At 33.1% G+C, this 113,957-nt stretch overlaps 1 protein-coding gene and 1 long non-coding RNA gene across 4 annotated transcripts; both read right to left on the minus strand.

Annotated features, from left to right (window-relative positions):
• Positions 1–42,285: 42,285 nt before the first annotated feature.
• LOC105348832 (uncharacterized) lies at positions 42,286–94,211 on the minus strand. Of its 3 annotated transcripts, XR_010715019.1 has the most exons (12): positions 94,099–94,211; positions 78,403–78,480; positions 78,124–78,273; positions 77,878–77,999; positions 77,635–77,788; positions 75,505–75,615; positions 75,188–75,379; positions 61,367–61,630; positions 61,163–61,253; positions 57,590–60,262; positions 56,805–57,170; positions 54,576–56,409 (listed from the first exon to the last, which is right to left on the minus strand). XR_010715019.1 is itself a non-coding variant. In XM_066088763.1 (10 exons), the coding sequence occupies exons 2-10, from the start codon at positions 53,735–53,737 to the stop codon at positions 42,966–42,968; spliced, it is 1,605 nt and encodes a 534-aa protein (XP_065944835.1). In that variant the 5' UTR covers positions 53,738–53,760; positions 54,181–54,283; the 3' UTR covers positions 42,286–42,965. The 3 variants fall into 3 exon arrangements, 2 of the variants coding, with proteins under 2 accessions (XP_065944835.1, XP_065944831.1); XM_066088763.1 differs by lacking the exons at positions 54,576–56,409; positions 56,805–57,170; positions 57,590–60,262; ... (7 more) ...; positions 78,403–78,480; positions 94,099–94,211 and adding exons at positions 42,286–43,398; positions 46,350–46,446; positions 46,559–46,849; ... (5 more) ...; positions 53,683–53,760; positions 54,181–54,283; XM_066088759.1 differs by lacking the exons at positions 54,576–56,409; positions 56,805–57,170; positions 61,163–61,253; ... (6 more) ...; positions 78,403–78,480; positions 94,099–94,211 and adding exons at positions 42,287–43,398; positions 46,350–46,446; positions 46,559–46,849; ... (4 more) ...; positions 53,411–53,560; positions 53,683–53,760 and having other exon boundaries at positions 57,590–57,956.
• LOC136276530 (uncharacterized) lies at positions 81,699–90,902 on the minus strand. Its single transcript, XR_010715020.1, has 3 exons — positions 90,620–90,902; positions 90,416–90,506; positions 81,699–83,123 (listed from the first exon to the last, which is right to left on the minus strand). It is a non-coding gene; the product is annotated as an uncharacterized lncRNA (long non-coding RNA).
• Positions 94,212–113,957: the final 19,746 nt, after the last annotated feature.

The following is a 113,957-nucleotide window of genomic DNA, read 5'->3' on the forward strand; positions in this document are numbered from 1 at the left end:
AATGGTATAATATCCACAAATAGAATCAACCAGTATCAAAAACATCTCTGATCTGATTTGAACAAGATAACAACAATCGTTACAAAATCGCTGAAACTCGATTGTACAGCGTTATTTTGAATTACTTATATTTTTTTGAAGGATTAAACTAATAATTGTCCTGTATTGCATCAAACGTGGGCTATTTTTTATGGAACCAATATAAAGTATACCATAAGAGCGCTACTGTGTTGGAAATTTGTTTGCATGTGGCATTTTATAGCGATTTGGCCTCAACGAGAAAAACAGCCTGCAAGTCCGGGATTGTACATACTACACACGCCTGCATGAAGGTGAATAAACACTCTTTAAAACATGGTATTAAATATTGTTACAACATGTTGCATTAATTGTATCCTACTGTCAGCTGACTTGTTTGTTAAACAATGTTCATAAGTCGTGGTTCAGTTGTATAATATCCACAAATAGACTCAACCAGTTTCAAAAACATCTCTGATCTGGTTTCAGCTAGATAACAACAATTGTTACAAAAACGCCGAAACTCGATTGTACACCATTATTCCGAATTCCTTATAGTTAAGTGTAGGATTAAACTATTAATTGTCCTTTATTTCATCAAATGTGGGCTATCGTTTATGGAACCAATATACAGCTTACCATAGGAGCGCTACTTTGTTTGAAATGTGTTTGCATGTGGCATTTTATAGCGATTTGGCCTCAACGAGAAAAACAGCCTGCAAGTCCGGGATTGTACATACTACAGACGCCTGCAAGACGGGGAAAAAACACACTTTTTAACATAATATGAAATATTGTGAAAAGCATGTTGCATTAAAATTATCCTACTGTTGGCTGAGTTGTTTGTTAAACTATGTTAATAAGTCGTGGTTCAGTTGTATAATATCCACAAATAGACTCAACCAGTATCAAAGACATCTCTGATCTGGTTTCAGCTAGATAACAACATGTGTTCACATAATTAACATGATTTGTAAGTGACATAAAAAGGGCACATGCATTTGACTTTACTAATATTGGAAAATGCTGTAAGGATGCGCTTGGCCACTGCATAACAGTATTGGTTGAAGGTAGGACACTTAATGAAATGCGTCTAATAAGTGTTTTTGCTTTTGAGCATGTTTTGCCCTTTAATGCATGGAATCTGTAAACGGAACACCTAAAAAGTTTTGATCTGGTTTCAGCTAGATAACAACAATTGTTACAAAAACGCTGAACCTCGATTGTACACCGTTTATCAGAATTCTTTTTATGTTGGTGTAGGATACAACTAATAATTGTCCTGTATTGCATCAAATGTGGGCTATTGTTTATGGAACCAATATAAAGTATACCATAGGAGCGCTACTGTGTTGGAAATTTGTTTGCATGTGGCATTTTATAGCGATTTGGCCTCAACGAGAAAAACAGCCTGCAAGTCCGGGATTGTACATACTACAGACGCCTGCAAGACGGTGAAAAAACACACTTTACAAAATGATATTAAATAATGCTAAAACATGTTGCATTTATTTTATCCTACTGTCAGCAGACGTGGTTGTTAAACTATGTTCGTAGTTCAATTGTATACTATCCACAAATAGACTCAACCAGTATCAAAACATCTTAGAGACTCGGAAGCTTCAACAGTTTGAGTTATGATGACTCTCCGCTCACGCAGATTCAAACTGTTTTATTTTTTTTAGATGGAATGATAAAAATGATTGATAAAAATTAGTGCCTCCTTTACAGTTGGGAAGATAAAAGCTTATGAGAACAAATCAACGGTCACATCATCAAATATTTAAAATTTGACGTTGTATTCAACATACAACATGCGTCCTTTGAATATTAATGTGTTCACATAATTAAAATGATTTGTAAGTGACTTAAAAAGGGCACATTAATTTGACTTTACTAAGGTTGGAAAATATTGTAAGGAAGCGCTTAAACATTGGATAACAGTATTAGTTGAAGGTTAGACACTTACTGAAATGCATCAAATAAGTGTGTTTGCTTTTGAGCAGGTTTTGCCCTTTAAACAGTTGGGAAGATAAAGGCTTATGAGAACAAGTCAACTGTCACATCATCAAATATTTAAAATTTGAGGTTGTATTCAACATACAATATGCGTCCTTTGAATATTATTGTGTTCACATAATTAACATGATTTGTAAGTGACATAAAAAGGGCACATTAATTTGACTTTAATACGATTGGAAAATATTGTAAGGATGCGCTTGGCCATTGGATAACAGTATTAGTTGAAGGTAAGACACTTAATAAAAAGCTTCTAATAAGTGCTTTTGCTTTTGAGCATGTTTTGCCCTTTTATGCATGGAATCTGTGAACAGAACACACAAAAAGTTTTGATCTGGTTTCAGCTAGATAACAACAATTGTTACAAAAACGCTGAACCTCGATTGTACACCGTTATTCCGAATTCCTTATATTTTTGTGTAGGATTAAACTATTAATTGTCCTTTATTGCATCTAAAGTGGGCTATTGTTTATGGAACCAGTATAAATTATACCATAAAATCCTATACTTTAGTGTAGGATACAACTAATAATTGACCTGTATTGCATCAAATGTGGGCTATTGTTTATGGAACCAATATAAAGTATACCATAGGAGCGCTACTGTGTTTGAAATTTGTTTGCATGTGGCATTCTATAGCGATTTGGCCTCAACGAGAATAACGGCCTGCAAGTCCGAGATTGTACATACTACAGACGCCTGCAAGACGGTAAATAAACACACTTTTCAACATAATATGAAATATTGTGAAAAACATGTTGCATTAAATTTATCGTACTGTCAGCTGACTTGTTTGTTAAACTATGTTAATAAGTCGTGGATCAATGGTATAATATCCACAAATAGAATCAACCAGTATCAAAAACATCTCTGATCTGATTTGAACAAGATAACAACAATCGTTACAAAATCGCTGAAACTCGGTTGTACAGCGTTATTTTGAATTACTTATATTTTTTTGAAGGATTAAACTAATAATTGTCCTGTATTGCATCAAACGTGGGCTATTTTTTATGGAACCAATATAAAGTATACCATAAGAGCGCTACTGTGTTGGAAATTTGTTTGCATGTGGCATTTTATAGCGATTTGGCCTCAACGAGAAAAACAGCCTGCAAGTCCGGGATTGTACATACTACACACGCCTGCATGAAGGTGAATAAACACTCTTTAAAACATGGTATTAAATATTGTTACAACATGTTGCATTAATTGTATCCTACTGTCAGCTGACTTGTTTGTTAAACAATGTTCATAAGTCGTGGTTCTGTTGTATAATATCCACAAATAGACTCAACCAGTATCAAAAACATCTCTGATCTGGTTTCAGCTAGATAACAACAATTGTTACAAAAACGCCGAACCTCGATTGTACACCATTATTCCGAATTCCTTATAGTTAAGTGTAGGATTAAACTATTAATTGTCCTTTATTGCATCTAAAGTGGGCTATTGTTTATAGAACCAGTATAAAGTATACCATTAAATCCTATACTTTAGTGTAGGATACAACTAATAGTTGACCTGTATTGCATCAAATGTGGGCTATTGTTTATGAAACCAATATAAAGTATACCATAGGAGCGCTACTGTGTTTGAAATTTGTTTGCATGTGGCATTCTATAGCGATTTGGCCTCAACGAGAAAAACAGCCTGCAAGTCCGGGATTGTACATACTACAGACGCCTGCAAGACGGTAAATAAACACACTTTTCAACATAATATGAAATATTGTGAAAAACATGTTGCATTAAATTTATCCTACTGTCAGCTGACGTGTTTGTTAAACTATCTTCGTGGTTCAGTTGTATAATATCCACAAATAGACTCAACTAGTATCAAAAACATCTTAGAGACTCGGAAGCTTCAACAGTTTGAGTTATGATGATTCTCCGCTCATGCAGGTTTGTTAATAAGTCGTGGTTCAATGGTATAATATCCACAAATAGACTCAACCTGTATCAAAAACATCTCTGATCTGGTTTCAACAAGATAACAACAATCGTTACAAAATCGCTGAAACTCGATTGTACAGCGTTATTTTGAATTACTTATATTTTTTTGAAGGATTAAACTAATAATTGTCCTGTATTGCATCAAACGTGGGCTATTTTTTATGGAACCAATATAAAGTATACCATAAGAGCGCTACTGTGTTGGAAATTTGTTTGCATGTGGCATTTTATAGCGATTTGGCCTCAACGAGAAAAACAGCCTGCAAGTCCGGGATTGTACATACTACAAACGCCTGCATGAAGGTGAATAAACACTCTTTAAAACATGGTATTAAATATTGTTACAACATGTTGCATTTATTGTATCCTACTGTCAGCTGACTTGTTTGTTAAACTATGTCTATAAGTCGTGGTTCAGTTGTATAATATCCACAAATAGACTCAACCAGTATCAAAAACATCTCTGATCTGGTTTCAGCTAGATAACAACAATTGTTACAAAAACGCCGAACCTCGATTGTACACCATTATTCCGAATTCCTTATAGTTAAGTGTAGGATTAAACTATTAATTGTCCTTTATTGCATCTAAAGTGGGCTATTGTTTATAGAACCAGTATAAAGTATACCATTAAATCCTATACTTTAGTGTAGGATACAACTAATAGTTGACCTGTATTGCATCAAATGTGGGCTATTGTTTATGAAACCAATATAAAGTATACCATAGGAGCGCTACTGTGTTTGAAATTTGTTTGCATGTGGCATTCTATAGCGATTTGGCCTCAACGAGAAAAACAGCCTGCAAGTCCGGGATTGTACATACTACAGACGCCTGCAAGACGGTAAATAAACACACTTTTCAACATAATATGAAATATTGTGAAAAACATGTTGCATTAAATTTATCCTACTGTCAGCTGACGTGTTTGTTAAACTATCTTCGTGGTTCAGTTGTATAATATCCACAAATAGACTCAACTAGTATCAAAAACATCTTAGAGACTCGGAAGCTTCAACAGTTTGAGTTATGATGATTCTCCGCTCATGCAGGTTTGTTAATAAGTCGTGGTTCAATGGTATAATATCCACAAATAGACTCAACCTGTATCAAAAACATCTCTGATCTGGTTTCAACAAGATAACAACAATCGTTACAAAATCGCTGAAACTCGATTGTACAGCGTTATTTTGAATTACTTATATTTTTTTGAAGGATTAAACTAATAATTGTCCTGTATTGCATCAAACGTGGGCTATTTTTTATGGAACCAATATAAAGTATACCATAAGAGCGCTACTGTGTTGGAATTTGTTTGCATGTGGCATTTTATAGCGATTTGGCCTCAACGAGAAAAACAGCCTGCAAGTCCGGGATTGTACATACTACAAACGCCTGCAAGAAGGTGAATAAACACTCTTTAAAACATGGTATTAAATATTGTTACAACATGTTGCATTTATTGTATCCTACTGTCAGCTGACTTGTTTGTTTAACTATGTCTATAAGTCGTGGTTCAGTTGTATAATATCCACAAATAGACTCAACCAGTATCAAAAACATCTCTGATCTGGTGTCAGCTAGATAACAACAATTGTTACAAAAACGCCGAACCTCGATTGTACACCATTATTCCGAATTCCTTATAGTTATGTGTAGGATTAAACTATTAATTGTCCTTTATTTCATCAAATGTGGGCTATTGTTGATGGAACCAATATACAGCATACCATAGGAGCGCTACTTTGTTTGAAAATTTGTTTGCATGTGGCATTTTATAGCGATTTGGCCTCAACGAGAAAAACAGCCTGCAAGTCCGGGATTGTACATACTACAGACGCCTGCAAGACGGGGAAAAAACACACTTTTCAACATAATATGAAATATTGTGAAAAACATGTTGCATTAAATTTATCCTACTGTCAGCTGAGTTGTTTGTTTAACTATGTTAATAAGTCGTGGTTCAATTGTATAATATCCACAAATAGACTCAACCAGTATCAAAAACATCTCTGATCTGGTTTCAGCTAGATAACAACATGTGTTCACATAATTAACATGATTTGTAAGTGACTTAAAAAGGGCACTTTAATTTGACTTTACTATGGTTGAAAAATATTGTAAGGAAGCGCTTAAACATTAGGAAACAGTACTAGTTGAAGGTAAGACACTTAATGAAATGCTTCTAATAAGTGTTTTTGCTTTTGAGCATGTTTGCCCTTTAATGCATGAAATCTGTAAACGGAACACCTAAAAAGTTTTGATCTGGTTTCAGCTAGATAACAGCAATTGTTTCAAAAACGCTAAAACCTCGATTGTACACCGTTATTCCAATTTCTTAATATTTTAGTGTAGAATCTAATAATTGTCCTGTATTGCATCAAATGTGGGCTATTGTTTATGGAACCAATATAAAGTACACCATAAGAGCGCTACTGTGTTGAAAATTTGTTCGCATGTGGCATTTTATAGCGATTTGGCCTCAACGAGAAAAACAGCCTGCAAGTCCGGGATTGTACATACTACTGATGCCTGCAAGATGTTGAATAAGACTCTTTACAACATGATATGAAATATTGTTAAAAACATGTTGCATTAATTTTATCCTACTGTCAGCTGACTTGTTTGTTATACTATGTTCACAAGTCGTGGTTCAATTGTATAATATCCACAAATAAACTCAACCAGAATCAAAAATATCTCTGATCTGGTTTCAGCTAGATAACAACAATTGTTACAAAAACGCTGAACCTCGATTGTACACCGTTATTCCAAATTCCTTATATTTTTGTGAAGGATTAAACTAATAAATTTCCTGTATTGCATCAAATGTGGGCTATTGTTTATGGAACCAATATACAGTATACCATAGGAGCGCTACTGTGTTGGAAATTTGTTTGCATGTGGCATATTACAGCGATTTGGTCTTAACAAGAAAAGCAGCCTGCAAGTCCGGGATTGTACATACTACAGACGCCTGCAAGACGGTGAAAAAACACACTTTACAACATGATATGAAATATTGCTAAAACATGTTGCATTAAATTTATCCTACTGTCAGCTGACGTGGTTGTTAAACTATGTTCGTGGTTCAGTTGTATAATATCCACAAATAGACTCAACTAGTATCAAAAACATCTTAGAGACTCGGAAGCTTCAACAGTTTGAGTTATGATGATTCTCCGCTCATGCAGGTTCAAACTGTTTTATTTTTTTAGTTGGAATGATAAAAATGATTGATAAAAATTAGTGCCTCCTTTACAGTTGGGAAGTTAAAAGGCTTTTGAGAAGAAGTCAACTGTCACATCATCAAATATTCAAAATTTGAGGTTGTATTCAACATACAACAAGCGTCCTTTGAATATTAATGTGTTCACATAATTAACATGATTTGTAAGTGACATAAAAAGGGCACATTAATTTGACTTTAATACGATTGGAAAATATTGTAAGGATGCGCTTGGCCATTGGATAACAGTATTAGTTGAAGGTAAGACACTTAATAAAAAGCTTCTAATAAGTGCTTTTGCTTTTGAGCATGTTTTGCCCTTTTATGCATGGAATCTGTGAACAGAACACACAAAAAGTTTTGATCTGGTTTCAGCTAGATAACAACAATTGTTACAAAAACGCTGAACCTCGATTGTACACCGTTATTCCGAATTCCTTATATTTTTGTGTAGGATTAAACTATTAATTGTCCTTTATTGCATCTAAAGTGGGCTATTGTTTATGGAACCAGTATAAATTATACCATAAAATCCTATACTTTAGTGTAGGATACAACTAATAATTGACCTGTATTGCATCAAATGTGGGCTATTGTTTATGGAACCAATATAAAGTATACCATAGGAGCGCTACTGTGTTTGAAATTTGTTTGCATGTGGCATTCTATAGCGATTTGGCCTCAACGAGAAAAGCAGCCTGCAAGTCCGAGATTGTACATACTACAGACGCCTGCAAGACGGTAAATAAACACACTTTTCAACATAATATGAAATATTGTGAAAAACATGTTGCATTAAATTTATCGTACTGTCAGCTGACTTGTTTGTTAAACTATGTTAATAAGTCGTGGATCAATGGTATAATATCCACAAATAGAATCAACCAGTATCAAAAACATCTCTGATCTGATTTGAACAAGATAACAACAATCGTTACAAAATCGCTGAAACTCGATTGTACAGCGTTATTTTGAATTACTTATATTTTTTTGAAGGATTAAACTAATAATTGTCCTGTATTGCATCAAACGTGGGCTATTTTTTATGGAACCAATATAAAGTATACCATAAGAGCGCTACTGTGTTGGAAATTTGTTTGCATGTGGCATTTTATAGCGATTTGGCCTCAACGAGAAAAACAGCCTGCAAGTCCGGGATTGTACATACTACACACGCCTGCATGAAGGTGAATAAACACTCTTTAAAACATGGTATTAAATATTGTTACAACATGTTGCATTAATTGTATCCTACTGTCAGCTGACTTGTTTGTTAAACAATGTTCATAAGTCGTGGTTCAGTTGTATAATATCCACAAATAGACTCAACCAGTTTCAAAAACATCTCTGATCTGGTTTCAGCTAGATAACAACAATTGTTACAAAAACGCCGAAACTCGATTGTACACCATTATTCCGAATTCCTTATAGTTAAGTGTAGGATTAAACTATTAATTGTCCTTTATTTCATCAAATGTGGGCTATCGTTTATGGAACCAATATACAGCTTACCATAGGAGCGCTACTTTGTTTGAAATGTGTTTGCATGTGGCATTTTATAGCGATTTGGCCTCAACGAGAAAAACAGCCTGCAAGTCCGGGATTGTACATACTACAGACGCCTGCAAGACGGGGAAAAAACACACTTTTCAACATAATATGAAATATTGTGAAAAGCATGTTGCATTAAAATTATCCTACTGTTGGCTGAGTTGTTTGTTAAACTATGTTAATAAGTCGTGGTTCAGTTGTATAATATCCACAAATAGACTCAACCAGTATCAAAGACATCTCTGATCTGGTTTCAGCTAGATAACAACATGTGTTCACATAATTAACATGATTTGTAAGTGACATAAAAAGGGCACATGCATTTGACTTTACTAATATTGGAAAATGCTGTAAGGATGCGCTTGGCCACTGCATAACAGTATTGGTTGAAGGTAGGACACTTAATGAAATGCGTCTAATAAGTGTTTTTGCTTTTGAGCATGTTTTGCCCTTTAATGCATGGAATCTGTAAACGGAACACCTAAAAAGTTTTGATCTGGTTTCAGCTAGATAACAACAATTGTTACAAAAACGCTGAACCTCGATTGTACACCGTTTATCAGAATTCTTTTTATGTTGGTGTAGGATACAACTAATAATTGTCCTGTATTGCATCAAATGTGGGCTATTGTTTATGGAACCAATATAAAGTATACCATAGGAGCGCTACTGTGTTGGAAATTTGTTTGCATGTGGCATTTTATAGCGATTTGGCCTCAACGAGAAAAACAGCCTGCAAGTCCGGGATTGTACATACTACAGACGCCTGCAAGACGGTGAAAAAACACACTTTACAAAATGATATTAAATAATGCTAAAACATGTTGCATTTATTTTATCCTACTGTCAGCAGACGTGGTTGTTAAACTATGTTCGTAGTTCAATTGTATACTATCCACAAATAGACTCAACCAGTATCAAAACATCTTAGAGACTCGGAAGCTTCAACAGTTTGAGTTATGATGACTCTCCGCTCACGCAGATTCAAACTGTTTTATTTTTTTTAGATGGAATGATAAAAATGATTGATAAAAATTAGTGCCTCCTTTACAGTTGGGAAGATAAAAGCTTATGAGAACAAATCAACGGTCACATCATCAAATATTTAAAATTTGACGTTGTATTCAACATACAACATGCGTCCTTTGAATATTAATGTGTTCACATAATTAAAATGATTTGTAAGTGACTTAAAAAGGGCACATTAATTTGACTTTACTAAGGTTGGAAAATATTATAAGGAAGCGCTTAAACATTGGATAACAGTATTAGTTGAAGGTGAGACACTTACTGAAATGCATCAAATAAGTGTGTTTGCTTTTGAGCAGGTTTTGCCCTTTAAACAGTTGGGAAGATAAAGGCTTATGAGAACAAGTCAACTGTCACATCATCAAATATTTAAAATTTGAGGTTGTATTCAACATACAATATGCGTCCTTTGAATATTATTGTGTTCACATAATTAACATGATTTGTAAGTGACATAAAAAGGGCACATTAATTTGACTTTAATACGATTGGAAAATATTGTAAGGATGCGCTTGGCCATTGGATAACAGTATTAGTTGAAGGTAAGACACTTAATAAAAAGCTTCTAATAAGTGCTTTTGCTTTTGAGCATGTTTTGCCCTTTTATGCATGGAATCTGTGAACAGAACACACAAAAAGTTTTGATCTGGTTTCAGCTAGATAACAACAATTGTTACAAAAACGCTGAACCTCGATTGTACACCGTTATTCCGAATTCCTTATATTTTTGTGTAGGATTAAACTATTAATTGTCCTTTATTGCATCTAAAGTGGGCTATTGTTTATGGAACCAGTATAAATTATACCATAAAATCCTATACTTTAGTGTAGGATACAACTAATAATTGACCTGTATTGCATCAAATGTGGGCTATTGTTTATGGAACCAATATAAAGTATACCATAGGAGCGCTACTGTGTTTGAAATTTGTTTGCATGTGGCATTCTATAGCGATTTGGCCTCAACGAGAAAAACGGCCTGCAAGTCCGAGATTGTACATACTACAGACGCCTGCAAGACGGTAAATAAACACACTTTTCAACATAATATGAAATATTGTGAAAAACATGTTGCATTAAATTTATCGTACTGTCAGCTGACTTGTTTGTTAAACTATGTTAATAAGTCGTGGATCAATGGTATAATATCCACAAATAGAATCAACCAGTATCAAAAACATCTCTGATCTGATTTGAACAAGATAACAACAATCGTTACAAAATCGCTGAAACTCGGTTGTACAGCGTTATTTTGAATTACTTATATTTTTTTGAAGGATTAAACTAATAATTGTCCTGTATTGCATCAAACGTGGGCTATTTTTTATGGAACCAATATAAAGTATACCATAAGAGCGCTACTGTGTTGGAAATTTGTTTGCATGTGGCATTTTATAGCGATTTGGCCTCAACGAGAAAAACAGCCTGCAAGTCCGGGATTGTACATACTACACACGCCTGCATGAAGGTGAATAAACACTCTTTAAAACATGGTATTAAATATTGTTACAACATGTTGCATTAATTGTATCCTACTGTCAGCTGACTTGTTTGTTAAACAATGTTCATAAGTCGTGGTTCAGTTGTATAATATCCACAAATAGACTCAACCAGTTTCAAAAACATCTCTGATCTGGTTTCAGCTAGATAACAACAATTGTTACAAAAACGCCGAAACTCGATTGTACACCATTATTCCGAATTCCTTATAGTTAAGTGTAGGATTAAACTATTAATTGTCCTTTATTTCATCAAATGTGGGCTATCGTTAATGGAACCAATATACAGCTTACCATAGGAGCGCTACTTTGTTTGAAATGTGTTTGCATGTGGCATTTTATAGCGATTTGGCCTCAACGAGAAAAACAGCCTGCAAGTCCGGGATTGTACATACTACAGACGCCTGCAAGACGGGGAAAAAACACACTTTTTAACATAATATGAAATATTGTGAAAAGCATGTTGCATTAAAATTATCCTACTGTTGGCTGAGTTGTTTGTTAAACTATGTTAATAAGTCGTGGTTCAGTTGTATAATATCCACAAATAGACTCAACCAGTATCAAAGACATCTCTGATCTGGTTTCAGCTAGATAAGATGTGTTCACATAATTAACATGATTTGTAAGTGACATAAAAAGGGCACATGCATTTGACTTTACTAATATTGGAAAATGCTGTAAGGATGCGCTTGGCCACTGCATAACAGTATTGGTTGAAGGTAGGACACTTAATGAAATGCGTCTAATAAGTGTTTTTGCTTTTGAGCATGTTTTGCCCTTTAATGCATGGAATCTGTAAACGGAACACCTAAAAAGTTTTGATCTGGTTTCAGCTAGATAACAACAATTGTTACAAAAACGCTGAACTTCGATTGTACACCGTTTATCAGAATTCTTTTTATGTTGGTGTAGGATACAACTAATAATTGTCCTGTATTGCATCAAATGTGGGCTATTGTTTATGGAACCAATATAAAGTATACCATAGGAGCGCTACTGTGTTGGAAATTTGTTTGCATGTGGCATTTTATTGCGATTTGGCCTCAACGAGAAAAACAGCCTGCAAGTCCGGGATTGTACATACTACAGACGCCTGCAAGACGGTGAAAAAACACACTTTACAAAATGATATTAAATAATGCTAAAACATGTTGCATTTATTTTATCCTACTGTCAGCAGACGTGGTTGTTAAACTATGTTCGTAGTTCAATTGTATACTATCCACAAATAGACTCAACCAGTATCAAAACATCTTAGAGACTCGGAAGCTTCAACAGTTTGAGTTATGATGACTCTCCGCTCACGCAGATTCAAACTGTTTTATTTTTTTTAGATGGAATGATAAAAATGATTGATAAAAATTAGTGCCTCCTTTACAGTTGGGAAGATAAAAGCTTATGAGAACAAATCAACTGTCACATCATCAAATATTTAAAATTTGACGTTGTATTCAACATACAACATGAGTCCTTTGAATATTAATGTGTTCACATAATTAAAATGATTTGTAAGTGACTTAAAAAGGGCACATTAATTTGACTTTACTAAGGTTGGAAAATATTATAAGGAAGCGCTTAAACATTGGATAACAGTATTAGTTGAAGGTGAGACACTTACTGAAATGCATCAAATAAGTGTGTTTGCTTTTGAGCAGGTTTTGCCCTTTAAACAGTTGGGAAGATAAAGGCTTATGAGAACAAGTCAACTGTCACATCATCAAATATTTAAAATTTGAGGTTGTATTCAACATACAATATGCGTCCTTTGAATATTATTGTGTTCACATAATTAACATGATTTGTAAGTGACATAAAAAGGGCACATTAATTTGACTTTAATACGATTGGAAAATATTGTAAGGATGCGCTTGGCCATTGGATAACAGTATTAGTTGAAGGTAAGACACTTAATAAAAAGCTTCTAATAAGTGCTTTTGCTTTTGAGCATGTTTTGCCCTTTTATGCATGGAATCTGTGAACAGAACACACAAAAAGTTTTGATCTGGTTTCAGCTAGATAACAACAATTGTTACAAAAACGCTGAACCTCGATTGTACACCGTTATTCCGAATTCCTTATATTTTTGTGTAGGATTAAACTATTAATTGTCCTTTATTGCATCTAAAGTGGGCTATTGTTTATGGAACCAGTATAAATTATACCATAAAATCCTATACTTTAGTGTTGGATACAACTAATAATTGACCTGTATTGCATCAAATGTGGGCTATTGTTTATGGAACCAATATAAAGTATACCATAATAGCGCTACTGTGTTGAAAATTTGTTCGCATGTGGCATTTTATAGCGATTTGGCCTCAACGAGAAAAACAGCCTGCAAGTCCGGGATTGTACATACTACTGATGCCTGCAAGATGTTGAATAAGACTCTTTACAACATGATATGAAATATTGTTAAAAACATGTTGCATTAATTTTATCCTACTGTCAGCTGACTTGTTTGTTATACTATGTTCACAAGTCGTGGTTCAATTGTATAATATCCACAAATAAACTCAACCAGAATCAAAAACATCTCTGATCTGGTTTCAGCTAGATAACAACAATTGTTACAAAATCGCTGAAACTCGATTGTACACCGTTATTCCAAATTCCTTATATTTTTGTGAAGGATTAAACTAATAAATGTCCTGTATTGCATCAAATGTGGGCTATTGTTTATGGAACCAATATACAGTATACCATAGGAGCGCTACTGTGTTGGAAATTTGTTTGCATGTGGCATATTACAGCGATTTGGTCTTAACAAGAAAAGCAGCCTGCAAGTCCGGGATTGTACATACTACAGACGCCTGCAAGACGAAGAAAAAACACACTTTACAACATGATATGAAATATTGTGAAAAACATGTTTCATTAATTTTATCCTACTGTCAGCTGACGTGGTTGTTAAACTATCTTCGTTGTTCAGTTGTATAATATCCACAAATAGACTCAACTAGTATCAAAAAATTGCATTGAACATGTTTTGCTCTTTAATGCATGGAATCTGTAAACGGAACACACAAAAAGTTTTGATCTGGTTTCAGCTAGATAACAAATATTGTTACAAAAACGCTAAAACTTGATTGTACACCGTTATTCCGAATTCCTTATATTTTAGTGTAGGATTAAACTTTTAATTGTCATTTATTGCATCTAAAGTGGACTATTGTTTAGGGAACCAATATAAAGTATATCGAAAGTGCACTATTGTGTTGAAAATTTGTTTGCATGTGGCATTTTATAGCGATTTGGCCTCAACGAGAAAAACAGCCTGCAAGTCCGGGATTGTACATACTACAGACGCCTGCAAGACGGTGAAAAAACACACTTTACAACATGATATGAAATATTGCTAAAACATGTTGCATCAATTTTATCCTACTGTCAGCTGACGTGGTTCTTAAACTATGTTCGTGGTTCAGTTGTATAATATCCACAAATAGACTCAACCAGTAGCAAAAACATCTTAAAGACTCGGAAGCTTCAACAGTTTGAGTTATGATGACTCTCCGCTCACGCAGGTTCAAACGTTTTTATTTTTTTAGTTGGAATGATAAAAATGATTGATAAAAATTATTGCCTCCTTTACAGTTGGAAAGTTTAAGGCTTTTTAGAACAAGTCAACTGTCACATCATCAAATATTTAAAATTTGAGGTTATATTCAACATACAACATGCGTCCGTTGAATATTAATGTGTTCACATAATTAACATGATTTGTAAGTGACTTAAAATGGGCACATAAATTTGACTTTAATAAGATTGGAAAATATTGTAATGATGCGCTTGGTCATTGGATAACAGTATTAGTTGAAGGTAAGACACTTAATAAAAAGCGTCTAATTAGTGTTTTTGCTTTTGAGCATGTTTTGCCCTTTTATGCATGGAATCTGTGAACAGAACACACAAAAAGTTTTGATCTGGTTTCAGCTAGATAACAACAATTGTTACAAAAACGCTAAAACTTGATTGTACACCGTTATTCCGAATTCCTTATATTTTTGTGTAGGATTAAACTATTAATTGTCCTTTATTGCATCTAAAGTGGGCTATTGTTTATGGAACCAGTACAAAGTATACCATAAAATCCTATACTTTAGTGTTGGATACAACTAATAATTGACCTGTGTTGCATCAAATGAGGGCTATTGTTTAGGGAACCAATATAAAGTATACCATTGGAGCGCTACTGTGTTTGAAATTTGTTTGCATGTGGCATTTTATAGCAATTTGGCCTCAACGAGAAAAGCAGCCTGCAAGTCCGGGATTGTACATACTACAGACGCCTGCAAGACGGTAAATAAACACACTTTTCAACATAATATGAAATATTGTGAAAAACATGTTGCATTAAATTTATCCTACTGTCAGCTGACTTGTTTGTTAAACTATGTTAATAAGTCGTTGTTCAATGGTATAATATCCACAAATAGACTCAACCAGTATCAAAAACATCTCTGATCTGGTTTCAGCTAGATAACAACAATCGTTACAAAATCGCTGAAACTCGATTGTACAGCGTTATTTTGAATTACTTATATTTTTTGAAGGATTAAACTAATAATTGTCCTGTATTGCATCAAACGTGGGCTATCTTTATGGAACCAATATAAAGTATACCATAAGAGCGCTACTGTGTTGGACATTTGTTTGCATGTGGCATTTTATAGCGATTTGGCCTCCACGAGAAAAACAGCCTGCAAGTCCGGGATTGTACATACTACAAACGCCTGCATGAAAGTGAATAAACACTCTTTAAAACATGGTATTAAATATTGTTTCAACATGTTGCATTTATTGTATCCTACTGTCAGCTGACGTGTTTGTTAAACTATGTTCATAAGTCGTGGTTCAGTTGTATAATATCCACAAATAGACTCAACCAGTATCAAAAACATCTCTGATCTGGTTTCAGCTAGATAACAACAATTGTTACAAAAACGCCGAACCTCGATTGTACACCATTGTGCCGAATTCCTTATAGTTAGGTGTAGGATTAAACTATTAATTGTCTTTTATTTCATCAAATGTGGGCTATTGTTTATGGAACCAATATACAACATACCATAGGAGCGCTACTTTGTTTGAAATTTGTTTGCATGTGGCATTTTATAGCGATTTAGCCTCAACGAGAAAAACAGCCTGAAAGTCCGGGATTGTACATACTACAGACGCCTGCAAGACGGGGAATAAACACACTTTTCAACATAATATGAAATATTGTGAAAAACATGTTGCATTAAATTTATCCTACTGTCAGCTGACTTGTTTGTTAAACTATGTCATTAAGTCGTGGTTCAGTTGTATAATATCCACAAATAAATTCAACCAGTATCAAAGACATCTCTGATCTGGTTTCAGCTAGATAACAACATGTGTTCACATAATTAATATGATTTGTAAGTGACATAAGAAGGGCACATGCATTTGACTTTACTAATATTGGAAAATGCTGTAAGGATGCGCTTGGCCACTGCATAACAGTATTGGTTGAAGGTAGGACACTTAATGAAATGCGTCTAATAAGTGTTTTTGCTTTTGAGCATGTTTTGCCCTTTAATGCATGGAATCTGTAAACGGAACACCTAAAAAGTTTTGATCTGGTTTCAGCTAGATAACAACAATTGTTACAAAAACGCTGAACCTCGATTGTACACCGTTTATCAGAATTCTTTTTATGTTGGTGTAGGATACAACTAATAAGTGTTTTGTATTGCATCAAATGTGGGCTATTGTTTATGGAACCAATATAAAGTATACCATAGGAGCGCTACTGTGTTGGAAATTTGTTTGCATGTGGCATTTTATAGCGATTTGGCCTCAACGAGAAAAACAGCCTGCAAGTCCGGGATTGTACATACTACAGACGCCTGCAAGACGGTGAAAAAAACACACTTTACAAAATGATATTAAATAATGCTAAAACATGTTGCATTTATTTTATCCTACTGTCAGCAGACGTGTTTGTTAAACTATGTTCGTAGTTCAATTGTATAATATCCACAAATAGACTCAACCAGTAGCAAAACAGCTTAGAGACTTGGAAGCTTCAACAGTTTGAGTTATGATGACTCTCCGCTCACGCAGATTCAAACTGTTTTATTTTTTTTAGATGGAATGATAAAAATGATTGATAAAAATTAGTGCCTCCTTTACAGTTGGGAAGATAAAAGCTTATGAGAACAAATCAACTGTCACATCATCAAATATTTAAAATTTGAGGTTGTATTCAACATACAATATGCGTCCTTTGAATATTATTGTGTTCACATAATTAACATGATTTGTAAGTGACATAAAAAGGGCACATTAATTTGACTTTAATATGATTGGAAAATATTGTAAGGATGCGCTTGGCCATTGGATAACAGTATTAGTTGAAGGTAAGACACTTAATAAAAAGCTTCTAATAAGTGCTTTTGCTTTTGAGCATGTTTTGCCCTTTTATGCATGGAATCTGTGAACAGAACACACAAAAAGTGTTGATCTGGTTTCAGCTAGATAACAACAATTGTTACAAAAACGCTGAACCTCGATTGTACACCGTTATTCCGAATTCCTTATATTTTTGTGTAGGATTAAACTATTAATTGTCCTTTATTGCATCTAAAGTGGGCTATTGTTTATGGAACCAGTATAAATTATACCATAAAATCCTATACTTTAGTGTAGGATACAACTAATAATTGACCTGTATTGCATCAAATGTGGGCTATTGTTTATGGAACCAATATAAAGTATACCATAGGAGCGCTACTGTGTTTGAAATTTGTTTGCATGTGGCATTCTATAGCGATTTGGCCTCAACGAGAAAAACAGCCTGCAAGTCCGAGATTGTACATACTACAGACGCCTGCAAGACGGTAAATAAACACACTTTTCAACATAATATGAAATATTGTGAAAAACATGTTGCATTAAATTTATCGTACTGTCAGCTGACTTGTTTGTTAAACTATGTTAATAAGTCGTGGATCAATGGTATAATATCCACAAATAGACTCAACCAGTATCAAAAACATCTCTGATCTGATTTGAACAAGATAACAACAATCGTTACAAAATCGCTGAAACTCGATTGTACAGCGTTATTTTGAATTACTTATATTTTTTTGAAGGATTAAACTAATAATTGTCCTGTATTGCATCAAACGTGGGCTATTTTTTATGGAACCAATATAAAGTAAACCATAAGAGCGCTACTGTGTTGGAAATTTGTTTGCATGTGGCATTTTATAGCGATTTGGCCTCAACGAGAAAAACAGCCTGCAAGTCCGGGATTGTACATACTACACACGCCTGCATGAAGGTGAATAAACACTCTTTAAAACATGGTATTAAATATTGTTACAACATGTTGCATTAATTGTATCCTACTGTCAGCTGACTTGTTTGTTAAACAATGTTCATAAGTCGTGGTTCAGTTGTATAATATCCACAAATAGACTCAACCAGTTTCAAAAACATCTCTGATCTGGTTTCAGCTAGATAACAACAATTGTTACAAAAACGCCGAAACTCGATTGTACACCATTATTCCGAATTCCTTATAGTTAAGTGTAGGATTAAACTATTAATTGTCCTTTATTTCATCAAATGTGGGCTATCGTTTATGGAACCAATATACAGCTTACCATAGGAGCGCTACTTTGTTTGAAATGTGTTTGCATGTGGCATTTTATAGCGATTTGGCCTCAACGAGAAAAACAGCCTGCAAGTCCGGGATTGTACATACTACAGACGCCTGCAAGACGGGGAAAAAACACACTTTTTAACATAATATGAAATATTGTGAAAAGCATGTTGCATTAAAATTATCCTACTGTTGGCTGAGTTGTTTGTTAAACTATGTTAATAAGTCGTGGTTCAGTTGTATAATATCCACAAATAGACTCAACCAGTATCAAAGACATCTCTGATCTGGTTTCAGCTAGATAAGATGTGTTCACATAATTAACATGATTTGTAAGTGACATAAAAAGGGCACATGCATTTGACTTTACTAATATTGGAAAATGCTGTAAGGATGCGCTTGGCCACTGCATAACAGTATTGGTTGAAGGTAGGACACTTAATGAAATGCGTCTAATAAGTGTTTTTGCTTTTGAGCATGTTTTGCCCTTTAATGCATGGAATCTGTAAACGGAACACCTAAAAAGTTTTGATCTGGTTTCAGCTAGATAACAACAATTGTTACAAAAACGCTGAACCTCGATTGTACACCGTTTATCAGAATTCTTTTTATGTTGGTGTAGGATACAACTAATAAGTGTTTTGTATTGCATCAAATGTGGGCTATTGTTTATGGAACCAATATAAAGTATACCATAGGAGCGCTACTGTGTTGGAAATTTGTTTGCATGTGGCATTTTATAGCGATTTGGCCTCAACGAGAAAAACAGCCTGCAAGTCCGGGATTGTACATACTACAGACGCCTGCAAGACGGTGAAAAAAACACACTTTACAAAATGATATTAAATAATGCTAAAACATGTTGCATTTATTTTATCCTACTGTCAGCAGACGTGTTTGTTAAACTATGTTCGTAGTTCAATTGTATAATATCCACAAATAGACTCAACCAGTAGCAAAACAGCTTAGAGACTCGGAAGCTTCAACAGTTTGAGTTATGATGACTCTCCGCTCACGCAGATTCAAACTGTTTTATTTTTTTTAGATGGAATGATAAAAATGATTGATAAAAATTAGTGCCTCCTTTACAGTTGGGAAGATAAAAGCTTATGAGAACAAATCAACTGTCACATCATCAAATATTTAAAATTTGAGGTTGTATTCAACATACAATATGCGTCCTTTGAATATTATTGTGTTCACATAATTAACATGATTTGTAAGTGACATAAAAAGGGCACATTAATTTGACTTTAATATGATTGGAAAATATTGTAAGGATGCGCTTGGCCATTGGATAACAGTATTACTTGAAGGTGAGACACTTATTGAAATGCATCAAATAAGTGTGTTTGCTTTTGAGCAGGTTTTGCCCTTTAAACAGTTGGGAAGATAAAGGCTTATGAGAACAAGTCAACTGTCACATCATCAAATATTTAAAATTTGAGGTCGTATTCAACATACAATATGCGTCCTTTGAATATTATTGTGTTCACATAATGAACATGATTTGTAAGTGACATAAAAAGGGCACATTAATTTGACTTTACTAAGGTTGGAAAATATTGTAAGGAAGCGCTTAAACATTGGATAACAGTATTAGTTGAAGGTAAGACACTTATTGAAATGCTTCTAATAAGTGTTTTTGCTTTTGAGCATGTTTGTCCTTTAATGCATGAAATCTGTAAACGGAACACATAAAAAGATTTGATCTGGTTTCAGCTACATAACAACAATTGTTACAAAAACGCTAAAACCTCGATTGTACACCGTTATTCCAATTTCTTAATATTTTAGTGTAGAATCTCATAATTGTCCTGTATTGAATCAAATGTGGGATATTGTTTATGGAACCAATATAAAGTACACCATAAGAGCGCTACTGTGTTGAAAATTTGTTCGCATGTGGCATTTAATAGCGATTTGGCCTCAACGAGAAAAACAGCCTGCAAGTCCGGGATTGTACATACTACTGATGCCTGCAAGATGTTGAATAACACTCTTTACAACATGATATGAAATATTGTTAAAAACATGTTGCATTAATTTTATCCTACTGTCAGCTGAGTTGTTTGTTTAACTATGTTAATAAGTCGTGGTTCAATTGTATAATATCCACAAATAAACTCAACCAGTATCAAAAACATCTCTGATCTGGTTTCAGCTAGATAACAACATGTGTTCACATAATTAACATGATTTGTAAGTGACTTAAAAAGGGCACTTTAATTTGACTTTACTATGGTTGAAAAATATTGTAAGGAAGCGCTTAAACATTAGGTAACAGTATTAGTTGAAGGTAAGACACTTATTGAAATGCTTCTAATAAGTGTTTTTGCTTTTGAGCATGTTTGCCCTTTAATGCATGAATTCTGTAAACGGAACACCTAAAAGGTTTTGATCTGGTTTCAGCTAGATAACAACAATTGTTTCAAAAACGCTAAAACCTCGATTGTACACCGTTATTCCAATTTCTTAATATTTTAGTGTATAATCTAATAATTGTCCTGTATTGCATCAAATGTGGGATATTGTTTATGGAACCAATATAAAGTATACCATAATAGCGCTACTGTGTTGAAAATTTGTTCGCATGTGGCATTTTATAGCGATTTGGCCTCAACGAGAAAAACAGCCTGCAAGTCCGGGATTGTACATACTACTGATGCCTGCAAGATGTTGAATAAGACTCTTTACAACATGATATGAAATATTGTTAAAACATGTTGCATTAATTTTATCCTACTGTCAGCTGACTTGTTTGTTATACTATGTTCACAAGTCGTGGTTCAATTGTATAATATCCACAAATAAACTCAACCAGAATCAAAAACATCTCTGATCTGGTTTCAGCTAGATAACAACAATTGTTACAAAAACGCTGAACCTCGATTGTACACCGTTATTCCAAATTCCTTATATTTTTGTGAAGGATTAAACTAATAAATGTCCTGTATTGCATCAAATGTGGGCTATTGTTTATGGAACCAATATACAGTATACCATAGGAGCGCTACTGTGTTGGAAATTTGTTTGCATGTGGCATATTACAGCGATTTGGTCTTAACAAGAAAAGCAGCCTGCAAGTCCGGGATTGTACATACTACAGACGCCTGCAAGACGAAGAAAAAACACACTTTACAACATGATATGAAATATTGTGAAAAACATGTTTCATTAATTTTATCCTACTGTCAGCTGACGTGGTTGTTAAACTATCTTCGTTGTTCAGTTGTATAATATCCACAAATAGACTCAACTAGTATCAAAAAATTGCATTGAACATGTTTTGCTCTTTAATGCATGGAATCTGTAAACGGAACACACAAAAAGTTTTGATCTGGTTTCAGCTAGATAACAACAATTGTTACAAAAACGCTAAACTTGATTGTACACCGTTATTCCGAATTCCTTATATTTTAGTGTAGGATTAAACTTTTAATTGTCATTTATTGCATCTAAAGTGGACTATTGTTTAGGGAACCAATATAAAGTATATCATAAGTGCACTATTGTGTTGAAAATTTGTTTGCATGTGGCATTTTATAGCGATTTGGCCTCAACGAGAAAAACAGCCTGCAAGTCCGGGATTGTACATACTACAGACGCCTGCAAGACGGTGAAAAAACACACTTTACAACATGATATGAAATATTGCTAAAACATGTTGCATCAATTTTATCCTACTGTCAGCTGACGTGGTTCTTAAACTATGTTCGTGGTTCAGTTGTATAATATCCACAAATAGACTCAACCAGTAGCAAAAACATCTTAAAGACTCGGAAGCTTCAACAGTTTGAGTTATGATGACTCTCTGCTCACGCAGGTTCAAACGTTTTTATTTTTTTAGTTGGAATGATAAAAATGATTGATAAAAATTATTGCCTCCTTTACAGTTGGAAAGTTTAAGGCTTTTTAGAACAAGTCAACTGTCACATCATCAAATATTTAAAATTTGAGGTTATATTCAACATACAACATGCGTCCGTTGAATATTAATGTGTTCACATAATTAACATGATTTGTAAGTGACTTAAAATGGGCACATAAATTTGACTTTAATAAGATTGGAAAATATTGTAATGATGCGCTTGGTCATTGGATAACAGTATTAGTTGAAGGTAAGACACTTAATAAAAAGCGTCTAATTAGTGTTTTTGCTTTTGAGCATGTTTTGCCCTTTTATGCATGGAATCTGTGAACAGAACACACAAAAAGGTTTGATCTGGTTTCAGCTAGATAACAACAATTGTTACAAAAACGCTAAAACTTGATTGTACACTGTTATTCCGAATTCCTTATATTTTTGTGTAGGATTAAACTATTAATTGTCCTTTATTGCATCTAAAGTGGGCTATTGTTTATGGAACCAGTACAAAGTATACCATAAAATCCTATACTTTAGTGTTGGATACAACTAATAATTGACCTGTGTTGCATCAAATGAGGGCTATTGTTTAGGGAACCAATATAAAGTATACCATAGGAGCGCTACTGTGTTGGAAATTTGTTTGCATGTGGCATATTACAGCGATTTGGTCTTAACGAGAACAGCAGCCTGCAAATCCGGGATTGTACATACTACAGACGCCTGCAGGACGGTGAAAAAACACACTTTACAACATGATATGAAATATTGTGAAAAACATGTTTCATTAATTTTATCCTACTGTCAGATGACTTGTTTGTTAAACTATGTTTATAAGTCGTGGTTCAATTGTATAATATCCACATATAGACTCAACCAGTATCAAAAACATCTCTGATCTGGTTTCAGCTAGATAACAACAATCGTAACAAAAACGCTGAACCTCGATTGTACACCGTTATTTCGTATTACTTAAAATTTTTGTGTAGGATTAAAATAATAGTTGTCCTGTATTGCATCAAATGTGGGCTATTGTTAATGGAACCAACATAAAGTATATCATAAGAGCGCTACTGTATTGGAAATTTGCTAGCATGTGGCATTTTATAGCGATTTGGCCTCAACGAGAAAAACAGCCTGCAAGTCCGGGATTGTACTTTTATACTACAGACGCCTGCAAGACGGTGAATATCCACACTTTACAACATGATATGAAATATTGTTACAAACATGTTGCATTAATTTTATCCTACTGTTAGCTGACTTGTTTGTTAAACTATGTTCATAAGTCGTGATTCAATCGTATAATATCCACATATAGACTCAACCAGTATCAAAAACATATCTTATCTGGTTTTAGCTAGATAACAACAATTGTAATAGAAATGCTTAATATCGATTGTACACCATTATTCCGAATTCCTTATATTTTAGTATAGGATTAAACTAACAATTGTCCTGTATTGGATCAAATCTGGGACATTGTTCACGGAACCAACATAAAGTATACCATAAAAGAGCTTCTGTGTTGGAAATATTTGATTGCATGTGGCATTTTATAGCGATTTGGCCTCAACGAGAAAAACAGCCTGCAAGTCCAGGATTGTACATACTACAGACGCCTGCAAGACGGTGAAAAAACACACTTTACAACATGATATGAAATATTTCTAAAACATGTTGCAATAATTTTATCCTGCTGTCAGCTGATGTACATGTATTTGTTTAACTTTGTTCGTAATTCGTGGTTCAATTGTATAATATCAACATGTAGACTCAACTAGTATAAAAACCATCTCTGATCTGGTTTCAGCTAGATAACAACAATTGTTATCAAAATGCTGAACCTCGATTGTACACCGTTATCCTAAATTACTTATATTCTAGTTTAGGATTAAAGAAATTATTGTCCAGTATTGCATCAAATCAGGGCTATTGTTTATGGAACCAACATAAAGAATACCATAAAAGCGCCACTATGTTTGAAATTTGTTTACATGTGGCATTTTGTAGCGATTGGCCTCAACGAGAAAAACAACATACAACATACCTCCGTTGAATATTAATGTGTTCACATAATTGACATGATTTGTAAGTGACTTAAAAAGGGCACATGGATTTGACTTTACTAAGATTCAGAAATATTGTAAGGATGCGCTTGGCCATTGGATAACAGTATTAGTTGAAGGTAAGACAGTTAATGAAATGCGTCTAATAAGTGTTTTAGCTTTCCAGTTATTGTGCATGTTTTGCCTTTTTATGCATGGAATCTGTGAAGAGAATACATTAAAAGTTCTGATCTGGTTTCAGCTAGATAACAACAATATTTACAATTGGTGGTTCAATTGTATAATATCCACATATGGACTCAACCAGTATCAAAAACATCTCTGATCTGGTTTCAGCTAGATAACATTTTTATAGGGATGTGGCCTCAATGAGAAAAACAGCCTGCAAGTCCGGGATTCTAGATACTACAGACACGGCAAGAGAGTGAAAAAACACATTTTTAGTATGGTTTAAAATATTGTTAAAAACAAGTTGCATTTATTTTTTCTCCTACCTTCAGCTGACGTGTTTTTTGTTCATAATCCGTGGTTCATTTGTTATTATCCACATATAAATCCAAACACTATCAACCAAATCTTTGAGATTCGGAAGAAATATCAGTTTGAGTTATAATGATTTCCGCCCATGCAGGTTCAAACAATCTTATTTTTTTGGTTGAAGCTATAAAAATGATTAATTGAAATTAGTGTCTCATTTACAGTTGGGAAGTGAAAAACTTTTTAAAACATATTTGTAGAGCTTGTTATGAAGCCAACGGTCAGATCATAAAATTCATGTATTTAAATTTGTTGGTTGTATTCAACATACAATATTTACATTTACTTTCTTTCCCCCTTTCAAATTGCATTTATTTATTTGAGTGATATTTACGCATAACACAGAAGACCCAATCAGCAAATCTGGTGCGTATGAATACAGCCTTCCTTTAGAATTTCACGAAAAACAATACTGACTCTCCACGAGACTTCACGCCAGATCACGACCCGATATTAACCTACGCTGAATAATATTTCATTGATGTAAATACATTTTATTAGTAAGATGAATTCAATTGATTAATTTCTTAGTAAACCAAAAGTATATTCATCAAACTACAGAATGAAAAATAAAATTCTTTTATAAATTATCAAATCTGTGTGCATTATTTTTGTCAGCATGATTCGGCTGTTCCAATGGCTCTTCCGTTAATTGCACATCACTCTTTGAATAAGGCAGAGATTTTAAAAAATAAATTATGTTTTCGGAAAGAGAATAAATGTTAAAAAACGTAATCCGTGGTTTAATTGTATAATTTCCACATAGAGACTCAACCTATATCAACAAAAGTTTAGAGACTTAGAAGTCATAACAGTTTGAGTTACTTTGCCTCTACAGTCAGGTTCAAACTATCTTGTTTTCTTAGTTCGAACCGTAAAGATGATGTTTAGAAAATAATGTCTCGTATACGGATACGAAGTCAAAGACTTTTGAAAACATATTTGTAGAGCTTGTTATCAAGTCTACGGTCACATTAACAAATATTTAAATTTGAGGTTGTATTCAACATACAACATACTTCGGTTAAGTGTTACATCTGTCCCATGATTGACTTCATTTTTGAGGGACTTAAGAAGGGCACCTGAATCTGATTTAATTATAACCTGGATGGAAAAATATCATGGAGATGCGCTTGGCCTTTGGTTAACAGTTATATTTGAAAGTGAGTCTCTATGAAATGCTTGTAATAAGTGTTCTTGCTATCGTGCTTTTTTGTCTATTAGTGCTATGAATTATGTCAAGGAAACACATTAAAACTCTGATCTGGGGCCAGCCAGGTAACACCAATTGTTACAAAAGCGCCGCCTTTCCACTGTACACCCTTATTCCCAATTTCTTTTATTTCAGTGTAGGCTTAAACCGATAATTGTCATTTATTGCATAAAATCTGGGCTATTGTTTATAGAAGCTACATAAGGTATATCATTAGGTCTATACTGTGCCTTTGCCATTTTCATAGACATGCAGCCTCAACAAGTAAAACAGCTTGCAAGTCTGGGATTGTACATACTACAAAAAACCAGCAAGACTGTGAAATAAAAACACACTTTACAACATTGAATAAAATATTGTTAAAAACATGTTGAATTAATTTTATCCTACTGTCAGCTGACAATGTCATGCTTTTTAACTATGTCAATAATCCGTAGTTCAATGGTATAATTTCCACAAACAAACTCAACCAGTATCAACAAAATCTTAGAGACTCGGAAGGGTTAACAGTTTGAGTTATGATGACTATCCACTCAGTTTCAAAATTTTATTGTCGTAGTTGAAGCTGTAAAAATGATCGATAGAAATTAGTGTCTTAAAGGCGCTACTGTATGGGGAATTTGTGTGCCTCCATGAAATGACTGTACCATAGACGCCTTCAAGACAGCAAAAAAAAAACACATTTTACAACACTGTATAAAGTACGGTTAAAAAAAATTGCACTGATTTTGGAAAACTTTCAGCTGACCATCTTTGCTAGCCAAGGGGTTTCTGTTTACTTTGCTCCCCATAAACCCTTGGCGGATTTCATAACGTAAACTCGGTGATGTGTATGCGCTCATTAGCGAGCATATTGCATATATACTTTTTGATCGAAATAAACAACGGGTTATATACACATCATGGCATTAATACAACTTGAAAACATGTTGACTACCGAATATCGCAACATAGTTAACGATGCTTTTAGTAGTGATTAAATACAAATTGAGTTATAACCCAAGGAAAGTACGGGATGTTTTCTTTATAGTGTTGTGTAAGGACCTGTACTGGGAGTGAAAAGTCGCCGATTTCTATGAAAGCTTTTATACTATAAAACCAGGTATCGTTATCGTGAATAAAACAGCGCTCACTGAACCTTTAAAAGCAATAACCATAAGCCATGGTAAGCAGGAACGTATATACTGACGGGATAGGCAACTTCTACATTCGCCATGTTTACTTCCCATGCTATCACGCGAGCCTTGACAAGTTTGTAGAACTATGTTCAATCACCAGTAAAATATATAGGTTTTTAAAGCGATCTGGTAAGACCATTGTTGTGGAGGCACTGTACCCGAGTTTTCAAAATGAAATCCACTTCGCTCCCCATAAACCCTTGGCTAGCGAAGATGTCAGCTGACATGCTATTTGAAATACGTTAATTATGTTTATAATAGTGTGGGATTCTACCTACTTCGGACGCCTGTAAAACAGTAAAAACATTTTACATCATGGTATAAAATATTCTTTAAAAAGTGTTAAAATGCTGAATTGTATTTGAATGCGCTTGATCCTTGGTTAGCAGTCTTTTTCAAAATAAGATTCTTAAAAAAATGCGTCTAATTTGTATTCTGAATCTCGCGCCCTTGGCAGGAGGAATGTTAATACAAGTTATCGAAAAATTATATCATTTATGGGAACCATGAGTACTAATTGCGCCCCATCATTGACGGGCCTATATTTGTATAATATGAAGCAGAATTTATTAAACGCTTGTACCAGAAAAAATATAAATCACTCGCTGTGGCCTTCAATACTTACATTCAGTATATCGACGACATATTACTAATTAACAATTGTTACTTACGTACTTATGTTGACTCGATATATACGGGTGAACTTAAAATAAAAGATACTATAGAGTCTGTTTTATCTGTTTCATATTTGGATTCTTCACTGCAAAGGGACATGGGTGGTAACCTAAGAACAAAATTTTATGATAAACGTGATGACTTCATGATCAATCTTTCTATAGTCAACTGTCCTTACTTATGTAGCAGTATATCTTCATCAAATGCGTATGATAGAGTTTTAGTCTCTCGATCAATTTGATACACAAGGGCATGCTCTTCGTATAAACAATTTTAAGGCGAGGTAAGTTAAAGACACAAAAGTTCATAAAACTTTTATGGTCGATACTATGAACCTGTCCGCAAATACAATCTTCCACTGGGTCGCATGCTGATCGACTCTTTTTACTTATTGTTAGACCATAATTAATCATCTAATTATGTAGGTTTTCTTTCAGTTTTCCGATAACTACAAAGAATACACGGTGGGTGTGACCTGTCACAAGAGGATACTTGCAAATACATGGTAGCTGATCCCTCCTCTAATTTTGTTTGCTCTGCTCCTTTTTTGTAATTTTTTTTTTAATTTGGTTTTGATTACAGTTTGTATTCGCCACGTCATTTTTATGCCTTTATTGTGTATGAATTTTGTGTGTGCCTATGGCCTGATAATAGCAAAACGCTTCAACAAATAAAACAGTCTGCAAGTCAGGGAAGTTAAATACTTCCGATGACTGCAGAACAGTGAAAAAAACATAGGTTACAACCTAGAATAGAACATTGTTGAAAACTTATCGCATTAACTTTATCCTTTTGTCAGCTAACATTTTTTTTCTTCCAATGACCATGTTATTTTCTCAAAAGACTGAATAAATTAGTTGAAAAACAATGTGTAACTGTTTTGACCCTCTAAGTGAAAAGTATAATTTGTAAAATATACTTATGTTCAACTGTTGTGATCTCCTCAGTAATCTTTAAAAATGGCTAAGGGTTCCATAATATATGAGTTGTGATTTGCCAATGAACTCTATCATTATTGTTCGCTAATTTGGGATTCTCTTAGATGACTGTTTCAATGGAACAGCGTACATGTAATAAAGTGTCACTGCTGTGATTACTTAAGAGGAATCTGTACCCTAATAATACAAAACAATGTGATCCTATGTAGAGGCCTTATCAGTGCATAAGATTCAAATGTTAAGATTCTCTCATTGAAAAATATATATGAGTACTATTGTTGTTGTTAACTTCTCAGGTGGTTGAATCAATAGCTTAGGGTACCAATGAATAACTGTTGTAATCTTCTAAGTAGACTATCAAAAGGTCGATGATTTAAAGTTCCAAAGTACAAGTGTTGTAATCAGCTATGTTGATTGTATCAAAAGTGTAGTTATTTCTTCATTGAAGTGTATCAGTAGCCTCGTATACTTAAATGTTTGATCCTCATAGTAAACTGTGTCAAAAGAGCCAGGTACTAATTTGTTACTGCTGTTATCTTCTTAGTGGACTGTAGTGATGATACATCAATGCATAAGTGTTTTGACCCTTTCCTGTGCTTTATCATTAGATTATGATATGTATGCGTACAGTCAATTCAAGCATATCTTTTACAACATACACCATAGCATAACATAACATTGAAATCGCATTGCATAACATTAGAAACTCATACCATAGTATCAAAATCATAACATAGCATGCAATCTCATACATTCTCATTCGTCATATCATACCATAGCATACTATAGCATAGTATACAACATGCTTTTAACTCGATTTCAAATGCTTTTATAAAAAAGAATTAATGTTCACATTGCAGATTAGTGGTAAACTTTGGCTTCTAATCATTTAACATTGATATGTTTAGAGCTCCCCTGTGTATGGAGGCGTTTTTGTTTAAATCGCCTAACATACCATAGCATAGCCTAACATACCATATCATTAACCATTCATTTCAATTCCTCATAGAATAGCATAAAATCTCCTAGCATTACATTTAAATCTGATAGCATATCATTTGAATTGCATATCATAGCAAAGCTAAGGTTGTAAAAGATATTAATGTACATAAAATGACTGTAACAGTTGTAGTTTTCTTAGCAATCTGTACAAATAGCATATATATTGAACAAATGTGTATGATTTGTGATCCTGTCAACGTACTTTTTCATTACACTGTGGCACTTACCTCTAACTGTTGTTAGTAGATAACATTAACTTTCTTACTACATTTATCAAATATCTACGTACTGATGTAAGTAATACTGTATAAGTACAAACTGAGACGTACCTGAAATAATATGGTATTTGTTGTTTAACATGTAGGGAGAGGGCGAATTAAGTTTTTATAACCTGTGCCTAATCCCATTGCAATATATAATGCAATAAAATATGTTCAAATTAACTGTTGTTATTCCCTAAGTAATACAGTATTGATAGCATATGATAGTATTTAGATATCCTCTGATCCTCTAAATGAACTCTAACAATTGCATAACTTCGTAATGTATAATCGTTTTATCCCTTTTAGTGGAATAATATTGTTACAATGACACAGAGAACCAATATATAACTGTTGTCATCCTTTCAGTAGACTCTGTCAATTGTCTTTATTAACAATGTGTAACAATAACCTACGTTACTGATGCATAACTGTTGTAATATTCTCAGTAGATTTTTTCAATGGCCTAGAGTATTAATGCATAAGGTTTGTGAATCATGCAGTTAAATCAGTGAATAGCCTAAGATACAAATGTGTGATTATGTTGATCCTCTAAGTATTCGGTATTAGAAGCATACCGTACTTATATAAAACTTAATGAAAAGTATCAATAGCTTTGGTTTTCCTCTCAGTTGATTAAATCAATAGCAAAAGGTATCCATGTTGAATAATTGTGATTCTCTAAATACACACTAACAATATATAGGGTTCTAATGTAAAAGTGTTGTAAACCTCTCAGTTCACTTTATCAATATGCAAATAGCATTCAGTACTTCCTTAACTGCTGTAATCCCCTCAGTGGACTGTATCAGATGCCTTAGGTCCTGAATTGTAAGTGCTTGACCCTCCTTGTGAACCGTATCAAACACTTTGGGAAATAGGGTATAACTGTTGTGATACTCTTTGTGGACAGTATTAAAGCTTCAAGTTCAAGTGTAACTGTTGCTATCTTCTTAGTTGACTGTATCAATAGCTTAGGACACAATTGTGTTTTGTGAAGCTCTCAGCGAACAGTATCATATATTTTAGATACTTATTCGTACTGTAGTTAATTTTTTTCAATTATATGTATCAAAAGCTTAAGGCATTGCGACAGTGGTTGTGTTGTGATCCTGTCAGTAGACTGTATCATTATTTCAAAGTACGAATGTTCTAATTTAGAAATGATGTGATTTTTCAGTGTGTTGGCAATGTTAATAAATAAGGAATAAGGAATCATTCTTTGAGTATTATGCGGTGATAATTTCGGTCGGGGTGCGATCAAATCCAATAAAGCCCGAAGGGCTTTATGATAGATTTGAACACCCTGACCGAAATTATCATCTCATAATATTCAAAGAATCATTCCTTATTACTTAATATATTTATATAATTTTAAGCCATCGTACCATTATATATATTTAAATGATAGATAAGCAAACCCCACTGGCGCCTCGATTTGGCGTCATTTGTATTATGGGTTATATAGTACAAAATCGATACGTAGTGTTATCACAGACGAAGACACTGGAAAATGTAAATATAACTAAATAAAAGCTGCTGTGATTTTTTTATTTGACTGCGCATATATCAATAAATTACGGTACATAAATATTTGTTGAGATCACCTTGGATAACTATATCATTAAACTTAGATACTCATGTGTAACTAGTGTGATTTCCTTAGTAGTCAGTATCAACAGCTTAGGGCACCAAGGTGTATATGTTTTAATCCTCTCAATGGACGTTATCATTATTCTAGGGTACTAGTTTTTGTAAGTGTAACTAATGTGATCCTCTCTTTGGAATGCACTGAATGCATAGAGTCCTAATTAAAATGCTGTGATTTTCCCAGTGGATTCTATCAATATCTAAAGGAACTTACCCGATGTGATCCTCCCTGGCTGTGATCATTATTTTAAAAAACTAATCTGTAACTGTTGTGATTTTTGTAAGTGGAATGTGCCAATAGCTAAAGTTATTATGTATAAACTCTTATGATCCTATATCAAAAGTCAAGGATACTTACATGTATATATTACTATAATTGTGATCACCAGGTAAATGATTCCGTGTCAAAGAGTCAATGCTTCAACTGTTGGGAAACTGGACATCGAAAACAGCAGTGTAAAAATGAAAGGGTCTGCGGGGTCTGTAGAAAACTGGGACACGCTCCTGGGTCAACCGAATGTAAGCATTACGTGGATCCTCCGACAACCAGGGAAGTGGTAGTGTTTCAGGGCAAGTCCATTCCACTATCCAACTTTTATCCGTGTTCTATCAATGTGTTTGGTGAGAAGCACAACTCCGCTCCGCAGAATATGCTTATCAGCTGACTAAAGCAATTCGCGCAGATGCAGCAAAAAAAAGTGAGAAAAGCGGAAAAGGCTTTAGACGCCAAAAGAATTGGACATAACATCAGGGACCCGCAGGACTGGCAGAGTGAAAAAGAGGCAGTGATGGAAGAAATAGTCAACGCCAAGGTTGACCAAGTCCCCGAGATCAATACCAAATTGGAAACGTTTAACAACGACACCATGTATTCTGAAGGTACGTTTGACATGGAGTGGGGTATAGGACTGGACGTCGATGCCACCTTACATACCGATCCGAAAAAGTGGCCCTATGAAAACAAACTAGGGAAAATCTATCAAAAGATTGCTTATAAATTCGGCAGAAAACTCCGCAGTGCTTCCGTCCCGCGTACGAAAGGAGCGACAAATGAGAGACAGCCCAACATTGAGGAACTGCTGAAAGATGTGCGGAATGACAAGAAGGGCAAGAAAAACGACAAGTGCGGTGCCCGTAAGTAAGTAAAACGCCCACTAACTGTTACCAACACATAAACAATTCCTCTATAAAACTTTACTCTCTGAATGTTAGAGATTTAAATACTTACAAAAAGAGAACAACACTTTTTGATTGGTTAAAATATGTTAAATATGATATTTTTTTCTGCAAGAAACTCATTTTGTAAAACAGCAAGAACTCACGATGGTTTGGGGGAAATAGTGCATTGTTTTTCAGAATCTGTACATAGTAGGGGTGTATCAGTTTTGTTTAAAAAGAATAGTAAAATAGAGATTATAAACCATTATAAATCTGTAGACGGCAGACGATTTCTAATTAATATAAAGTATAATGATCAACAATTGACTGTGCGCCTAATAATGAGAAATATAGAATTGATTTTTTCAAAAGAGTAATTACATGGATTAATTAAAATGCGATAAATTTAGATAATGTGATACTTTGTGGAGACTTTAACTGTCAAATAGATACAAATAATAAAGATAAAAGCGTTAGTGTACTAAAGAAAATCTTGAAAACATTTTTTTTTAAAGATTGCTGGTTATCAGGTGGGAAAACTTACGAACAAGGCTTAACATGGTGTAATGGGGATATAATGTCCCTCAAAGTAGGATCGATTATGTATTTACTTCAGAACAGTTATCATTTCCAATGAATAATATTTTTCTAAGAAAGGTGCCAAACATAGACAATAACAGGTTAACAGATCACTTGGGTATATTTCTTGAACTCTATACTTGTGAAAATCCCCGAGGGGCTGGACATTGGAAGCAAAACAACTCCCTCCTCTTTGTAGACTGTTACAATTACCCGGAGTAGGAATGTGCAACTGTTGTGATCATTTCAGTAGACTCTATGTATGGTTTAGGTAGCAATGCATAGCTTATGTGACCTCTTAGTGGACTGTGTCAACATCTTAGGGAGCTAGTATTATATGTTATGCCCCTGTCACTAAATTGCAAAGAGTACCTATGAAAATGTTGTGATTCTTTCAGAAGACTACACAAATAGCTTATGGTACTAAGTTGTGATTATCTCAGTGGAATGCATCAATACCCAAGTGAACTTTATAAATAACTGTAAGGAACTAATGTGTAACGTTTGTGTTCCTTAAAGTAAAATCTAACAACATATTTGGTACTTACATGTAACTGTTATACTCCTCTTAATGGACTCTATCAGTAGTCTAGGTCACTTAGATGTAACAGTTATCTGGCTCTTACTATGCAATATCAGTTAGTGATCCCTTATATAGGTTGGATACTTAAGTTTAAATCTTATCTTGGAGAACAGTATGAATAGCATAGTTTATATGTATAGCTTTTTAGGGAACTGATGAATAACTGTTGTGATCCTCTCAGTTGACGGTACCCTTAGTGTAAGAAAATAATGTTTAAGTGTTGTGATCTTCTCTGTAGTCTGTATCACTAGTCTAGGTCATATTGTGATCTTGTCAATGGACTGTACGATTATCCTAGGGTACTTTTCTTTAACCATTGTGTCCTCTGAGTGGATTGTATCAATAGTATAGGATACTGATGCATAATTATATCATGGTACAATTTCAGTTGATTGTATCAAAAACGTAAGATACTATTGTATAAGTATTTTAATCGTCTCATTGGAGTTTGTTAATAGCTTTAATTATATACTATGGTTTCATTAATATTAAAGGGTATCAATTTTCGTGGATAAAGTGAAAATCACAGTTTCAAGAATACTTTAATTCGTGGCCAATAACCCTATCAATACACCATATTAGTGGAAATTGCAGTTTAATGAATATTTAATTTCAAGAATAAACTTAACAACGAAATAAAAAAAATTGGTATTCAACGAATATTTATGAAACCACAGTATTGAATATACTTAGAGGATATCAACAGTAATTAACATTACACAGTTTGAACAGTGTTCAACCAGAGCTATCACCACATGTCATCTTTACTACCCTAGATTTGTGATAAAATTAACTGAGAGGATCAGAACAGGTATACTTACATGTAAGTACCATTAGGTTTTAATTCAGTCCACTGAAAGGATCACATTATTTATCATAATGTACCCTTGGCTATTGGTAAAATCTACTGAAAGGATCACCAGTGTTACTAAGTTGAACACTAGGCTATATAAACGCAAAGAGCTAAATAACCATATAACAGAATACACACTCTTTCTTTGTTTTACACGATTAATAATAGAAGAAATAGTAAACAGTATCTCCTAAAAAAACAACAACAAAACAAACAAAAACAAAAACAAAACAAACAAACATCGATCATCTCCAAAAGAATGAAATCAACGGGCTATTATTGGGGTTGCCAAATTTTTCTGTATGTGCTCAAAATGGATCGATAATGGACTAACATCGATGTACTATTGTATATACATTTTTTCAGATTGTATTGATACAAGTTTATACGGTAATTCTTGTCATTTGTATATTTATATCTGCTTTCAGTGTCTACGTACACGTCCTCATTCATAGTAATTGACAACTTTGGTTTGAGATCTATATACAAAATATATTCATGCATGCTCTCGTATATTTGGATTAGAACACTTTTTATACCGCTTATAAACAGAGAGTCGTGTATAAATTTTAGAACCAGGTACATATTATGCATACATTGGCAGGATAACAAAATTGTATATGTTTATATGAAAGCTATAATTAAGAAATAAACTTAATGTCTACTCAAGTTATACGAGGATAACCTTGGTTGGGGCAGTTTACACTTTTAAATCTGCGAAGCGAGTTATAAAAAAGCGTAAATTGCTTCAACTTAAGTAATACGAGCATATCGAAGGTAGATATTGAGTTCATTCCTTATAATTTATTTTTCTTGAATTTACTGTACAAATTAGATGCCTTTAACTTTTTAAAATCTAATTAAACTGTTCAAAATTTAAACATTACGTCAAGCGGATTAGTACGTTTTTGACGTTGATGCATTGTGACGTGTCTGGAAACATGCAAATAAGATTTTACGTGTAATTTCTGTTCAAATTCTTCTGTCGACGATTAAAAAACACATCTTATCAGGCTGTCAAGTTTAAGTTATTATAAGGAAAAATGTTTTGATAAATTATATAATGATCACCCGAATAATAATAATACGGGTTATATGTTCAAAGCGTTAAATCAAAATTGCCATAGAAAATTAGACAAATTTGTACACACAACCTTTAATCACAGAAAATTAAAACGACTTATATAATTTAATGCTAAAGTGACCTATAGGTCAAATGGGCCGGGTGCAGTTTAGTTTATTTCGTTTACAGTATAAATTACAGTGTTTATAAAGCAGAATGTCACTTTAATAAACGATTTACTTATATTTTCTATTGTAAAAATGGATAAACATACGTTCTTAAACTAAAACATTCATTCATTGTTAAATACAATGGTATAAGATTAACTTACTGATTAACCGTATTGACTCCGTAAGAATAGGTAGATGGTTAGTCAAAACATTGTAAATGAAACAAACTGTCTTTATATATGAAAGAATAGATGCATTTATTTAATTTTTTAATTGATAAACTTAAGGGATTAAATTCTAAATCAGTTATATTATTTGTGATATTTTTTCATAATGAAATTTGATGTGTTTTTATAAATAATAAATCTGATTGTAAAAGAAATAGTAAATGAATTGCATTGGTTTTTTTTAATCTTAGATGAAAGAGATAGACTAAAAGATATTTCTTTTAAAAGTATTTTGTAAACATTAACCGATCAGATCTATTAATGTTTTTATTTATATATGCTATTTCTTTTCTTTGGGTGGATAATGTGTGTAAAATGCCTACACATGGATAAAATAGAAGGCTGAACCCTGTAACAGGTTGCAATGTAGATAATATACTAATTGTTATTATAGTTATTAGTAATTAATAATTTTAATGAATTAGATTTATTCATTTAGAATTTTTTTTAAAGTTCACATTTATGAACAGTAAAAAAATACCGAACCAATTCGGAAATTGTTTTATGCGTTTTGTTTATATAAGATGCATAGTACTGTCTCCTTAAACATTGCTTTTTTTAGTTTAAAAAATGATTGATAGCTCCATTTTTTGTTATGCTTAAAACCCCATAATTAAAATAGAAACTTTCATTCATTTCTAATGAACTCACAAATTTTTTTTAAACGAGGCCGAGTACAGAACGAGTACGCACGCTTTCGCGCAGCGTTTCATTTGTATTGTGACGTCATCTTTTTGCTTTGTTGACGCCATGGCGTAATAGTTTCAACTGCAGATATTCAGCGGAATTTGTTGAAAATAGCTAGTTTGATGCGTAAAATTGATATTATATTGTGGAATAAACATAAATGTATCGAAGTATAAGCTATATTCGGGCTCGGGTCGAAAACGTGAAGAGGGTTCAGCAAGCCTAGCCCTCTGTCACGTTTTCTTAACCCGCCAAAATATTGCTTAATTCATTTATTTCCAGGCATTAACCATGTATTTTATATTAATGAACCTTAATTTGTGATTTTATATATTTATTTATTAAATAAATATGTCTGAATGTTTTTATAATACTATAAAGATCACTATTTCCGTCTTTGTCAAATAAAAAATAGCCATTATCTGACAAACTGGGAAATTTGGCATACGAAAAATAACTTTGATAAGACCCCTGGAACAAACCAGGAGGTAAAAGGTTTTTTTTATTTGACCATTTCATGCCTTTTAGCTATAACTTTAATATGTAGAAAAGAAAAAGCAATCCCTAGGGCAGAAGTTTAAAAAATGTGCAAAATTGGTACATTTCAAGCAAAATCCCATAGGGTCCTATGTTAAATATTAACAAACTTTGAGATGACCCCTTAAACAAACGGTATGGTAAATGTCTTATTTTTTTATCTTAAAATAATAATTTTATTATTAGAAATTCTTGTAAAAAATTTCATTAAAAAATCTAGGGCAGAAAAAATTAGACCCGGCCTCGTTAATATAGTAATCAAGGCAAACACAGGTAAATTCTACTTGTATCCTTTAAGAGGATCCCATAATTGCCTAGTTTAACATGTATCATAAGGTGTTTGTTTTGGCAAAAATTCGTTTGGGGAATAAACTAACATGCGCTTGAGGGTGACATTAGACATAAAGCAATTTTTCAAAACGAGAAAATATCTTAATTGTACCAATAAACTGCATACGAAACAAACAATCAAAAACCGAAAATAATTTGTATTGTTTTTAATCAGCTGCAGGAGTGTAGACTTCGTTCCTGTCCACTTCTCAATATATTCAACCAGTTTTACTCAGTGGTTTTACTTTTTAAGACACAAGGGCAGGTTAAGAATAACAATAAAAAAGTGAACACAATATCTGCAACAAAATGTGAACAAAAAGAATAAGGTGGCAGGGTATTTACAAACCATAATGTTCGGGTATTTAAAACATTTTATCGCAAGCTTAAATAACTTATTTACTTTGAAAAATAAAAGCTCCTAAAATCATTTAGAAAAAAAAATCTAAATACAATTTTTTTCAAAACAGATTATTTATCTTTCAACGATATATTAGCTACTTTGAACACCGCAAAAAAATTTTACCTATAAAAATCATTTGTATTTTTAGAAAAATATTTTAACAAACAAATAGAAATAACCTATTTTCTAATCTTAAAAATATTGAAGACAAAAAAAATTGACGAGAATTTTTGTTGTAAAAATGGTAGAAAAAAAATGATAAATCAATGTTACAATTCCAAAACCAATTATTCATCAAGGTTTTAAATAAATCAATTAATTACTTATCAAATTAAAAACCATTAATTAACAGATTAATTTATTAGACAATTGGAAAAGTTTATAACAATACCAAGTTCAACAGTTTAAAGGAATAACACTTAAGAAATGTGCTTAGATGTCCTCTATGCATTAAAGCACACTTGATCCGCTCCCGACGCAGCGTTTTAGATCTGACCCACATTCGAGTCGGATATGACGTGTTTTGTTTTGAAGTATATTTAGCAAACAACGATGAGCACAAATCTATCGATTAAGTCTTAGAGTCGGATAAAAAGATTCATTTTTTTTTTACAGAAAATTAATAAGAATGATTAGAATACATGACATATTAACATAATAATTATTACATTTTCCTATGTATTCTGTTAATGATTTTTCGATGTTGTTAATTGCAAGAGTCACAATTAAATCACTCATAATAAGATATTTATGTTTATGTTGAGCGTTCGGCGTAGGTATGAAATTAAACACTTAATTAAATAATGTCAATGTGTTTATTCAACACACAGTTAAAAAGGCCCACAGTGGTTACTAGTTGACCACACATATTATGATTTTAATAATTCATTGCTGGTGATAATAAACATTTAAGGATTAAATGAAAATTTATCGTTTAGAAAATAGTTTAATGTTTTCATAGTGAAAATGTGTACTTAAAATAGAATTATCCTAACACCCCCCCCCCAACATGTTAATAAAGAATTAATAAATGGTCAGTCAAGAATAAGGCCGGAGTGGTTTTCTCCCTTCGTTTGCACCTATGTGATAGTTAAACTTAGGTGCAAAAATTCAGTAATAACTTCTAAGGACTTAGGTGCAAAGAAAATTGTATAAGCTAAATCATTTTTTTGTTAATTTTCTTTTTGTCCGAAATTCAGATGTTTTTTTCTTAAAATCTTCTTTTCTCCCGATGTCATCATGAATAATGTCTTAAAAGATACATTTTCCCTATGAAAACAACCATTGGCACCTATGTGACAACTCAGACGGTTTACACCTAAGTGACAAGATTCGGTTATATATATATATATATATATATAAAGCCGAGCCTTCTATGAGATTGATCAACCCAATATATCTCCGTAATGAGTCAGTAACTAACCTTATAAGTGTTTTGTTTTCTCGAGGACTATCAAGCGACATATTTATTCACAAATAGCGATGATCTACGCAACGCCATGTACAAGATGCCTAACATCTCTTCCAATTTAACTCATTTAAACTCTTCAAAATGTTCAATCTATCTATATATATGAGAGAGAGAGAAGTAATTTAAATAGCGGTTGAGGATGTATTTTATTATTAGAATCACTTAGTAACCTGACTATCTAAATAAAACCACTATTGAAATAAATTATTTCAATAGTGGTTGGGTATGCATTTGTTTATAACCACTATTGAAATAAATTATTTCAATAGTGGTTGGGTATGCATTTCTTTATAACCACTATTGAAATAAATTATTTCAATAGTGGTTGGATATGCATGTTTTTTATAACCACTATTGAAATAAATCATTTCAATAGTGGTTGGATATGCATTTTTTTATAACCACTATTGAAATAAATCATTTCAATAGTGGTTGGGTATGCGTTTCATTATGTAGTTTTAATCAAATATTGCATAATTGAAATTACAACTCTGGTAGTATCTTGATTGTGATTACAATATGATGTTGATAATGAAATACAATCTAAACCACTATTGAAATAAATTATTTCAATAGTGGTTAAGGACGCGTTTCATTACAACCACTATTGAAATAAGTTATTTCAATAGTGGTTAGGGACGCGTTTCATTATAACCACTATTGAAATAAGTTATTTCAATAGTGGTTAAGGATCCGTTTCATTACAACTACTATTGAAATAAACTATTTCAAAAGTGGTAGGGATGCATGTCATTTTTATGCCTATTATTCCGTCTGCGTATAGCTTTGTCAGTTCCAGATGACAGGTGGTATGGAAAGCATGACCATATAAAGGTAAATCATGATTAAAAAGGAATTTATCATATGATAAGACATACTTCATATCTGAAAAAACTCCCCTAGCAGAAAGGAAAGTGCTACAAATAGACATAATAATAGACATAAAACTGATATGCATCATCAATCACTATTGAAATACTTTTTTTAATAGTGGCTGAAATGAAAGGTATCCCTAACCTCTATTGAAATTTTTTTATTTCAATAGTGGTTGAAATGAAACGCATCCTTAACCACTATTGAAATAATATATTCAAATAGTTGTCGTAATGACGTACATCCCTAACCACTATTGAAATAATTTATCTTAATAGTAATATTTATAATAATATTTATCAATAAATAATGATTCATTATACGGGGGGTTTGAATAGAAGTTCTGGCAATTGACAATATGTTCACTATCATTTAAATACATGTAATATACAATATTCATAGAACATGATATGTCTGTAAAAAAAGAAACGTAAAGAAAAAAAAAATTTCAAAGTAATACTTATAAAGATATTCATTCTAAGCTACGATTGAAAAATAATTTTAATAGTATATGTACTTCAACAGTGTCTGTAAATTGATTTTTAAAATGGAATACATCCCGGAACAATATTTGAATAATTCATTTCAATAGTGGTTGTATTTCAATAGTGGTAACAATGTGATTCTTCAAATGAAATACATCCCCAACCACTATTGAAATAATTTATTTCAATAGTGGTTTTATTTCAATAGTGGTTGCAAAGCGATTTTTCTAATGAAATGCATTCCCAACCACTATTGAAATAATTTATTTCAATAGTGGTTTTATTTCAATAGTGGTTGCAACATAGGGCAGAAGAGGGCTAATTCAAATAAAACCCAGAGACAATGAAGTGTTCGCGTGTTACTTAAATGCGCCATAAATAAACAGGTGCGCGAAAAGTCATAACATAACCCAAATTCAACGATACGCAATATATTTATTATTATGATATTACGCGGTTGATAATATCATTGAAACAAAGTTTACTAAATGCTAAATTTATTTTATATATTTTAATTAATGCCGCATTGATGAAGTTTCCCGGTTATTTCTCATTTCATACGTCAATAAGAAAAAAACAAAAACAAATTCATTTCTTTAAACAACTTTGATATATGGATAAATCAACAATGAAATTCTTAAATATTGGTATTCAATGAATATTGAATTAAATCATAGTATTCAGTATATAAATCATAGTATAAGATGAGTGAGAAAATCAGATACCGTTAAGTACCGTATATCCGTTTTTTCCGACTGTCACAACATTTGCGAAAATATGGAAAATATATACTAAGATTTTTAGTTTGCGTCAGTCATTTTTTGCGAATTTAAAAGTGTCTTTTAGAAAAAAATAAAGGATATAATTTCTGTGTATTCAATATTGTGCGATTTTAGAGAGATCGCGAATAATGCGAAAATTAGATCATCCCAAAAATTACCGGATATACGGTATGTAATGGATGGACAACAATGCAGCTCAAAACCCGAGTTAGAGTTCACAAATTATAAACAAAATTGTCAGAAGAACCACAGGTTTAGAACGATTTGTAAATAGGAGAAGTCTTTTAATTGTGTTATAAAAATTAATGGTTTAGTATGTACACCTAAATGTGTGATATTCAGATAAACTACTTGTTCCAAACCACACTACATACATTTATTAATTTAAAGCTTTTTTGATAAATTAAATTGCAAAAATACACAGATATCGCTCAATTAGCAATATCGTACGCATTGCCAGTCAAAAGATTGTTGGGATGTGAATTATATCCATAATGTTCACTTGCATCTTGATGTGAATAGTCATAAGAAGCATCTTCTTCCTGTTTTTTGTTGTCTGTATTCGCCATAGTATCATATTCAGACATATCTCTGTTTATAGCTGCTGATGCATGCTGATAGGTATCTTCCACTTCCGGCTTTCGTGATGTCTTGTCCCTTAGATGGTCATAAGCGCCATCTTCTGATTTGCTGTAAGGACTCTCACTCGGTGAACAACTTACGGTTTGTATCTTTTGAGAACATTGTTCTAATACAAAATATGATTGATTCTGAACAGGATTTGGTTTGGAATCAACATTTGTCTTAGGAATAGATTCAACTTCCGCTTTTGTAGTCCTATCCGTCTTCGTCATTTTACTCCGTCTGTTATAAAATCATTTGACACTAAACATTTCATTGTTCAGAGATATACATGCTTTAAAGTATCATTTAACTATACAAAACAAGCTTATACAGAGTATCAATTTTTTTTGCCACGTCATGTTTTTTTTTTTCGCGAATCGGAGTCTAGAACAGCATATAAAATCTACGCAAATCATTTTCACTATTTCAAAGTCATAGGGAAAATGTAATTCACGATTGTTCAAACATGTAACATAAGAGGGGAAAAAGTTCCTAAATTTTCATTCGTAATAATGAAAAATCCGGACAATGAAAATATTTACACGATTTCCTTAATGTCTGATAATTATCAATAATAATATTCAGAGATGCAAACAATCATAATTCAAAATATCATGAACCGTTTTATATACCAGAAGCTCAGGTATAATTGGACATAGGTTTACGCAATAAAACTGACCACTTTCACAAGCTTGTCAATGGATTATTAAATAAACAACAAGGCTTACATAACTATTATCAGGCGTTTGTACTCCGATCCCACAAATTTCTACCTCTGACTAAACTAACTGAACACAGTGCACTGTACTTTTTCTTACCTGTTTACTTTATGACTTTATGAGGAAAAAGGGAACTCTATTGCAAGAAAAAAACTTCAAATTTACGCTAATTCATATCCTGCGATTCGGAAATCATCGCAGACAAAGCGGAAATCTTAAACACGCGGAAAAACCTGATATACGGTATACACCTGTTTACAAACATTTGTAAAAAATATTTTAGGAGCCGCTTTGGGTTTGTTTTGCGGAAAAACTACAATTGCAGTTTTTTTATAACAATATGTCAAACACCGACCGAAGTTTCCAAGAAAATCGAACATCTGATTCTTTCTAGGGACCATCTCAAAATACGGGAACATTTACTTCAGGAATATGTAGGTATGTAGGAAATCGTTATTTTCCGCACTTCGACGCAGATTTTAAAATGCTACAATTGCGATTTTCCTCAAGTTGTAATGTGTGTTTATTAATACAATATTCTACCATATATGTAACACTAAATTCTACGGTCTGGTTTTTCAGGGGGGCCATCTCAACAAATAAAAAAACATTAAATTTTGGTATTTATTAGGAGTATTACAAATGTAAATTGGTATAATAGATTCATTCAAAAATTAAGAAAAATTATCCAGAGGATAATATTATTCCTTGTTTAAAGTTGAAAAAAAACGTACGATTTTTTCCTTTTCCTTTATGTTATTTCTTGTAACGTACTACGTCAAAGATTCATTTTTATCATGATGTCATAAAAGCACAATGGCAACTCTGACCTACCGTACAACGGAAAAAAATCGTTAAAAAAATAAAATCTTTCGTTTACTCAGGGTTTGGATTTTAAAATATATTTTTACAAAGTTCAATATCTGAAGTCCAAAGTTGTTTTAAAAACACAAAATGACAACGTTATTAACAAATATCCATATTGATATCCATGATTTGTTTATTTGAGGAAGATATGCTCCGACAAAGGTAGATTAAAATTGAAACAGAGGAAATTCGGACTAATTTTTTCATTTTCTTATTTTCTCTAAAAATCTTTTTGATGCCGTGTAATTACAAAAGTTAAGTTTTAATATGTTTTTTCATATCATTTTACATATTTTATGGTTTTATTTACTCGTCTATAAATTTATATTACCGGCTGGCGCGCGATTGGAAAAATCTTTAAAATACATAAAATCGATTTAAGATAAAATATTTCAAAATTTTGATCATTGACCTTATATAATGTTAATGACAGCATAATACAGACAATAAAAACAGTTTTAGGCAATCAATGGTTTGGAGCTCCTAATAGTAAGATTTTGTAAAACTCGATCAAAAATGGGTACAATTTTAGAAATTGATAAAGGAAATTCGGACAAAATCAAACTTAAGATATCAGCTTAAAACGATTCATTCAAATACAAAATTAGTAAAGCTATTCGTATTTTATCATTTCCCAATCTACAAAGTGTTTTATTATTTTAAATAATTAAAAAATAAAGAAAACCTTGAAAATGGTGGACAATTTTGACAAATATTGACAATATTTTTAAAAAAGATTTAGAGGTCACTAGCAGAAGAAGTAGGTCATTGACCTAGTTATTTGAAAGTGAAAAATAGCACCACAATAATGGGGCTACAATGATTAATAAGTAGTTTTTCGATCCTATTAGTGGATTTTTTTCGCCCCTGAGTAAATGTAATCCTTAAAAAATCTAAATACCTCATCGGTATTTTGTTTATTGCTTTCAATTTAATAAATGATATCGAAAAAATCATACAAGGTAAAAATACACTGTATTTTACTGGAGAGCGCAACAAGTATTCCTTTTAAAGGAATGGTCGGCATGAAATATCATTGGTCATCTGTGTTTATATGCAGTAAACTATATATATATATAGCACCGTTTTATTGATTTCCGAAATGGCAAGGCAAGAAGAAGTTTTACTTTTAGTAGGCGAATTATACTTCCGACCAATATTCCTACGCATATGTGGAAAAAAAACGTGATTTGAATCATTATGTATGTAACTCTATATATGTTTTATTTTCAGGGTAGACGGATAAGATTACTGTTTTAGTAATCTTCGTCTAATTAAAGATTTAAATAAGGTTGTCATTGCATAGTAAATAAAATAGTGCAATGCATGCGCAAATAGTTAAAATTGCCGGATGCCTCATATGGACACAACTGTGAATGGCCGAAGCCGAAAACGTGCGCAATGAAAACTGATATCGGTGTCCTTAAAAAGTATTACTTCCGAAGTTTTCAGGAGTTCAAATTTTGATTTGATTATAATTAAATGGTTTTATTTTATCATATAATTATTTTTTTTACTTATCATTGATCGAACTGCCCAGTTTTGATGATACTTAATTGCTCTATTGTTGATGGTACTCCAAAAGGTATAATGAAAAATAATTACCTTCTATAAAACACCACTCCCACTGCAGATAAAAGTAAAATGATGATACCAAAGATGAGTGGTAAAGATATTTTCAAAGCTAAGTCGTTACTGGCACCTGAAACAATTAAACTCAATTACATTTCGAAATACAAACCCATAAAATCCAACAATGACAAAATAGATCCATTTTTTGTGCTTACTAAATGATATATTATACTAGTAATTACTTGACTTTTGGTGTGTGTCTTTAATCGATGGCAACTTAGCTTCATCGCAATTTTCAGTGGTAGAATGTTGAGCTAATTGTTGTTTTGCTGTCAAATGATTCGACAAAAAATTAAAGCTCTCATGTAGTGCTGTTACATTTCCTGTTTCTTGGCGTTGGGAAGTGTCTAATATGGGTTCACAGAATATGGAACTAGCTGCCAAATCATAGCAGGTTTTGAAACAACAGTTGTTATTTGTACACAGTTGGCATTTCAGAAATGTGTCTGTTTGATTCTCGTTTATTTCCCATCCTTTGATTAAAAACAAAATTATGTTTATTATATACACTATTCTTAATTTATACCTAAAAATAAGATTTGTTTCCTGCATGACAATTATGTCACTGTCAAGGTTTAAGTGCCATTTAAGAATTTGTATAAATTAATCTCCTCTAAATAGGAAATAAAAAATCAAGTTTATATTACATATCAATCCAGTGGTAATAATGATAATATGCAGAATACTACTCTCTGCATATAAACATAAGTACGCCATATAATTATTTACAGTGTATATACTGCAAAACAATTGCCGGTTACTAGTATGTATAAGTTATCTGTTTTTTTGTTAAATAGAAAAAATGTAGTTTTTATAAATACCACTTGTTAAAACCACCGAATGTTTTACCAAAGATCAGAGTCACGTGTTTTCTTTTAAGATTTATATTTACAAGCTCTGCAATTGGATCAGCTACACTCAGCTGCAGCCAATTATAAAACGGAGCTCATCACCGAGTTTTCGTAATGAAATCCGCCAGGGGTTTATGGGGAGCAAAGTGGACCGAAAATCCTTGGCTAGCGAGGATGCGTAATAGAGAGGTTAAGCATTTCAACGTGTACATCTACAAGTATGTTTACCTGTACAGGTACCAATAATTGGGGGTATGTTTAATAAATTGTATGTGTAAGCAAATATGTAAAATAATTAAATTTAACATTTTCAATAAATTCAGGTACACTCACTGCCGTCCTCAGTGTATCGTCTGCTTCACATAAAACAACTTTTGACGTACACAACGTGTATATTTTTATTAAAGGTACTTAAACACGATTTGATTTAAAAAATTTCAAATTTGATTTTTCCATTTTCAATGTTTATAATGATAAATATTATGGAGGGTAATCGTGTTCAAAAATCCAGACTTGTAAACTTGTAAATCCATATATATGCAATCGTGTTTGCGTGTAAGCCTGAGTATAAATGAGTGTAATTGTGATCGTATAACCTAAAACACTCGGACATTAACACTTAAAAGTTTACCCCGCAGGCCTTCAATCTAATTTTTCCACAGATGCAGCTGTTAAATGCTGTTCTTTATCTAGAATCTACATGTAACCTGCCTAGTCTCTGCATTTGTATCTCCGTTTTCTGAAATAGCACGGCTGACATGTTACGAATCGAGAAATGTAGAGTCTACAAGTTTGTCGAATTTTGACATGACCATATATGGACACAGTGACGTCACCGATAGAAAGGCTAGCTGCAGGTAAAGGCAAGCCGTAATCGCCGGAATGGGGACGGAATAAGTAAAAAAAAATATTAGGTAGGCCTATAATCATATTACCTCTGGATAACAACCTTTTTTAGGAAGCATGATTTTTGAAAAATAAATTATGAGAATGTATAAAAGATGCGAGTGAAGAATTTGATCGGCTTCAGATATCTTCTTAGAACTGGAAAAAATACATATAATGACTTTGTTTGAAAATACATGCAAATATTTATTAGAGTACATGCAACAAATTGTTAAAGTATAGAGCTCGGCTGAATAAAGAAAATATCTCCAAAAGCATCCTTATCTCTACCACAAAGTTGAAACAAGACCCCCCGCCCCGGCAAAAAATTACACGGGGTCGGCAAGTTGGTCAATTAAATAACTGAGATGCAAAGATATCAATAAGAAAAACAAACAATATTTTAAGACATTGGTTTTGAGATTTTGATTAATATGAGACAAAAGAAGCGAGCCCACCTACCCCCTTAAACAAATTAACAAAAATTAAAAAGATAAGGCTAACTGTCGTGAAATTATAACGTGTAAAATTATTTCTAAAAATGTTTCATTTGGCATTGTCGGCAATAAATGGGGAAAAAAGCCTATGCAGGTTTAATTGGCATTTTTTCAAATCAAGCAATTACCGGTATTACGGGATATAAGTATTACTTCCTGAATGTCGGTTCAATACAGACTCACTTAGTGAAGTTGGTTGATAAAAAAATTCCGGAGAGCAATTATATATAATGCATCTTTACAGTCACTTGTGAACATGTACTGTTTACCATAAAGCAGCTACCTAATTTTGTAAAATGATCGTCAGTAGAGTTTATTTTAAAATATTTTTGATTAATTTAAAACTCTACCAGTTCATAAACGATCAAATTCATCTGACCCACTCCCTTCCTTAATTTCAGAAATCAAAATAGTTTAGCTGAATATTATGTTTTATCCATTCCAGCGATTACGACATGCCTTTTCCCCGCAGCAAGGCAGTTGCCATATAAGGTCTTGTCAAAATTTGACAGACTTGTAGACTTTACATTTGTCAATTTGTATAATGTCAGATGTATTATTGCCGATTCTGAAAATACAAAGCAGAAACTCCGGTTTGAAAGTGTGTAAAGTTGAAGGTTTGATTAACTAATGAAAACAAAAAAGCTGCAAAATGTGCATCATACGAAGGAAATGAGTCAAATCTTACATGTGTTTATACCGGAGTTTTAAGGTTACATGATCATAATTGCACATTTTTATACTGAGGCTCACACACCAACACGATTACATATTCAGATTTACAAGTTTACATGTCCGGATTTTTAATCCATAAAATATAGAAGTTTATAATGCTATGTCATAATGTGCATGTCAGATATTAATGTATAAGCAAGATACAGAGTTCATTATTTTTTGTTTTTTAAAACAAAGCTCGACTATTGTCATTTTTTTTATATGTTTAGTATTGGTGTAAGTTTCAATCAAATGGTTCTTTCTTTTGTTGATAATAGCAATTATGAAGATATATAAAGTATAGTGTGTTGTTTTACGTGTCATTTTGTCTAAGAAATGGCAATTCTCTACATTACATTTTTTGTAAAAAAAAAAAAGACAATAAGACTCGAGGTTCGTTTACATAACTATTAATTTTTACCTCTGTATCACGCTTGTAACTTTAACATTCAATATTTTGGTCAATCATTTAAAATGCACCTGTAAACCATTTTATTCATAAAAAATAAAAAAAAGATTTCTGATCTCAAATCGTGTCCAAGTCCCTTTAAAATTGCGAGAAGTTTTAATCTCCGTGCTTTGATTCTAGACGTTTTGTACAACTTTTAGAATTACGCAGTACGCAGAAACCATGATGTAATACTCATAAAACTAGGGGAATCCCCTTTTAACACATACTCTTACGCGTACAAGGTTAAATGCTTAACATTTCTTGTAACTGAAGTATAAATACTAAATCACTAGCTAAAGCACTGGGTATGCTAAGTATTACAAATCGGCCCTATCGTCATCGTGCTATTGCACCACCACTTCATCTTCATCGCATCATCGCTTCATCGTCCTAGCAATATAGCATTATCGCACCATCGACCCAAACGTCGATGGTGCGATGGTGCGATAGTAAACTACCTGGTCCTATCCGGATTCAATACTAGATGCGATTACATGTAAGTTACGCATTCAGTCTTTTTACTAGTATGTCATAAATTAGTCTATAGTGTAACTTAGTAGAGGATTATACCAAGAAGGACCCAATTTCAATTTTCAAAACTAAATTTCCGGTTCAAGTATTTCAGAGTACAGATCGGACGAACTGTGTCAAGAGAGTTAGCCAGTCTACCCAATTTCGTTCTTCATCTAAAGTTTGAATACTATAGTATACAAGTCTTAGTGTAAATAATAAAAATAAAATTTTGATAAATACCTTGATCGATACTTGTGTATGGTTGTCGTGCCACGCCTATCCAAACAAGCTGTAGATTATGAGGTATACGTTCACAAGTCTGACGTGGTTTATTCAGATCAAAGTCTCCCCATAAATAAGTAGATCTTTTTGATGTTTTACATTGTTTCATTGATAAAGTCCAATTACTTGCAAAATCATTATCTGGTAGTGCTACAAAATGTAAAATAAATAATGAATAATCACCTTAACTCAATATCTGATTACCATTTCCAATTTATTGATATACAATGCATTTAAATAATAATCATATAATTGGTACTATGAAAGCAAACTCACTCATATTTTCACACACTTTTTGAAGGATTAGGGAACATTTTTGTGGAATAAAGCGTTTGTCATCTGGAGAGCATTGTAAACTTAGACATAATTCAACCGAGTTGAGATTAACTGAAAAAGATATATTGTTAGTACGAATTAATAATGTTGTTCTAATGTATACATATTTAATTATTGCAATGCAATATCTTTGATCTTATCAAAATAGCGAGTGGAGCTGGCCAGCGCTGCGCACCGGCAAGCAAAGCGAGCTATAGGAACCAGTACTCGCGGGAAGGAGAACAAACTAATTTACAGATTCATCAAGACATTTTTTGGGTCCACATTATGCTCTCTAATGTTTTCTCCCGTGGTACCATGCCAAAAGTGGCTGACATTTAACCCCTAATTTTAACAAATGTCGTCAGAGTGATCTCGCGCTATAGTTCACGCGATATATTTAGAGGTGGATTAAACATCTGTACAGCGTGTACTAGCTTTTTCAGTATAAACTACGATACATGCCTGAGGGGATTTGTTTGTTTTGTTTTGTTTTTTTTGTTTTTGTTTTTGTTTTTTTTTTGGGGGGGGGGGTTGATAGAGATATTATATATATAAAAGCAAGAGCCGTGCGTACTCTCAAGAGCCATGCGTAAGGAGGACATTTAAACAAGAGGCCCATGGGTCACATCGCTCACTTGAGGAACTTTAGGTATGATAAAATCCTGGGCCAAAGTCTTAACAATTATGAAGAATTATCTGGCTAATTAGTTTCTGAGAAGAAGAGTTTTAGAGATTTACTCTTCATATTTCTATGTAAAATATTGACCTCCCTCCCCAAATTGTGGCCCAAAACTACTCCCAGGGGTATCATTATTTTCACAACTTTGAATCTACACTACCTGAGGGTGCTTCCAAACAAGTTTCAGCTTTCCTGGCTGATTAGTTTTTGAGAAGAAGAGTTTTGAAGATATACTCTCTATATTCCTATGTAAAACTTTGGCATCCCCCTCCAATGTGGCCCCAACCTACCCCCAAGGATCAGGATTTTCACAACTTTGAATCTACACTACACAAGGATACTTACACCCAAGTTTCAGCTTTCCTGGCTGATCAGTTTCTTAGAAGATTTTTAAAGACTTACTCTATATATTCCTATGTAAAACTTCGACCCTTCATTGTGCCCAACCATACCCCCTGGGTCATGATTTTCACAATTGTGAATGTACACTACCTGAAGATGCTTCCATACAAGTTTTAGCTTTTCAGGCGTAATGGCTCTTGAGTAGAAGATTTTTGAAAAATTCTCAACATTTTTAATTAATTTCTAATTCCCCTTGAAAAAGGGCATGACCCTTAATTTTCACAACTGTGAATTCCCTTTGCCTAAACATGATTTGTGCCAAGTTTAGTTGAAAATTAACCAGTAGTTCTTGAGAAGATGTTGAAAATGTGAAAAGTTTACGGACAGACGGACGACAGACAAAATGATCAGAAAAGCTTACTTGAGCTTTCAGCTCAGGTGAGGTAAAAAGCATTTAGATCTAAACTAGAAAGACTAAAAAAAAACTTTTAAAATTTATGAAAATATTGTACATTATCAAACCATTAAACTGGAAAATGGGAAATTACACACCTACAAACAACGACCGGGAGCACAGATACAACGCACATGTATGTGCTTAGATTGCAAAAATCTAATTTTAAAAAATTATAAACTAGGAAAAAAATACAAGCAAGATAACAACAGGGTACTAAAGAAAAATAATACTGAATTTATTGTTTACAATTTCGATCAAATTAAACACAAATTACATCATACAGACATATTAATTCTCTCCAAGAATAAAAAAGGTCATAGGTGAAAGCAATACTATCAATGTTTTTACGATTTTTCTCTAAACTTAGAAATATTATGTACTTCTCTCTCTCTCTCTTCTCTCTCTCTCTCTCTCTCTCTCTCTCTTTTAAATTCTTTGATACTAGTTGATAGATGTCAAACTATCACCAAATTGACAATGATGCAAGGTATGTGTAACGTGTTCTAGCCGTCTCGCCACAATGGTAGCACCGTAAAACATATTATGAATAAAATACCTCTTTGAGTTTTATAAATGTTGTAAGCCTTTTCCCCACCACAATTGTCTAAATATATATCCTCTGAACTACCTCCACATTTAAAGTTGCAATCAGAAGCTGGAAGTCGATTGAATTGGGGAATATTGTGATCAATGCATAAGCATTTATTCATCTACAGAAAATAGGAAAATGGAGTCATATTTATACAGATCGAATCTGGTTAAAACAAAAAACTGTCTCTTGTGCATTACGTATATCTACCTTTACAGCAAACCTATGAATTTTTTCATGATGACATTTTTCTTGACACATTTCAACAGAACTTTTGGTCATTGTCATCTCAACAACTTCCGGTAGCGACTTGATGGAATCGGGATAGCATCCTTCAAACAAAGCACATGGAATTTAATCCACTTAGGTATGTAAAAATTTACAGTTGTACAAATGAAGGTGATATTGAATAAGAATGTTAACTAATAATCAAAGAAAATAAACACCGGTAATGACCTAATATGTTTATCCAAGGTGTCAGTCTACGATATACACCTGTCCAATATGGCTGGTCACTTTTGTCTCTCTCTATAGTCAATCCCTGACCTATGCAGTGATTCTGAGCATCAAACCAACTATGTTGAAAATCACCCGTTGGATTGATATCTGTTCAAAATAGAAACGAAACAACAGTTAACGTCAAATTTTGGGGGAAGCATCAAATGTTTAAGTCATGTTTAAAATGCTTATCCTAATGCTAAAGGCCATTAATTTCTATCTTGGTTTACCTGTGAAAAGTGTTGTCGAAAATAAAAAAAAATATAACTGGTGTGATTTGTCCATGATTTTTGTTTTTATTCTGGAACCTAAAAAGAAAACCAATACGTGCATATATTCACAAACCTTTAACATGAAATACTCGGCAAATAACGGTCTTTTCGCAATCAAATAAAAACGACGATGTAAACGAAACTGACATATGGGATTATATTACAATATATTGAATATACGATTATGTCTGTTCCAATGGCATATTGTGGGTATTATCGATGCACAAATCCAGTTTGACATACATTTATGTAATGAATGCTTAAGTGTCAGACATATAAACAATATTCCTCTTGCTGTACTTTTCCGATTATTGTTTTTTATGTAAAAACTATCATTTGTTATGATCGTCTTGATATTGATCCTGTAGTAATCCAAATAGAAAGGGTAATTATAATGGTATAAAAAGAATGTACAGATAAAATATTATTGAAAAGCATTAAAAAATCAAAACGTACCGTTCAACGGAAACAATTAAACCAAAATCTTCCAGAAAGAACCACCTGTTGCAATATTAACATAACAATTCGCCAGGACAGACAGGATATGTGTGTTCTAACTTTTACTTCCTTGTTCGTGAACAACACTCTGGGGATTCCCCTATTTTTATTGATTTAAAAGGGCCTTTTTTAATTTGAAGATTTTAAAAAAGAGATATGTGTCGTATGCATTATTGTATACGTATATATGTTGGTTTAAAAGGACAGTGATCAAGACCTATAATATACAAGTTAACCAACAACAAATTCTTTTATTTTTTTAATAATTCAGCAATGAAACAGATCAATCTAATCATGTACATCTACACAGCTTTTTATGCATACAATGTTTACTACATTATTAAATTGGGTCAACATTCAGTGAACATGCCTCTATATACTGCTAATGCATACTGAAGTGCCATACACATACTCATTATCTGTTGTTGTAATATGTCGATTATTAAAGTCACCAACTTAAAAAAATAATAAATTGCTACGTTTTGCTTTGTGCAAGGAGTAAAGTTGCAATAAAGAGTGTTCAATATATCTTATACATGTGGTGTATGGACTACTGGCTCTAAAAACCATGTCCGTGTGAAAATTACCTGTCACACCCTGTGTTTTCACTGTCATCCCCTGTACATTCCCTGTGTGCCCCTGTACAGAGCCCCTGTATATCCTGTCATCCCCTGTGTGCCAAAGTACACATCCACTGTGTGCCAATGTAAGCCCCTGTCATCCCCTGCACGCCCATGGTATTCCATATAAGCCATAGAACTTCCTGTGTATGCCCTTGACATCCCCTGTAGGCTTTTGACTGTGTTTTTTTAAATATTTTTTTTCTTAAATCAAGTACTTAAATCACATGTATGTGTTATATTTAGTCAAATTTTGCAATCACCAGCATCAAATCACAAGACACACTGTTATCATTATTTTGAAAATTACATGTTTTAGTGATTGATTTTATGATGATCAAATAAACATGCTAACAACTAAAGACTTGAGATTCACCGGGTGTAAACCTCAGGTGAGGGCGGGGATTATTTTTGATATTAGGTGTGAAAGCTCTCAGGGCATGTAGTCCTTTAGAGTTCGGAAATATCGCTACTCCCTTATGTTTGGAAAACAGACATAAAAAAATAAAACAGAGTGAATTATTTATTTGTTTAAATTGTCTATATATATATGTACACTTTACTTATGAATATCTTAAACCTATGAAGCGTATGAATCTGGGTATTAAACAATAAAATAGAAACTAAGATCAAGCGCGGCACATGGTTTAATTTTGTATATTTCTAAACATATAGGTGCGCACTAAAACCAATAAATCAGTCAGAATGTAGAATTTATACGCAGCCATGTTACGATAGAGTATACCTTTCTTCTAAATTTTTTTTAACCCAGTCTTTGGTTATACCTTTATTAATTTCCCGTTAATAGCAAAATAAAGCTTCAATAGCTTCAATAAGGTTGCCAAAGAAATTAATCTAGTATGTTTGTTTAAAATGTTTCTGACCAGTTTATTGGACTCTTAACTTGAATTTAAACTGATGATTTATTCTCATAATCAATTTCAAACCTAATTCAAACTCTCTCTCTCTCTCTCATGATTTATCAAATAAGACAATGGCTGACAGCGAATATGAGCGATTTACATGAACTTCATAAAGACTATTTAATTGTATGCATCATTACACTGGGCAAAACAATCAAAATATAATGTAGCTGCTCCTTTCATTATTTCGATCAGTGTGTAGTTATCGCCACGCGCTGATCATGTTGTGTTATTATGCGCTATAGCTCAGACAGGTTACATGGCACAGAACATTGCAGATTTCACGCACTCCTCCACTTTTTTTTTTTAACAAATTAATGAACACGGTCATTTGTTTAACTTCATGTGATAAAATAAACGGTTTATCGGAATACAAGTGTATCTTGGTTTTTGTCAATGTTGAACCAAATTTATTCACGTTTGTAACAATATTTCCATCTATGAAATGCAAAGAAAATAAAGCATCGTCTAACACATGAATGCTAAATGTAAATATTTCAAACTCGGAATTAATTAAAAGCTATTGATTTACTTTAGCGAGCACTTAAAGACCGTACAGGGGATGTCAGGGGCATGTACAGGGAATTAAGTCGCTTACAGGGGGTTACGTAGATGTCGTTATCAATACATAAACATGTATTCATCTACATAAAATAAGAAAAATTAAGTCATATTCTTACAGAGAAAATGTCATTGAAACAGAAAACTGACTTCAGTTGTATTTTGTGCAATAAGTATACCTTTACAGCAAATTTATCAATGTTTTCATGATGACATATTTCTTGACACATTTCAACGGAATTTATAGTAATAGTCTTTTTTATTACATCTAGCTGTGACTATCTGGAATCGTTATAGCAACCTAAGACAAAGCACACATATTCAAATTCATTAAGTCATGTCTATGTATATGTATGTATGTGTATACAGTTGTAATGCTGGTCAAAAACAAACAAAAGATTAACTATTGATCAGAAGATAATCTTGATATTAAGTAAGCATATGTACAGGTGATATAATATATCAAATAGATATTAACCTAATATATTTATCCAAGGAGTCAGTCTACGGTAAACACCTGTCTAATATGGCTGGTCACTTTTGTCTCTCTCTGTAGTCAATCCTTGACTTTAGCATTGATTCTGAGCATCAAACCAATTAAGTGGAAAATCGTCAGTTGAATTTATATATGTTTGAAATAGAACAGAAATTAAAAAAAGATAAAATCAAACTTGTGAGAAGCTATAGGCTAATGTTTAATTTATACTGAAAATGCCTACATATCCTAATGCTTAAGGTTATTACAATTTACATTCTGATTTACCTGTGAAAAATGTTGTTGTCAAAAATATTAAAAAATATAACTGATTTGATTTGATCATGATTTTTGTCCTTATTATAGAGCCTAAAAAGAAAAAATAATACGTACATGTACATGTATTCACAAAGCATTAACAATAAATACTCGGCAAACAACAGTCTTTTTACAATAAATAAAAATACAATGTACACAAACCTACACATGGGATCATATAACAATACATTGAATAAACGAATATGTCTGTTACATATTGTGGGCATTATCAATGCACAAATCCACTTTGACATACATTTATGTAATGAATACTTAAGCGTCAGACATATAAACAACATTACTCTACCGGTACTCGCCGATTATTGTTTTTTAATGTAAAAACAATAATTTCTACTGATCGTTTTGATTTTGATCCTGCAGTATTTGAAATAGAAAGGGTCAGATTAATGATATAAAAAAGAAATCTACAGGTGAAATATCATTGAAAAGCATTAAATAATCAAACGTACCGTACAACGGAAACAATTAAACCAAACTCTTCCAGAAAGAACCACCTGTTGCAATATAAACATAACAATTCGCCAGGACAGACAGGATATGTGTGTTCTAACTTTTACATCCTTGTTCGTGAACAACACTCTGCGGATTCCCCTATTTTTATTGATTTATAAGGGCCTTTTTTACTTAAAAGGTTTTAAAAAGAAATATGTGTCGCATGCATTATTGTATACGTATATGTGTTGGATTAAAAGGACAGTGATCAATATTTGTAAAATACAAGTTAACCAACAGTCAAATCTTTTATTTCTCATAATTCAGCAATGAAACTGATCAATCTAATCATGTACATCTAAACAGCTTTATATGAATACCATGTATACTACATTATTAAATGTTAATATTCAATGAACATACTGAAGTGCCATACACATACTCATTATCTGTTGTTGTAATATGTCGATTATTAAAGTCACAAACTTAAAAAAATAATAAATTGCTACGTTTTGCTCTGTGCAAGGAGTAAAGTTGCAATAAAGAGTGTTCAAAATATCTCATAGATGTGGTGTATAGACTACTGGCTCAAAAAAACCATGTCCGTGTGAAAATTACATGTCAAACCCCGAGTTTTCACTGTCATCCCCAGTACATTCTCTGTGTGCCCCTGTACAGAACCCCTGTATACCCTGTCATCCCCTGTGTGTCCAAGTACACATCCACTGTGTGCCACTGTAAGCCCCGGTCATCCCCTGCAAGCCCATGCTATTCCATGTAAGCCATAGAACTTCCTGTGTATGCCATTGACATCCCCTGTAGGCTTTTGACTGTGCTTTTTTTAAATATTTTTTTTCTTAATTGAAGAACTTAAATCACATGTACATGTGTATGTGTTATTTTTAGTCAAATTTTGCAATCAACAGCATCAAATCACAAGCCACTGTTATCATTATTTTGAAAAGTACATGTTTTAGTTAATAATTTAATGATGATCAAATAATCATGCTAACAACTAAAGACTTGAGATTCACCGGGTGGTAAACCTCAGGTGAGGGCGGGGATTATTTTTGATATTAGGTGTGAAAGCCCTCAGAGCATGCAGTCCTTTAGAGTTCGGAAATATCGCTACTCCCTTATGTTTGGAAAACAGACATAAAAAAAATAAAACAGTGACTTATTTATTTTTTAAAATTGTCTATATATATATGTACACTTTACTTATGAATATCTTAAACCTATAAATCGTGTGAATCTTGGTAATAAACAATAAAATAGAAACTAAGATCAAGCGTTCCTGTTCCTTGTCTTCAGTATTTACATTTGAAAGATTTAGGTCTAAGAAAAAGGAGAGGACAAAGAGCGCACTAACCGGTGATGCAAGCGGCAGCGGCAGCATACCTTGGATGGCGTGTTTTACCTTTTGCCGAGAGTTTATTTACATCTTTTTTGGAGCGGATGATGATTTCCTTAGCATTGTTAAGTTAACAATTATTTTTTCCGTATTAGTCTGGCAGGAAGATGCCTGGCCTGTTTTGACAGCTGCCTTGGCTTTCTGAAACAGCAGGGCCCTGCGTCTTGTAAGAGCCTCGTTGACGAATATTTTGTAATTGTTCGTCGGGATTGTGTTGAAGCTTGTAAAGCTCATCTTGTTCTTAAAAACAGCGGCATGGTCTCGATATCTAATGAGGCGCACAATGATGTCCCTATGTCGAGAACCTTGTGGAGGTCCCAAACGATGTGAATGACTAATGGAATATCGGTCAAGAGTAATTTCAGAATGTAGTTGTTGACGATATTTAGAACAAGTTGGTCAGTATCTTCATTGTGTTTGCTTAGGAATTCCAGAAAAAAACTTTACGTCACTGAATATTTAATTTGACATTCCTATACTGTTTTACTGTTTGTTCTTTACTGTTGTATATTCTAATGATTTGGAATACGTTTTGGTACGAAGTCGGTATAATTTGCCTGGTAAGGGTGTTGATCTGTGAAACGTGACGTCATCAACTGATAAAAGAATACCGGCATATATTAAAAAAAAAATCCATGATTTACATCCACGGTATGTTGGACTTGGTTTGATAATTAGGGTATCTTTCCTATTTTTACCGGTTTATTTATTTTGTAAAATAAAAACCTGGAAAAACGTACATGTAATATTTTTGCTATGTAATTGCAATGAAATTAAGCAACTTTTAAAGGTAAAATTAACTTATACTATGACTTTTAGTAAAATGTTTATTGATAGTCTATAATTTCAAGCAGCATTTTCTTAGAAATTGTTATTCCAATGTTTGTCGACAGGTACATCACATCATTAAGTTTCATTTGCATCTTGACGTAAATGATCGTAGGTAGCCTCTTCTTCCTGGTTTTTGTTGTATGCAATGGTGTCATACCCAGACGTACATGTATCTCCGGTTTTATCAGTTGAAGCGTTCTGATATATAATGTTCCCTTCCGTTTTACCCTCTTGTCTGTCCCTTTGATAGTCATTAACACCATCTTGTTTGCTGCGTGGACTCTCATTTAATGAATTACTTCCCTTTGATATTTTCTGATAGCAGTGTTCCAATGCAAAAGATGGGTTACCCTCGGAAAAATCCAACTCTGAATAAACTTTTTTCTTAGACACAAATTTGACATCTGCTTTTTTAGTTCTATCAGTCTTCGTCATCTTACTTCTTCTTTGAAAAATAAATTGATGTATAAGTGAATGATATGCTTAAGTAAAACAGACATAAATAATACGACTTAAATAAAACAAATATGTTTATAATCAAACGGTACATTTGAAACCTGGGGTCATCAAAATTTCATGTTTTTATTTACCGAGATCTATATATTTTAAGAAAACCATTTACTTTTCATAGATCTATAGAAACAGACAGAGCTGAAATCTAGAACAGTTCTAACTACTTTTTCGATCGGTCGAAACCTTCAGCAATCTAAGAAAAAATCACGGACTGCACAAATAATTATGATGTTAGACTCAAATTCTCACATAAGACGACTTAATATTTTTTTTAACAAACTGATATGCATATACAATGATTAACTTATCTTTACTTACTCTTTACGTTTTATTTACTAATTCTCTTAAAGAATTATGTAAATAAAAAAATAAACAGTGATATAAAACATTAAAAACGGGTAAGCAGGTTATATATTTTTCTGCAATGTCACCACCTTCATATCCGTCATGAGCTAACAAAGAAAGCATTTAATTGTTTAAATGAAATAAAAAACCATCCATTTCCTGTGTTCCAAATTTAATCCATTTAAAAAAGTCCTAATTTTTTTATTTTAATTATTAAATCTATTAATGAAACTTCCCCAAAAGTGTTGAATTAAATTCATTTTGTTTAATTCAATGAAAGTGGGTAAAAGTTTTGAAAAGAAAATGATGGTACGACTTTATAAACCCCACAAAAACAAGCACATACATTTCATGAATATAAGCATAATACCATAAAAGATAAACATTATATACTTTTTTTTAGGATATCGTCACTTATATAACACACCAGGTTATGCAACAATTTCTAATGTGTTTTATGGAACTCTAAGAGTTGTAAAATAATTACCTTTTATACAGCACCAATCCAACTAAACACAGAAGTAAAACGATTAGACCTACGGTGAGTGGCAAGGTTATTTTAAAAACTAAATCGTCACCTGAAACAATATACAATTACATTACAAATTTATTTGATAACTAAAACAAAACTTTTGACTTTTTGTCAAAGTATATCAACATTTTTAATGATTATAAAACAAAATATAATCACCTGATTCACTCGTTACTGAAAACAGGTCTCTATCGTAATTTCCAGTAGTAGATACTGAACTATTCGATATAAAGTTTGATGCCGAAAATCTTCCCACGGACGTTGGTACATATTCCGTTGTTCGGCTTAGGGAAGTGTTCGATATACTTTGACAGAATATGGAACCCCTTAATTGATCAAAACAGGGTCTAAATAGGCAGTCGTTATTTGTGCACATTTGGCATTCTACAAATGTTCCTCTTTGTTCTTCCTTTACTTCCAATCCTTAGATTAAAAAAAAATACAATCTTTATAATGAAAAACTTAAATTATTCACACGTTTTTCTTAATGTAGAATAATAACCAATAATTATTTTTAAAGACGCAATCAGTCATAGATCAAAAGATCATGTACCGTTACAAATACCAGTAGCTTAGGTATAATCAGACATCGGTTTAAGCAAGGAAAGTAGCCCTTTTAATTAACTTGGTATTGTATTATTGAATAAACAACGAGGCTTAAATACATGTTATCTCGCGCTAATTCTTCGTACCCACAATATCTACTTCTAACTTAACTAACTAAACACAGATCACCGTTCCGTAACTTACATGTTTACCTTTTAAGGAAAAAAACTCATTAAATTTACAAGAACGTTAACAACACTTTGTATGAAATTTACGCCAATTGTTTTCCGCGATTCGGCAATCGTCGCAAACAAAGTGGAAATTGGATACTCGCGGAAAAAATCTGATATACGGTATGCGTTATTTATCCTTTCTAAAAACAATATTCCAGACAAAATAGTTAATTTGGCCAGTAACTTTTGTTTTATACTTTTTAGGTAATGAAATAAATCTCCACTTTATTATAAAATTAAAAATAGCGAAAGTATCATTATCACTTTAACAGACAAATACTTGAGCTAATATCTCCTAATTAAAAAAAATGTTTCAAGTGTCCTCAGAATGCATGACTCTCATGTTAAAGTAGATGGAGATTGACTTTAATGCATAAATATACTAGTTTGTATTTTTCTGCCTCATATAAAAATATTATGATTAATTCATATAATTTAAGACAAACCCTAAATTTAATATAATATTTGATAAGTGTAAACAGATAGCCATGCTATGACCTTGAATTGCTAGTATTACATAATGGTCACTATGATATTAATGTGTACCTAGGTGCTGCGCACTGAATGGTGTTAAGGATAATTAACAGAATGAACTCTGTGAATCTTGTAGCACTGCGTAGTATTCCCAAATGATGTTATAAAACCAGGCGAAAAATACAAGCATAATAATATCCAAATAGAGAGTTTAAAAACAAGTGTCATATTTGGCGATTCTGTGTCTGCAACGATAGCTCTGGTACTCTATATTGAGTCATGTATTTTGTATTCTATATATTAACCTTTGTAACCTTTTATGTCATGTATGAATGAACGTATTATGAGTAAGTGATGCCTCATACCTAGGTGGGGACTCCGAGACTCAGGACTCGGAGACTCAAATCCTGCATCCGTACTCTTTGATTGGCAGTTCTGACGGTTTTGTTACTTTATTTAGAAATAAATTATTAATCTTAATTTTGAACACTAAATGTTCACTCATGATCGTCGTAAATGGGCCGAACTAGTCAGAACTGTCCATCTTAAGTAAAATCTTATACATACCCATGTGAAATGATGTTGAGCTGATTCTGAGACTCTTTGATTTGGGCTGCTTTTAGTTGATGTAATTCTAACTGTACGATCACGATTGTTAATAAACTATTGGTCAAAGAAGCACTGGACTTCGTAGTTTGAGTACTAGTATCATCTCCAGAAGATAACAAAGTTTGAAGGCTTACATGAACTTTCTTGGTGCCCGTGACCAGAACTGAGCGAAGTTCAAAACAGAATAAGGTAAGAACCATTTCTATATGTCTCTTCTAGCTATCTCGAAGTAAACACCTTTGTCTAAGCAACCAATATGGCGACAGATGATGGGTTTTATAATAAAGGACATAGAAATCAAATGGAGCAATTAGAAAAACAATTAGCGGGGTTGGGTCAGTGCAAAGAAAACAAAGGACAAGAAACAGGTAAAAAATCTTCAGAAAAATAACAGATTAAACAAAATACTTTTAAAACATATCATGATGCTAGGCCGTATGAAACTCGTGAACCTCGACACGGAGTCCCAGATCAGGATGATGATAAAGATTTTTTCATTGGTCAAGTTAAAGCTATAACAGCTGCACTCTCAGTGCGCCTATCTTCTGTGATAACTCCTTTTGAGGGAGATGCTAAAAAATTTAAACAGTGGATAAAAGAAGTCGAAAAGTACAGTGTTATGTCTGGGAAAAAAGGTCATGAGATCTCCATGCTTGCATACATAACGAGTAAGGGTTCAGTTGGGGATTATAATAAAAGGTATTTAGATGAAACGGATGCGTCTGAAGAAATCCCATCTTGGAACGATCTTAAGGACGTTGTTTACTCAGGGTGTGAATTTTCAAATTTGAATTGTTATAAAAGTTCAATGTCATGAGTAAAATTTGTTCTAAACACTAAATGTTTTCATGAAATGAATAATTATTGACAAACCATTCGGTATTTTTACTATATGATGAAATTAGGCTCAAACAAGGTTAGACTTTTAGCAAAACAGAGGAAATTCGGACTAAAATTTTCAGATTTTGTTTTTCACTTAAATATGTTTGGTAGTACTGTAATATTCAAAGTTAAGATTTTATCTGTTAGTCAACATAATTTTGCATATTTTCTGTTGGTTCTATCACACTTTTCACTTAGATATTCGACTGGCACACACTACAAACATGTTGAAAAATGCTTAAAAACGATAAAAGACACCATATCTTATCAAATCATTTTGATCATTGATCTCATAAATTTTTATGCCTGCAGAGTAAGGTCAATATACCTAGTTTAATGCTCTAAATGTTTTAGTGTTATCATCATTCAGTTTTTTGTAAAATTGAATAAAAAGGGGTAGGAATTTGAAAAATGATTGAGGAAATTCGGACTGGAATATTTATAACAATTATGAATGAAAACTTGATGCTTTGTGTCTGTATAGTGTCATTGCCATTCATAAATTGTGTTTCATTTTTAAGAGAGTTTAGCAATTTGTATTATTTTCACAATTAAGAAAACTTCTATCTGAAAGAAATTTTTTTAGGGACATTTCTTAAATTTTCAACGGCCATTATCTCAAAAAGTAGGTCATTGACCTACTTATTTGAAAGTAAAAAATAGCACTACCATGATAAGTCTTTAACACACAATAGATGGTTTTTCATTATCATTAGTGGAATTTTGTTTCATTTTGAGTAAACGTATACCTTATGGAATCCCTTAAAAATAGCTTTGCAGGAATAACAGATTCCCAACACGCGTTAGCAGTAATGCATAGGACTCGACAAAACTCAAATGAAAGTGTTCAGTTGTTCGCCGAGAGGCTACTGCAAATCGCAGAAGACGCCTATAGTAATGACAGACTAAAATATCCTTGATACAACAACAGTTAGTAGATATCTTTTGTGACGGGACATTCGACTACCTCAGGATGAAAATTTTGCGAGAAAACCCGAAAGACTTAGGTGGCAGGGGACAGTTTTTTTTATACAATTCATTGCAGCCAAGGGATGCATGTCTTCGGAACTCTGTAACTAGAATTTCCTCAGTTCCCATTCAGCACAAATAGCTTTAATACACTCTTTATAAGGCCAATCACCAATTTCTGAAGAAAATTACTAGTCAAAACCTGTAAAATTCTCTACATACTGGTTTTTATGAGATTTTGACCCTTTCATATTTTGCTCTTTTTTCATGGTTTTTCAGCTTTTTAGACCTCCCCCAGCTAATTCCCTGTAGAGGGTTGACCTTCCGTACCGCGTGCATGTTGCACTATCACATGTCAGAAACTTACCGGTGTGTAGTTTACAATGTCCCATCCACCTACTTTTCGTGTTATTTTACCTCCCGTCTGTAACTTGCAATTTCACTGTGTAAAGTCAGCACAACAGTCACAGCCGCAGGTTTCGCATTTTACTTCTGATTCTCATGTACCTAACATAAGGGGCCTACATATTGCATATAAATTTCAACAAGAGACACCCCTCTAACTTATGATAATCATTTAAAATCATTTCATGAGTTTTAGCAACACTCATAAGCCTCCAAGTACAGCAACTCTCAATTTTACAAAAATATTGACGGGTACTTTATTCGAAACTGTCCCTTGCTACCTTAGAATCCGCAATTCAAATAGCAATGCGAGAACAAAATCTGAGACAGAGGCTAGCGATAAGAGGGTCAAATATGACAGAAATTGTACAAAGTAATGACAACAGACGGACTCTTTCAAATTTTGATAGTACTCTTCCCTTCTTAAAGGATAGAGCGAAAATATTACCTCAATAGAAACACGGCATGTAGAACCAATGGAAATTGACTATGCGCGAAATAGTAGGTGTTTTAAATGCAAACAGACGGGTCAAAGGGCTCGATTTTGTACTAAAATTAAACCCCAAGTTAAGTCCCGTCCTCAAATGAATAAGCGACCCAGTCAAAACAAACCCATCCAAAACATAGAGCAGAAACCCCGTTCGCCTGTGGACTGTTGGAATTGTGGTAAAGTAGGTCATGTGCGTGCGGATTGTTGGAGCTCGCATATGTATCAAAGATCACAGCAAAATCGGGGCAGACGATCAAATCGTCAAGGCCGAACATATGAATCTAGCGACCAAGTAAATAGGGGATCGTCTCAAAATTTCAAATATCGCTCTTATTTTGACAAAACAAAACAAGAAAACTAAGACGTTCTTCCTTCGTTGAAGCCCGAAGAAAGAACTTTAAACAAAGACCTACATATGAAAATAATTTTACTAACAACCCCAGTAGCTGTTTATTAAAAGTAGGAAAAAATAAATTTATGGCTTTGGTAGATACAGGTGCAGCCGTATCTCTAATTAGTAAGAAAATGTATGATAATCTATTTCCCCGCCCCAAGTTGTTTTATAATGACATCCCCTCTTTACAAGCAGCAAATGGCAATTCTTTAATTGCGATAGGGTATGTAAATATTTCCTTTAAGATTTCAGGATTAACTTTAGACCACAAACTTTATGTGACAAAGGGACTCAACCGAAACATGATTCTCGGCCGTGATTGGCTCAGGAAAAACAATGTTCGTTTATACATTGATCTTGGACTCATGCGTATTGATGGCAAAGTATACGCGGAACTTAAAGAAGATTTACACATCTCAACTATTGTAAGAACACCTACGAAACTTATTATGAGACCAAACACGGTGACTGTATTCTATTGGAAAATAAATAACAATTTTCCTCTGGGAAAAAGTGACTTGGTTGAAGGGAACAGAATAGACAGTGACTGCATTATGGAAGACCCAGTACTATATTTAAAAGACGCCGTTTGTATAGTTCGAAAAGATAAGAAAATTCTTATGATCTTCGTTAACCAAACTAACAAATTTTTTTTAGGTAGGACGTATTACCGCATTAAAACAAAAGGAAATCTCAGAAATACAGACTACTCAAGACACAACAGAAATTGATGTACCTAAAAGATTTGAACACTCAATCAAAAGACTTGTGAGCAAAAACAATGATTTATTTGCAAAGAAAGACAGTGATCTTGGATGACTGATATTGTTAAAATGAAGATAGAAACTGGAAATCACCACCCAATAAAAAACAGACCCTACCGTGTACCCCTAAATAAAAAAACAGATAATTGACAAGGCCATACTGGAAATGATGGACGCAAACATTATTGAGAGATCACAATCGCCATGGTCATTTCCCTTAGTAGTGGTGAAGAAAAAGGACGGATCAGACCGGATGTGCGTTGACTTTAGAAGCTTGAATACGATAGTAAAACCCGTATCATTCCCGCTACCGTTGATTGACGACATCCTGTGTTTACTAGGTAAGGCAACATATTTCACTGCACTAGACTGAAAGAGTGGATATTGGCAAGTGAAATTAGAAGATCGCATACTTGGATGACATTCTTATATTCTCAGAGACACCGGAAGATCATCTTCGCCATATTCAAGACGTTTTCAATCGCCTAAGAAAGCATGGACTAAAAACGAAGCTAAAGAAATGTAGTTTCTTCAAGGAACAGACAGAATATCTTGGTTTCATCATTAATGAACTTGGCGTTACACCTGATCCAAAGAAAGTCGAAGCTATAAGAAAGTTATCAGCGCCAACTACAGTCCAAGAAGTTCGTGGCTTTATAGGTATGTGTAGTTATTACAGGAGATTCATACCGAACTTCTATAAGATTGCAGAACCAGTGATTGAACTAACCAGAAAGTATGCAAGGTTTAAATGGACACCATGTTGCCAAAAAGCGTTTGACTTAATTATGGAAAGTTTAACTGTGGTGCCTTTGCTAGCATATCCAGATACTAATAAGCCGTACATCATGTACACCGATGCCAGCGACAATTGTATTGGAGCGTGCCTCACTCAAAAGACAGAGGAGGGAGAAGATAAGCCAATATATTACTTATCCCACAAGCTGAGTAAAACGCAAGAAAATTGGTCGACCATTGAAAAGGAGGCATTTGCAATCCATCACGCCCTTCAGAAGTTAGACCATTATTTACACGGTGCTCAGTTTACTATAAGAACAGACCATAGGCCGTTCAAGTATATCTTAGAATTTCCAATGAAAAATAAGAAAATTCAACAATGGGAGTTAAGTATTGCAGGATATAACTGTAAGGTAGAGTACATAGAAGGAAGATTTAACTGCTGTGCAGATCTCTTATCCAGATTACCGACAGTCAACCTCGAGTGTAAAGAGGAAGAACAATCAAATCATGATGAACCAGATGTAAAGGACAATTTCTTTGAAGTGAACGTACTTAACTCCAATGCCTTTTCGCCTAAGAGATTGCCCAGATGTGAAGTTATGCAACTCGACGAATTGGTCCAACCCTTCATTGATCTACCAGAAGAAATCAACATCAAAGAAAGTCAACAACACGATGATCAGATCAAGAAACTGAAGAATAGGTTAAATAAAGGGACAGCAACGGCAACCGAAGAAAAGAAGTTTCTGGAAATTGATGGTTTAATGTACTATCTTTCAGATGGAGACTCAGAAGGCCCAAGACTTTGCCTGTATGTACCACGTGAGTCAAAACTTTTAGTAGTGCAGCAGTGTCATGACGGACTTGGACATATGGGAGTGGACAAAACATTGGACGTAATCAAACAAAAGTTCTACATAACAAATTTGTACAAAAGGTTATATTATTATATAGAAGGATGTGTAGTATGCCAAACGAGGAGCACTAAGAAAAATCTACCTCCACTTCAAGAGACAGATATACCACCTTTTCCAATGGCTAAAGTAGGACTTGATCTATCAGGACCATATCCAACATCCTTGTCGGGAAACAAGTACATAGTTTCTTTTATTGACATTTACTCTGGTTGGCCAGAAGCTTTTCCCGTTCCAGATAAGTCAGCTGACAACATAGTACATCTTATCTTAGAAGAAATATATCCAAGATATGGCTGTCCTCTTTAAATTCTCACAGACAACGGAACAGAAAATGTGAACAAGAAAGTGGAAAAAACTTTAAAAGAATTGAATATCAACCATATCAAAACATCTTATTACAGTCATTTCATGCATATCTTTTACAATTTGATGCTATGCTATGGTATGCGACTTTAATGATATGCTATGAGATTTGTATGCTATGCTATGAGATTTGTATGCTAAGCTATGAGAAATTGAAGTGAAGGGCTTAATGATATGGTATTCTATGCTATGGTAAGCTATGAGATTTGAACAAAAACGCCTCCATACACAGAAGAGTTCCACACATTTCGAGGTAAAATAATAAGAGGCCAAAGTTTACCACAAATCTATCATGTAAACATTTATTTTTTCAAATAAATACATTTAAAACCAAGTTAAAATAATGTTGTATGCTATGCTATGGTATGCTATGGTATGCTATGGTATGATATGACGAATGCGATTCTATGAGATTGTATGCTATGGTATGAGATTCCAATGTTATGCTATGAAATTTCAATGCTATGCTATGATATGGTGTATGTTGTACAAGATATGCTTGAACTGACTGTACAGCCCTCAAGGTAATGGTAGAGTATAACGATTTCATAGAACTCTTCATGACGTGATGGCTAAGAAAACAACAGACAACGCTTAAACATGGGATATTCATTTTAATCAGACGTTGGCAGCAATTCGTTTCAATCCTAATGATTCGTCAAAGTTTTCCTCATATTATTTTATGTACAACAGAGATGTCGTATTACCTCTTGATACTTTGATGAAACCTCGAAGGAGATATGCGGAAGAAGATCAACACAAGATCGCCCTTCAAGAACAACATAAAGCTTTCCTGCTAGTACATCGTAATATGAAGGAAGCCAAGAAGAAGCAGAAAGCTCAGGCCGATAAGAAAAGCAAAGACGAAAATTTTCAGGTAAGTGACCCTGTCTCCCTTAAGAACAACAGAAGACAAAATAAGTTAGATAAAAAGTGGCTACCATATTATCGAATCATAGAGCAGAAAGGACCAGTTAATTTCGTAGTGAGAGATCAATTGACTGGATTAACCACCAAATGCCATGCACGACAACTCAGACTGGCAGACATTTCGCACTGGCCCCTTTCACAAACTACGGAAGATAGTGGAAGAACTCTAAGGGAGACTAACTATGTAGTGCCACGAGAAGATGAATCGTCGTCAGATAATGAAGACATGCAACCAGAACCATTAGAAAGAGCTATACAGTCCAAACAATGGGAAAGAGAAGGATCTTCAGACGAAGAGGATATTCCCCTAGCAGAACTTCAAAGACGTATAAGAGCTAAGAAGTTCATAGATGATCAGCAGTATAAAAACGAGAATGATCAGACCGTAGATTCAGAATCGGATGAGATCCATGAGTCAGAACGATGTCATGAAAATAGTGGTCAAGATTATGAAATACCCTTAGATAACCAAAATGTACCCTTAGATGAAAATATGGAAATAATTGAAATACTAGTAGTCCCTAAATTTGGTCTAGGCTTCAAACCAATCCCTAAACCGCGTAAATCAATCCCTAAGCCCTGTAGAGAAAAAAACAAACAAGAGTATGCATTGGCTATTATGAAGGAATTAGCCAAAATAATAAACTAAATAAGTTATATCATCGTATAATGTACATGTTAATAATCTTGAATAAGCTTAGCTTTTTGTATATTGCAAGCTTTTAAAAAGGTATGACAGGATGATTCCCTGTGACATTAAAACAGATGACGAGATACGTCGACTAGCAAACGCAGATTCAGCACCTCGGTTTTTGTATACATATGTGAAATTGAAGAGATTTAACATATACTCGAAATACATGAGACAGCGACTAAGTAAAGAAACTGTAAGACTAATTTTTGTACCTGATTTAAGATTATTGAGAAAAAAAGCAATTAAATATTACTATAGACATCTTGAGTATGGGACAAGGTTCCTCAGGTTTTCATGGTTTAATGTCTTAAAACTAAAAGATATTGAAATGTTTCCTATGAATGCACTAATGGCGGAATTGCCAGTAACTAATTTGCAACCCATGAAATCCTCGTCTTGGGTAGGAAACCCCTGGTTTTATGTGTGTTTAGCTTTGGCAGTAACAATAACGATAGGACTTTGTATTAAGAAACGCAAAACTATTAAAAGTGGGGTGGTATATGCTGTGGTGGTTGCTGGACAGGTTGTCGAAAAAGGGGTAGTGACGGAGATAAGAAAAGTTCTTCCAAAGACACTGTATTTTATTGTGCGAATCCAGAGAAATGAACCTCTAGTGACACTATTGAACTTGAACCAATCCCGAAAGACACTAGGATGCAAGAGAAACCCCGACAGAGCGGAAGACTCGAAACTCGCAAATTGACCAGTAACACGGGGACAATTTCGACCAAACTAGCACAACAATTACTTGGAGAGGAGAAAAATGAAGAATCTCCATGGACCAAATACTATAGACCGGACCCAGAGCTGGCACGTAAATACCTGGAAGAGAAGGCCGCGATGTCTACGCAACAGAGGAACGCAGGAGACGCTCTGCGAGAAGTCGCCTCGCCATCCGCGCCGACCCTCTATTCACGGGTGCCGATGATGGATGAATACTTAAGCTGAAGCCGTGAAGAAGTTGTGTATTCCTTATAAAAGAATTGTGAAATTTAGTGAAAATTTAAAATGTGAAATGTGTAAAATGTTTTAAGTAGAAATGTGCGTTATCTTGGGCTAATATAAATCTTGTATTTGGTGATTCACGCTGGAGAACTTCAGGAAGAAACCGATGGACTCCGAACCTATGAAGCTAACCTCACCCCTTAGAAGAAAGAGATATTTTTTGAACTTACAAACAGGCCTTGACTTTGTATATATATGTGACATTAACTTTAACCATACTTAGTATTACTTTGGAGATGAATTACATTTATATTCAACTATGGTTATTTCATTTTGGTCGTTATTGTCATACTTTATTCATTATTGTTTTCATGATTGTAATGCGATATAATCAAACTATATGATTTTATGTATACATCCTGGTTAATGATTTGTTTTTGTAGATGAAGCCGGAGGTGGAACCATGTCACTTGTTACTATCTCTTAACATAGATGTTCTGACTGGTATGTCACAAGGAAGTTCGTCTGATCAAGGGTAGATCAAGGACGCTTTCCTATTTCGCGCGCCAGGCATGAGAAATCTCCCTTCGGGATATTTCTTTTCTTTGGGGGACGTATGTAAACAGATAGCCATGCTATGTGTCCCTAGGTGCTGCACCATAATTTTTCTAGAAATAATACCGGTATTTTCGATAGAAAAATAGTTTATCTGAATATTATGTTTTATCCATTCTGGCGATTACGACATGCCTTGTCCCCGCAGAAAGGCAGTTGCTATATAAGGTCATGTCAAAATTTGACTTGTAGACTTTACATTTGTCAATTTGTATAATGTCAAATGTGTTATTGCCGATTCTGAAAATACAAAGCAGAAACTCCGGATTGTGTGTAAAGTTGAAGGTTTGATTAACTAATGAAGACAAAAAGCTGCAAAATGAGCATCATACGAAGAAAATGAGTCAAATCGTACATGTGTTTATGCCCGAGTTTTAAGGTTACATGATCATAATTACACATTTTTATACTCAGGCTCACACACCAACACGATTGCATATTCAGATTTACAAGTTAACATGTCTGGATTTTTTTAGCACGATTGCCCTCCATAAAATATAGAAGTTTATAATGCTATGTCAAAATTTGCAAGTCAGATATTGTATCTGTATAAGGTATAAGCAAGAAACAGAGTTCATTATTTTTTGTTTTTTAAACAAAGCTCGAATATATCGTAATTTTATTACATATGTATAGTATTAGTGTAAGTTTCAATCAAAAGTTTCAATCAAATATATCTTTAAGGTTTCTTTTGTTGATAATAGTATTTATGAAGATATTATATTATTTTGAATTGTTTAATGTGTCATTTTGTATAAGAAATGGCAATTATCTACATTTCATTTTTTTGTAAACAACAAAATTGATGCAGGTATCAAAGAAATTTTTCGACCAATAGGAAGCGCCGATATCTCATCAAATGAATAAATATTAAATGATGTAAGTTTAAATCAAATGGTTCTTTCTTTTGTTGATAATAGCAATTATGAAGATATATAAATTATATTATGTTGTTTTACGTGTCATTTTGTCTAAGAAATGGCAATTCTCTACATTACATTTTTTGTAAAAAAAAGACTATAAGACTCGAGCTTTGTTTACATAACTATCAATTTTTACATCTGTATCACGCTTGTAACTTTAACATTCAATATTTTGGTCAATCATTTAAATTTAATTCATAAAAGATAAAAATAAAATTTTGATATCGAATCGTGTCCAAGTCCCTTTAAAATGCTAGAAGTTTTAATTCCGTGTGTTTTGATTCTTGACGTTTTGTACAACTTCTAGAATTACGCGGTATGCAGAAATCATGATGTAATGTAATACTCATAAAACTAAGGGAATCCCTTTTTCACACGTACTCTTACACGTACAAGTTTAAATGCTTAACATTTCTTATAACTGAAGTGTAAAAACTAAATCACTAGTTTAAGCGCTGGGTATGCTAAGTCTTACATATCGGCCCTATTGAAATGTGAAAAAAATCAAATACATGATATTATCAAATTGGAATAATTCACGTAGGGTACATCATAATTAAAAATAACTTTCGTTTGACAAAACTCCATTGCAATCGGTAATTGTAAGCTACAAAACTTGACCTTGTAAACGTATTTTGTGAAGAATATGTGTTTTTGTCAAGTTTGATTTGACATTTCGATAAGGCCGATTTTAAAACATTTTTGCTATATATTCGAATCTAAAACTTTGAACCCCTCTTGGGGCCGCAGTTTTAATATGGGGGTCGACATTTTAATAATTCAAAAATGCTAATATACAAACAAACTTTGGTGTAAATATCGGCATTTCTGGTGCAGTGGTTCTTGAGAAGACTTGCACCCTATTTTTACTGTTTCGTAATTATCTTCCTTTTAAAGAAAAGGTGTGCCCTTTATTTTCACAACTTATAATTCCCATTCTAGGAGAAGTCTTCCTACCAAGTACGGTTAAATTTGACACAGAGGTCTTAAAAAAGTCAAAAATGTGAAAAGTTTACAGACGGAAAAACGGGTGGACGGGCGGACGACGGGTGATCAAAACCTCAACAAAAAAAAATGTACAAGACTGCGGCCACTTTCGTTTACGATACTACGCTGACACGACAAAGAAATAACGCGACAATGCGATGGCAATGGTGCGATGGCACGATGAAGCGATAGCGCGATATCACGATGGTACATGTAGGACAGCGATAACGCGATGGTGATGAGGCCACAGCGACGACGACTTTATCGGGTCATATTTAGGTCTTAATTGCACTATCGTCTTTATTTCATTACACCACTGCACTGTGGACTGTATTTTGCATGCAAAATTGGAAAGAGAAATGGCAATAGGCAGTGACTGAGTGAACGGATTATATATCAGGGATCTACTTTACTCAGATGATAAACTTGACTTGTGATAAAATGATTGAATTTTTATATTTAATATGTATTGTCAATATTAATCAGAGAGAGAGAAAGAGAGAGAGAGAGAGAGAGAGAGAGAGAGATGAAATTATCATTAAGAAAGAAATAACCAAAAAACTTTTTATAGAAAAAAATGTATTTCTGAGAAATTGCAAATATTTTCTATATGATTCTTCACGAAAAGCTGTATTTTAAAGTTTGGAACATTACTTCATCTATCCATCGCACTATCGTCATTGCATTGTCACGCCATCTCATCATCGTCATCGCGCTATTGCACCACCACTTCATCTTCATAGCATCATCGCTTCATCGTCCTTGCAATATAGCATGATCGCACCATCGTGCGATAGTAAACTACCTGGTCTATCCGGATTCAATACTACATGCGTTTACATGTAAGTTACGCATTCAGTCTTTTTACTAGTTGGTCATAAATTAGTCTATAGTGTAACTTTGTAGACGGTTATAACAAGAAGGATCTAATTTCAATTTCCAAAACTAAATTTCCGGTTCAAGTATTTCAGTGTACAGATCGGTCGAACTGTGTCAAGAGAGTTAGCCAGTCTACCAAATTTCGTTTTTCATCTAACGTTTGGATACTATAGTATACAATTCTTAGTGTAAATAATAAAAATAAAATGTTGATAAATACCTTGATCAATACTTGTGTATGTTTGTCGTGCCACGCCTATCCAAACAAGTTGTAGATTATGAGGTATACGTTCACAAGTCTGAAGTGGGTTATTCAGATCGAAATCTCCCCATAAATAAGTAGATGGTTTTGATGTTTTACATTGTTTCATTGATAAAGTCCAATTACTTGCAAAACCATTATATGGTAGTGCTACAAAATGTTAAATAAATAATAAATAATCACCTTAACTCAATATCTGATACCATTTCCAATTTATCACTATAAAATGCATTTAAATAATAATCAAATAATTAATACTATGAAAGCAAACTTACTCATATTTTCACACACTTTTTCAAAGTTTAGGGAACATTTTTGTGGAATAAAGCGTTCGTCATTTGGAGAGCATTGTAAACTTAGACAGAATTCAACCGAGCTGAGATTAACTGAAAAAGATATATTGTAATTTATAACGAATTAATAATGTTGTTCAAATGTAAACATATTTAATTATTACAATGCAGTATCTTTGATCTTATCAATAAAGCGTGTTGAGCTGGCCAGCGCCGGGCACCGGCAAGCAAAGCGAGCTATAGGAACCAGTACTCGCGGGAAGGAGAACAAACTAAACTTACAGATTCATCAAGACATTTTTTTTGGTCCACATTATGCTCTCTAATGGTTTCTCCCGTGGTACCATGCCAAAAGTGGCTGACACTTAACCCCTAATTTTAACGAATGTCGTCAGAGTGATCTCGCACTATATTTCACGCGATAAATTTAAAGGTGGATTAAACATCTGTACAGCGTTTACGAGCTTTTTCAGTATAAACTACGATACATGCCTAAGGGGATTTGTTTGTTTTGTTTTTTTTTGTTTTTTTTTTTTTGTTTTTTTTTTTTTTTGGGGGGGGGGGTTGATAGAGATATTATATATATAAAAGCAAGAGCCTTACGTACTCTCAAGAGCCATGCGTAAGGAGGACATTTAAACAAGAGGCCCATGGGCCACATCGCTCACTTGAGGAACTTTAGGTATGATAAAATCCTGCGCCAAAGTCTTAACAATTATGAAGAATTATTTGGCTAATTAGTTTCTGAGAAGATTTTTAAAGATTTACTCTACATATTTCTATGTAAAACATTGACCTCCCTCCCCAAATTGTAGCCCAAAACTACTCCTGGGGGTATCATTATTTTCACAACTTTGAATTTACACTACCTGAGGGTGCTTCCAAACAAGTTTCAGCTTTCCTGGCTGAATAGTTTTTAAGAAAAGGAGTTTTGAAGATATACTCTCTATATTCCTATGTAAAACTTTGGCATCCCCCCTCCAATGTGGCCCCACCCTACCCCCAAGGATCAGGATTTTCACAACTTTGAATCTACACTACACAAGGATACTTACACCCAAGTTTCAGCTTTCCTGGCTGATCAGTTTCTGAGAAGATTTTTTAAGATTTACTCTATATATTCCTATGAAAAACTTCGACCCTTCATTGTGCCCCTCCATACCCCCGGGGTCATGATTTTCACAATTGTGAATGTACACTACCTGAAGATGCTTCCATACACGTTTTAGCTTTTCAGGCTTAATGGCTCTTGAGTAGAAGATTTTTGAAAAATTCTCAACATTTGTAATTAATTTCTAATTTTTTCCCCTTGAAAAAGGGGCATGACACTTAATTTTCACAACTGTGAATTCCCTTTGCCTAAAAATGATTTGTGCCGAGTTTAGTTCAAAATGGACCAGTAGTTCTTGAGAAGATGTTGAAAATGTGAAAAGTTTACGGACAGACGGACAGACGGGCAGACGGACGACAGACAAAATGATCAGAAAAGCTTACTTGAGCTTTCAGCTCAGGTGAGCTAAAAAGCATTTAGATCTAAACTAGAAAGAATAAAAAAAACAGTTAAAAATTAATGAAGATATTGTACATTATCAAACCATTAAACTGGAAAATGGGAAATTACACACCTACAAACAAGCACCGGGAGCACAGATACAACGCACGTGTATGTGATTAGATTGCAAAAATCTAATTTAAAAAAATTATAAACTAGGAAAAAAATACAAGCAAGATAACAACAGGGTACTAAAGAAAAATAATACTGAATTTATTGTTTACAATTTCGATCAAATTAAACACAAATTACATCATACAGACAGATCAGATCTCTCCAAGAATAAAAAAGGTTATAGGTGAAAGCAATACTATCAATGTTTCTACGATTTTTTTCTAAACTTAGAAATATTATGTACTCTCTCTCTCTCTCTCTCTCTCTCTCTCTCTCTCTCTCTCTCTCTCTCTCTCTCTCTCTCTCTCTCTCTCTTTTAAATTCTTTGATACTAGTTGATAGATGTCAAACTATCACCAAATTGACAATGATGCAAGGTATGTGTAAAATTTTCTAGCCGTCTCGCCACAATGGTAGCACCGTAAACCATATTATGAATAAAATACCTCTTAGAGTTTCATAAATGTTGTAAGCCTTTTTCCCACCACAATCGTCTAAATATATATCCTCTGAACTACCTCCGCATTTAAAGTTGCAATCAGAAGCTGGAAGTCGATTGAAGTGGGGAATATTGCGATCAATGCATAAGCATGTATTCATCTACAGAAAATAGGAAAATGGAGTCATATTTATACAGATCGAATCTGGTTGAAACAAAAAACTGTCTCTTGTGCATTACGTATATCTACCTTTACAGCAAACCTATGAATATTTTTATGATGACATATTTCTTGACACATTTCAGCAGAACTTATAGTCATTGGCATCTCATCAACTTTCGGTAGCGACTTGATGGAATCGGGATAGCATCCTTCAAACAAAGCCCATGGAATTTAATTCACTTAAGCATGTAAAAAATTACAGTTGTTCAAATGAAGATGATATTGAATAAGAATGTTAAATGATAATCAATGAAAACAAACACCGGTAATGACCTAATATTTTTATCCAAGGAGTCAGTTTACGATATACTCCTGTCCAATATGGCTGGTCACTTTTGTTTCTCTCTATAGTCAATCTCTGACCTATGCAATGATTCTGAGCATCAAACCAACTATGTTGAAAATCAACTGTTGGATTGATATCTGTTCAAAATAGAAATGAACAACAGGTAACGTCAAATTTTGAGAGAAGCATCAGGGAAATGTTTAAGTCATGTTAAAAATGCTCATCGTATCCTAATGCATAAGGCCATTATTTATATCCTGATTTACCTGTGAAAAGTGTTGTCAAAAATAGAAAAAAATATAACTGGTGTGATTTGTCCATGATTTTTGTTTTTATTCTGGAACCTAAAAAGAAAACAAATACGTGCATATATTCACAAACCTTTAACATGAAATACTCTGCAAATAACGGTCTTTTCGCAATCAAATAAAAACGACGTTGTAAACGAAACTGAAATATGGGATCATATTACAATATATTGAATATACGATTATGTCTGTAACATATTGTGGGTGATATCAATGCACAAATCCAGTTTGACATACATTTATGTAATGAATGCTTAAGTGTCAGACATATAAACAACATTCCTCTTGCTGTACTTTTCCAATTATTGTTTTTATGTGAAAACTATCATTTGTATTGATCGTTTTGATTTTGATCCTGTAGTGATCGAAAAAGAAAGGTTAAGTATAATGGTATAGAAAGAATGTACAGATAAAATATTATTGAAAAGCATTAAATAATCAAAACGTACCGTTCAACGGAAACAATTAAACCAAACTCTTCCAAAAAGAACCACCTGTTGCAATATTAACATAACAAATCGCCAGGACAGACAGGATACGTGTGTTCTAACTTTTACTTCCTTGTTCGTGAACAACACTCTGGGGATTCCCCTATTTTTATTGATTTAAAAGGGCCTTTTTTACTTTGAAGGTTTTAAAAAGAGATATGTGTCGCATGCATTATTGTATACGTATATGTGTTGGTTTAAAAGGACAGTGATCAAGACCTATAATATACAAGTTAACCAACAACAAATTCTTTTATTTTTTTTATAATTCAGCAATGAAACAGATCAATCTAATCATGTACATCTACACAGCTTTTTATGCATACAATGTTTACTACATTATTAAATCGGGTCAACATTCAGTGAACATGCCTCTATATACTGCTAATGCATACTGAAGTGCCATACACATACTCATTATCTGTTGTTGTAATATGTCGATTATTAAAGTCACCAACTTAAAAAAATAATAAATTGCTACGTTTTGCTCTGTGCAAGGAGTAAAGTTACAATAAAGAGTGTTCAATATATCTTATACATGTGGTGTATGGACTACTGGCTCTAAAAACCATGTCCGTGTGAAAATTACCTGTCACACCCTGTGTTTTCACTGTCACCCCCTGTACATTCCCTGTGTGCCCCTGTACAGAGCCCCTGTATATCCTGTCATCCCCTGTGTGCCCAAGTACACATCCACTGTGTGCCAATGTAAGCCCCTGTCATCCCCTGCACGCCCATGGTATTCCATATAAGCCATAGAACTTCCTGTGTATGCCCTTGACATCCCCTGTAGGCTTTTGACTGTGTTTTTTAAAATATTTTTTTCTTAAATCAACTACTTAAATCACATGTATGTGTTATATTTAGTCAAATTTTGCAATCACCAGCATCAAATCACAAGACACACTGTTATCATTATTTTGAAAATTACATGTTTTAGTTATTGATTTTATGATGATCAAATAAACATGCTAACAACTCAAGACTTGAGATTCACCGGGTGTAAACCTCAGGTGAGGGCGGGGATTATTTTTGATATTAGGTGTTAAAGCTCTCAGGGCATGTAGTCCTTTAGAGTTCGGAAATATCGCTACTCCCTTATGTTTGGAAAACAGACATAAAACAATAAAACAGAGTGAATAATTTATTTGTTTAAATTGTCTATATATAAATGTACACTTTACTTATGAATATCTTAAACCTATGAAGCGTATGAATCTGGGTATTAAACAATAAAATAGAAACTAAGATCAAGCGCGGCACATGGTTTAATTTTGTATATTTCTAAACATATAGGTGCGCACTAAAACCAATAAATCAGTCAGAATGTAGAATTTATACGCAGCCATGTTACGATAGAGTATACCTTTCTTCTAAATTTTTTTAACCCAGTCTTTGGTTATACCTTTATTAATTTCCCTTTAATAGCAAAATAAAGCTTCAATAGCTTCAATAAGGTTGCCAAAGAAATTAATCTAGTATGTTTGTTTAAAATGTTTCTGACCAGTTTATTGGACTCTTGACTTGAATTTAAACTGATGATTTATTCTCATAATCAATTTCAAACAAAATTCAAATTCTCTCTCTCTCTCTCTCTCTCTCTCTCTCTCTCTCTCTCTCTCTCTCTCTCTCTCTCTCTCATGATTTATCAAAAAAGACAATGGCTGACAGCGAATATGAGCGATTTACATGAACTTCATAAAGACTATTTAATTGCATGCATCATTACACTGGGCAAAACAATCAAAATATAATGTAGCTGCTCCTTTCATTATTTCGATCAGTGTGTAGTTATCGCCACGCGCTGATCATGTTGTGTTATTATGCGCTATAGCTCAGACAGGTTACATGGCACAGAACATTGCAGATTTCACGCACTCCTCCACTTATTTTTTTTTTTTTTTTTTTTACAAATTAATGATCATGGTCATTTGTTTAACTTCATGTGATAATATAAACGGTTCATCGGAATACAAGTGTATCTTGGTTTTTGTCAATGTTGAATCAAATTTATTCACATTTGTAACAATATTTCCTTCTATGAAATGCAAAGAAAACAAAACATCGTCTAAAACATGAATGCTAAATATGAATATTAAAAACTCGGAATTAATTAAAAGCTATTGATTTACTTTAGCGAGCAGTTAAAGACCGTACAGGGGATGTCAGGGGCATGTACAGGGAATTAAGTCGCTTACAAGGTATGACAGGGCGTACAAGGGGTGACAGGGGCTTACAGTGGCACACAGGGGATATGTACAGGGCTGCACAGGGGATGTACAGGGGATGACATTGAAAACTTAAGATCTGACAGGGGAAGACAGGAGATTTTCATATGGACAGGGTTTTTAAGAGCCAGTAGTGATACACCCGGTACAATAACCTTTTGCTTTATCAAACGGGTAATACTTTATCAAATAATTAATTATACCGGTCAGAACTAATTTTGAACACCCCCTCGCTTAAACGTTTCGGTTACTTAGTTTTAAATAAAAGAATGCATATTTACATCATTTTTCGTACTTCGAAACCTGAGTTAAAATTGATTTTGTCCAATATTGAATTTTAAAAAAGAAGAAAACAAATATATTTGAAGAAACAGAACTGCGAATCACGTAGATGATCACAGGATTAACCCTGACGGCGCAAAGAAAACCGCTCTGGTTAGTTTATATCGGCCTACACCAAAACGTACAGAATTAATATCCCCAATACTTTTATTTTACCACCAGTAAGCATCCTATATCAATATTATACACTTCAATGATAAATGAATATCTTATTGCATAAAATACAAATAACTGTTCCTTGTCTTCAGTATTTACATTTGAGAGATTTGGGTCTAAGAAAAGGAGAGGACAAAGAGCGCACTAGCCGGTGTTGCAAGCGGCAGCGGCAGCATACATGTACCTTGGATGGTGGGTTTTACATTTTGCCGAAAGTTTATTTACATCTTTTTCGGAGCGAACGGTGATTTTTTTCGCATTGTTAAGTTAACAATTATTTTCCCGTCATTAGTCTAGCAAGAAGGTGCCTGGCCTGTTTTGACAGCTGCCTAGGCTTTCTGAAACAGCAGGGCCCTGCGTCTTGTAAGAGCCTCGTTGACGAATATTTTGTAATTGTTCGTCGGGATTGTGTTGAAGCTTGTAAAGCTCATCTTGTTCTTAAAAACAGCGTCACCATCTCGATATCTAGTGAAGCGCACAATGATGCCCCTGTGTCGAGAACCTTGTGGAGGTCCCAAACTATGTGAATCACTACTGGAATATCGATCAAGAATAATTTCAGAATGTAGTTGTTAACAGTATTTAGAACAAGTTGGTCAGTATCTTCATTGTGTTGCTCAGTAATTCCAGAAATAACTTTACGTCACTAAATATTTAATTTGACATTCCTTTACTGTTTTACTGTTCGTTCTCTACTGTTGTATATGCTAATGATTTGGAATACGTTTTGGACGAAGTCGGTATAATTTGCCTGGTAAGTGTGTTGATCTGTGAAACGTGACGTCATGAACTGAAAAAGGAATACCGGTATATATTTTAAATCCAAACAAAAAATTCCGTGATTTACATCCACGGTATGTTGGACTTGGTTTGATAATTAGGGTACCTTTCCTATTTTTAACCGGTTTATTTATTTTGTAAAATAAAAACCTGAAAAAACATACATGTACTATTTTTGCTATGTAATTGCAATGAAATTAAGCAACTTTTAAAGATAAAATGAACTTATACTAGTACATTTAGTAAAATGTTTATTGATAGTATATAATTTCAAGCAGCATTTTCTTAGAAATTGTTATTCCAATGTTTGTCGACAGGTACATCACATCATTAAGTTTCATTTGCATCTTGACGCAAATGATCGTAGGTAGCCTCTTCTTCCTGGTGTTTGTTGTATGCAATGGTGTCATACCCGGACGTATCTCCGGTAATATTAGTTGAAGCGTTCTGATATACAATATTCCCTTCCGTTTGTCTGTCCATTTGATAGTCATTAACACCATCTTGTTTGCTGCAGGGACTCTCATTTAATGAATTACTTCCCTTTGATATTTTCTGATAGCAGTGTTCCAATGCAAAAGATGGGTTACTCTCGAAAAAATCCAACTCTGAATAAACTTTTTTCTTAGACACAAATTTGACATCTGCTTTTTTAGTTCTATCAGTCTTCGTCATTTTACTTCTTCTTTGAAAAATTAATTGATATATAAGTGAATGATATGCTTAAGTAAAACAGAAATGAATAATATGACTTAAATAAACCAAATAAGTTCATAATCAAACGGTACATTTGAAACCTGGGGTCATCAAATTTTATATTTTTATTTACCGAGATCTATACATTTTAAGAAAACCATTTTACTATTCATAGATCTATAGAGAGAGACAGAGCTGAAATCTAGAACAGTTTTAACTATTTTATCGATCGGTAGAAACCTTCAGCAATCTAAGAAAAAATCACGGACTGCACAAATAATTATGATGTCAGACTCAAATTCTCACATAAGACGACTTGGTTTTTTTTTTAACAAACTTATATGCATAAACAATGATTAACTTATCTTTACTTATTCTTTACGATTTATTTATTAATTCTTTTAAAGAATTATGTCAATATATAAATAAACAGTAATATAAAACATTAAAAACGCGTAGGCAGGTTTTATATTTTTCTGCAATGTCACCACCTTCATATCCGTCATGAACTAACAAAGAAAGCATTAAATTGTTTAAATGAAATCAAAAACCATTCATTTCCTGTGTTCCAAATTTAATCCATTTAAAAAAGTCCTACTTTTTTTTTTTTTTTTTTTTTCATGATTTATTTGACAAAGACAAAGACAGCAGAAAGAGATACAAAGGATACAAGTACACATATCTCACAATGTAATAGCTTGTCTCTTAAAGAGAAAGATCATAATGTAGGTCTATATATTATGCATATATATACATATATCTTTACAAATGTACCTGTATACTACTTGAAAAAAGAAGATAGTGAGAATAAGATGAAAGAAAAGTGTTTGTGTGCGAGGTGGGGTGGGGGGGGGGGTAGTACATTATATAACCTATTAGCTAGTATATCATAATAATAAGTCACATATTTTTTGCCAGTGCCTTTCAAACTCTGAGAATCTACAATTTTTAAGCAAAATATATTTCTCCACGGAAATTCTGTTTTTCATTATATTTTCGAGTGCACCAAAATTCAGCTTTGGAACTTCTTTATATCTACTTACAAATATGTATTGTTTTATTATTAGAATTAAAAGATTATGTACTTTATACAAATTTCTCTCTTTATATTTTCCAAATAAAATTGAGTTTTTGTCAAATGTTACTTGCATTTCCAATTTCCTTAACAACCACTCCTCACATAGTTCCCAAAGTTCTTTTACACAATAGCAATCTACAAATAAGTGTTCAATAGTCTCATTAACTCTTTTACAAAAGGAGCAGACTGGGGATTCTTTAACCTTAATCTTGTGAAGATAGTCATTTGTTGGTATTATTCTGTGTAAAATTTGAAATTGTAGCCATTGTAGTTTTGACTCTTTAGTAATTTTAAACGGAAGTTCAAATATTTTGTTCCAGTCTTTGTTGTTAAAAATAAAGCCCCTTTCTAGCCATTTATTTACAGATGTAATTGGATCTCTTTTCTCCTTAATAAGTTTGTTATACATGTCTTTACAACCTTTTTATTGGTGAAGAAGATATTTATATGACTGGGGATACTTGGGCCAGACTTGTATTTGATTTCATTGATATTGTCTTTATCTAATCTTTCAAATATTGCTCTCCTTAGGCTTGCGTATTCGATAAAATTTGTTTTTATATTTTGGTTTTCTATTGTTTCTAGACTAAGAAAAACACCCTCATTATCAAAAAGATCTTGTATATGTATAAAACCAGCATTAAAATAGTGTTTTAGGAAAAAAGAATGGTTATTAACTTTTATTTTTGGGTTGAGCCAAATGTTTTCAAATGGAACATTCATAACTTCCTGTCTAGTTGCTTTTACGATTAAAATCCAGCTGTTAAAAACTTCTTTCCAAAAAATATTTTTTGTATTTTTACATAAATTAGCTGTAAAGTCCATACCTTTAACCCATATGTTTTTAATTTTTGTTTGTAATTCTGCCTCTAAGAGATTTTTCCATTTTGTGTCTGAGAAAATCATTCTTCTTATCCAACTAGACTTTAGAGCAGAGCTAAAATCTGTAAAATCTATCATTTTTAAACCACCATATCCATATTCCTGTATAATAGTGTTTCTTTTTACTTTGTGAATATTGCTTCCCCATAAAAATTGGTAAATTTCCTTATTTAAAATTTTTGTAAAATCAGAGTCTGGGTTAGGTAAAGAGAGCACCAGATGATTTAATTTGGGCAGAATCAATGTTTTTATTACTGAGATTTTACCAATTGGGGTTAGTTTTCTTAATTTCCATTGGTTTAAAATCCTTTTAATATCTGACAGTTTAGGCTCATAATTAATGCTAGACATCTCATCTAGAGTTACAGAAAATTTTATTCCTAGTAAATCAAAGGTTGAGTTATTCCAATTTAGTTTCCATCTTGTATGGTGAAATACTTCTCTTGAAAATTTCTTACTCCCAATCCAAACCATTTTAGTTTTTGTGTAATTAATTTTTAGTCCTGAAAGATCTGCAAAATAATCTAAAACTCTTAAAATACCATCCATAGACTGAGGCGAACCATCAAAAATAAGAGAGGTGTCATCAGCATATTGAGAAAGCTTATATTCTATTCCATCTATAACAATTCCTCTAATATCCCTATTATTTCTAATTAAAATCCCTAAGATCTCAGCGCATAATAAAAAAAGATATGGAGAAATGGGGTCACCTTGTCTACAGCCCCTTTGAAGATAAATATAGTCAGAAGTGAATCCATTTTGCAAAACACATGATTTGGCGCCATTGTAAAAGGTCTTTATCCATTTTTTTATAGATGGTCCAAATTTAAAAAAATCCAGTGTTTCAAAAATAAATTTCCAAGATATAGTATCAAATGCTTTTTCGAAGTCAATAAGCATTAATAAACCTGGTATTCTATGTAGTTCAGTATAATTCATTAAATCATATATGAGTCTTATATTTTCTCCAATAAACCTTCCTTTGATAAAACCAGTTTGGTCTTTATTTATTAATTTGTCTAATAGTGACTTAATCCTATTAGCAATGCATCCTGATGCTATTTTATAAACAACATTTAGAAGACTTATTGGGCGCCAATTTTTTAGGAACTGTTTTTGTTTTCCAGCTTTCGGCAAGCAAGTTATGATTCCTAACTTATTTGGTTCTGTAAAATGCAGTAATTCGTTTGAGTTATTAATTGCTCTCGTAATAAAAGATCCAATATTATTCCAAAAAAATTTGAAAAATTCACTAGTGTATCCGTCAGGTCCTGGACTTTTATCATTTTTCATGCTTTTTAAAAAATTGAAAACTTCTGTGTTTGTAATAGGACCTTCGATATTTTCTGATTCCTCTTGATTTAGTTTAGGTATATTAAAGTCTTTCAGTTTTTCATGTATATTTTCTGTTTCTATTATGTCCTTTCTTGTATAAAGGTTCTCATAGAATGTCTTTGTTTCACTTAGAATTTCTTGTTGTTTTCTTATTATTGATCCATCGTCCTTCTCAATTAACAATATTTGTTTATTAATATAGTTTCTTGATTCTAGATTAGCAAAATATTTTGTTGGTTTTTCTCCCTGGTCTATCCAATTTGCTTTTGATCGTATACATTGACCTTTTAATCTAATATTCCTAATTTCTTCCAGTTCATTGTGTTTTTCCTCAAGTTGTTGACTAGAATCCTGAGTCAAATTCTGTTCTCGATTTAAAATTTCCTTTTTAAGCTTATCTTCTCTTTCAAGAGTTTTTTTTTTAATATAAGTTGAGTACGAGATAGTTTTTCCTCTTATTTCCATGAGCAGGGTATCTAAAAACAATTGGTCGCTTATTGTGAACTGTATATTATCATCCGGTACAGAGGATATATTGTCTTTATTGTACACAAAACAGGAGTATTGTTTTTTAATATCTATAACTATTTGTTTTACTATTTTGATATATTCTTTATCAGTTAATAGGGAGTTATTAAATTTCCATAATCCTTTACCTTTTAAGAATTCATTCTTTTTTATAAATAAAACAACTGGGGAATGGTCTGACCTATAGCTATTTTCTATTTTAATCATTGGAGACATATTTTGTAATGTATCTGAAATTAGGAAAAAATCCAGCCTGGCTTGTTTTACTGGGGTTTTCCTTCTCCAGGTATACTTTTTCAGATTTGGATTGTTTTCACGGAAAAAGTCTTTAAGGTTTAAAATTTCAATTAGTCTTAGTAATTCAAGTCTTGATTTGGGATTATTCAAGCTTTTGTAATTCATTGAATCTAACTCTTTATCAAAAATTAAATTAAAGTCACCACCAAGAACAATACGTTGGTTCGTAAAAAGATTCTCAATATGCTGTAATAAGTTTGTATAAAATGTAGGTGTATCTAGATTTGGGCCATATACATTAACCAGTAGAACATGTAAATCATCAACAGAAACATCAAGAATAAGAAAGTTGCCACTATCATCTTTAAATGTTTTGTGAACCTCTAATTCACAGTTGTTGTTAAAAAGAATAGCTACACCCCTGGAGTTTGACTTAAAAGAACTAAAAAAAGCTTTATAACCCCATTGTGATTTAATCATATTTTCTTCTTTTTCTGTAAAATGGGTATCCTGTAAAAAGTATATATGATAATTTTTGTTTCTAAGGGTTTGAAAAACATCTTTCCTCTTGTTTCCATCACCAAGGCCCTGACAGTTTACTGTTAAAATTTTAAGGAGGTTTTCTTGGTGTTTGTTTATTTGTTCTACCATGATATAAAAAAGTGGAAAAGAATACTGCACCCCCACATTGTGTTGATAGAGAAAGAAGAGTAAAAAATAAGTCGTGAATCCAGGATGCACATACGGGTGATCCAAAAAACATGATTTAGATATCAACCTTGCACAGAGAAGATTAACCAAAAATCATTATGGATCTAATATTTAAGAGAAAAATGTGTATGTAATAAAAAGATTAATAACAATCGGCGTGAAGGTAACATTAAATGTAGAGTAACTCTTCGTAAAAGAAAATAAATATAGTAATACGAGAAGGTTGTGATTTGGCTAGGTAGCATCAGTAAATATATACAAGTCGTCACTGTTAACGTCTCAGGAGAAACACAACCTTAACTTGAGTTACATACTTTTTTTAACGTTAGTAATGGACATGACATTTCCACTCTACATTAATGTTCCATCAACGTGGTGTGAATTGTGGATGACAAAAAGAAAAAAAAGGAACAAAACTAAATGCAGGAAAAACTTACAATCAATGAATCATGTGTACATCGAGAATGTGTCCCGTTAGCACCTCAAACAGGAAATAATAAAGTAGTAACTAACACCGGAGTCAAGACGGTTGGAACACATTATTTCCGGCATCGTGGTCAATAAAAAATCCAGTGCTTTATATAATTTTGACACATCTATGTAGTTCTTTTGATCCAACATAAATAGTAAAAAACATAATTGTTTTCTATATAAAAAATATGAACGAGAAAAAAAACCAAAAAAGAAAAAAACAACAACAGTGGTCCTTCATATCAACTATGGGCTGAAACGAAAGGGGGGGGGGTTAATCTAGAATTACGAATTACAAAAAAAATAGATAAACAGTGCAGAGAAACCATAGCTTCTAATGATTAATAACTTTTCAAACACTCAGCCCTTCCGTTAATACATTTTAACATATAATATTCATTAATACATGTATAATAATACACTTTTTTGCGTTTCATATATATAATAGAATTATCAACTCACTAGTAGAATTATAAACTCACTAGTAGCACATGATGAACACTTGCAAATGTATGGATTGAATAATTTACGAGGCTAGTAAATTACACAGATACGGGTAGTTTCCTTGCGGCACTGAGACCGGTCTCGTTGATATGCGCAAAACGCCTTGGTCCAATCTTGCTCCCATACCATCGCGACACTACCACGAGCGCGTTTTTCACCTCGTTATCTGTCAGGGTCCTGAGTAGCTGTCGTCCTGCGCCATGTTCTCCGTCGTCATCGAAACCTTCATGAATGGTCCCGTCGGAGCTTACAAAACGGTACGCATATACATTATGCGTGGCACTCGGAACACCGTCGATACGCATGATTTCGATTATTGATCTCCTGACCTGCTTATAGGAATCTACGGCCGTGGAATGTGAGACGAACTTGTTACCGTTGTCCTCCATTGACTTTCCCGAGAACACTTCTTTTGTCACGTCGTCGCAGGTGATGACTTCATCAGCTGTGGGTCTTGACCCCACCTTGTCTCTGTATATTGAGTTGCTCTGCGTGAAGATCAGCTTATCTCCTTTAATTTTGGTCTCGATATCTCGGTCTGCATACTGTTTCTGTACCTGGAATAGTTGTTTTCTCTTTTCCCGTATCTCGTCTGGCTGTTGCTGAGCTATCCTTATGGGGGATCTTTTATTTTTGAGTATTTTAACTCTGCTCATGATCAAGTCTTTGTTGGTCTTGTCATAGAACTGTACGCATATTGGGCGTGGATATTTTCTCCGAGGGTCAAAGTCTCCCATGCGGAATAGTTTGTTAATTTGTAGATTGTCAAGGTCCCCATCCTTCATTTCCAATTCTGTAATAAACAAATTCCTGATGACATTGGGTAGATTTTCCGAGACTCGTCTTTCCGTCACTTTTTCCTCTAGTCCACTTATAATGATGTTGTTCTCCATTGACCTAGACTTAAGGTCAATAATTTGGGCACTGTGCGTGTTCGTTTTGGACTCTAGGCGGATTACATAATCCCGTAGCCTCCGAATTTCTCTCTCCATTTTCTTCTGATTGTTTTCCAGTTCTGTTACATTGTACAGTGTATCGTTGGCCTGCTCTTGTACATGTTCTAATCGTTCCTGTATACCATGTTTGCCTCTTATTTCTTTAGTAAGTTCGTCTATGTGCTTGCCCTGACCGTCAAGGCGGATCATAAAGTTTGCTAATGTTGTTTGAATGCTTGTGATTCCTTGCATTATATCTCTTAATTGAAAGTTCTCAATTTTACTTTCACCATGATATTCGAAAGAGCTTTTATTTTAATTATTAAATCTATTAATGAAACTTCCCAAAAAGTGTTGAATTAAATTCATTTTGTTTAATTTAATGAAATCGGGTAAACGTTTTGAAAAGAAAATGATGGTACGACTTTATAAAACCCACAAAAACCAGCACACAAATGTCATGAATATAAGCATAATACCATGACAGATAAACATTGTATACTTTTTTTAGGATATCGTCACCTATATATAACACACCAGGTTATGCAACAATTTCTAATGTGTTTTATAGAACTCTAAGAGTTGTAAAATAATTACCTTTTATAAAGCACCACTCCAACTAAACACAGAAGTAAAACGATTAGACCTACGGTGAGTGGCAAGGTTATTTTAAAAACTAAATCGTCACCTGAAACAATATACAATTACATTACAAATTTATTTGATAACTAAAACAAAACTTTTGACTTTTTGTCAAAGTATATCAACATTATTTATGATTATAAAACAAAATATAATTACCAGATTCACTCTTTACTGAAAACAGGTCTCTATCGTAATTTCCAGTAGTAGGTACTGAACTATTAGGTATAAAGGTTGATGCCGAAAATCTTCCTTGTGACGTTGTTACGTATTCCGTTGTTCGGCTTAGGGAAGTGTTCGATATGCTTTGACAGAATATGGAACCCCTTAATTGATCAGAACAGGGTCTAAATAGGCAGTCGTTATTTTTGCACATTTGGCATTCTACAAATGTTCCTCTTTGTTCTTCCTTTACTTCCAATCCTTAGTTTTAAAAAAATACAATTTTAATTGATTTTTCAAAAACATAATGTAATCACTGATTTGTAAGGTGCTATTTTACAACATCCGTACACAATGATACTTCCCAGCTATAGAATATTAAACATATATTGCATGATTGTGAGAATCAATGCAATGATAGTCACGTGATATGCGTCCTGTTCCCCCTTAATGTACCGAACGACAGGTGATAATTTAGAATACATCGGGTTCTAATCGTTTTCAGTTCTAGTAAAGCAATAACGTAGTTATCGTTTACCTGTTTCTTTCTTGTCAATTTGAAAAATATGAGGATGTCATATATACGATAAAAACGTATCTAAATCCTTATTCTTTATAATGAAAAACTTAAATTATTCACACGTTTTTCTTAATGTAAAATGATAACCAATAATTATTTCTAAAGACGCAATCAGTCATAGATCAAAAGATCATGTACCCTTACAAATACCAGTAGCTCAGGTATAATTAGACATCGGTTTAAGCAAGGAAAGTAACCCTTTTTATTAACTTGGCATTGGATTATTAAATAAACAACGAGGCTTAAATACATGTTATATCGCGCTTATTCTTCGATACCACAATATCTACCTCTAACTTAACAAGCTCAACACAGTTCACCGTTCCGTAACTTACCTGTTTACCTTTTAAGGAAAGAGAAAACTCATTTAATTTACAAGAACAAAACTTTGTATGAAATTTACGCCAATTGTTTTCCGCGATTTGGCAATCGTCGCAAACAAAGCGGAAATTAGATACACGCGAAAAAAATCTGATATAGTATGCGTTATTTATCCTTTCTAAAAACAATATTCCAGACAAAATAGTTAATTTGGCCAATAACGTTTGTTTTATACTTTTTTCGTCAAGGAAACTAAAAAGCAAGGAGTAATTCATCACTATACATATGTATAATCAAGACATAACTTAGACATATAGTAAAGTTGGTTTGTATGACAAAATCTTTTAAAAATTTTGGTATACGCTTTTTGATAAACTGAATCATGAAATAAAATAAATCTACATATATTGTGGTAACAAAATCATTACACTTTTGTGTCTCAATAGCTAAAGTCAAATTAAACAATCTCGAGTTTATTGTTAGTAATAGTTTATACAGAGTTATTTTCACCAAGATGCAGTTGCGTTATCAGAGATATTATATAAGATGCAACATATAACTCGACCAGTCTTAAATTCGCGATTTGACAACGAGGGCGAAAAGTGCGAAAATAAAACGGGGTGAATGTTTCCTGGTATACAGTAAATAATAATAAATGATAAAATTTGATACATACCTTGATCGATAGTTGTGTATATTTGTCGCGCCACGCCTACCCAAAAAAGCTGCAGATTTTGTGGTATATGTTCACAAACCTGTTTTGGGTAATTCAGATCGAAATCTCCCAATAAATAGATAGACGGAGGTGATTTTCTACATTGTTCCATTGATAAACTCCAACTACTTGCATAACCATTACGTGGTAATGCTACAAAAACGTAAACACACTCAGATAAATAACGCAATGTAACTCAAAGGCTGCCTCTTATTTTCAATTTATTATTATACAATGAATATAAAGAATAATTAAATTATATATAAATTAATAGCAAACTCACTCATATTTTCACACACTTTTTCAAAGGATTTGGAACATTGTTGTGGAATAAATTTTATGTCCTTAGGATTGCATTGTAAAGTCATACATGATTCAAACGATTTGAAATAAACTGAAAAAAATTTAAAGTGTGTAGACATTATCATAGTGTTTCAAAGATCAGCAATAACAAATGTAAATTTGTTTTATTATTGCATGTATAATACAATATTTTTATCTGATCATAATATAAATAAAATACCTCCTTGAGATCCATACATGTTGTAAGCGCTTTCCCCACCGCAATCTTCGAAATATTTATCGTCTGAATTAACTACACATTAAATGTTGCAATTAGAAGCTGAAAGTCGATTAAAGGGGCTTACGTTGATGTTGTTTTCAATACATAAACATGTATTCATCTACATAAAATAAGAAAAATTAAGTTATATTCATACAGATAAAATGTCATTGAAACAGAAAACTGACTTCAGTTGTATTTTGTGCAATAAGTATACCTTTACAGCAAATTTATCAATGTTTTCATGATGACATATTTCTTGACACCTTTCAACGGATCTTATAGTCATAGTCTTTTTTATTACATCTAGCTGTGACACGCTAGAATCGTTATAGCAACCTAAGACAAAGCACACATATTCAAATTCATTAAGGCATGTCTATGTTTATGTATGTATATGTATAAAGTTGTAATGCTGGTCAAAAACAAACAAAAGATTAACTATTGATCAGAAGATAATCTTGATATTAAGTAAGCATATGTACAGGTGATATAATATATCAAATAGATATTAACCTAATATATTTATCCAAGGAGTCAGTCTACGGTAAACACCTGTCCAATATGGCTGGTCACCTTTGTCTCTCTCTGTAGTCAATCCCTGACTTAAGCAATGATTCTGAGCATCGAACCAATTAAGTGGAAAATCGTCAGTTGAATTGATATCTGTTTGAAATAGGGCAGAAATTAAAAAAAAAGATAAAATTAAACTTGTCAGAAGCTATAAGCTAATATTTAATTTATGCTGAAATGCCCATCCTATCCTAATGCTTAAGGCTATTACAATTTATATCTTGATTTACCTGTGAAAAGTGTTGTTGTCAAAAATATTAAAAAATATAACTGGTTTGATTTGTCCATAATTGTTGTCCTTATTATAGAGCCTAAAAAGAAAACTAATACGTACATGTACATGTATTTACAAAGCATTAACATTAAATACTCGGCAAACAACAGTCTTTTGCAATTAATAAAAATACGTTGTACACAAACCTACACATGGGATCATATAACAATACATTGAATACACGATTATGTCTGTTACATATTGTGGGTATTATCGATGCACAAATCCACTTTGACATACATTTATGTAAGGAATGCGCAAGCGTCAGACATCTAAACAACATTCCTCTTGCTGTACTTTTCCCATTATTGCTTTATGTGAAAACTATCATTTGTATAAATCGTTTTAATTTTGATCCTGTAGTAATCAAAATAGAAAGGGTAAGTATAAAGGTATAAAAAGAATGTACAGATAAAATATTATTGAAAAGCATTAAATAATCAAAACGTACCGTACAACGGAAACAATTAAACCAAACTCTTCCAAAAAGAACCACCTGTTGCAATATAAACATAACAATCCACCAGGACCGACCAGGTATGTGTGCTCTAGATTTTACTTCCTTGTTCGTGAACAACACTCTGGGGATTCCCCTATTTTCATTGATTTAATAGGGCCTTTTTACTTTGAAGGTTTTAAAAAGAGATATCTGACGCATGCATTATTGTATACGTATATGTGTTTGTTTAAAAGGACATTGATCAATATTTATAAAATACAAGTTAACCAACAGTCAAACTTTTATTTCTCATAATTCAGCAATGAAACAAATCAATCTAAACATGTACATCTAAACAGCTTTGATGCAGACAATGTATACTTCATTATTAAATCTGGTCCAAATTCAGTGATCATGCCTTTATTTACTGGTAATGTATACTGAAGTGCCATACACGTAAAAATTATCGGTGGTTGTAATATGTCGATTATTATACTGTGGAATCATTAGATTTCGTGGTGGCTCAATTTTCGTGGAATTCGTGGGTACCTCTCACCAACGAATTAACATCCTCCACTAATTAATACATTTGGGTTTTAAAGTCACGACTCCCTTTATAGGTGTAATAGAATACTCGAAATTACGTCCCCACGAACCTGTAAAATATAGGTCATCCACGAAAATTGGCCCCCACGAATTTTAATGATTCCACAGTAGTCACCAAATTAAAAGATGATAAATTGCTACGTTTTGCTGTGTGCAAGAAGTAAAGTTGCAATAAAGTTTTCAATATATCTCATACATGTGGTATATACAAAACTAGCTCTAAAAACCCCTGTCTGTATGAAAATTACCTGTCACCCCCTGGGTCTTCACTGTCATCCCCTGTACATCCCCTGTGTCCCCTGTACACATCCCCCGTGTGCCCCTCTACAGAGACCCTGTAAACCCTCTCATATTCCCTGTGTCCCCTGTACACATCCACTGAGTGCTACTGTAAGCCCCTGGCAACCCCTGTCACAGGATGAATGATCATCTTTAAGTTCTCCTTAAAGATAGCTTAAAGGTGCTTAAAGGTAGCTTAAAGACGATCTTAAAGCCACCTTTAGGCTATACGTGTTGCTAAAATGTGGCTTAAAGAAAGCGTAAAGATGGCTTAAAGCTTAAGGCAGCTTAAAAACTATCTTTATGCCACCTTTAAGCCACCTATAAGGACAACTTTTAGGTCCTTAATGTCCAAATTTCTTTAAGCCACCTTTAAGTTACCTTCAAGCTACCTTTAAGCCATTAAAAAAATCTTTTAATTCAATATTGTGCTTAATTTACCATCAAAATGTATTAACTTTATTACAGAAAAGGTATTAAAAACGGTTTTTGCTCTAGAAAATAAAATGAAAACAATTCAAAACGCCCAAGATGAGGATTAAACCCAGGACACTTCGTTTACTAGCATCATCTTTTTTTTTATCTTTTTTTCTAGCATCACCTTACTCCCTCTGCGCCACGGCAACTTATATCTTTTAAGCAGCTGGTTTTGATATCTTTAAAAATGTTGGCTATTGAATCAATGTAATGAGTGTGTATTTTTTTCTTGAAAAAATTTTGATTTCCATTCCGTTTGTTACAATCAATTATATCTAATTTATAAATATCATATATGCATGTATTTAGAATAAAATACGAAACTTGAAACTTCGAAACTGTTAGGCTTACTAGTACTTAGTAAATAAATTCAAACCGAGTAGATATACGTTCACCTAATTCATAGCTAAATGAAATGGAAGGATGAAGATAAAACTATTTCTTTTAAATGCATTGAAACTATTAGGGTATTAGTTCTACGCAATTTCCCGGTTTTCAGATCACGGCACCGATCCAGAATTCTAATAAAATTGATGATCGTACATTTATAACAGATCTAGAATAACAAATTAAATGATATATGTTAAAACATTGAATTGTAAACATGATTTTTAAACTATTATTTCTATAACAAACAATACTACCAAATACCGGTGACGTATTTTCATGTACTGCATGTGGCAATTGTAAATGATCTATACATATACATGTACATACAATTGTATGATGTACCTGGCCGGGTATGTGACATATTTACCCTTATACATATATTTAATTATTTTACCCCCCCCCCCCATTTATGAACACCGGTACTGTAATTAATTAGCCTCTAGATTTTACTCTTACATACATGTATCTTTTATCTGTACACTTTTTTAAAGCGCTAAGCATAGCTGCAGCGCTTTTTTGTCGCCAGACTTCTGTTCCTACTTCCACTTTCGATTCCGCATTTTCGAAATATCGCCACCTACTGGCGGATGCTAGAGAAGTCGTACCCTGGAGAAGTCGTGTACCCTGGAGAAGTCAGACTCGGGAGAACTCATAACTGTGCAGTAGGGAAAACATATCTTCAAGTTATCCTGCATGAAGATACATTTCAATCAGTATTAAATTGGGAATAACTTGATATAATGAATATTATTATTATATATCGGATATGGGTGCTCATAAAGATATCACATTCATGATGATGATTTCTTTCCATTAGAAATTTTGAGGAAAAAATGGGTGTTATATACATTTGATTGTGTATTAGGTGTTCAGCAATAATTGGAATAATTTAGCAAAAACACATGTACATCCATCAAGTCGTGAGAGTTTGTTACGTCGAAGTTACACGTGTGCTTGAAAAGCACAAGACCACAAGTCAACAACTTTTCATCCATCCTCCCCTTAAAAAACAACATGCATAAAAAATTCAAATGATCTTGCATTATAACAAAACTTGGATAGTCAGAAACCTTACACATGCTTTTTCATTACATAAAAGGTTATCCCTTGTCGCAGGTGGAAATGACCCAAATTCGAAGGAAAAATTGAAAATTATTTTTCCTCAGCCCTGTTTTGACGTGACCTAAGATGAAATACTGTTGTGACCATTGAATCTGAGTCCATGATAACACACCTTAAATTAAATTATGTTGGAACACGCTACTTTTTACGTATGATAAGATGTGAGCTAGAGACTTTATTAAATTTAATGATATACCCTGAAATATACCGCAGAATTGACTGTCTATGATTTAACGTTTTCTTCCCGGCTTAGCGCTTTCCAGTACTTTCAGTACTTTGATTATAAGCCAGAGGAAATAATTTGAAAATGAATATAAATGTAAATAAACTTCCATTCACTAAACTTATCACATACACATACATACTAAGATTTCAACGCCTTTAAAACCCTGACATGCACCTAGGCACACGACACACCTGTTGTGTATATCTTGTATATTATGTGTTAGTTCCAGGGGTTTTCTAAATTGGATAAACAATAGACTCTAATTAGATATACACCAACGAACAAAACTATGTCTAGACAAACAAAGCACTGATATCCCAGCCAAATAACAAAGGCAGTTGCGAGTTTTTACATTATTAAATTAAAACATACATTATTCGTTCATTTTTTTTTTATTTTGTGCGCAGATTTACATACAGAGACTGCGCTCACCCCTACAATAATTTTGAAAAAAAAAATAAAGAATTGTATAACGCCAATCCACACCGTACAATCGCTTTGAATCTTTTTATTCAAGTGCCGTGTGATACATTCAAAATTGTTTGTTTACCTGGACAGCAGACGTTCACTTAGGAAAGAAATGTTCTTTATTATCAATCTTAAACAAATATTAATCTAATGATATTTGGTTAAAAGTAGATTTATATAGTTGCTCTTTTATGACCAGTCTTGTTTTTTTTTAAAAGCGTTGCAAGATGAAGAATTTTGAGCCAATTTCTAATGCAATTTTGGGGCAAAAATGCAAACTTTGAGGTTTGGACACTTAACAAACTAAAACAGCGTGTGCTATCGAAATGATACAATATTAGAATGTTAGCCTGTTAAGTAAGCTTTAAATTGATATTCGCAAAAGTGTCTATTATTCATTCTTGTAGCTGCTATATTAATTTTAGCAACAAACCCTCGAAGAAAATGATACGTTCAACGTCCGTTGGATGATACAATCAAAATATGTTTTTAAACCAGTAATGATACACTCATGTGCTCTGTTTGTTTAGTTAAAATCAACCAACATGACAGTGTTTTATCGCCTCAAATGATACATGTACATTTTAATTGGAATAGGAAGTATTTGAAAAATAAATAGACAACAACACTACATTTCGTTAAAAACTAATGAAATAATATTGAATAACTATTTATTCCTTTTATTGCCTGTTAATAAACGTTCTTTGTTAAAATATTCATGAAACCTGAGCTCGCAAGATGAATTTAGAAAGTAAACCGAAAGCGTGGACGGCAGAAAGACAGTGCAAAAATGAACAAAGACAAATCTGGTTTTTAAATTGTTGGAAGGTGAGTTTTAATGCAAGCTTCTATGTAAACGGGTCAGTGGCACAACAATGGATTAAGTTTTTATGGGACACTTCCATGTTGTGACATCTTATTAATCGAAATAAACAATAAAGTTAACAAAATTAAGTGAAATTTTATGAATAGTTTTTTTTCCACAGGTTTGTCACCAAACAGCTAAGTGCAGTGGCTCAGAGGATTCACTACAAATCAGTATGTCATGAGTTCGAATCCCTATAGGAATTTTGATATTTTTACCTTTCCAAAATAATTTTAAACGTATTTGTTTGCTTAACATAGTAAAATTTCCAAACTTTAATCTGGTGAAAGTATTTTGATTACAATGTACTTCAATCCACATTAATACCGACAGATGTCCCATACAACCTTAAATTGATTGTCATAGAGGGGCCAAGAAAAAGCGCTAGAGTACTTTTGGTTGTCTATTTTATTTAGCTGTAGATAAACTTTAAAAGAGGGCATTAATGTGTTTGATTTTTAAATTTCAATGCCTACCCCTCGTAAGGAATGCGTACAGTAGACTACTTTTAATTAAAACATTATAGCATTTGACATTTTTATAACTTAAACTTGTTTTTATTGTACAAAAAAAAAACAAAAAACAAAAACAAATGTATATGACTTCCTATCTCAATTATAGCGAAGTACACTGAAGCGTTTAATAGGGGTTAACTCCAGAAACGTTTCTACGTAATATTTTGACTGACCTTTGTCCAATCAGATCGTAGCTTGGCGGAGTCGAGACATTACCGCTGGTGACTAAATCTGAGAGAGAGAGAGAAAAAGAGAGAGAGAGAGAGAGAGTTGAGTCGATGTTGCAAGCGGTGGCGGCAGCATAGTTTGTATGGCGGATTCTACCTTTTGCCGAAAGTTTATTAAGATCTTTTTCGGAGCGAATGTTGATTTTCTTAGCATTGCTAACTTTAAAAATTAGTTTTACGTCATTAGTCTAGCAGGAAGATACCTGGTCTGTTTTGACAGCTGCCTGGGCTTTCTTAAACAGTAGGGCCCTGCGTCTTGTAAGAGCCTCGTTGACGACATTTTTGTTATTGTTCGTAGGGTTTGTGTTGAAGCTCGTAAAGCTCTTCTTGTTATTAAAAACAGGTCACGGTCTCGATGATATCTTGTGAAGCGCACAATGATATCCCAATCTCGAGAACCTTGTGGAGGTCCCAAAGGATGTGAATTACTAATCGAGTATCGATCAAGAGTAATTTTAGTGGATTTCAGAATATAGTTGTTGACAGTATTTAGAACAAGTTGGTAAGTAACTTCATTGTGTTGCTCAGGAATTCCAGAAAAGAACTTTGGGGCACTGAATATTTAATTTGACATTACTTTACTGTTTTACTGTCTGTTCTTTACTGTTGTATTTGCTAATGATTTGGAATAGTTTTAGTACGAAGTCAGTATAACTTGCCTGGTAAGTGTGTTGATCTGTGGCGTCATCAACTGATAAAGGAATACCGGTATATATTTTAAATCCCCCCCAAAAAAAAAAAAAAAATCCGTGATTTACATCCACGGTATGTTGGACTTGGTTTGATAATAAGGGTATTTTTCCCTTTTTTAAGCGGTGTATTTTCTTTTTGCAAAATGAACTTATACTAAGACTTTTAGTAAAATGTTTATTGATAGTCTATAATTTCAAGCAACATTTTATTAGAAATTGTTATCCCAATGTTTGTCGAGAGGTACATCACATCATTAAGTTTCATTTGCATTTTGACGTAAATGATCGTAGGTAGCCTCTTCTTCCTGGTTTCTGCTGTATGCAATGGTGTCATACCCGGACGTATCTCCGGTAATATTAGTTGAAGCGTTCTGATTTATAATATTCCCTTCCGTTTTACCCTCTTGTCTGTCCCTTTGATAGTCATTAACACCATTTTGTTTGCAGCAGGGACTCTCATTTAATGAATTACTTCCCTTTGATATTTTCTGATAACAGTGATCTAATGCAAAAGATGAATTACTCTGGGCAAAGTTCAACTCACAATAGACTTGTTTTCCAGATACAGATTTAACTTCTGTTTTTGTAGTCCTCTCAGTCTTCGTCATCTTGCGTCTTCTGTTTAAAATGAAATTTAAACAAATGACAAGTAAATCATATTCAAATGTAAAGCTAGCAGATAAGTATGACTTAAATAAACCGATCAAGTTAATATAAACCGGTACTTTTTAAACGTGAGGTCGACGGAATTGCTTACAGAAAAAAAATTCCACGTGTCAACTTTTTATTTTATGAAATAAAAACAAATGGTCTTATGGTTTTTTTTTCTGCTTGTAGTTTTGAATCTGCATAAACTAGATTTGCATTCAGTGTATATTTTCCCTTGGAAATCTTTAACGTTTATATTCAAATACATGTAACAGAGATCAACAGATGTAAACATCATAATGCGTATTTCAGTGTAGACAAAAATATTATAATTATTATTATTTAATGAAAATCTCAAACTTATTTGACTTATAGCGATTGTGTATCAGTTTTATGGAAAATAATCTTGAAAACTTTATCTATTCAATATAAAAAAACAATCTGACACTATATTGTTTTTTTCTTGCATAATCGCTCTAAACAGTATTCTTGATGACTGTTCCTGACAAAGAGCGTAATATACAACTTTTGAATTGATAATGTATAGACATTTAATAAAATTAAACATTGGAACAAATATAATATAATACAAACATTATATCCATAGTTTGTGTATCGTTGCTTTAATAACACACAATGCTGTGCGGTCAAATTCTTATCCCACGCCAACCTACGGTATTCAATTTGTCTGCACTGCCTAGTGAGTTACAGAATTCACGCTTTTAAAAAGGACTCGAATCAATAACACTTTTGATGTTCTTTGTTATAGGGAACTCCAAAAAGTGTAAGATAAATACCTTTTATAAAGAACCACTCCTACTACACATAAGAGTAAAGTGATGAAACCTACGGTGAGTGGTAATGCTATTTTTAAAACTAAATCTTCACTGGGACCTGTAACAATTGAATTTACATTTTATAAAATAAAAAAAAACACCTTGTCAAAAATCAGCTGTTTAATGTTTTATAACAGAATGTATTTACCAGACTTTACAGTTGTAGATCTTGAGGCGAGGATTACAACTGATGTTGAATGATTTGACATTAAGGTTGATGTTGTTTTGCCTTGGAATCTATCAGATATATTTTTACAGAATATGGAGCTAGCTGATAAATTAGAACAGCCTCTGAAGTGGCAGGCGTTCCTTTCACACATTTGACATTCCAAAAATGTTTCTTTTTGTTGTTCGTTTATTTTCCATCCTTTAATAAAACAATGTTTCGTCTCATAACAAAATCTTCATATACAATGACTCAGAGTTAAAAAAAAAAAGTTGTCATAAACAAAGTAATACAAGCAATTTCACAATTTTTTGTAAACTGACCGCTCTTAAAGGTTGTGACTAAAATACCCTTTTCTGTTGAAAATAGTTTATAATGCAAAATACAGAATACTTTTTAATGAACATTAATTAGCCTCGTAATTATGATAAAACGCCTTTATTTAAGTTGTTTGATTTGTAAGGAATGATGGGAAGTTAGAGTACTAGTTTTCTGCCTTTTTGGGGTAAAATAGGCATTTCTAAGTTGTAATAAATTGATTAATGAAGAGCAAGACTGACAAACAATACGTTGTACATGCTATTTAAATCCTTCTCGCTGGCTACTAACCATTACGTCTTCTTAGTTATCGCTTTTTCTATCTTTTATGATAAGCAAATATGTTCTTACAATTTCAAATTTTATTTTGGGATGGTAAATCTATTTTATTTACGATGTTTTTACCAATATTACACATTTACCACCATGTTAACATGACGAATACGGTTTTATTTTTATACCTTACATGGGGGTAAAGTGACTATACATGTAGTTGTAATTTTATCAAAGCCCCATTCATTGTTTATGAAGGGTTACGTTTTTCAACGATCTGTTTATAGAGTTATTCTTATAGTAGTGCCATCTACTCTCATCTAAAGAAATTATTAAAGAAAAAGGTTAATTATATGCAGAATAAGTTAACAGTTCTCTGTCTTATAGCTTTTGCGCAACATGGGAAATATCTCTCCAAATTTAATGAAAACTAAAGTCAAGGAGTGGTTGTACATGATAAGACAAAGGCAAGAGAAAAGTTGTCTCCAAAGAATATATGTTAATTTCATTTTTATACTTAGAAAATCATGAATCTCGTGTTGAAGTAAAGGGAGACAGACTCAATTTGCAGGAATTAATGTATGCAAAATTTTGTCTCAAGTAAAAAAAAATGTACAACGTATAAATGTAGAATGTTTAAATGACAAAACTTTAAAGAAAGTTAATTTTGCAATATTTTTTATCAAATAAATGTAGAACCATAATCATTATAAACATATTACATTGAAATAGATAATATTTATCTGAGCCTCATTGAGTATAGTTACAATAAACAAGTTTAATGAGGGTGTAGAAACATTTTTGCTTTTCAAAATATTGTAGCAATAATACAATTATTTGATATACATGATAGTACCTTGATCAATACTTGTGTACTTTTGTCGTGCCACGCCCACCCAAACAATTTTGATTTGACGTGGTAAACGTTCACAAACCAGAGACGGGTCATTCAGATCGAAATCCCCAAATAAATACGTAGACGGTTGTGATGTTCTTCATTGTTCCATTGATAAACTCCAATTACTTGCAAAACCTGGTGATGCTAGAGGAAAGGGAACAATCGTTAAGCATTTTCAAATAATTATTATTAAATGTATAACTTGATGGTTCACGCCACTTTCAGTTTATCATAATAAAATGCAGTCAATATATAATCTGGGTAAGGATTTAATAGTAATAAACTTACTTATATTTTCACACACTTTATTATATGTTTCAGAACATTTTGTCGGAATAAACCGTATGTCTGAAGATGAACATTGTAAACTTAGACAAGAGCCCATCACATTGAAATGAACTGAAAAAGAAATAAATCGGAGAATAAACTATGCAAGTTGTGTTAAGGTTTGGACCCATCATTCAATAAGTTACAAATAATTTATGACTACAATACATGATCTTTGATCATATCCTAATTTGAATGGGTACCTCCTTGAATTTCATACATGTTGTAAGTATGTTCTCCGCCACAGTCTTCTGAATATATATCTTCAGAGCTATCTTGACATGTATAGTTGCAGTCAGACGATGAAAATCGAATAATAGGGTTTACGTGGATGTTGCTTTCAATGCATAAACAGTTATTCTTCTAGGTAAAATGAGAAAAAAGTAATTTGTATAAATACAGATCAATTTTGATTAAAATAAAAAGCTGATGTAGGTCGGATCCTGTGCAAAACGGAAACATACCTTTACAGCAAACTTGTAACCAGTTTGCTTAGAACACAATTCCTGGCACATTCCAACAGAGCTTATGGTCATAGTCTTCTTCACAATTTTTGGCGTTGATTCGATTGAATCAGAATAGCATCCTTCAAACAAAACACGCAAAATTTAAACTCATATAGGCATTAAAAAATCACAGTTGTAAAGCTGATTGAAAAGAAACAAAGACATAATCAGCGATTGAAAGGTAAAATTGATTTTGAATACTGATGTTTACTGGTTATAAAAGAAAACAAACTTATATTGACCTAATATATTTATCCAGGGAGTCAGTCTACGGTAAAGCCCTGTCCAATATGGCTGATCACTTTTGTCTCTCTCTATAGTCAATCCTTGACCTAAGCAATGATTCTGAGCATCAAACCAACTATGTGGAAAACCATCCGTTGGATTAATATCTGTTCAAAATAGAAACAAAATAAAGTAAACAAAATTTATATTTTGGAGGTTGCTTTAGTTAATTTAAAAAAAAAGAGTTCTTCGAATTTCTTTGTAATAGTTTCAGTACATGAAATAATTAACGAACTATGATTATTTATAAATGTTATTCCTTGGAATACATACAAGATTATTAAATCGTATCTTGAATTGACATACCTGTAAACAGTGTTGTTATCGATAATATAAAAATGCATAATAGGTGCAAGTGATCCATGTATTAAAATTATTCACCTAAAAAGAAAACAAAATAAAAACAATATGTGTACGTAGTTGACAGGGCTATAAAAAATGTTCACGTAACTGAACGTCATTTTTTTTAATTAAAGCAATGAAAGATAAATCACTTATGTCCACATTGATTGATATATTCATTGTAAATAAATACAGTATCTTTAGGGAATAACATAACAAGGAATAACATAACAATTTGCGTACATGTATTTGTTGTTGTTGAATTGAAAAGATCGACCAATACATTAGAACATAGTCAAATTAATATATATATTGACACAGAAATATCACATCTTGGTAATATGATTCGCCGAAAATGTTATTAAGATACCTGATTCCTATTAGGACATAGCTTTAACACCTTCAATATCAAATTTGTTTTAAAAACTCTGATATCAATTTAAAGCATTTTAGAGCAAAAAAGTAGTTTATCAAGAGAAATTATCAAAACTGTTATAACTAAGCAGGAATAATAAATGCAGATGGCATCAATGTCTATCAGGACAATATATTTGTTGAAAATGAAAAAAAGTACAAATACAGTTTCAAAGTGTTTTGTGGAAAGATGTATTTAATCATTTAAAAAAATCATTAATAAATTTTACACGTAAAAGTTTCTTTTTAGAATTGATTTTTATGGATTAAAAGGAAACTCTACAAGAACAGGGACAGGATATTTATTAAAACCTGTCACATCGGAGTTGCATCATCGGGGCGATCCCAGAATATATAGTAAACATAAAGTAGCACGCCAAGGAACACGCAGTAGAGTCAACGCAATGGCATCTTCATTTGTCGCTGTGGGATTGCCTCGAAAATCAAAGAACGTCATGCGATGGCACATACTATAAATATGCACAAAGTACGCGCCGTGACTCTGCGTTCTGATTAACACGCAGTAGAAAAGGAGTGAGGTCGCTGTGAGAGTGCCGTTAGGTCTCCAACAGCGCCATAAGAACCTCGTTGGTGCGCTTATGGAAAACAGCTTATCGTTATGTAGACGCAATGATAAGTCAATTGCACTTGCATAGAGACCTCTGGGAGTCCCTTGGTATGATACTGCGTCTCTATCGTAATCTCACTGCGCATTCATAGCGTTTGTACGAGTTGGTTTTCTGGCTGCGTTTACACAGCGACCCCTGTTAGTGCGTTCATCGCGCTCTTTTGACGTTTCTGTTGCGTTTATAAGCGTTTGTACCGCGCTCCCGTGGTGTTTCTAGTGGGTTGTCAGCCAAACCTCAAAAACTCGAACAATGACTGTTGTACAATAGCAAGCGATGTAGTATTATCAAACTTGATGTAGGCGATTTTGTAAGAAGTAGCATTTGCAAATATTCCAGGTCCTATGGAATTCATATAACGGTTCTTTTTGTTGACTTGACCACTAAGATTTTCCTCTTTCACAAATTGATTAGAAATTAGTTACGTTTCAATTACAAAGTACCTTTGTTCATCAAAACAATTTTTTATCATTCATTTACCGGCGGTAAATTCTTGTTTGTTTCAGATTCCCCATACAATTTTAAAAATTAACATTAACTACCAATTAGTTAAGAACTTATTGTGCATGCATCAGCGCACAGAGCACGCCATGGAAGCGCTGTAAAAACTCTCTGCACGTCATGAGCGCTTAGCGAATACTCAGCGAGAGCGAAGTAAATCACTAAGTAGAACTCTGTGGAAACGCAGCTACACGCCATGGGAGCTCCGTTGAAAGACTTTGGTCGCCGTCAGGACGCCAGGGCATTTTTACCCGTTTAAATTTAAATAAAAACTGTGCATGTTTTCTGACTTTATCTTGCTATCCTACGGCGATTCGATGAATTTTACAACGCCGTGGACACGTCTTGGGAACGCAACTTGGCTTGACAGGGCCTTTAGTACACATTTTACTCTTACATACTGATATTTAAACAGGAAAATTATGTCGAAGTATATTGAGTTTTAAGCTCCTACTGTTAGGCACCAAGATGCATTGAATCTGGGGCTATTATGGAACAGATACCTTAACGTATCATACATAATATCATCATTGTTTGGTAAATAATAAGTCCTGTCAAAAAATAAAAACAAACATTAATTCATTCTCTAGTCGCACAGGTGAAAATGCAAAACAATTAAGTAATGATTCTTAATCTAAGCAATGTCTAATGATACTCAAGATAAAAATAAATGTTCATTATGACAATAAACAATATTATAAAACTAACACAAGATAAATTTGTGTCACTCAGACAGAATACGAATGAACGATAACTTAATGGTAGAGCCAAAGTCATGCAGTTACCTCCCTTGACCTTTTAGTCATTATTTAGTCAACTTAATTGCATAACTGCAGCCTATTAAAATTATTATATACTAAAACATCCAGGTATCAAATAAATAAAATATACCTTGTGTTCGTAACACCGACTTCCTAAATCCCAAAGAAATGATCACCTGAATGTGTCAAACATATATTTCCGTGTATATCGCTAACAAACTGGGGACTTCCCCGTTTAATGTTTATGTAAACATTTCAGATTATTATCAAAAGCGCTTTGGTTGGATTTTACCTATAGCGTCACGATCATTTATGTCAGCTACATTGTACATCATGCATGAATTATACACGCCGCCGTTGTCAAAACTTTATGATTAGTCAACTCCTTTTCTTAGGCAGAGTTATCAGTACTCACTTATGCAATGCCAGAGCTGAAGGATTTCTCAGAACAGTTCATTTTCCCTCAATATTTCCCTCTCTCTCTCTCTCTCTCTCTCTCTCTCTCTCTGAAAAGGAGCGTTAAACCATAGCCTAAAGCTACGGTCCAGAGTACAGCGTTAAAAAATATAATATTTAAAAGTTGCATGTGCTAAGTGTTCATTTAATGTAAATACCGTAAATGTATAATGTACATGTATTACCAACTAACTTGCCAAATAAAGTGATAAATATGAATTCCTTGATTTCTACACCTTTCGATCGGCCATCGACAGTCAATAAAAGAATTGAACGATGGTGTGAAAGAACGAGACGGAAGTGGAGAGATCAAGGTTGTTTGTACATGTGCCTCTTCATTAGGCAAGTGTCCGATTCATTTCTCTTCTGTTGCCCTATCACTTTCGGTGTAAATATATACACTAAAATATTCCCAAACAATTAACAACAGATTTCTTTATTTTACCTGTCTCTGAACCACCGATCACCAGCTCCATACATGTACTCTGGTTTGTTTACATACATAACAAATACAGCTCTTGATCCGCTTTCCGAGTACGGTTAAAGGTTGTTTAATAGAAGAAAGTTTGGGGCGAAGTAAAGCTACAATTACATGTATTAACAGGAGTAAACTAAATGAAGAATTATTTAAATGGTTTATTTGCACAAAATGAGGTATGGTATGATGTAAATCTTTTCAAAAATAGCGTTATTTTTATGCTCAGTAAATTGCCTTAAAGTTTTTTGTACATGTAAGTTTTGTATGCACTGTAGCTTTATATTTACTAACCCACAATTTCTACATAGAGCTAGAGCTACATGTATATATGTATGTACCGTATGTATGTTTTATCACAAGTGTACACTTTCGAAAGATATCCCAATTTCAACAGTCACGAGTACCCATGCGAATTTTTCATTCTCTGATATGTTGTTCTGTCCGTGCATAATTTAGTCTTAGTTAACCAGCAACCAATCAACGGTAAGCAGAATCCACCAATACAAAAAAATTGTGGTTTAGGTGCGTGTATTGTTTATGTACGACGTAGTTGATAGAATTGAACGCGACGCGATCGGAAAAGTCCAACCAAATCGGTTTTAGTAATAGTTTTAGACGTTTTTATCAATGACTAAATTTATCTCTCCTTATTTGTTGGTTTAAATGTAATATGATAGATTATATATCTTTTTGTAAATTTATGTGCAAGTCCAGTGATAATTTTTTTTATGGTGTCTCAATCACTTACGTTAAAACGTATATTAATTTGCATGAAATTACGTTCAAAATTGTTGTTGTACTTATGAAGCAATTTTTGTTCTTGGTGATAGGAAAAATGAATTGACAGGAATATATTCATAAAAAATTGCAAAATTTAAACATTTTAAAAAAGCTGTGTTCGGACTATTTACGTTTTCTTAAATCCTTTTTTCATTCAGAAACCCATTCAGAAAAATACCACTGACACTGAAAGCAGACGATACATGTGTATTTAGAATATATAAGGGACAGGAATTACATGCAGTAAGATAGTAAGCTAAAAACAAGTCTGCTTCACACTTTAATTCACTTATAAACCCCAAAAGAAAACCCAGAATAAACCAAATGTAAAGTTTTTAAACTTTTTTTGAAAGGACTAAGTGCGGTTTTATGCAATTTTTGCCCCCCAAAATCAAAGTTTCAGAGAGAGCTTTAAAAAAGGGTGAAAGATAGCTAAAATCATATTGGAAATAAAGGTGTAAAAGGTTATCACCACAGTGACGTCATAATGTAGAAATGACGTCATGAATATTGCATTATTTTGATAAATTGATGTTTTGTAGCAAAATATGGGTGTTTTCCGATGGTTTTTCGACTGGGAAACATCGAGCACAGGCTTGCTCAAGTACCATTTTTTAGTATGATATGTATACCTATCTGCAGAAAAACATATGTTAAAATCGCACTTGAGCAGACCTGCGCTCGATACTTCCGAATGCAAAATATAGAGCAAAAATGAGAATATCGTCATTTGTTTGCAAATTTGAGGGAATGAGGTCATTTAAGTGACGTCATAGATAAACAGCGAGTGAGCAATGATGACTAAAATCAAGATTAAAGTAATAGGCATCCTCTTTACAATGATTTGTGAAGATTTCATTTTTATACGATACTATTTAAAAATTGGTTGAAATCGGGCGCAGATATTTGATCATACCGCACATAGTCCTTTGAACCATACACGTTTTTAGGAGATTGTTGGTTGTTGGAAAATTGCGTTTTAAAAGATGATTTACAAATGCTATTATATAAATAAAACCGCTTCGCGTCGGTTGACAATGGTGTTCTCGGGGTGTCAATTTCAACTGTGCAAAGAGCAGAACGAATTTCATTCACAATTAAAATCATTAACATTCTAATCCAAAAAGGACCCTATCTTTACTGAGCACTAATTTTATGGTACTTCGAGGTACATTTTGTAGTAAGATAGATCTGCTTTTCGATGTTAACAAGAAAAGAGAAAGAGTTTCTTTACTATGCATTTTTATCACAAATTGACAGAAGTTATTAAAGAAAGAAAACCAATGGTGTCGACATAAATACCGTCTATTATTTTTTAATTCGCTGGGAGAATAACAATGACATCAAAGTCGGTATCTCTTCTTATTGCACTAAAATTATCCAACTTTGATATGTATCTTTGTTAATTTCTCTTCTATTTCTATGGTTTAATCTGCGATATAAATTTCTTTTTTTCCCAGCTGTCCATACACTCTAAACATGGAATAAACATAAAAAATACTATCTTGATTTGATTACGAAACTAAATGTACAATAGGAAAAAATGTTACAATTGCTCTTATTTTGCACTTTTAGGAAAATATAACCAGTACAATTGTATCTCCTTAAGTCTAAGGTAAAAGTCAATTACATTAATACTGATTTCTCGTATATCAATCGTTATCTGAAGAATAATGCCACAAACGCATTATCAAGCCTGATGTCCTTTTAGGCATATGTTATAGTTTTATTAGACCCCTTTTTTTAATAATGATATATTTTGAAAGCAGATATGAAAAAAACGGTTGCTGTTTTATTAGAAGACTTTTTATCTGGATATCAGGTGCAAAAGAAAATAAGTAAAATTAAAACTTATTTTGGTTTCAAGAATGAAAATGTTCAAGCATACAATGTTCATCCATCATTTTCTATATTGAATATATCAAAGGGTTTATGATACGGTTTATACCAAAAAAAGAGAAAAAAATATAAAAAAGAAGAAATAATGATAAAAATAAAGTCGTCTTCTACAAAAAAAAAAACCCGTTTCTTAGAATAGCATGAACCCCATGTATTGCTAAGAGAGGCAAACTCATTAGGCATACATTTACGCTATGTCAAAATTACTCTGTATTTGGTTCCGAGTATTCCATCTAAAAGATATTTTGGTAATGATTTCACTGAGCGAAAATAAATGCAAAATAATAACAATTTACACATGTTGCCGAACCATTGTAATGCTTCGGCAAACTTTGTTGTGTTAAAATGTTAAAATGTTATGTTTCTGAGTTTCAAAAAGTGTTAATTAACATTTTCAAAATAACCTGTGTAATTTTATAAAATATGTATGAAACTCTTATGGTATTTTCAACGATCATAAAATTTCAGATCTACCTTGATCTATTCTTTTGTAAACTTGCCGTGCAACGCCCACCCAAACTATTTGAAATTGGTAAGACCAGCATGCAAAGTGTGGATTAATGAGTACATGAATGACATATCCCTGCAGATAATGAGGCAGGTGTGAATTTTTACATTGTTCCATTGAACTACTGCAATTGCTGGCATATCCATCATCTGGTATGCCTAGAAAAACGTTAATATAGAAATGCCTTTGGAAATGATAATCCAAAATGTTTAACTGTGTCCCTGAAATGTTCGAAATATTATTTATTATATTGCATGCAATGTTAAACAAAATTGATGATAAAACAAAACCAAACTCTCTCTAATTTCCACAAATTGTCTCTAAATTCGTGGAACAATCTTGCGCAATGAACTGCGTGTTTTCATATGAGCATACTTAGGCACTTTTTTGTCAATGTCAAATTTACTTAAAAAGAAAAAAAAAAAGAGTGTTTAGTATAGAATTCAATTTTTAATGATCATAAGACAACACTTTAAATATTGAGCTTATAATTATACGTACATGTATGAAGTACGTTCTTGCAATTCAAATTTGCTATTAATATGCTGTGAACACGTTTCTACCACATTCTCCTGAATGAGTGACGTTTGTGTAACCTTCACATTTATAGTTGCAAGCAGAAGGTATATTTTCATTAAAGGGGTTTAAAGAAACGTTCATTCATAAACAGCTAATCATCTACGTAGATAAAAGGAAAGTAATTCTATTATATTCACACAGGTAAACATTAATTTAACCTTAACATTTTAAAAGACATTTTTTCTCTATTTAATCCATGACCCAAGCATTGTTTCTAGGCATCAAACAAATTTTGTGAAGCTATTAGCTTGATGAAAAAATAACAATGACAAACCGTAAATCATCGCAAAAATCCATAGAACAAAATACTATTACAAAGCAGAGCATCACTGACCTCCAAATAGATAGAGGTAGTATCAGGTGCCTAGGAGGAGTGAGCGTCCTCTGCTGACCGGTCACACCCTCCGTGTGCTCTTTGTCGTAATCGGCAAAAAATCGGAAAAGTCCGTAGACATTTAGGTGATTAATAATGGTCTAACAATTAGTATGTTAAACGTCAGTCAGCATGCGACCCAGTGGAAGATTGTATTTGCTGATAAGGTCGTTGTTTCGACCATAGAACTTAAGAAAAGATTTGTGATTTCACGGATTTACATGCAACTCAGACTCTATATGCTTTCTTTACACCCACGCGTTCAGGTGATAAAGGAATATTGCAACATAAGTAAGGAAAGTTGACAATAGAACAATTAAAGTCATCGCGTTTATCATAAAGTTTTTTGGTTAGGTTACCATCAATGTCCATGATCATTTAAATACCCAAATATAAAACTGATGATGCAGACTCTGTGGTCTCTTTAAATTCAAGTTCACTGGGATACATCGAGTCGACGTAAGTATGAAAATAACAATTGTTAATTGATGATACCCGAATGTTGAGCTGAGGGCCACAGCGAGTGATTAATTTTTTTCACGTTCAAGTTTTTGAATAAATTTTGATTCATAAGAATACAAAATAAAATCGACTAACAATGGGGCACAATTGGTACAATGTACCCATGGACATTCCAACAGATTGTTGGAAGATTTGATTTCCAAAAACTACATAAATGTCGTCTATCAGAAACTCAAGCATCTTTTCAATGTCAACTTCAGAGTACTGTGTGTGCAATCAGAATGGTTTTTACCAAAATAATTGTTTAGATTTCCAATGACAAGGTAAGCATTTTTACGACTTCCATTTTTGTTGAAGAAACAATTGTCGATGATATTGAAAAGCCTATTTTTAATATGTTTAAGATTTTTGATATCAGCTCAAATTTAAACAAAATGTATAAAAGTTCATTTAGGAGAAACAACTGGAAAATGGTTGAATGTTAAATGTTCATTCTTAAAATGCTCCTCGTATCCTTATGCATTAAGTCATTAAAATCAATTTTGATTTACCTTACCTGTAAGACGTGTTGTTGTCAATAATAATAAAAGTTATGTGGTATGACTGATCCTTGATTTGTTTTAATAATCTGCGGTCTACAAAGGTATCACATACGTACATTTATTTATAACGCTATAGATTTGTTTAATGTGTGAAAAACTGTATAAAAAATTAGCTGTACTAAAAACATACCGTGCATAGGACAAACACCCCCAGAATGATAACGTGTTGCTATATAAACACAACAATCCATCAGAAAAGACCGGATATGAGAGTTCTAAAATTTACTTCCTTGATTATTATCAAGTCTACAATTTCCCCATTTTTGGATTATTCAAAAGGGTCCATGTAAGTTCTAAGTTTTAAAAAGAGATGTATGTAATATCCAGTGTTATATCTTTAAAATATTGTAATACAATTTAACCATCAGCCAATCTTTTTATTTTATTTTCTGATTAAACAAACTGATAGGTTATACATATACATCTACATATAGCTTTCTATGCATACAATGCGTACTGCATTATTAGATTATGCATATGTCAAGTTCACTAAATGTGCATTTATTTAACGTATTCTGAAGTTTTAGACACAAACTCATTATATAGCTGCCGTTGGGGAAATACGCGATGATATATCACCATTTATAGTAATTGTTTCGTTTTGCTCTATGAAAGGATATAAAAAGTAATAAAAATCTGCCACAAATCATTTTAAGGTCTATCAGCGTTGCTTTTAAGTAATATTCTGAAAGTATTTTTAAAGGGAAGCGATATCGTTAGTTGAATAGCTTATGATTTAGCTTTTCTCTCTCTTTTTTTTTTGGTAAATGTATTGTTACAAAATAGTACTTCTACGTACATGTATACACATCTCGTACATCCTACTATAACGGTATATGTTTTGTTAATTTCCTAGTACTTGCGTTTTTGCAGTGCTCCTATGGTTTTACATTTAGTCAGGCTTCCTGTTGATATATCCGCGTTTAATTAAAAGTCAATTCCGTTAAGGGAAATATTTTTTTTAAA

The sequence above is a fragment of the Magallana gigas genome, chromosome 1 (assembly GCF_963853765.1).
Source record: "Magallana gigas chromosome 1, xbMagGiga1.1, whole genome shotgun sequence".
In the NCBI taxonomy this organism is placed as follows: Eukaryota; Metazoa; Mollusca; class Bivalvia; order Ostreida; family Ostreidae; genus Magallana; species Magallana gigas.

What these genes read in the sequence shown, in the direction of transcription:
- LOC105348832 (XM_066088763.1), bottom strand. Translation starts at nt 53,737, where the DNA reads ATGGACAAATCACACCAGTTATATTTTTTTTTATTTTCGACAACACTT. An exon ending in TTCGACAACACTTTTCACAG is followed by an intron (nt 53,561 to 53,682) that starts GTAAACCAAGAT and finishes TATTTTGAACAG; the next exon opens with ATATCAATCCAACGGGTGAT. An exon ending in GGAGTGGTGTTTTATAGAAG is followed by an intron (nt 43,399 to 46,349) that starts GTAATTATTTTT and finishes ATTTTATAACAG; the next exon opens with ACGGAGTAAAATGACGAAGA.